At 35.9% G+C, this 144,179-nt stretch overlaps 5 protein-coding genes across 10 annotated transcripts; all 5 read right to left on the bottom strand.

Moving 5' to 3' along the window:
- Positions 1 to 24,576: 24,576 nt before the first annotated feature.
- On the bottom strand, positions 24,577 to 27,241 carry LOC123552615 (PR domain zinc finger protein 13-like). Its single transcript, XM_045342358.2, has 3 exons — positions 27,095 to 27,241; positions 25,882 to 26,122; positions 24,577 to 25,412 (listed from the first exon to the last, which is right to left on the bottom strand). Exons 1-3 carry the CDS (start codon positions 27,239 to 27,241, stop codon positions 24,631 to 24,633), a joined length of 1,170 nt encoding a protein of 389 aa, XP_045198293.2. The 3' UTR covers positions 24,577 to 24,630.
- A 1,604-nt stretch (positions 27,242 to 28,845) lies between these two features.
- Positions 28,846 to 31,789, bottom strand: LOC123553153 (uncharacterized). The gene is made up of 3 exons (XM_045342898.2): positions 31,178 to 31,789; positions 30,466 to 30,610; positions 28,846 to 30,012 (listed from the first exon to the last, which is right to left on the bottom strand). Exons 1-3 carry the CDS (start codon positions 31,460 to 31,462, stop codon positions 29,759 to 29,761), a joined length of 684 nt encoding a protein of 227 aa, XP_045198833.2. The 5' UTR covers positions 31,463 to 31,789; the 3' UTR covers positions 28,846 to 29,758.
- A 6,261-nt stretch (positions 31,790 to 38,050) lies between these two features.
- LOC123550850 (uncharacterized) lies at positions 38,051 to 55,693 on the bottom strand. 4 transcript variants are annotated; one of them, XM_053540182.1, is made up of 11 exons: positions 54,886 to 55,688; positions 53,018 to 53,117; positions 52,662 to 52,727; positions 47,479 to 47,616; positions 46,194 to 46,289; positions 44,520 to 44,540; positions 43,589 to 43,692; positions 42,323 to 42,353; positions 41,823 to 41,902; positions 41,035 to 41,131; positions 38,051 to 40,787 (listed from the first exon to the last, which is right to left on the bottom strand). In XM_053540182.1, exons 2-11 carry the CDS (start codon positions 53,091 to 53,093, stop codon positions 38,308 to 38,310), a joined length of 3,189 nt encoding a protein of 1,062 aa, XP_053396157.1. In that variant the 5' UTR covers positions 53,094 to 53,117; positions 54,886 to 55,688; the 3' UTR covers positions 38,051 to 38,307. The 4 variants fall into 4 exon arrangements, with proteins under 4 accessions (XP_053396157.1, XP_053396159.1, XP_053396158.1 ...); XM_053540184.1 differs by lacking the exon at positions 54,886 to 55,688 and adding an exon at positions 54,725 to 54,832; XM_053540183.1 differs by lacking the exon at positions 54,886 to 55,688 and adding an exon at positions 54,598 to 54,731.
- A 6,447-nt stretch (positions 55,694 to 62,140) lies between these two features.
- LOC123550849 (uncharacterized) lies at positions 62,141 to 79,889 on the bottom strand. Of its 3 annotated transcripts, none has more exons than XM_045339259.2 (11): positions 79,584 to 79,889; positions 74,098 to 74,185; positions 73,680 to 73,796; positions 70,529 to 70,666; positions 68,535 to 68,630; positions 67,793 to 67,813; positions 66,945 to 67,048; positions 66,048 to 66,078; positions 65,596 to 65,675; positions 65,255 to 65,351; positions 62,141 to 64,975 (listed from the first exon to the last, which is right to left on the bottom strand). In XM_045339259.2, exons 2-11 carry the CDS (start codon positions 74,171 to 74,173, stop codon positions 62,505 to 62,507), a joined length of 3,231 nt encoding a protein of 1,076 aa, XP_045195194.2. In that variant the 5' UTR covers positions 74,174 to 74,185; positions 79,584 to 79,889; the 3' UTR covers positions 62,141 to 62,504. The 3 variants fall into 3 exon arrangements, with proteins under 3 accessions (XP_045195194.2, XP_045195193.2, XP_045195191.2); XM_045339258.2 differs by having other exon boundaries at positions 74,098 to 74,197; positions 79,587 to 79,888; XM_045339256.2 differs by having other exon boundaries at positions 74,098 to 74,197; positions 79,584 to 79,887.
- Positions 79,890 to 85,562: 5,673 nt separating this feature from the next.
- Positions 85,563 to 138,731, bottom strand: LOC123552614 (E3 ubiquitin-protein ligase listerin-like). Its single transcript, XM_053540180.1, has 31 exons — positions 138,580 to 138,731; positions 123,607 to 123,801; positions 122,544 to 122,642; positions 120,998 to 121,228; positions 119,655 to 119,707; positions 119,045 to 119,225; positions 117,376 to 117,549; positions 116,312 to 116,502; positions 115,523 to 115,655; positions 114,519 to 115,229; positions 111,792 to 112,020; positions 110,071 to 110,225; positions 108,522 to 108,603; positions 107,747 to 107,906; positions 105,805 to 105,949; positions 104,729 to 105,010; positions 104,160 to 104,278; positions 102,184 to 102,291; positions 101,355 to 101,476; positions 100,546 to 100,693; positions 98,907 to 99,051; positions 96,682 to 96,898; positions 94,218 to 94,455; positions 93,322 to 93,414; positions 92,543 to 92,729; positions 92,074 to 92,203; positions 90,930 to 91,059; positions 89,890 to 89,977; positions 88,350 to 88,544; positions 87,561 to 87,728; positions 85,563 to 86,070 (listed from the first exon to the last, which is right to left on the bottom strand). Exons 1-31 carry the CDS (start codon positions 138,631 to 138,633, stop codon positions 86,011 to 86,013), a joined length of 5,223 nt encoding a protein of 1,740 aa, XP_053396155.1. The 5' UTR covers positions 138,634 to 138,731; the 3' UTR covers positions 85,563 to 86,010.
- Between the last annotated feature and the right edge of the window lie 5,448 nt (positions 138,732 to 144,179).

The following is a 144,179-nucleotide window of genomic DNA, read 5'->3' as shown; positions in this document are numbered from 1 at the left end:
AAAATGATACCTAAGAAAGCAGTTCAAGAAGCCCATTTGAAAAGATATTCGAAAATAACTAAACTTTTTGATGATTTATGTTGAATATGGCAATTGTGACATATGTAAATAGACACATAAATACGTATTATGATATTGTAAATCACAACGCCATTTTTAATAATAATTGAGCCGCGCCATGAGAAAACCAACATAGTGGCTTTGCGACCAGCATGGATTCAGACCAGCCTGCGCATCCGCGCAGTCTGGTCAGGATCCATACTGTTCGCCAACGGTTTCTCTAATTGCAATAAGCTTTGAAAGCGAACAGCATGGATCCTGACCAGACTGCGCAGGCTGGTCTGGATCCATGCTGGTCGCAAAGCCACTATGTTGGTTTTATCATGGCGCGGCTCATATGATGTTATTCAACATTGCAGTACAATGAATTATGTAATAACCATAACCTGGACGATTACAATTACGAAATAAAGAATTGTACATGTATATCCATTCTGATTTGCTGCATTAGGTTAACCGATGTTTCAATGTGTCTCCTCAACTGATACACATACACATATAGGCTTTTGTTCAACGCGCTCAATCCCGATTTTAGAGTTCGGTCAAAATCATTTGATAGCGTATTTTAAAGAAAGGTGTTTCGCTCATTTATTACCATAATATATGTTTCGAGTGTTTTATACCAAAATTATGACAAGCAAAGACAGAAGCGAGGTACAATATCGGCTTATCAAAAGATGTCCAGACGATATCTCCACAATCTACTTGATAGCTATCTTCACAGATTGACCCGATATGTCCAAACAATGGGTGTAAACGACCTTGTTACGGCCAGCATCATGTTTTTATGTGCGAAAAGTCGACAGAAATCTATATTGTTCGTATACTTATGTTATATTGAAACGAAATTTTGAAGTTTTGAAGTTGATATAAAGTTGGTAGTCTCAAGATCACAGAATGTTTCAGTTCTGAAGCATTGCAGTATGGTTGGAGCGAACTGAGTATCTAGCTCCCTGACTGAGCGGCCGATATATCTGACTGTTTCAGCCTAGAGCGGAGCGGACAGGAAAGGATTATGATGGATCGTTTGTGCCATAGCGTCAAAACGGCATCACCATAGAAGGAAGGGGACAACACCACAACATGAAAATATTCTTTCTGTCGTGTTGTCGCCTTGTATATCTTGTCATGATGTAGCCTTTTTTGTCGTGTTGTCGCCCTATTTATGACGTTCTGCCGTTCTGACACCCCCGGCAGCAAAACAACACGACATACCTAATGGGAGCCACTATATAAAGATTATATTCGTGTTTTGATATGTTATGATCATTTGTATTAGCAGTTAAAGTTAATGTTGAAGTATGTTCTGTTTTGCTTCTAGACTGCGTGTAATATCAGGAAAATTAAATGCGTAATTAGACTTTGCAGGAGCTAGGAGCACAGTTGTACTGTTTTAAAAAGTCTTGGAATGAGAATCAAGTGGAAAACAAAACCCACGTTCACAGTTTATCAGTCATCAAATAAAATATACGAGACAGTGTATGCACGTCCGTGACACGGATTTTCCAGGCATATTAGGGTATTTTATTCCGAATATTTTTGACATATTTTGTTTTAGTTTGCGTACCTTAATTCTTGCATCATGTGTGTAAATGTCTTAAATATAAAAACTTTAATTACGTTATATGCCATTACGATACGACATGTGCTTCTAATAAAATGGTTAATGTAAGATATTAATATACGCCCGAGTTACATCTTTCAAAATTAATGCTTGTGTAAATTTCATAGTTGTGTATATATTACGGCTTATTAGATAGAACTATCTGATACAAGGTTTTAATTAGGTATGAACGAGTTTATGGCGTTAAAATGATGACATTAAAAACATATTTGTACTCTAAAATTTACATTTTAATGTAGTCTATGTAAAAATCTTCTCGGATGCGACAATCTCTTTACTAGTTACAGGATTTATGAATTATCAAAACTAAAATTTCAACTTCTAATTCTGATACTTCATATATGATCACGTTATTTTTGCGAGACTGGGCATTTAAAGTAATGCAATGCCTGTACTTTTTGAGAGAAAGGCGGCTTCGTAGCTGAGAGGTTAATGTCAAAATGTTCGAGCAACTTCCCCTCTACGCTACGCAGGTTTGGGCGCAAACCATGAAGCCTGTTTGAATACGGTATATGGTTATACACTGATACCTGTTTGTACATGAAATAATAACAATTTCTCAGCAATATAGAGTTGAAAAAATATCTTTTAAAACTTCGGCACAATGGACAGAAAACGCTCACACTGTTTAGGATTCATTAATGAACTTAAAAATATGACGGCGAACTTGTTAGGGATAGTAAAAATAAGACAGAATTCTAAATCCACTTATATTCAGTGTATAACATGTTATACATTGTGGCGGTTTGTGCCATGGTGGTTTGCTGTGCAAATAAACTAAGTAACCATTTTTTGGCGATTGTGTTTTTTGGTATTTGCGTGAACTGGTTCACTAGTTCTTGTAAAGAGAGGTGTTAAGTGCGGAAATTAAAACATCATATTCTTAAAGAACAACCATCTTAAGGAGATTTTTACCAACCCTACACGGGGATTCTTTTGATCTATTTGTGTACATGACTGGGATTTTGCCAGTACAAACACCACTGTCTCGTGGCCTATTACTCTGACCTCGTTTCCATAAATGATCGGTATGAAATTATACAGTGTTAACCACCCCAGACAGACTTGTACTTAAGTAGCCCGTAGCAAAATGTTACATCGTATAACACAACCTGTCGTTTAGGCTTTTCATCAATTTAACACCCAAGTCGCTTAACAAATAGTTATCTCTTTGATAAATTTCCATTACGTATTCGGTGTAACTCTATCTCGTAAGACCCGCTCTGAGAGCGCGTTTAAAGCGCACGACCCAGTCAAAACATGCCCTATGACCCTTGGGCACGCTCTGATACTCTATGGATGGGCAACTTATTATATCGTTACGAAAAAAAAAAATCTATTTAATCTGACTAATGGATTTTTTATACAAAACTTTGCAGTATTACGCGGTTTTCGCACCAATGCGTCAAGTACTTTGACATTCGTAAAACCTTCAGATATTTTGAAGCTGTTTCAAACTTTGCGAAATAAATTTGTAAAGATAATGAGATTTTCAAGCAGTTTTTTCTCCGATCTGTAAATCTTACAGAACCGACATACTTATTCAACGATATATGATTTATTTGAGAAAAAAATGCCATAGTTTGTTTTTTCATGTGTGTTTTTAAATAAAATGTTAAATCATTATTAATATATTAATGTTCACTTCCTCAAAGTTTTCAGATGCAGAAATGAAACGTGTGTCCATATAATAGAGAATTCCAGTGTTGGCATGCCTTAGCATATGACATTTATTCTTAGTATTTGTGATGGCTTTTTGTGAGAGCAATGTATGTCGTAAACGACGATTTTTTCCTTTCGATTTGCAAAATTTCAAGTTTTTATTTTAATGACTGGTCTGGCCCATAATAATGGCATCAGATTTAGAAACACAAACAAGAAAAATAAGTTTCACTAGAAGGAAAATCAAAGAGCAGAGAAGAAAGCAATTTTTTGTCGGACATCACGTGGAAAATTCCTTTCGTGTTCAGTATGATGAATGCGCCAGAAAGAAATTGTTCGGATGGGCGTGTTTTTTCATAAACTTTAATACATGCATTTCTCAAGCACATATAGATGACTCGCCAATATCATATCCAAATGCTGCATTCAATAATTACCGATGGCAGTAGATGCGCAAATGTTAGGCACAAATATAACCAATCTGCGCGTTTTTGAATCGCTAAACGCAAATTAGCGCAACGATTGGCAAATCGGGCAATCTTAACGCGCAAGGTACATATACCGATTTTATGTTCCGACAAATTTCATTAGAGAATTGTTTCATGATAAAAAATAGCAAAAACCAGACATGCTTGAAGGTGAGAACTGCGAGCCATTCTGTTGTACGTGTACATTACGTTAAAAGATAAAAAAAGACTATCCACATATTTATGTAGTTATTTGAAAAATATATTCACGTCCTTGGTATTTTCCCAAGGACGTTATTTATGTCCTTAATTTTACTTTTGTAAGATATTTTAGTTCGATGTTAAATGATGCCAATTGGTTATCTAAATAGCTAAATTGGTTTTTCCTTTTAAACTGTAAGTTCCACGCCCCTAGGCGGAATAAAATGATGTTTGTTGTGTTTCATTCATTGTGCATCTTAGTCCTTCCTCATCATTTAACTTGAAAGTATCATATAGAGCCCACATTCCTGATTAGACATTTATCACAGTAATGGTCTTGATCACATCTGAGCTAAGTCTGAAACTCAGTCATGTTGGATGAAAAACTACGTAAGTTTGAATTTAAGAACAACCTTGTGTATACAATACATTTCATTTTAGATGTCAATTGCGCATATCGGTCATGATCAGTCAATAAGTAGGTCACTGAATACAACAATAAAAATCCTGCTCACACTACAAAGGCAATGTGTTTTCTCTCCAACATTCACGAAACCCTACCAGACTGTCTGTTTGTCTAGGGTCTGCCATCGTTAGATAACCTCCTATTTATCAGTACTACGTACACTGCTTTGTTTGGCACCGAGTTTCCTTTTTGATGCATCTTGCAGCAACTTTCGTACTTGTTTCTAAAATATCGGCGATTTTTGCCAATTTCTTGTTCACTGGTTCCGATCTAGTCATAGGTCATGACTGAAATATATCAACATCTCCTTCTACGAAGAAATTTCACAACTATTATCGTACTTTCAGTTGTAAATTCAATGACAGCGAGGTTGTCTAACGTTTTCTATAATGCTTCCAGATTTTCATTTTAGATATCTAAGATTTAAAAGACTAAAAGGGGTCAGTCTTCTAAACTGCCTGATTAGATTGATAAAACATGTACAAAAACAGTCGGGGATCATATAACAAACGTTATAAGCAATTAAGAACTTCATATTTGACTTTATTTTGATAGCAATCTGCCATATCAAAATATAACTTGTCATGATTATCCGCCAATGACAAAATGATAGATGCGGAACTTCTACCCTTTGTGATTCTTCACCACGACCTGTTTTTACTCTGTGTTTATTCAATTGAGCGTAAGGAATTTGATTGCAACCACAAAATTTGAAAATTTTAATTTTTCAGTGAAATGAGTCCGGACAATAGGGGAGAAATTATTATTTCAAAATTATTCGGCAATCACCGCTAAAAGGTTTATTTTTTCCTTTCAAGAGTAAAATGATTTATCTTTCGGCCGAGAAGTGTTCAAATTTGCAATAATTAAGTGATGGAGGAAATTTGAATTTCGACAAATAAATTTGACAGCCGCGTGCATACAAAATACATAATGGTTCCCGTCTCAAGTAGTGTATATTGAAAAAGCGAATAAATATTACAGATACAATCGGCGCGTGGTCGTCTTATTATGCGTCAGGCACGACTATTAATAAAATTATGCACACTTAACAATAAACATTAAGAGGCAATTATATTCAGACGAATTTATTATTAAACATTTTCTACCTATATAAAAATACAAACTCTTCCATAAAAAAGCCATAAAAAGACTAAAGATAAAAATGAACATTTCAGCAACCTAAAGGTAAATGTACCGGCGCTTAAAAAATGTTCATGTGTTTTACTAAATATTCAAATCTTCTAATATTACGATTTTGTACAAGTTAAAGAAACGCTCACGAAGTTTGTAAGGTAGTACGCTATGAAACTGGAGTATTTTTTTTCCATACAGATGTTACAGCATTAACAGTATCTTGGGATAGCAATCGTTGTGTAACAGCTCGCAACATTCGCCAAATATCAGTTAATGCATTACGACATATACAAATATCTCCAAATGCAGATAATATTTTGATAATTCAATGAACTTTTTACCTGATGGTATCCACTCTTAGCATTCATCACAAAATACAAAGTGTCCCAACGAGAGGCAAATGTAGATACATTGTAGTACGGAAAGGGTTAATAGTAATACAAATTACTGTCTATAAGATACAAAAGTAAAACATTTAAAGATGTAGGAGCGAATTTTTTCAAACGTTAAGAATTTTTTCATATCCTATGAGCTTGAAGAACATTAGTATCCAAGACAAACATGAGAAGAAAAAACACAGTCACTGAACTCGTTTTAATTTTATAGGGCATTTTCTTCACCAACTGTTTAAGCATTTCTGAAATTTTGAAAAATTGATAAAATGGTGGTACTTTATAAAACATACAATATCCCATTTGATATTATAAGGATTTCAGGTCTTACAGGTTAATATGAATACAAGGTGATGTCAGTATTATATAAGCATAAATGTCACTATTAAATCTCATTTTTACATGTTGACATAATTACCCCAATGGAGAAAACGTATTTAGATCTACAAAAAAATTCTGACGTAAAGATTTTCAAAATATTTTGCAGCTTTAATGACACACAAACATGCTTCAAAATGGAAAGAAAAAAATTGCGGTCACCTTGCATCTAAGAGATTTATCAAGAAAAAACTATTAAAAACTGGTGAATTTTGATATTTTTTTTATTTAAATTATATTTTCTAGATACCCTACTGTAAATCTTACGTCAATTTTATGCAAATGCCAGCCACAAATAAGGGTGAAATTTTTTTTTCGCAAAAAGTAGTATCTATTTGGTTAAATGTTACATTATAAGCCATATTTTAATTATTCAGCATTAATTTTTGGCAAAAATTTTGTTAGAAAGCAATATGCGAAGAAACATTTTTCAAAACGGCGGATATCCTGAAAAAAAAACAAAAAAAAAAACGCTCGTACACTCTTAATTGAGAATGTCTTTTAACAGATTTTTAAAAAAAATATCTTGTTGCACAAAATCCATAAAAATGAAAGCACTTGGCGGTTAAAATGTTAATTGGGAATGCCTTGCAAACGTTTGGACAGGTCTGACTGCGAAAAGAATAGATCGTAAGCCGGGAATTACACTAATAAAATAGAGCAGACTTGGAACGTTGGAAAGCGAAGTCTGGAATACATTGTAAAACATGTGGAAAGGTAAAAAGATAAAACCATTTATCGTTAATGTGATTGTTAAAACGGGACAACACATAAAGATGGGAAGGAAAAGGTGATCATCTGGCGGGAATGATATTTCAGTCAAAAGATTTACGTAGCTTGTGTCTGTACAGGTAATATTATTATGCTTACCGACATTAAATAGATAATGAATTGAACTGAATTAACATGTTCAAGACTGGACAAGGCATAACCGAAAACAGAGGAACGGAGGATCACTAAACGAAAATAAATGATACAGGATCAGACACCTTGGAAAGGGACGAAAGAAAGATTGTTAATTTCGAGTGTATGTTCTTCAGTGGGTCACGAAATCTTTAAAAGGGACGTGAACAAAAACCTTGGAAACAGGGATAAGGAATATCTTTATTAGGATAGGACTGGACACAAAACTCTTGGAAACGAATAGACGGGCGATGTTTTTAGGGCCTGAATGACACAGGATGGGACATGAAATCCTTAGCACCGAAAGGAGGATCTTTATTACGGATTAATCTGGACATGATGGGACATCGAAACCTTGGAAACGAACGAAAGGAAGATTTTTTATTAGGGATTGAATGGTCAAGGATGGGACACGACAACCTTAGAAAGGAACAAAAGAAAGATCTTTATTATGGACATGGGTCACGAACACATTTGAAGAAGGAAAGAAAGTTCAGTTGGAACGGCTGATTAGGATGGGAAAGTAAACCCGCAGAAATTTACGAAGGGAAAATCGTTAATTTTGAATTAATGGTACATGATCAGAAATTAAATCCTTAGAAAAGGACGAAGAGTAGTTCGTGATTGTGAATGAATGGCACAGAAATGGACAATAAAGTCTTAGAAAGGGACGAAAGGAAGATCGTTAAGTTTGAATTCAAGGTACAAAGTAAGACGGGTAAACCTTAGAAATGTACGGGAAGATCGTTATGTAGGCATTAACTGAACAAGATATTACGGGGTAAACCTGGAAATTAATCAAGAGAGGATCATTAATATGGAATATGGACGGTGCGGGGATAAATTGCGTTGGAAAGGGTAGAGAAAGATCTTCAGTCGATAATAAAATCGGATGAGAAGGACACACGTGGAGGTGGAGGTTGGGGAATAGAAAACTGATCATGAGTTATACATAACTGAATGTGACATATTTTGAATGGGGGAAGACAAGATTTTCAGTTGGAAAACATATATATAATCATCGTGAACCGAAATTTGGATAAGCTTTTTTCCTGAAATCTGGTCAGGGGGTTGGCGACGTATAATTTTGTCACTGTTGCTAGTTCCTTAGTACTACATTCTCCGTTTACCATATATCTTCCAGGGTTATCTATATCCCAGTTCACCATATAAGGCGGTTTCACGTTATTTTCAAAATCCCTTTCAATGTCAATCTAGCCCTGTTTTAGTGCAATTCATTCCCGACTGAAGGTCATGTACGCTAAGTCAACTCTTCTTTACTTTTTATGTGAGTCCTGTCCCATCCTGCACAATTCATTCCAACCTCAGAATTAACTTGTCGCCATTGTCCAAGTCGTTCATTTCCATTCTGTAAGGTTCATTACAGCCAATATACCTTTGTCATCACATGTCCATGTACGCCTGATCTTCCCTGTTCAGATTAAAGGTAAGGTAATCTTTCATTTACAAGTCCGTTCATCCCAATTTAACAATTTCTTTTCCTCACTATCCAGTATGCTGTCGTTTCCCATTTTGTACGATACATTCCAGAAAAAAATAACTTCGCTAAATACTAGTATGTCCTATCCATCGCAGCATAGTTCAGTTTAGATTACTGGTCATCTCTAATCCTTGTCCATGATCGTCACGTCACATACAGCACAATTCCTTGCCATATTACGATTTCTTGTCCTGACTTTGATAGTATGTCTCATCACTTCTGGTATTCTGTATATACTGTTATATACTGCATGTCCACCGCCAATCGTCAAACATAGCTGGGGCCAATGCAAGATTAGTTTACAAAGCAACGGTATATAGTAACAAGGGCTTCTAATCTTCTCTGCTCAATCCAGCTAGTACAAAGTATAACATTTTGAGGCTACCATAGAAAGGCAATGGTGCTAAACGAGGCAGCTTTCAAATCCGTTTCTTCTATAAAATTAAATCACGAAAATCTATAAATTTCATATATTTGGTATAATGTGGATTGTTGTAACGAAACATAGATATTCTCTGCACTTTTGTTTTTTATTTGTTTGTGTGTGTTATTTTTTGCCACATTTTACGTATAAACTACATAATTGATCAATAATTTTACTTCAAAAAGTATTTCTTTTGTGAGTCAAACATTCTTGCATGGAAATTAAAGGTTAATCACATAAAATATAGGAAAATTGGTAAAGTGCCTTATATTGGTAATAAATTACATAGCAAACGATTGCTGTGATTATGCGCCCGTGCCCCCGTTGCAAATAAAACTTAAAGGGTTTTGTTCATAGATGTTCTCTGCTAGTTAATAGCTTCGTTTGAGCGAGAAATAATTAAATTAAATATCCATCAATCAAGCGTAACTTTCAACGTTATTTGCGAAATTCAAAACATTTTCTGTTTATTTGTATCCCGAGTTTGAAGTTCCTTTTATTTTGACATAAGTTAAACGTCATTAAATTGAAAGATGTGCACACAAAACTTTGTTCTACGTGTTGGTGAAATACAAAGTAAAGATGAAAGTTCTCAGCTCCTTTAGAATTCCAAAGAGCCAGTAATAAGTACGATACAATATCTGAATAACCAAGTTATTGGTAACTTTCAGAATGGCGTTTTGTTACAAGCCAACACTTGAAGCGACCAAAGCTAAATGTGTTGCAACTGTTGTATATCATCAGAATAAAGCTGTATTGATCTTCCCCGGTGTTCTACTCTGGCTACCCACTAGATAATCTTTTTAAATTTTGTTAATCATTTGAGCCGTGCCATGAGAAAACCAACATAGTGGGTATGCGACCAGCATGGATCCAGCCCAGCCTGCGCAACCGCGCAGTCTGGTCAGGATCCATGCTGTTCGCTAATAGTTTCTCCAATTCCAATAGGCTTTAAAAGCGAACAGCATGGAGCCTGACCAGACTGCGCGGATGCGCAGGCTGGTCTGGATCCATGCTGGTCGCATACCCACTATGTTGGTTTTCCCATGGCATGGCTCATTTCTCTTATATATTCTGACCGATCTTTCTTGGTTCTGATTATCTAGTGTTTTGAGAAGAAAAGGGACATAATTATACAAAATTTGAATAGCCTCATGAACAAAACACTAGAAAGGACTTAGTTATTTATAATCATTACGCAATCGAAAACAATTTAAGTCAGAGCGGCACTTGTTCCATAAACCAATAGAAGACGATTCTTCGCGCATATTTGAGGAAGCCTGTTGATAAAATGAACTATTATGTGGAAATGTTCGATTCTTAATGGCCTTAACTAACTCATACACATATTAGTGATTTGGTCAATATCTCTAGTGGTAATAGGAAAAAGAATGAAATATGTTTACACGGACGGCCAATAGATGCCGGACTGTACTTACGGCTTGTCATGCACATTGCTTTTAAAGCTTCAACGTTGTATGCATGAGTAAAAGACCCGACAGAAGCAAGCATTACTAAATCCGAAACTAAATAGTCAAAAATTTAGACGTGATATTAAGGCATTAAAATAATATATGAAAGATCTGTATTATATCATTTTGTGAACAAGAAGAACTTTGACTCATACAATATCGCAAACAGTTGACCAAAAGACATCCATTAACATTTAAAACTTTCACAGTCTTACTTCTTGCATTTCTGCCAGGAAAAAAAGAAAACTGGAGCAAATTATATATCTTATGACTTTGGAAATACTTATTGAAAGGAATTTACAGTCATTTTCATGCATGTTTTAATTACGCCTTCTGTCAGTGGCTTTTGTATCTTCAAGCCTGATCAAACCAGGAATGCGTAACTCTGTGTGCTCTTTCCGATGACATAGTTTATAAAGACCAAGAAATGGGGTGTGGATATTTAGTGTTACACCTTTTTTCTTAAAATAACAGAATTGCGTTTCTGGTGCACAAGCATGCTTTACGTATGGCAAAATGTGGGGAAATAGTGATGCTGTCTCCATTCAATTTGACAAACGTTTGAGCGAGAAATAATTAAATTAAATATCCATCAATCAAGTGTAACTTTCAACGTTTTTTTTTTTCGTGATGTTCAAAACATTTTGTTACACGTCATCATATAATGCACATTAACTTATAGATACTCCTACTCACTTCAGAGAACGATCTTCTTCTTTCATAGACTTTTTATTTTTATTTATAAAACATCCCGAAAATGTTATTTCTAGTTTTGTTGCCGATCCTTTTGTTCCAGACCTCGTTCGTTTCCACTGCCCAGTCGTCTGTGTCCTCAAATTCAACAAACCGAAACAGTCTTGTTTTAAACGCCGAATTTGACAATACGACCGTTGTAATTCTAATGATTTTAAACAAGAACTGGAAACATGTGACTGGAATATTTTAAACAACAGTGACCTAGAATCAACAGCTGACATCATTTCAGATATCATTACTTCTGCAGCATCGAAAACAATTCCAAATAAAATAGTAACTGTGGATGAATGGCTCAATTAGAAAATTAATACGAAAACGAAACAGAATCCTATTACCTGGGCTAATTTTAGGAAAATAAGAAATGAGGTTACAAATCTAATAAGAAAATCGAAATCTGAATACCTTTCAAAACTCATCGATAAAATGAACTCTAATAATACAATAGCTAAAAAATGGTTCAAACTGGCCAAACAGGTAACCAAAAAGGATTCGCCAAAATCTATCCCGAACTTAGTAAGCGGCACTGCTCAAGCTTCAAGCGATGTAGACAAAACAAACTTATTAAATCAATATTTCTGTTCTCAGTCATCCATAGACGATTCAGGTCACGACTTACCAAATATCTCTGTCAGCAGATGCTCACCTCAGGACATATCTAATTCAGTCCAAGACGTTATTGACAGTATAAATTCAGTCGACCGTCGTCCAGATTTGGTCAGTGTCCGTCTTATTCGGGAGGGATCAAGCGTTCTTGCTAAACCCCTGTCCATCAAGCTCCTTCAGCAATCTTTCTTTCCTTCTTCTTGGAAACTCGCTAATGTCACGCCAATATTCAAGAAGTCCGACCCATCTAAACCGTCTAACTATTGTCCTGTCCCGCTCTTAAGCTGCATAAGAAAACTTATGGAACGCTGTATCCATGGTGCACAAGCATGTCTACAATTACATTGTCGCCAATACACTCGTAACTCCGCATCAATCTGGTTTCATAAAAGGTGATTCAACGGTTAATCAGCTGACTTTCTTTTACAATGAAATATGTCAAGCACTGCAAGGAAGTTCGAGCGGTGTTCTGTGATATATCAAAAGCCTTCGATAGAGTCTGGCATCGGGGTCTCCTTGACAAACTTTCTTCTTTTGGAATCCACGGAAAGCTCCTAGAGTGGTTCTCGTCATACCTTTCGGGCCGTCGGCAACAAGTTGTTATTTCAAATACTTCTTCGTCCTGGCGAGACATTTCCGCTGGCGTTCCTCAGGGTTCAATTCAAGGACCGCTTTTGTTTCTCATCTATATAAACGATATAATAAATGATCTCCAGGCCAACATCCGGCTGTTTGCCGATGATAATATATTTTACATAACTGTTGATTCCCCGGATGCATCCGCTGTTGTCCTAAGTTCTGATCTTCGTAAAATAACAAACTGGTCAATTTCTTGGCTGGTGGATTTTAACCCTAAAATAACTGAAACTGTTCTCTTCTCTAGGAAGAGAGATCGTGCAAACCACCACCCTCTAATCATGGACGACGTCCCTATTTCTCCTGTTAAAAACTCATAAACATCTTGGTATTTCATTTTCCGAGGACGCTAAGTGGAAGCAGCATATATCTCCGTCTGTAAATAAAGCCTGGCAGAGGTTAGGCATAATGCGATCACTGAAATTTATCTTGTCTCGTTCCATTCTGGAAAGAATGTACTTTTCATTCGTTAGGCCTCTTCTTGAGTACGGAGATGTTATATGGGACAATTGTTCTGTAGAATTAAACAAATGATATAGATGCTGTTCAAAACGAGGCTTCGAAGATCGTTACTGGTGCGACCAAACTGTGCAATATTCAAACGATGCTGTCTGAACTTCGGTGGGAGACCCTTCCAATAAGGCGTAAGAACAAAATGACAAACGGTCTTACTCATTATCTCAGCAGTTGGATTCCTGAAAAACAACCAAAATCGATATCCTTTAGGGATTCCGATAACATACCTACGATACCATCTAGAACGCAATTTTATAACTCTTCCTTTTTGCCAGCAACTATTCGAGACTGGAATTCTCTCCCATCTGACGTTCGAAATTCTAACACCCTTCACACCTTCAAAACCAAAATCACAAAACAACAAACAAAGTCTCCCGCCCTTTTTAACTTTGGAACACGTTAAAACCTGATATTACATACTCGTCTACGTCTCGGATGCAGCTCTTTAAATTTTGACCTTCACAGGAAAAACATTACCGACACTGCAATCTGCAGATGCGGAGCCCCTGAGACTGTTTCCCATTTCTTGCTTCAATGTCCCCTTTACACCATGCAGAGACAAGAAAACCTTGGCAATCTCCCATGTGCTAATACAGTTACCAATCTCCTTTATGGAGATGAGCTCCTCACGTTCGATCAAAACAGTCAGGTGTTTCTAAAAGTGCAAAGCTTTATATCTTCTTCTAAACGATTCGGTTAATGACGTAGCCGGATTTTGTGGTATTCGTATTTTGGACTGATGTCAAGAGCTTTGTGAGCCCCTCCTTTCTCTTCTTTTCGTTTCTATCGATTTTATTGTTCTAACTCATTTCTCACATGAAATTTTTATTTGATATTAGTAACGTGACATATGCACATGTTTAAAAGAGTCCGTATACTCAGGTTATTTCTCAAGACGCTCTACCCCAAACAAGTTTCCAACTCTTGAAACATTATTCAACGTATAAATTGAATTATCTCGTTACAATGTTTATTAATGTCATACTGATCGTAACCTTGTACATTTATTGTTGTAAATTTGTTTATTGGAAAGGAATTTACATAAGCTATCAGCTTGTTTTCCAATACATCTATTTGACCTGTAAAAATTTGTTGTACATGTTGTGTATGTTGCTTCAAAATAAATATTGTTTAAACTAAACTAAAACATTTTGTTTATTTATAACCCGAATTTAAAGTTCATTTTTTATTTTGACATAAGTAAAACGTCATTAAATTGAAAAAAGTTTGTTCTACGTGTTGGTGAAATACAAAGTGAAGATGTAAGTTCTCATCTCCTTTAGAATTCCAAAGAGCTAGAAGTACGTAAGATACAATATCTGAATAACCAAGTTATTGGTAACTTTCAGAGTGGAATATATAACAAGTACCTTCAACTTTGCCCTTGTATGTTGTTTTTGGTTGCATTCTATGCTTCCAAGCGATCTTTTTTACAGATCGTATTTATATGAACGACATATTTGCCCCAAATATGACTTATAAATAAGGCTTGTATGGAAACGATAATAATTTTGCAAAGTATTTCGTGTAATTTTTGTGTCTGCGAGAAACGAATACTGAATTTGTCCGTTAAAAGATAAATCTGTTATTTATTATAATCGTTATACGTACAGGGGACTCCTTAACGCAACTGTACAAACCTAAGAAGAGAGAAAGAGAGAGTTTTATGCAAGGAACCTTTGACAACATCAGATAAGAAGATATTGACTCTGGAAGACGGGTGATGGATATAAAAAGCCGGACGTCATCCTTCGTTTTGATAACAATGGTATAGATCTAAACGGATTTAAAGCTGACAAGGAGAAAAATAGGAAAACATTTATCTGTACAGCATTCCTACAGCAGTTATCTGTATAGAGCCAGACGCAGTTAAAGCGCGACAACTCGTTCACAGGTTGACCTCGAAAAACAAACATGGTAACCTCCTTTCTTACAGAGTAAGACTAAACTATTCCGAGTGTAAAAACTGGACATGTAACGTCCGCCGACGGCGTCTGAATCTCACATTGACGGTCAATGTGAATTTTGGCTGGAAAAAAAACACTTTCATATCCTGCAATTCAAACATTTTCAAGCCACAGATTCAAAACATTATTGATCATATCAGAATTTGATTGTCAATCAAAGGTTTGCAGTCGTAAATCAACGTTCAAAATAGACCGACATACAGAGCGGACAAAGTTCTGCAATCATAGACTTGAATTGTCAACAGTAAACTAATGAGTATTAAATTTGGAAACCTACGTCTGCATTCGAAGACAGTTCATGTCGTTTCTAATTGTATATATCCAGATCTGAAATTGGAGCTCAACGTTCTAAAAGCTCAAGCCCCATATTCACAAAACATTTGTCGGCCTCAGCTGAGTTTGAGATTGAAATAGTCACTTTAAAACACCCATAAATACCAATTACAAATAAAGTTTCATTATCAATCTCAGCTGAGATTGAAATTATTTTGTGAACATGGGGCCAGGTCATAGATAAACATTACACAATAATCAGGTCCAAAATAGTCATTCAAAAATTTTAAGCTTGTAGATCAACATTCAATTGAAACTCCGGTTTGCAAACCGAAGACCAACATTCAAACAAGTCCAGATCGCAGACAAACAGTAAAATATTCACGTCGTACATCAACATTCAAAATTCTGATGTCGTAAATTAACAATAAAAATTCTTAAGTCGTAGATTAACATTCAAAGCTCAAAATTCTTAAGTCGTATATCAACATTCAATAAATTCTATTGTCGTAGATCAACATGCTTTGTAGATGTAGGGGGCCTACATCAACATCAAAAGTTGTTGTAGATCAAAATTAAACATGTTCATATCAAAATTAAACATGTTCATAACGTAGATCAACATGAGGCATTTTCCACATATTGATAGGAAACTGTTTCCAGTCTCAAGATTTCACGTTTTATGAAATTTTAAAATATCTTGAAGTTGTCAAGTGTGACATTATGTCCTTAGGTAACAGGTATTGTGTATCTTTAACATTTCTTAGGAACATCGTATCCCTTGCCGCAAGAATACCGGTAAGGGGAGAGGTGTACTAGTGGTTAAAATGTCAGCAACCTAACCCGGGGCTCGTGGATTCAAGCACCATTAGATTGACGACCACGTCTTCTCATATGACAAAAGAAGTTTCTTTCCAAAGAAAGCGGAATAGGGAGCGATTCAAATGGGCTTGAAGCTGTCGTCACAAATGAGATAAAACAAATAAGTGTAAACAAAGACTATTGGTAAAGCTTGAAGTTGTCCGTAAGTTTGGACAAGTGACATGACGCTCTGAAAAAGTCACAACATAACAGGGTATGCTACACGCTGACACCATTTCGCTTTATTAAAAAGTACACTTATCTACAGAGTGATCTCAAAATAGTATGATATACGCCATCTGAAAATGCAAGAAGGGGCATAACTAACACAAATTACTTCAACTTCAGCTATATGCACATAATCTACTTGATTTTAAGCATGTATACCAAGTTTCATTTGACTTTATGCAGGGTGTGGTACACGAAATACAGATGTGTTTGAATAGGGGAATAACTTAAGCAAAATGCAGCCCGCCCACTTAGCTGAATAGGGAGAGTGGAGATCTACGGATCGCGGGGTCGTGAGTTCGATCATCGGAAGGAGTATATGTTCTTCGTGAGGATTTGATAAAATACATTGTGTCTGAAGTCAACATTCGTCCTCCACATCTGATTCACGTGTGGAAATTGGCAGATACATCCGGAAAACAGGTTTTGTACTGGATAATGCAGGTTAGGTTAACTGTCCACCGTTACATAACTGAAATACTAATGAAAAAAGGCGTTAAACATAAAATAAGATAAGAAAAATGGACATAGAAGGCCCAACAGTAAGCGTAATTATATCCATCTTTAAATATATGGAGGAAGGGGCGTAACTCGAGAAAAAGGAAACAGATGTAAAAGACACAATAACGTTCACTTGATGTTGATAGTAACTGCCAACTTCTCCAAATGAATCCGAGATGGAGGACGAATGCTTTTAGTTTTTTTATCAAACCGTTCAATAACCGCTTTATACGGAGATAAATAGGTCAAGTCCTGCTCAAGTCAACTTTTCCAACGATTTTTGGTAAAAAAAAAACAAAAAAAAAAAAAAAAAACAGTACAAGTTCGACCAAATTTATGATAGCCAAGCCTGTAGAATTATTAATTCTTACTTACGACTGCATAACACACGTGCAAGGACCTTTTATTGCCGATTTTTCCATGTTCAAGCCGATTTCAGTATCTTACGGGGAATTTTAAAACAATTTGGTCCCTATTCGGATAAACACAATTTTCTCACTTAAACCACTGAAAGACACCATTCACTTCCTACCGCCTGCAGAGATGACTATTCAGTCGACAATTTTAGCCGATGCTACATCTAAAAGTTAAGGGGATTTTGATTTTTTTTACCCCTTAAACCAGTATAAAGATGTACCAGTGACCCCAAAACTAAAGTACGTAATTGTAGATTATGAAGACGTGACCGCATATATTTTTCTGTCAATCGCATGCTTATAATCAGCTTACATATTTATCATTACAGCGGCAGTATTATTATTAGGGATGTCAACGAATACCAAAACTGGTATCCGAATATTCGGTCAACCATCCGAACGAATATCCGGATATTCGTTCCGCATATAACTTCTTTTTTCTGATGACCTAAACGTATTTATATAAAGGTTTATAACGTTTTTCTAGGACCCGTCGTACTTGCAATAAATTAGCGGTCGCCATTTTGAAATGGAAGAAAGATAACTCTGACAAGATTTTTCTACTTTCGGTTTAGTTTTATTATGCAAATTGGAAGGATTCGAATCCCTTCTGTCAGTAATATGTAATTAGTTATATTAGTCCGGGTCCAAAATATATTCTTTCAAAAATAGGCTTTATATAATGGCAAACTCGGTATGAAAAACGGATTTGTTTCTTTAAATGCACAAACATTATCAAGTGCAGCGCCGATATTTATCGGCAAATGTTTGTCACAGCCGTCGTCAATAAAAGAGCATATAATGCACGTGCACTAATTATCACTTTTGCACTCTCTTGCATCTTTTCTTTAAAGCTGCAATATTTGCCGACGATTTGTAAACACGTGTTTTAAATTATGCATAATTATTAATTGACAATAATTGCATTGTTTGATCAAACAGGACTATCTAAGATGACAAGTATGTTTCGCACACCTTTCGGGTAGGTGTCATCGCCATGGCGACTGTGTATTACGTTTTGACACGCTATCTACGTGACGAAAAATTATAATGCTATGAACATGAAAATAAATATTTCAGTAATCTGTATAGTACTACCGAATATTCGAATACTTAAATTAGATCCGAATATTCGGACCCGTGACCGAATAATCGGATATCCGGATATCCGTTGACATCCCTAATTATTATTCTTCTTTTTTAAAATACAAAAGGACAAATTGGACAAAATAATTCCGCAACCAAGCGTTCATGTGGACATTTCAATCATTACACCAAAATGTTCAACAGGCCAATGCTATAATCCACTGTGTCACTGTGAAACTTTAAAAGAACGAGAGACAACGCTCAAATCGAAAAAAAAAATGTTCTGGCTGAGCCTCCACCCTATTAATAATGTTGCCTATTTCTTAATCATTGATCTCAAATGAGCACGAACGAAAATTAATGTTAGAAATGAACACTCATCTTAAAATAATCAGTGCTCAGCTTGAACCTGTGATCCTCACACATCAGATATTTTATTTATTTTAAGTTTGTTTGAAACATTGGATGCGCTACCAACTGAGCTAGCCGGGCACTTGTAAGGAATAAAACGGACTAATGAATGGAAAACAATAATGTTTTACATTTTTGACTTTTGTTTTAAAGGTCACAATATAAACAACAATACTTGTGGCTCCGAGACTGGTTAAAACAAAAACGTGCACTTACAACAGCCTGCAAGGCCGGAAATTATGTGCAAGCTCAGGCTTATGGGTGATACTTGAACATGACATTTCTTTGTTTTTGTTGCATCGCTTTGTCTACAGTTCCAACTTGGAGTTACGCCAGTGACTTACTTTCTATATGACCATATATTCGACCATTCTCATATTATCCATTACGTAAACAAGTCCGTACCGTGACATACACCCCTACAAATTGGAAATTCGTCCTCGATTTCCGGACGTACATAATATTGCATGCGTCGTAAGACTGACCAAGCAAGCATGCCACGACCCACGTTGGGCGTCAAATGTCACAGGGTGAGAACGATGTGCAGCCGGACCAGGACTCAAACCCGGGGCCTCGGAATACCGGGAAATATATATATATATATATAAAGAAATAAAAAATATCTTTTTACTAACACATAAATAAGAATGTCAGATTATCTGGAAAAACAATATGGAGGTGTTCCGTTGCTCTCCCGGCTGAGCCCGGCCGCCTACACATTTTCTCCCCATTTTTATATTCAAGTCCTATACCGTGACATACTCTCCTGCTATATGAAATTCGTCCTCGAATTTCTAATAGGATAGAGAACAAGGTAAACATGAGTTCGGAGTATATTCAGTCACGGTCCCATGCTGGGCGCCAAATGTCACAGGGTGAGAAAAATGTACAGCCAGACCGGGACTCGAACCCGGGGCCTCGGAATACCGAGAAATATATATATATATATAAAAAATAAAAAAAGCTTTTTACTAACACACAAATAAGAATGTATGATTATCTGAAAAAAAAATATGGGGGTGTATGTCACGGTACGGACTTGGTCACGTAAGGGAGAATATGTGTCAGGCAGCAGGTTAGCTCAGTTGGTTGAGCACTCGCCCTGTAAGCGAGGGGTCCCGGGTTCGATCATCTCACCCTGTGACATTTGGCGCCCAACGTGGAACCGTGACGGCATTACACTGGTTAGTCTACGACGCCTGTAATTGCTCAAATATGCCCACTGAAATTCGAGGACGAACTTCAAAATGGTGGAGAATTATGTCACGGTATAGAACTTGAATATTAAAACGGGGAAAAAGTGTGTAGACGGCCGGGTAGCTCAGTCGGTAGAGCATCGGAACGATATTCCGAGGCATCGGGTTTCAGTCCCGGTCTGGTTACACATTTTTCTCACCCTGTGACATTTGGCGCCCAACGTGGGGCCGTGACAGCATTACAATGGTTAGTCTCAGACGCCTGTCTATTGCTTATATTTAAAGTACCCGCTGAAATTGGAGGACGAATTTCAAAATGCGGGGTGTGGAGTGGGGGAGGGGGGGGGGGATATGTCACGGTATAGGACTTGAATATTAAAACGGGGAGAAAGTGTGTAAGCGGCCGGGTAGCTCAGTCGGTAGAGCATCGGAACGGTATTCCGAGGTCCAGTGTTCGAGTCCCGGTCTGGCTGCACAATTTTCTCACCCTGTGACAATTCGAACAATACAATCACATTATTTAATTAATTTAAAGATTAACCATTTAATTGTGTCTGGGAGCTGCCATTAGTGGAGAAGCACTTTGGCCTTAACCATCCCAAAGGCTACGACAGCTGCCGGATCCACATCCTCATTCTGAAGTGGCAGAGGATGCCGGTTATATTCCTTGAGGTTATGGATAACTTCTCACGACAGAATTAATTTGCATTTTACTTGCATGCAGTTAAATAATTACGATAAACTTCTACATAGGATGAAGTACCACGTGGTCAGAGCCTATATATGCAAAATAAATTCGGTGAAAGTCTATTTTGTTCCATTGCTGACCAGGACTGAAATGGCAAAGCAAATGTGTCAAATACGAAATTCACGCGTTTTTCTTTACAAAACGCTTCCAAAATGCAAAGGGGAACAACTAGCGCGGGACTAATACTAAGATACTGTTCTCGTTGTGACCTCCTAACTGGAACAGGGGCACAAATTGCAACACAAAACCCAGTATCTGCGGACAAATGTCACCACATATATTCTAAATCCTCTTCAGTGCTATAATTGTTTTAAAGTCGGACACAATGAGATCAGGTGCAAAATAGTATATTTGTCCAAAATGTAATTAAAATGACCAATCTTATGATCGTTACACTTACAGTTGCCCATTGCGTTATGCAAACTGCAAAGATCGAAGAGGGGGTGGGGGGAGGTGGGGTGTGTTGGGGGGGGGGGGGGGGGTCTTCATGTCAAATTCAAGTAAACTTCATTGGATTTCAACAAACCAGATAAATCGTCAATGACAAATTTTCTTTTCCATCTCTCACATCAATTTATTAGCCGATTTCAAAATCTAACACAAGCGTAACAAAAAAGTATGTCTACTCAAATAATTGATTCTGAGACTGTCTCAAAAGTACAAAAAGTCGAAAGTTGCAGCTAAACCTACGCTGTCACCTGTAGTTCAGAAGGTAGCAGCTAATTAAACGTTGCCACCCATAGTTTGAAATGAACCCGAGTCTGTAAGTATGCCGTCTGGTTCAAACACTACGTCAAATTCTAGTTTACTTGTGGTCAGTCAAACACCTACAAAATAAAATATAAAAGTGGGAAATTCTGATTTCAAGACTGATGAGTTTGGAAACTGATTAGAGGATCCTATACAAACCAATAATTGGTTCCGTTTTGACCAGAGCCGGCTGACGATCTGCTGTGTTATCTCCTTTGCCCAGTTCAGGGGATTCAAGAAAGATGTATGTCAAAAGAGTCCAACTATCCGAGCCAATGCAGCACTAGTCTAATATATTAATATCCAGTCGTCCAATTTTCGTTTACCACTTTAGACAAATATTATCAAATGTCAAGTAATAATTTGGTGAAATTAGCGCGAACTTCAGGCTAATTATGACACACTTATTTACCAAGCATATGGTCTTTCACTTTCGTGCTTTAAGGAAATGTTTTTTAAGAAGCTGACAAAAATATATTTCAAGGATTACTCCATGTATAACTTTATTTATCAAAATATCGAGATAGTTTCAAGTCGGAACTGCAACTATCTTAATAATGTATATACACATGGACAAATTAATTTGGATATTAGCATTCTGTCGTAGCACTGATAACATTGCATCGACCAATTACGTTCAGCCCGTTAGACTTTTTAAATTTGCATTTTAAATTTAAAGGTGGTTGGTTGTTCTGGTGGGTGACAAACTAGAAACGTGTCTTCAACATGCAACAGGAAACTATACTTCACTCTATTTATCGGTTTGTCACCCGAACATTTTTCTTTATTTTTTTTTTTTTTTTGGTAGAGGGTGATGGCTGTCCTATGTGGTGAATTACTGTCTCGGTTTAGTTATGGACACGAGCATTTTCTAGACGGTATAAAATACCAGTCATATTGTTGACGTAGCAAGACACATGATAAAACTATCTTGTTATACCTTTGTAAAATGCTTCAAATCACTAAATCTTTTAATGGTTATTTCAGATACCTATTGGAAAGCCGACAGCACCGTTTTGCTGAGACTCTATAGAAGTTTGGTTAGATCCAAGCTAGATCACGGTCGTATTGTTCATGACTCGGTTAGGAAATCTTACTTTCAAAGGTAAGACGCTATTTGTAGTCAAGGCTTTCGTTTTTAGAACATCGCCAGTGGAATGTTTGTATGTGAAAGCAAATAAACTATCACTTTACACATGCCGAGAAAATTCTAAATGCGCTGTTTTGAAAGTAATGGCAACATTTCTAATCCTGTTCATAGTATCATTTTTTAAACAAAACAAAAAAGACCCACTTAGTTTCCGCATTAAATCGTCTTAGACTATGAATGAAACAAACTTTGATTTTGAAAATATAAAAGAAAACTCGATTATGGATACACCGTTTTGGACACTTCAACTTACTTTCCCTATAGAAACATACAATAAAATCGGAAACGAATCCTTGTGTCTAAATATAAATGTAATGAAATCAAATCGACATACAGAAACGGTTCAAAAGACGATGAGCTACCATTAGCTGCCATCATAGATCAAAATTAGGTATTCCAAATAATTCAACAAAATTACTTGATTTGATGCAAAGGTGTTCACCAAGCATAAAATTTGATGTAAAAAGCAGGGAAGACAAATTTATTATCTTTTCGGGCACACTTTGTATTTAGTAGACGATTCGTAACCGAAATATGAAAAATATACTTCCCAGGGCTCAGTTCATGAGTTGTCTTTTAAAAAAACCTATCATATTTTGCTTAATTCCAAATCATGTTGGTTTTGTACGCTTATATTACAGAAATCCATAACTCGAAATTACCATATACTGATTTTAACCACTTTTTATTAAAAAAATGCTTCGTTCAATAAATTTCGTGATATGAAACTTACTTTAGGTGAATGGCACCAAGCGGACATATCTCTCGCAGGGAGAAAGTTGTTCTTTCTCACCGTTAGATAAGTCATACCCGTTTGACATACTTTCTGACAGAAGTCAAACCTAAATGAATACCATGCCAAGCACAGCCTACTATCAAACATATTTCAATTGATTGCGTGGACTTATTTTGAAGTTGTTTATATTTTTTTAAAGAATTGTTTTAAAAGATTTCTGTTGACACTGTTTTATCCTTTTAATAACAAAATAGGCATCTATTATAAAATCTGAAAATGAACAATTTTTATTAAAATTTATTTTTTCTTGGTGATATATGACCCTTTCTCGCCATAAAATGGAACTCATTTAACTTGTATACTTGTAATACTTCAAGCTACAGTTACAGTGATTACACTTTCCTCGTGCGTCATGAAGAAGAATAGCATATTCTAATATTCATATTGTAATCTTTAAAAGTAAGACAATGTTGTTAACAGCACAAATATCAAATCATTTCCTTAAAATAATGCACCATAGATCTGTAGGATTTGATTTACAACCGTTTCGCTCCAAGATTTGACTTTTTTGTGCGAAAGGGTTCCCTCAAGTTACAATCGTTTCGCATCAAGATAGTTTTTAACACTTTAATGTGAAAGGGTTGTATATTCAAATTTTAATCGTTCCGCACCAAAGAAATCTGACTGTCTGAGATACAACCCAGAACCCTAGAAAGAAATACCTTTTTAGCGGGAAAAATTTAGTATTCAGAGACAGAACATCTGCAAGTTGTGTATGTACACACTTTAGAATAAAAAAAGAAACACAAAAAGTCAAATAAATACGATTTACGTACTTTCGAACCAAGCATTAGATAGTTAGTATGCAAAACGACAGGCAATCAACCCGGTTTGGCACAATGGACACAATGTGCTCTGTGAAAAGTAGTATATTAACCTCGTACAAGTATGAGAATTTATCTGCATATAATAGAAACAATAAACTTTTAAAACATTTATTCTAAAATGCACTTTTTTTCAATTTATTCAGCAGGTATGTGTAATGAATGTTAAAATATCATATACCTTGATAGCACAAAATCATATGATATCCGTTAGCAAAGTCGCTTCTACTGTGATACTTCGTTTGGATGGCGAGATTTTAAATGTCTCACGAGATCTCGTCTCCGTACGAGAACTTTACCACAAATAGAGCACTGGTATGGTGTACTCCCCTGCGCGTGCAGTCTAATATGTTTATTCAGGTTGCTAGGGTCACCAAATGCCCGCAGACATATTTTACATTTTAAGGGCTTATATCCCGTGTGAGTTCTAAGGTGAATTTTCAGGCCGTATTTCCGAGAATAAAGTTTGCCACAGAAAACACACAGGTGACCCTTATTGGATGACATAATTGAGCAGGACTTTTTCAAAATTTCTATTGGTTCCTCTTCATCTGTATCTAATTGGTGTGAATTTTGGTTTTGCCTACTGGTGACATAAAGGTCTGTTTTCAAATTGTTTCCAACGTCAATTTGGTACGGCCTACGTTCGCGTAATACAGCATACGTTGGCACATTTGGAACTAATTCAAAGCTAGCTTTGAGTGTATAACGACTTATACACGAGTCCTGGAGGTGTGTAGACACCTGGCTATGCGGCAAGCACACGTCCTGCCTTTTGTTCTCTGTCTTAATAATCATGTCTTGATTACACTTCCGATCATGAGGAAATGTATTTACTGTTGATATGTAAGTAAGGGAAGATGGAAAACTCTCTGTGGTGTGATCCTGATGTAGCAGCGAGTCTTTAGACTTTTCGAATCCAGAACACGTGCGCATGATATGGAGTTTTAAGTGGTTAGGGTAGATGAATTCCTTTTGACACATTGTACAACAGTATCTGCCGATTCCTGCAAAAGAACAAAAACTGAAATTCAATATGATTCTCCTGTGTACATTTGATTTTCTTTTGACCAACCGTGCTGTCAACTTATGTTAACAATTATCCTGACTACGCTCGAGATCTGCTTCATGGAATTCTGATCAGTACTTGCACCTAAGTAAGGGGTCGTTAGGACCGTATTCAAATCCGCTTTCGCAGGGATTCGAACCCTTGGATTCGGGGGCTTAGTCGCTTCACTACTGATACATAGCCTGTGATGATTTAGGCTTTACCACTATGTCTGAACTTATTCGTGCTCTCCTTTTGAATTCGTAGAAGTGTCGGGATACTTTTGGAAAGAATTGCCACAAACTGGACAAACTATATTTGCATATCTGAAATACTTATCTGCACATAAGTTAAAAGTAATATTAAAGTATATGAAAGAAGTATGTTGAAAATTATAATAATTATTATTGATAAAATAATAACAATACCTATGATGTTTGCAGGTGTCAGATACGGCACATTTATCTCCCATGCTAAAGCCTCGTCGTACCAACAAGTGATTACCTCCCCTTTATCTATATCCCTCGTAGCTCGGAGATATAAATGCCCGTCACGTGATCGGAATAGGTTCAGATTTTGCTCATGAATATCCCGTGCAGGCAGTAGGTACTGGTACCATGGATTCTGACTAGGATTTTTAGCTTGAAGCATTCCCATGTCAGTGATAATCTGAAAACAATACAATATTATCCGTGAAAGAAAAACAGCCAAACCGGAAGTGACTTAACAGATTTAGCTGATTTACTACGAATAGCCTGACTATTTACTATTACCTTACGTGTCGGGACTTACAAAGTATGTGGGATAGAAAACAGTTTATCGCCGCTGAATTTTTTCTTTAGGCATCCCACCAATACTTATATGAAATACATTATTAAAATAATGCTACAAGACATTATAACAAACTTTGTAGACATAAAAAGAACGTCCTAAAATTGTCATCGATCTCACTAGAATGAAACATCACAAGCATGGCGGTGAATAAATCAATCAGTAAATACAAAATGTATCAAATCATTATTTAATTCAACGCCGTACAGATTAAACGATGAAATATAATAACAAAAACAAACATTGGATGATTATTTTATAAATTGTTAACGGAACCATAAAAAACACAAGAGACTGCTTTTGAAAAAAATGCATTCTTCCATACTGCTTCATTTGAATGAAAGTTGTAACTGATAAATAATAATGGGGTAAAATATTTTCAAAGGGGTGCTTACCAAAAATATCCTAACTGAATGGCGAACAGTGCAGATCATGATCAGACTGCACGGATGGACAGGCTGATCATGATCTACACTAGTCGCAAAGGCAGACTCAATCGTGTTTAGCATGATAAGGGTTAAAAGACAATATTTAACAGATATATACCGTTTTCTATTTGATTAAAATTACGTTCTTGTGTAAAGCTAATTCAATTCTCCAAATAACAGAAAATGCGTTTCTGCCATTTCGGCTCATTTGTTGTTTAATAACATACTCCCCATTGAATTATCATATTACAAGTACATTAATTCACGAAATATGAAACCATCTCTCAACATTTTTTTAATCATTAAAAATGTCATCATTTTCAATCGTAAATGCCAGTTTAGTTATTTTATAAAGAATAAAAAAAAAAACGATTTTGCTTACCTTAATTGCAGTACCAGTTTCACCAAGCAGTCGTTCTGGTTCTTTGTGAAAATCTATTTTCTGGACAGGACCGTACCAGCTTCCATACGGTATAACCGATCCTGCTATGACGTGGACTTTTCTCGAAATTCCACGTGTTTCATCCATACCAGTTTATAGCAATTATGAATTTATCATTTAATAAATATTCGCAAAAATGAATTTTCGTAGCAATTTTCGGATTTAGACCTTCGGCTGTGAAATAACCATGGTAAAGAACCAGCTCCGGATTTTCAACAGAATTTATGGGCATAGATGTGAGAAAATTTCGACTGCGTCACATCTGGACTTTGAAAGCACGTGGATGTATTTGTTTTTTCCATGCATTTACAGACGTGCGCTCTTCAGAAGTCAAGGCGGAAGCAATCAATGGCGTGCGCATGCGTCATTCATAGAATCAGTAAATTGTAATATTGCGTTAATTGTGAGTTGATTACATTTTCATTATCCATTTATCGATAAAAATCACATATTAGCGATTTGTTTGATCAGAATTAACCACTACAGGCATTATCTGTATTATCAGTATCAACTGACACGGTGCCTTGATTTTAAAGGCTTAAGGCGGCATTAATATTCCTCAGTTTTAAGTATAAATTGTCATTAGAAGCTATAAAATGGTGAATTTAATGTCCGCTGCGGTGGAATATTATTAATAAATGGTATCCGTGATATAATTTAATGGTACCTAAATGATCTTTTTTCCCCACTAGTCGCACTTTACCGATTTAAATTAAGTTTGAAATACATTTTAAATGTTTATTTAGTTTGTACAAATATGACACGATCTAATTAATATAGGACTAAAATACAAAAGTGATTAGTATGCAATTAACTGCGCGCTGGTACTATCATTTACAACAAAAATTTTCTGTTTGTATTTTTTGCTCTTATTGCCCCATTTGAAACATTTAACCAGTAGATTGTACTTAAAAGCAGTGTAGGATACATATAATAGAAAACACCAGAAAATGGACAAAATGGCGTGAGAATTTCGCAAGTGTTTGGCGGCTGTGATTTGCTAAAGACAAAAGTGGTGAAAGCCAAAGTGAAATGAAAATTAGATCTTAATTTTAGAAGGGAATGGTGTTTTTCATTTAAGATTACATATAATCATATACCATGTTAACCCCAGAGCATAATTCGCAAAATAAATGTTCTTAACACACGTTCGCTCTACAGCAGCGTTCATTACAGCCGAGTAGTAGCCAAGAAAATAATCGGCAAACACGCTGCTGTATCTGGAGAAGACACGTGCCGGGCGCGTGCTCTTAGCTTCGCGCACTTCTGTGACAAATGTGTTTTCATGCGTATGGTTATGACGAGGTTTATTCACACGGAAAACAAGGACAGGAATTAGTGGTATTACTAAAAGACATTGGACAGGCGAAGAATGATTAAACTAAGTTATAATCTTTCTTCGAAATTAGCGATAATTTAGTGATTTTTTTCTATACATACTATGTAATGTAATGTTCTCTTTAAAGGCTCTTCAGTCCAAAGTAATTATGCCCTAACGTTTTGACTATGAATTTTTGATATTCAAAGGTCCTAAATACAATATCCTATATGGGTAAATGAAAATAGTTTAACGTCTTTGTAGTGTAGGAGATTAAAAACATGCTACGTTTCATTAAAGTATTATTTTGTCTTTTTTTTATTTTATTATATATATAATTATAACAAAACTAGAAGAAATAGAAGTTTTGGATTTCTTTATTGACAACACTGTTGTGAAAATAATGTAAAAACTACAATGGCTACAAATATAACATGATACATGTGTATGCTTTTGGTTATTGAATACTGAAACATAATAATGGTAAATAAAATATTAGAAACAAATACAAATATCAGCTGACTTGAAACTTTAGAGGACTCTTCGATTTTATTGATTTTTTTAAAGAAAATCTCTGATGCACACGCTAATGGCTATATTGTATTTTCTAATTAGGTACAGTTAACTGCAATTGTGAAAAAAAAAACCTGGTAAAGTTATTTTTGAAAGTAACACGTTCCAAATCAATTCTTCTTAATATATCATTCTTTTTCATAGTAAAACTTGCCGGTGTAAAACTTACTGAGATAATTATGATTAATGCAAAGTATTTTTTATAACAAACAAATTAGAAAAGTGTTAAAATCACGATTAACGATTAAAATCAACATGTAAACACGAATTATTCAAATCTATTAATATAAAATCATTAATTGCGTGGGCATGTCGTAACTTTGGCAAAAAATTACTGTTTCTTCGAGGAACGAATTCGTCGATTTAAATTTTGAAGATATTTGTATTTTCGTTTGGATTAAAATTTCGCGGATTGAAGTAACCACGAAATCAACGCAGATTTCCCCCAACGAATATTAATGATTTCACAGTATATAAAAAACCTGGACTAAATAAATATGATATAACTAAATGAATAGAGCAAATATAAATTAAGGTGGTGTTCGGCAATTTCCGTGCGGTTACGTTTTCTCCGTACGCTGTTTCGGCATCCTTCGGCCTTTGTCGAAATCGTATTGGGAGCATACGTAAAGAAACGGAAATTGCCGATCGTCGTTATGGGTTAACTACCTTAAACACGAGATATTAACCAGGTCTACAGTTTTTGTGAACGTTTATTCGCAGTTCCTCTGGAAATATGTATAACCATTGTATGCGATGTACTTTGTCGGTCTAGTAATCGCAGTTTCTGTCGAAAGGAAACATTGGTTGTCATCTGAAAGTTCTGCCGTGCGGCACGTGAAAGTTGTAGTATTTATGCAAGCTGCCGTGCACGATGTTTTGTTCATATTCTCGAGAATTACGTCATTATTACCAGTAAGAAGGAATCCTACAAACGCCGTGAACGTTGTGCCATACAGGTCGCAGACTGTAAACAAAATTACAATGTACGTTTATTTAATCAACCTAGTTACGGTTTTACACAATCTAGCTTGAATGTTTAAGAAGCTAAAATTCATAAAAGTAAGTTGACTAAAACTGCATGGAAAGAGTATAACACTGCAAATTAAATATTCCAAAAACTTGTCATATTTATTAAAATTCAATAATTATCTTGACATTCGATATTGAAAAATAAAAAATGACTGTTAAAGAGCGAGTCACGATCTTAAAGAACAACATCTGCCATGATCTGGCTAAATAAATCATTTTTTTTTACATATATTGTGTTAAAATAAAGACTTAACAGATTTGGAAAGAAGAAAATAACGCGAACGATTGCAAATAGCGTATCAGCAGACGTTTTTTTTTTGACGTCATCATTCATGTGATAGATTCTATTAAAAAGTTATACAGATGTGTACGTTGAAAACAAACTTACACTGCAAGCAAGTACTGCTTGATTGGTTCAAGCTGTATCCCGCTTTACACGAACACAGACCTTCTAGGCACGTGCTACCAACATCAGTACAGTCGTCCTCTGTATCACAGACATTTCCAAGATTGCTCAATACTTTACAGCTGCTCTGGAAAAAAAGCAGAAAGCAAAATTTGGTCATTTTGTCAGGAATTTTAAAATTCTTTACATGTAGATCTATTTATATCATATAAACTACAGCACTGGCAAAAGTGTGTTTTTTTACATTTATGGAGCAGCTAGAATCTACCGTTCTGATCAAAAAGCTAACCCGACTGATTGTGTGATCTCATTGAATAAATATTACTCCCATTCACCCATAGTTTTTGAAAAAAATATCTCTTTTAGATAAATTGATCTTGATTAATTAGGGTCAGAAATAAGAGACTGTTAATTAGATAAAGCGCGGAGGCCTCCGTGGCGACTTCAAATCACTTGCCCCTCACCGATGTGGGTTCGAGCCTCACTCGGGGCGTTGAATTCTTCATGTCAAGAAGTCATCCAGTTGGCTTGCGGAAGGTCGTTGGTTCTACAAAGGTGCTCGCTCGTGATGAAATGCACGGAGGGGCACACGAGTTCTTCCTCCCCCATTAAAGGTGGAAGTCGCCGTTTGACCTATAAGTGTGTCAGTGCGACGTTAAACCCAACAAAAACAAAACAAAAAGATAAAGCGTACCTGAACAAAATAAGCATATTTAAGACCACAATTTGCCGTCAGATTTTTTGCAAATCCTGAATTTGTAAAACAGATCTTCTTAAAGCCGTCGAATAATACAGACGCACAACTGTCATCTTCAAAACACAGCGACGCGCACATTGCAAGGGAAGTGACGTTAGTGATAACGTCACGAGGCGTCCCATAGTTCCTAAAACATGCCTCTTTCACATGATATTTTGTGTTGCAAGAAGAGCCGAAACCACTGTGAAACAGTAGAAACCATGACAACAATCTCAATGACATCTCATGAATTTTGAGAGCTAACGTAAGTTAGAATCTATGTTATGATATGGTTTTGACAGGTTCATGAAAAAACAATATTATCCAGGTGAAATATGAATCAAATATCCGCCATTTTTATTTGCTTTTAAAAAACGACTTTGTCACTTTCTTCAAATCATTATAATTCAAACAAAGATATATATTTCTGTTTTCTTTATTCTTCACTGTGATCTGTACGTTTCAGAAAAATGTTGGCCTGTAACAAAATTCCCAACGCACGTACAAGCGATAATAAGAACCAGAGCAAGACTATCAATTTACCGGATTATATTTACATAAAAACAGTAAACGAGACATTGTCTCTGTAGCTTATAAATATAAAAATGAAGCGATATCAAATGTTATTTGTTGACAGACAGATTTCCATAGACGGTACATAAAATAATTGACCAGATAGAAGATAATTGAGAATTGAAAATATTTAATTGTTTTACGCTAACAAAACTTATTTCTCCATGTGCAGGATGCCTGACAATTCAAGAGTAAGAAAGCGTAATCAAATTAAGTTATAAATGGCTATTTAAGTGGAAAAAAAGAAAAGGTAAACATACAATTCGTACGTATTGTCATAAATTGTTTTGTCAGTATTATATCAAATGTATAAAGCACTGTTTTCAAGGGAGTTTACATAATAACAGTAGCAATCAGGGTGCAAACTTATCCTCTACCAGTACAAACATAGAGCGATCTGACGACAGGAACTGAGAAAAAAGTCCCCAGAACAGACAGAGAATTTTAGATTCAGACCTGCCCGACTTACATATCCTGGCACTTTTTAAAAAGAACACTGATACACGACTTTCTATCCCATACTGTATAAGTAGGAACTACAGTAATTCCAGTGCTAAGGCCGGAAATTAAACTCGAGTCGTCTGGGTTGACAGGTGTGTTTCCATCAGACCACCGTCCACGTGTTTTTATTGTGGAGTTGTTTTCGGCAAGCAAGTGGATTCGCACATTTGGCAGTAACACAACATAAATACAACGAAGAAAAAACATTTAACCTTCCATTTAAACAAAAGTAATCGTTGTTGACAGTTTTCTAACAATAAACTCTCTCTTTCTATCTCTCCCTCTTTTCTCTCTCTCTCTCTCTCTCTCTCTCTCTCTGTGTGTGTGTGTTCGGTTTTAACGTCGTTTTCAACATTTTTTCAGTCAATAAAATCTGTAAAAAGATCCATTGGAAGCAAAGAATGCAACCAAGCAGAATAATAGCAGACTCGGTTTGATTGAGTCTGTTCATGAGAGGTAATCTTACATCAGATATTTCAAACATTTTTATGAGTACCTCAATTTCGTGTCGAGTATATACATTGTATATCTGTTTTGCTTGTCGTATCAAAGTGTTTTTTTTTTTCAAGGTTCGAGTTAAAATGAAATATGGCCGCTATGATAGTTTGATCTCCAGTTGATAGTAGATAAATGTACTAGTTTAACCCGTTGTAATTGTCAGGATATATGACCCAGGGAAGTGACTACGCCATTCGTATCTTGAACAATAAAATGGGTCCTACCGCTAAGGTGACTATGTCTTAGACTAGCTGACAAACGGTGTAGAATGTCCTTTGTTAAAACGTATAGCTGGTGAGACCAAATATCTCGTATATAAAATTTTCCTCTGGCTACCTTGCCTAAATGATTATTTAAATGATTCAATTATGAGCTAGAAAATTTCAGGGATCAGGCAAAAATCATTCAATGTTGCAACTATCAACCTTCAACACAAAATCAGCAGCTTAAACTCCTATAGGCTGGAGATACTATACTTGACTGGTCTTTGTGTCGAAGTTCCCTTCAGACAATGTCTTTAAACAACAACGTACGAGTGCTATCGCATAGATGCTCAGCCTATGTTCTCTTAATGAAAGCTGCAACTCAATAAGATTGCTCTGACTCCTAGATGCTCAGCGCCTATATGTGATCACATGTAGCATTCAACTACCATATAGGTATAACCCTGATGCCTTTGCTGTACTTCGCCAATAACGCTGAACCTCGTCTATAAGCTGGAACTCTCCTATTTTCTCAGTAGATCACCAAAACCTATGTCTCTGCCTCAGCTTTTCGATGCTCAGCCTATATTTGCTATCGTCTATAGCTTTCACCTATCCTTAAGGTATAACTCCTGTGCGCTGACCCTATAGCTCAAAACCTTGTTGAAATTCTGCAACACTTCTTTAGTCTATGAACTTCAAACGTCTTCTTTTTAATAATTTATCTATCCTGACAGTGTAGTTGCAATAACTTCTTCATCAAGGTACTGGGATAAATTATTAGTTGAATCCTCGATGTGTCTTCCTCCATCGCTGGATACAGAATGATCTCTCTGTCCTCCATCTACCTATTTATACCTTAGAAGACGTGAGCTTTGATTGGTGCTATTTATAGAACTTGTTTCTAATTGGTTCAAAATAATACATAGTATTTTACAACGAGTATTTGCTCTATCAAATATCTGGTTCCCTTTAACTATTTTATATGACATAATGTGTGATGCTGGGATCCAGCTATCCACATAATGACCCAAATCCTATTATTAACAGCAATAGGAATGATAGCATGAAAATGGAGTCAAGCACTATCTGTGCTTATATGTAACATTATCAATATATCAACACATACAAATTATTCTGACAGTAATCAAGCAATGCACTTGCCCAACATTTACAACTTTGGTTCAGATATTTTCAATAAAATTAATACAACTGGAACAAGAGTTAAAAAATAATAAGCATCAGATAAAATATAGTATTTGATTAAAACAAACATTCTAATTATAACCCAATTCAGGCGGCACATAGCAACAAAATGTACCGGAATAGGAATGGTTTGCTGGGGGGTGGGGGTGGATGGGGTGCATCAAGAGGAATTCAGACTTGGAAAGAGATCAGCCAGAAAGAAGTGTATGATAAGTAAGGATGTCCACGAAAGTGTGTGTCAAGATCTCACTTGAATTATACCGTAGTATGATATTCTAACCATGGTGTAGTGTCTTGCTGACCTAAGTCTTATCCTAGAATGGCCCTAGATAACCTTCTACCCAATTTGACGTAGATATTCAAACATTTTGATCATGTTTTATCTAAATCAGACAAAACTTAAATTTAACCGAGTGTTTCTAAGATTTGACTTTTATCCTAGACGAAAGTATTCAGTCTAACCAAGATTTTACATCTTAAAGCCGTACGCTAGAATTCGGGGCGAAATTTTTCCCAGCAATAAATCTCCTTCAAACTTTGGATATTGAAGGACAATCATCTTTTCTCCAAAAAAGCCGTTTTCAAGGGCAGATAACTCTTTTTCAATACAGGTGACCTGTGATTTTTATTGCATATTTTTATTTCTTAGATAATTGTGCTTCAATATCCAAAGTTTGAAGAAATTTTATTATTGGGAAAAAATTCGCCCATCTCATATACAGTGTACGCTTTTAAGAGATCAAATGTAAAATGTAAAAAAGATTCCTCAATAAATGTACATTTTGATTTAGTTTCTGACCACATTTGATATAGTCTTGAACTTAACCTAAATTTCATTATGACTTACATTCTACGTCGTGTTCGACCGGTAATGTCAATTTTCGGTAACGCTTAAAGCGCTATATAGCGGTACTCTTAATGGCGAAATAGGCGGATATGAAATCCTTCCAATATCGGAGCTACTTTAGGCCGATAGAATTGAAAAAGGCACCTTTATGCACGATAACGCTACAGCACAGTAACGGTCGTTTTACTAAGAAAGGGATAATTCTTTAATCATACGTGAGAATAAACGTTGACGAATGTTCTCATTGCGTTTTCTTCTGTATAAAGATTTTTAGTAAGGTTTGACAGACGGGTACCACACTGTCACACCAGTTAACCTCGTTTCGAACTTGACATAGACTTTATAGGAACAAATATTCAGACAAAGTTTACAAAGAACAAGTAAAACTGCAATTTATGTTTCTCTTTTATCTTATCGATGACTTAAGTTTTGACTTCAGGTAATCCGGTTTTTAATTTAGATTATATAGCGACAAATTTCAAGTGTTAAAGTTTCTATGATTTGAACTTGTGACATTGTTTTTTTACCCTAGATATCTCAGTTCTGAACTTGACCTAGATTTTGTAAAAGATATATATTCCGACAAAGCTTAGGTACAAAATATGGCCTTTTGAGTGTTAAAACACGATTCTCTATTTTTCTTGGTCACAAGGTTAGAAAAATATGTAGTTAATGCCCGTCCTCTCTTTAAGGTCAATGTCACTCTTAAGAGGTCAAAGGTCAGAAAAGGGTCAAATTTTCGTGTTCGTGCCATAACTTCTTTATGCATTAAGGGATTCTAAAATTACTTGGCACAAATGTTCACCACCATGAGACGATGTGTCGCGCTCAAGACACAGTTCCCTAGCTCCAAGGTCAAGGTCACACTTAGAGGTCAAATATCAAAAATAGGGTCGGTTCATTTTTCGTGTCCGGGCCATAACGTCTTTATGCATGAAGGGATTTTGAAATAACTTGTTACAAATATTCACCATCATGAGTCGATGTGTAGCGCATAAGACACAGGGGCCCATCTGATCAAACATAGTACGACTAAAATCGATCGTAGGTCTGTGATATTTGTTTTCTTGGAATATAGACACATTATACAGAAAACATGCTACGTGCCCATAGGCCTACACATAAAATCTTGAACACATGGAATTGGTAACGTGTTTTGTTACTGGTTTCAACAAAAGTGTTCAGACAAAATTTTGGTCGTACGATACGATAAGATGTTTGATAAGACTGGCCCCAGCTGGTCCCTTGCTCCAAGGTCAAGACCACAAAATAAAAATTAAGGGTTGATTTTTCGTGTCCGTACCGAAACTTATGTTACTTGTTCACGCATCCTAACATACAATTGTATATAGCAATCAGTCTCCACTGGCACTTTTTATTCTTAAAAAATGATTGCCATTGTGAATTGGTCCAGGATGGCGGAAGCGGGGGTATAATTTAGCGACTGTTAGACGGCAGCTCTAGCTTCTAGTAAGATAGAAATACGGTTTATAGGCGTGCTTTTTCTACGTTTATTACAAATAAAATGGAAAATGCGCGTTATTGTAGAGGCTATACACCAGTAAAACATTTCCCATATGGTTCTAGTGGAAATTCGCCACAGTTTAGACCCATATATCATCGCAAACTACAATTAATAAGATGTCAAAATATGAAAGTAGAAGATTTGGCGGATGAACAGACAGACAGACACACGGACAGGGGTAAACCTATAGTCCCCTCCTGTCTCACGTCATCGACTTTTTGAAGTCGTCAGGAAACTTCTTCGCGTGACTTCCATAGGGAATCGACAGAAGATAATTTCTTGCGTTACGTACTAGGGACGCTGTGTATACTTTAGGTAGTCACAGACGATCCCCAATGGATTAGTACATGCATAGCACGAGGAGTTCGACATTATAAGACATTATATACATGAAGACTGATCGATAGAGACACTTCGGTATGTATTTTTATTTCATTTACGCCCTTTCAGGACATAAATCGCATACTTAAGTCGCAAAATGGAATACAGTGTCAGTCACATATAAGAGTTCAGATCAAATATCAAAATTGGCAAGTCGGCATACAGTGAATGTTTTGTTTTTACCGTCTAGATAAAAAGTAATTTCTTTCAAAAACCCAAGAGCTATGCAACGTCTTATTTACATATATTTATGGAGTATGCATGCTTATTTCAGAAAACAACATGGATTATTGGATTGCAAATCAATTTGACATGATGTTATTCACCAGTTTCGTGACTTGGTCGAGTGAATTGCTGTGCAATGAGTGTGATCAGTCAGCATTTTGTAAACATTACTTGTCTGTTTCATCAGTTATGTCATCACATGCACATATTTATGTTCAACTTATTGTAAAACGTAAATACACACACCATGTAATGCAAAATAATTAATTTGAAGACGATTTCTTACCTTCGGCCTGCTAGTTGTTTGTTTTGATCGGTAAACAGGAAGAGGGCGAGTACAGTCGTTTATAGGGGGTGGAACTATTATACCTACATTGTATCATGGTTTACCTGCAGTGTCATTATAACTGTTAACTTCTATCTGTAATATTCTTCAACTGAGGAAGAGGCGTGGCTATAAGCCGTAACTAAACTTGAGAACATGTCTTTGGTCCCGCCTACATATAGAATACTAACTTTCTGAAACCGTTCTCTATTTCAGTTAGAGTACCGCTCAGTACGCTTAGGTTAACTTGCCAATCAAATTCAGCAACAGAGTTAGAACCAGACGTCACGTGATAGTACCAACGCTTAAAATGGAATGTTAATTTGTCAATCAAAATTAGTAGCCGAATGCGTTGTTCATATTGGCGGACCATGATACAAAACAGAAAGTGTAGGGGCCACTCGAATAATGAGGTTTTCTCGTGAACCCCTACTCTTTCTATTACTTAACCTTTCTAATACATAATGCATTTACATGTACAAGATGCTTTCTTCGTTTCAGCACATTCTGGTTGCGGTTCAGTGTTCCCATAGTAAAACAAGACAGACACTTTTCAATTTCATTTTATCGCATATAAAATGCAAATTCTACATATAAAAATACATACAAAAATCAACTTCAAATAATCTCATGAACACGTAAAAACTGGCAGTGACTAACACAAATAAGACGTCAAAGTTTCTCAGAAATGTTTTAAAATTACACTCTTATACAAAGTAAACATATAACAAATTAAACAGATGCCTTTAATCAGATCACATTGAGACCAACTATTTTACTAACTGCTCGAGTTTATCTGTGTATTTAGTCATTGTTATCACAGATGTTTCTTATTTCATCCCAATTAACTGTCAAAGATTCAATGTTTTTTAACGCCTGTACAAGCATACTCATGGTTGAGTGGCCTCTATTCTGACTTTTCCATGTCTTCAACATGTCATATATCTTTCTTACCATGGTATCATTGTTTGCAGAAACTTGGTCAACTTGCACCTGTGTTAAACCAAGTTCAATGCCTAATAATTGCCAATTTCTTCCCACTGCTTGGGCAACTTTGCTCAACTCTTTTTCAGACAATTCTTTATTTTGATGAGAAGCAGTTACTTGATCCTTCATGAACCATTCACAGACTGCTTTTTCCGAACATATTTCGTGTTTTATTAAATCTGGACACGGTATAACTTCAGTTCCTTCTAACACAGAAATATTTTCAACAGCCTCACTACCATTTATGCCATGCGTTTCGTGGTTACATCTAAATGCTTGTCTAAATGGCTTCTTCACATTTTCCGACTTGTTCCGTAGAAGTCCAAATTCATGCACAACAATTGCTTCACAATAACGGCGAAATTGGTCCGCTATGACACAATCTATATCTTTAGACGGACAAAGACTAAGTACTAGCAATTCTATGCTGTTGCCCCTAACTTCAACTATTCCTACATGATCTACATTTAATCTAAACATACCAAGATTTTCAAATAGGAGATGTTTCTGTTGGTCCGCTGGAAGGTGTACAACCGACCATTTTCCTAAGAGAGCGGCTAATAAACGACTACACACAATATGCAAAAGAGATGACTCCTCAAACAACATTACCAACCGAATTTCTGTTTGCTTTCTCTCAGACATAAAATCAGATACGTCAGTCGTCATGCTATGATCTTTTAACAAACTCGGCACAACATACCAACCAAGGCCTTTGCTTTCTCCTGTATCTTCATCAAACTGCATAGCTTCAGATATAATATGATGCTTTTTCAGAAACTCTAGCAGAATATCTTTATACTCCATAAAATTGTGCTGAGTATCCATACTCCATACCTTATCTATTAAGATATCCTCTAGCTTGCCTTCGCGGATTAGCTTGTTCCAAGAACTGCGAACAGAAGATTTCCTTTTGCAAAACCTTTCCGATGTAATTATACACTTGAATGCATCAATTAGATATTGAGGATCCAGGACAACGTAGTTGGAAATTGGCACTTCATCAAAGTAAAATAAAGTCCCTTTGGTGTGGTGGTATCGCAAAAATAACTTTACCTGATTTTCATCCGACAACGGGAATTCACTTTCAGCATTGATCTGCATTACCTTTTCAAAGGTTATAATTTTCTTCATACTTCTTTTCTCTTTCAACGCCATTTCTAAAGGTAACCATTTGGCAGGTATTTCAACCATTTTTGAATGTTCGTCACCTATACGTAGGATTTCTTCAAGTAATTTAGTAACAGCGTCATCAGAAGGACCTGTGCTACCAACTGCAAAGTCATTTTCTTGAATATGTCCAATTACATTCGTATTTTCAAACAATTGTCGCACTTTGTCAAAAAATGTGTCACAATATTCAGCTTTTGCAGCTGGGTCATCTATTTTTAACATATCCTTGTGCGTGCCTACTAATATTACAGGAGGCAAAGAACCATCTTCATTTCCAACAAACGAATGGATTGAGTTCATCCAAAATCTTGCAAAGTATTCCATATTTTTATCACGAGTTTCTCCAGGGAACTCCTCGTCTTTAATTACGTCGTTGAGACTAACAGTCAAATCAAAGACAAGCAGATATATAGCCTGCTTGCTATGAAACATGGTATGAGTTGCATAGAACACATACTGTCCGCCGAAGTCCCAAATATCCAAAATGACTTTTGATTCACTTCTTTCATCGTCTGAAATTCTAAGCTCTTTCGAAAACGCCATCAGCTCTTTCTGAGAGAGAACCCGTTTAGGACTGGCATCTCTTTGTTCGATCAACTGTCCTGAAGTACGATTGTTTTCTTCAGTAAGTGTTATGTCTTGTTTATTGTCAGATTCATGTGTAACAGTTGTGTCATCAGCGTCATCTTCAGCTGGTACAAATCTTGCATCAACCTCATCAAACCATACGCTTGTACCATGCTCATCGTGCTGCTGATGCTGCTGCTGTTGTTGCTGCTGCTGATGTTGCTGCTGTTGATGTTCTAAGCTACTTTCCAGCTCTGTTTTGCGTGCAACTTGTACAATACGATTTACAATTTCATGACTTTCATCTTCCTTTTCAAACGTACAAGTGATTTGCCCACTGCTCGTCCATGTGAATTTATACCGATTAACATCAATACTATTTGTGCTCTCTATGTCGTCAACCCTCTGACCAACCAGTCGTCTTTTCAACGTTGTTTTACCTTGGCCAAAGTTCCCTACTATATTCACACGAATAACTCTATCTCTCTCTTTTCCCTCTTTGATAGCCTTTTCATAAAGAGATAATGCGTATGGATCTTGACTTATTTCAAATGGCACTGAAAACATATGAAAAGTATGACATGGCTTCCATGTTGAGTATAGGTATTATTTAGTTTACTATATACAAGATTTTATTTAAACATGAAAACCGAAATGCAGTGTGAAATTCATGTATCAAATATATTTATGAAGACGTTAATAAAATATTTACTGAGACAATATCAACGTTAGAGCATCAAAACGGAAGGTGGAAACAGATATTTGCACTTTAATTGATGTATATGAAAGTAAAACAGCGTTTACCAGTTTCAGGCTGATCAACAGGAAAGTAATGCAAAAGAGTTTGCTCGTAGACTATTCTGTTGAAGTCGGTTATTACAGAGAATATTATTCTGTCAATCTGAAATTGATATTAATGCATACAATAGATTTAATATCTTTCGTTTTAGAACCTAAATCCCACAACAGAATATAGATTCCAGTCTCGTTTTACTTTTATATGTATTTATAATTAGAATTAGAAACAAAACACTGCGATTCGTACTCTTCAAATGCTTATCAAACCCAGTAACAGTCTAGTTTGTATGGAAGATAATAGGCAAGGGTAGATTTCTCGGAAGCACAGAGCACCACAAACACTGCCACAGAGCTACGTTATAGCAAAGTAGGCCCGCAACAAAAAGAAGCCGTAACGGCAAAAAATATTATGGACGGTTTGCTTCGAAAATCCAACAAGCCCATTTTATGCAAAATATAGAAAAAGGCGAGGAAGGGGTAGGGGGTAACATTGGGAGGGGGGTTGAAGGGGAAAGTGGAACAAGGATGAATATTCAAAAGAGAATGCTACGTTCCTTAATCACAGTTACCCTACAAACGTAAACGACAGTAGCGCACACACATACAAAAGACAAATACACACACATAACTAACTCACACAGATAAACAAACAGACAAGTAAGGTATAACAATACTGTAGGGCACCGTCCAAATACACAGACGCACAAGCACACACATAAGCAGAAAAAGAATCTTGCTATGTTTCGTTGTTGAGCCCTGCAATACTAACAATGACAAAATGATGTATCACTCACCCGTTTCATATTATCTCTTTCCAAAAGCCACTCTCTTACTGCTGATACAGCTATCAAACTTGCTCTCCTCACACTATAACCTATAAACAAACATCGCATTTTAAATACTTTTCAAATTACGTTCTTTACAAAAAGGTATATAAGTTTCAAAAAGAAAACAAAGCCAAACATTTTATGCCATTCACATTCGTTTGTTGTGAAGTATCAACTGAATATCGGCTGATATGGCAACACTCTGACATGTCAGTTGGTGGCCGGAAGACCAACATTTAAAATGAAACATAATTTTTAAAATTGTTTAGTTGCTCAAAATTATTTAAGAAAAGATAAGTTAACCTAGGGGATCAAAGTGTGAGACGCAGTGTGTTGTTGTACGTATCACTTTTTGCCGGAATAGATTAATTTCAATATAAGTTGAAAAATCGGATTTGGATAGAAAAAAACAACATTTTGTTGCGTAATACTTAATTCAAAACATTAACATTTTGTATTAAACTTACCACAAAATAATGTTGCTATACACGGAAATGCCTGAAAAGAAAGGAAAAGTAATCCAGGTAAAATGAAACTTTGTGTTTTGTTTGATAATGAAAGGTAATTAGTAAACAAGAGCTCGTAGAACACGAAATGCCCCCTTGATGCATTCAGTAATTGCGCAAGGAACAGAAATTATTTGGTCATTGTATACAAAAGTTCTACTGTTCTGGGTAAATGTGACCTTGACCTTTGACCCATTAACCTTAAAATAATTAGAGGTCATCTGCTGATCATGATCAACCTCCCGATCAAGTTTCATTACCCTAGGCCCAAGCGTTCTTGAGTTATCGTCTGGAAACCATATAACTGTTCCGGGTTACTGTGACCTTGATCTTTGATCTACTGACCTCAAAATCAATTGGGGTCATCTGCTGGTTACGATCAACCTCCCCATCAATTTTCATGATCTTAGGCCAAAGCGTTCTTGAGTTATCATTCAGAAACTGTTTAACTGTTCAGGATCACTCTGACCTTGACCTCTGACCTACTGACCTTAAAATCAATAGGAGTCATCTGCTGGACATGATCAATCTCCATGTCATTTTTCACAACCCTAAGCTAAAGCATTCTTGAGTTATAATCCGGAAACTGTTTAAATGTTCCGTGTCACTGTGACCTTGACCTTTACCCTATTGATCTAAAAATCAATAGGGGTCATCTGCTGGTCATGAACAACCTTCCTGTCAATCTTCATGATCCTAGGCTTAAGCATTCTTGAGTTTTCATCCGGAAACCAATTAACTTATCTAAGTCACTTTGACCTTGACTTCTGACCTACTGATCTCAAAATCAATAGGGACCATCTGCTGATTATGACCAATCTCCCTATCAATTTTCATAATCCTAGGCTCAAGCATTCTTCAGTTATCATCCGGAAACGGATTGATCTACATACCGACTGACCGACCGACCGACCGACCGACCGACCGACATCTGCAAAACAATAGAGCCCTCCTTCTTCGAAGTGGGGCATAAATATCTCGATATATAATAACATTTTTTAAAGCACTACTTAAAGTTTGTGATGTCATCTTTACTAAATTATTCGACACTTTCATGCATTGGATGATTATGATTTGTACATATGAGTCGCGCCATGAAAAAAGCAACGCAGTGCATTTGCGCAGTCTGGTCTGGATCCATGCTGGTGGCAAAGGCACTGTGTTGGTTTTCTCATTGTGCGGCTGTATAAGTACTATTTTATATAAGGAAAGTACGGAATATCTTACTATACTCCTAATCTTGTTGTGTTTTGCTATTTCCAGGCTATTAATGTAGCAGCTTTTGAGTTTTTCATCACGTGTTCCACGTGGCGCAACTGCATGGATTACATCTGTCAGGAACAAGTAGACAGGTTAGGTTATAGAAAATTGTCTCATTTAAAGACATTAGTAATAAATTTTCAAAGTTGCCAATTATTTTTCTCAAGTTTAAACCTTATCGATTAACCAACAGACCGGTCATAAAGAAAAAAGCTATGGACCAACGATTATATAATAAAACAATCATGTAATAACATATCGGTACAGTTACTAAACTTGTATAAATTAGCGAGATGGGTGGGGAGAGGGTGTTAGAAGTTTTGTTATGAGTATTGTAGAAACAACAAAAATAAATAACAACTCTAAAATATCTACAAAAATATTCACTTTTGCAAATTGGTTTTAAGACGTACTCCCATTTACCCGAATTCCAGAGAATCAAATGATAAGTATCGATGATTCTTTTTTACCTTTTGCCTGCAAAATTTCTTAAATTCTAAAGTGGACTGCTCCATCATTCAATTTGGGTAGTACCGATTTTTATTTGAAGGGTTAACTGACCGAATAGCGAACAGTGCAGACCATGAATGTGGAGGTTGTTCTTAGTCCGCCTTGGTCGCAAAGGCAGAATTACTTGCCGCCAGCAGGCTAAGGTTAAAAAGAATACTCGTGAATTCAGCGTATCAAAACCTCTGGATATCGTGACAAATATTAGACCTAAAGGTATGAAGTTTAAAAAATAAAACATCTGAAAGGTATTGGTAAAGCTTAACATAGGGCATCAGTTTTTAATAAAAAGAAACTCGTATTGTTTTAAAAAGGTTACTGCGTAGGTCAAGGAAAGAATAAGAGTTTGTCTGAAGCTAATTGATTTAAATTGCACAAACAATACACTTACATCTCGCTGGTAGCTTGTAGCCTGAAATAATATAAACTATTTTTCACAGCATGGTCGATTTGTGTATTTTCTTTGCTAGTGTTTCTATGCTTTATGGTAAGTGTTTAACTAGGACTAGTTAATTATAAGAAATGTAAAGTCGATTCTGGATGCTGATATGCCCTATGAGTTTTCTGTAGCTCAGTTGTTTGTATTTTGGTTTCTAAGGTGTCGTCGTGGGTTCAACCCCATCGAAGACTGGCTACTTCATATAAATATTCAAACAGTCTAAGATCCAGATCCCGTGCACGTAATTCACGTCCTGTACGTTACAAAATATGTATAAACATCATTCGGAAGCATAGAACGCAACCTAGCAACATAATAGCACACTTGATTAGAACCTGGAATCGGATAATCGTTTTAATTTGCACTAGCCCCTAAAAACCTCAAATATCTAGCCTTGTATTGGAGGAGTTGCACATACAGGCAACCAATGACAATAAATACAAATTTAGATACGAACAAGAGCTCCACCAAGCGGGGCAATATACGCCCGAAGGATTACATCATAGGATGGGAGCAAAACTTAAAGAACTTGACTGGTGTAGCCCAAAGGACTGGAATAACAAAAGGAAAACTTCAAAAAACAAATCTAAGTCCACAAAAAATATTCGAAGTCCACAAAAAATCTTTATCAGGCACAGGTATGTAAAAATACACATAAAAACGGGAGGTACCATCCATGTTGTACCACAGAAAAGTTGTCTCGGTTTTTCCCTACGACCAATAATAAAAAAAAGTTTCAAAATAAGCTATTTATAATAACATAAAAGGGTAGTAATTCAAAAAAAAATTATTGTAAGTGAACAAAAAAGAGATCTGCCAAATAAAAACAAGAACACTGCAATGCAGAGCAATATACACAAGGCAAAGTCATATATGACCTTTGACCCTTAAGTGTGACCTTGACCTTTTAGCAAGTCTTCCGAAACATGCGTTCTGCACATTGTCTTAGTGTAGTGAACATTTCTGCCAAGTTTCTTTGAAATCCTTCCAGCAGTTTTAGAGTTACAGAGCGGACACGAAACAAACTGCTATGACTTTTGACCCCTAAGTGTGACCTTGACCTTGAAGCGAGTCATCCGGAACATGCGCTCTGCACGTCGTCATGGTGTGGTGGACATTTGTGTCAGGTTTCTTTGAAATCCTTCAAGGGGTTCAAGACTTACAGAGCGGACACGAAACAAATTGATATGACCTTTGACTCCTAAGTGTGACCTTGACCTTGAAGCGAGACATCCAAAACATGCGCTCTGCACGTCGTCTCGGTGTGGTGAACATGTGTGTCAAGTTTCCTTGAAATCCTTCAAGGGGCTCAAGAGTTACAGAGCGGACACAAAATTGCTAACGGACAGACGGACGGATGCACAGACGGACACCAGCGTCATAACATAATACGTCCCTTCGGGCGTATAAAAAGCAAACTTCATTCTGTTGTACCTTTTTTGTAATATACAAGAGAACCATTTGCCGAGAAACAAATATTGGGAGGCCTAAGTAAAGCTGTTTAGCAGATTCTCCAGCATCTTTACGTGATATCACTATATTGATGCATCGATAAAAGCTGCATTTTCTTTGTACATTACAGTTATGTTATCATTCAAAGACTATATATAAGAATAATTTACCTACCTTTTGTAAGCTTTGCATCTCCAACAGGACAATGTCCAATAGCAGCACATTTTGCAGACAATTCCTGACCACCTGCAATATGCACAGCGACACCAACTGAAAACAATGAACAAAAGAATGAAGAAAACACGTGTGTCACTACATCAAAAGGTATTATCTAGAAAACACAGACGTTCCGAAGTGAAACGGTCTTTCAAGCTTGCCAAAGTATTTTTCATACGTTCTGGGAGTCTAAGGCCACGGCTTCATATATCCCAGTTGCTCCGTGCGGACACATTAATGAAAGCTCCATACAACGACATGGTAGAACAACCATAAAGGGATTCATGATAAACAGTTTAAAGTAAAGAAAAAAAAAACAAAAAAAAAAAAAAAAAAAAAAAAAAAAAAAAAAAAACCCATCCAAACTGGATAGACGCCGTAAGATAATCCATCACTAACAGCTGATCCCAAAACCTCGATTTTCTAAACAAGAGCTGTTTGAGGACAGCTACGTTCGACTATTTGATAGTATTGCCACTGAAAAAATAAAAATAATTGAAACATAGGCATTAACAAGTACAAAGGAGGCAACGATTTTGAGTCACAGAACTTCCCTATCTTATATTGTATAATGAGATACTGCATGCCATATCATCACTGGGAACAAGTGTGTGAACTTTCAATTCATCCTCACAACTGATTACTGAGATTAAATCTTACATACGAAAAGATAACCAAATATTACTCAGTCGCAAACATTGTAAACATACCAAGTTGTTATGGGGCATGTTCAGTGATTGCCAGATGATCACAGTGAAAAAGTGAGTGAAGTATTAATCACTTACCATAAGTGGATACTAAGTACAAAATTTAAGCTAAGATAGCTAATGAAGAAGCGGCATAATTTTATACAAATGCATAAGTTGTAATGAGATACAAGCTATCAAACAAAACTAAACCAAAAAATGCATAGTAGGAAAATGAGAATAACTTTTAAAAAGCAAGAGTTATGACACCTGTGCAGGGCATGCCAGATCATCAAAGTGAACAAGATGAATTAAGTGTGTAAATTTTCAATCCATTCTCAAAAGTGGTAACTCAAATACCAGGATACACACAAAACTTGACCAAATCGTGACGCCGACGCTCGTGACGAGGAATTGGCGATTGCAATATCTCCCCCTATCTTAAAAAGAATACGTTCTAATAAAGATGCCATCTTAAAAAGAATACGGTTTAATAAAGTTGCCATCAGTAAAATATTGGAAGTTTTGTTCAAAACGTCTGCCATTTTAAAAACTACCTTCTCCTAAACCTAGAAGGTTTTGGCTCGTAGAGTTAACAATTGCGTCAATTTGTAGCCTGGTTATATCTCCTTCCCAAAGCGATACCTTTCCATTCAATGTTTTATTAGTTTCAAACTCTGGCTTTGACACTGCACCTACAAAATATAAAATATTCAATATATATACAAAGTCCCGTGTGAAAGCGGCGTAAACAATCTGGAAAAATATCTGGTATGTTGGAAAGTACAAAATTTAAATGAACTGGTAAAATACGATGAAGTACTGCACTGAAGGGAATGATTAGGGTAGTGTCGCAGCAAAAAACTAGCTGATAGGTATGAATTTATCATTCTGAGAGGTAAATGAAAATAATAGCAGATTAAATTTAAACCGGTCATTCTGAGAAGGAATGGAAAATAATAGCAGGTTAAATTTGAATTGTTCATTCTGAAAGGTAAAAGAAAAATAATAGCAGATTAAATCTGAACTGGTTATTCTGAAAAGTAGAGGAAAATAATAGCAGATTAAAACTGAATTGGGCATTCTGTCAGGTAAAGGAAAATAAATAGCAGACTTAAAGGAAAGTAATTGCAGATTAAAATATCAATTGGTCATTCTGAGAGGTAAAGGAAAATAATAGCAGATCAAATTTGAAATGGTCTGAGAGGTAATGGTAAATAATAGTAGATCAAACTTGAACTGGTTATTCTGTGAGGTAAAAGAAAATAATAACAGATTAAATTTAAAGGAAAATAATGGCAGATTAAATTTGAATTGGTCATTCTGACAGGGAATGAAAAAAATGCAGATTTGAAATGAATTGGTCATTCTGAAAGGTAATGGGAAATAATAGCTGATTAAAACTGAACTGGGCATTCTTTGAGGTAAAGGAAAATAATGGCAGACTTAAAGGAAAGTAATTGCAGATTAAATTTGAAATTGGTCATTCTGAAAGGTAATGGGAAATAATAGCAGATTAAATCTAAATTGATCATTCCGAGATAGAATGGAAAATTATAGCAAATTAAATTTGAATTGGTCATTCTGAGAGGGAATGGAAAATAATAGCAGATTAAATTTAAATTGGTCATTCTAAAAGTGAATGGAAAATAACAGAAGATTAAATTTGAGTTGGTCATTCTGAGAGGGAATGGAAAATAATAACAGATTAAATTCCAATTGGTCATTCTGAGAGGAAAAAGAAAACAAGAGCTCGTCGAACACGAAATGCCCCCCTTGATGCATTCAGTAATTGCACAAGGAACAGAAATTATATGCTCACTGTAAACAAAACGAACGTTTTACTGCTCTGGTTCAATGTGACCTTGACCTTTGACATATTGACCTCAAAATCATCTGCTGGTCATGATCAACCTCCCTATTAAGTTTTGTGATCCCAGGCCCAAGCATTCTCAAGTTATTGTCCGGAAAGGGTTTAACTGTTCCGGGTCAATGTGACCTTGACCTTTGGCCTACTGACTTCGAAATCTATAGGGGTTATCTACTGGTCATGACCAACCTCACTATTAAGCTTCATGATCATAGACCAAAGCGTTCTCAAGTAATTGTCTGGAAACAGTTTATATGTTCCAGGTCAATGTAACCTTGACCTTTGACCTACTAAACTAAAAATCAATAAAGGTCATCTGCTGGTCATACTGAACCTCTCTAGCATCTTTCATGACTCTTGGCTCAAGCATTCTCAAGTTATCGTCCAGAAACCGTTTAACTGTTCCTGGCAAATGTGACCTTGAATTCTGACCTAATGAGCTCAGCATCAATAGAGGTCATCTGCTGGTCATGACCAATCTCCCTATCAATTTTCCTGACCCTAGGCCCAAGCGTTCTTGAGTTTTTGCCCGGAAACCATTTTACTGTTCCTGGTTAGTGTGACCTTGACCTTTGACCTAATGATTTCAAAATCAATAGGGGTCATCTGCTTGTCATGACCAACCTTCCTATGAACTTTCATGATCCTAGGCCTTAGCGTTCTTGAGTAATCATCCGGAAACCGTTAAACTGTTCTGGGTCACTGTGACCTTGATCTTTGAAATACTGACCTCAAAATCAATACGGGTCATCCGCAGGTCATATGCAACCTCCCACTCAACTTTCATGGTCCTATGCCAAAGTGTTCTCGAGTTTTCATCCGGAAACCGTTTAACTAATCAGGGTCACTGTGACCTTGACCTTTGACATACTGACCTCAAAATCAATAGGGGTCATCTGCTGGTCATGATCAACCTCTCTATAAACTTTCATGATCTTAGGCCCAAGCGTTCTTGAGTTATCATCCGGAAACCATTTTACTGTTCAGGGTCACTCTGACCTTGACCTTTGACATACTGACCTCAAATCTGCTGGTAAAGACCAACCATCCTATCAACTTTCATGGTCCTAGGCCCAAGCGTTATTTAGTTATCATCCGGAAACCGTTTTACTAATCAGGGTCACTGTGACCTTGACCTTTGACATACAGATCTCAAAATCAATACGGGTTATCTGCTGGTGATGACCAACGTCCGTATTAACTTTCATGTTCCTAGGCCTAAGCGTTCTTGAGTTATCATCCGGAAACGGATTGATCTACATACCGACCGACCAACCGACAGACTGTCCGACCGACCGACAGACCGACCGACAGACAGACCGACCGACATCTGCAAAACAATATACCCCTCCTTCTTCGAAGTGGGGTACAATAAAAGCAGATAAAGTTTGAATCGCAGATTAAATTTGAACTGGTCATTCTGAGAGGTAAAGAAAAAAAATAGCAGATTTCATATGAATTGATCATTCTGAGAGGTACAGGAAAATAATAGCAGATTAAGTCTGAACTGGTCATTGTTCGTGGTAATGGAAGATAATAGTTGAACAACCGTTAACTAGCCATTAACGAAGATAATAGCAGATTAAGTTTGAATTGGTTATTCCGAGAGGTAGCGGAAAATAATAGCAGACTAACTTCTAACCAGTCATTCTGAGAGGTAAACGAACATACTACAAGACTATTATTTAAGACTTAGAGAAACCTTTGCTAACGAAGGTAGATCCTTCGGAACAATACGATCAAGCAAAAACAAGAGATCACAGAGTGATCTTGGCGCCCACCATTGAGCCATTTTTGAATGTTCCAAATTTCAAGACTAGCTCAAGGTCAAAATCAAGGTCAAAATTCATTTCAGACACAAAACTGTGCATGTGGTCCATGCATGTGGTCCAAATTTGAAAGCTGAAGCTTGAGAAATGTGAAAGTAGGTCACTAGATCAATTTCAAGGTCAAAATTCATTTTGGTACACAAGACTATGCATGTGCTTCAAATTTGAAGGCTGTGGCTTGAGAAATGTGAAAGTAGGTACTAGGTAAAAATCAAGGTCAAATTTCAATTCAGAATATAAAACTATCCAAGTGGCCCAAATTTGAAGCATGTAGCTTTAGAAATGTGAAAGTAGGTCACTATGTCAAAGTTCATTTCGTACACAAAACTATGCATGTGGTCCAAATTTGATGGCTGTAGCTACAGAAATGTGAAAGTAGGTCACTAGGTCAAGATCAAGGTCAAGTCATGTCAAGGTTCATCTTGCCACTCAAAACTATACATGTGGTCCAAATTTGAATGCTGTATGGACAAGAAGATTTTAAAAGTTTTTCCCTATATAAGTCTATATGAACCATGTGACCCCAATATTTGACCCTAGGGGTATAATTTGAACTCACTTGGTAGAGAAACACTAGATGATGCTACATTACAAATATCAAAGCTCTAGGCTTTGTGGTTTGGACAAGAAAATTTTCAAAGTTTTTCCCTATATAAGTCTATGTAAACCATGTGACCAAAAGGGCGGGGTCATATTTAAGCCTAGGGGAATAATTTGAACAATCTTAATAGAGGACCACTAGATGATGCCACATACAAAATATCAAAGGCCTAGGCCCTGTGGTTTTGGACAAGAAGTGTTTCAAAGTTTTTCCCTATATAAGTCTATGTAAATTAAAAAAATAAACAAAGGGTCATAACTCACTCAAAAATTGTTGAACCAGTCTGATTTTCAAGAGGACACAACTAGGGTACCAATACATCATCCTGACAAAGTTTGGTTAAAATCCCCCTAGTAGTTTCTGAGGAGATGCGATAACGAGAAATTGTTAACGGACGGACGGAAGGACGGACGGACGACGGACCACGGACGCAGAGTGATTTGAATAGCCCACCATCTGATGATGGTGGGCTAAAAATAATAGCAAACTAGATTTAAATGAGTCTTTTTGAGATGTAAAGAACATGTATACGAAACTCTACCAATGACGATCAGGTAACTTTCTATGGCGATGGTGACTAGTTCATACTTTATGTCATACATCATGGTGGCCTACAGGCAATACGGCTTATACCAAATCGGTTTAACATTCTCTATGATACTTGGTGTGCATCTAATATCAGACCATCGTGCAGATCTTCGAATATATATGAGTATAGATGTTGTGGGGAGCAGACTTTGGATGTATATGCAAACCATATGAGAACTAGAATTTGGGAAGCCATGGACCTAAGAAGTATTAACTTTTACAATATTTCGAATGAATCAACGAATTTGCTGACGTTATGCGATCGGACAATTGATATACCTGCGATCATGTATCTGGCCGATGTGACAGAATCGAGAAAAATGCACCACGAGTATTTTGTTAGTAAGTGATATTTCCTTGTTGTGATGAGAGAACATTGACGTTTGGTTGTCGGAGAACGCCGGGACCGAGCATAGACGAGGAGACTCACTAAAAGGAACCCGGCATTAAATCGGAGTTGCGGCCGATTTTCTCAGTACCTTAAGCATTTATAAAAGCGTACGACCATGTATCACACACTTAAGGATTATTAGTTGGCATTTTCACGACATATTAGTACAAGCTTTATTTAAGTCTAAAATGAGGTCGATTTGTTTCAGTTTGTAGAGACGTACAGACTTATACTAGTATAACAATAATACTGTAAGAAAGAAAAAACAACATAAAATAAGATACCGAGGCATGATTATGATAAAATTAAAACCGTGACTGGACAAGGGACGCCGAGCGCTAGATTTTCGGCACTTATTGACGTATAAGGGCAAGTATATATTCTGTCTAGGAATTGAAAAAAAAAACACAGCGGGAAGTATTACAATCCGTGGATTATACACAACAAAACAGTCAACCTACCTGACGGTTCCAAATATGCTGCATACTCGTTCCAGTTCTTCACATGTTGTAATCTCACATAGTAGTCTTTAATTAAAAATTAAAAATGTTTCCACTTTCGGCAAGTTCTGTTACAAATTACATGTTAACCACAAATAAGAGGGAATTTTAACGTACAATTTGACATTTTATAGACGTAATTAGACCAAATTTATTTGCAGTTGGTGACAGAAGTAATGAATAAATGTGTCTCTGTTAAAATTAAAATCATATACATGCATGGTACTTACTGTATATAAATAAATCAACGAAAAGTGCTTAAAGCGATAAAAATAACACAATTTCAGATACTACAAATATTAAAAATTGTCATTTACCATCGCTTTTCCTTCCAATTCTTTTTAATTTGTCAAACAGGTTCGGCTTCTTTTCCTTCTTTGGTGCTGCCATCATGCGGCGAAAACTCTAGCAGTCTTTCTAAAGATAAAAAAAGAGTGGTATGATAAATCTTCCGTAATGTTCCTGTGCGCGCGCACCTGCGTGCGTGCGAGTGCATGTGTGCGTGATGAGGGGGTTATATATTACTAATAAATTGTTCAATGTGTATATTGGTATAAAAGCGTGTTTTAAGGGCCTAATTTCATTTGGAACTTTGGCATAACTTCAATGAGAACTTGGAATTAATTGGATATAGCTGACTGCATATTTCTTCAGAACTCTGACAGTATAGAACCAGAGGTAATCTTAATCAAGTACTCGGTTCGTGAAAAAAGGAAATGATATAAACTTGACTAGTAGAAACAGTATGACATATATGTTGTGTGTGTTCGTGTTTAACGTCTTTTTCAACACTTTTTCAGACATATAAACGACGGCGTCTACTTGTTACTAAACTTTATAGTGCTCAGTGCCACACTGGAATATCATGCCGTAGTCACGTGACATGATACCCCACCCAGTCACATTAAACTGACACCGAGCTGACCAGTCCTAGCACTGCCCGCCAAGCGAGGTCGTTACAAGTACCATTTTTTTTTTAAGTCTTTGGGATAACGCGGCTGGGGATTGAACCCACGACCTCTCGCATTCGAAGTGGGCGCTCTACCACTAGGCTACCGAGGCGGTCCCGATGTGTTTAGAGTGTGGAAGCGGAAATATTATGGTAAGAATGAGTTCGTGAGTTTTCTGGAGATCATTGTATCTGAGTGTACCAACAATGCAAAAAGCGTCTGACACAAAAATCCGGATATGCCAAAAATGTAACAAAAAAAAAAAAAAAAACGCTTGACACAAAAAGTAATTTTTACCAATCTTTAACATAGGGAAGTTAAGGTGGTGAATCACAGAAGCTACGGAAATGCATATCATTGTTCCTATCCGTGTAGAATACTTCCCCATTTAAGATAGTTACAAATATTTTCTACATACAATGTAGAATTCGACTAAACACCGGCGACTGTCAAATCTATTCAACCGATAAAATATTTGGTAGTCTGCTTTATTATTTGACACACAAATTTGAAAAGATTTTATTTTGAACGACACTTTCTCGTACAAGGTAGAATCGAATTAATCTCTCAGTAGTAAATTTACGTGTTTTTCCTCACATTTTTAAGTCCAAGTAGTTTGTTTTCCCCGATTTCAAGTTGTTTTCTAAGATTATTTCTAATGTCAATATATTATAGCAAAGGTGCACATGAGTTGCTATTTTCTGCATGGTCACATAAGGACATTATATTGCTTAGACTTCCGGTTTCGTAAAACATAATATCTTTCATAAATTGCATTATCTGAAAAAGAATATCCCACCTTACGCATGCATTATTCTAGTGTACAGTAACAATAAAAGAAAAAAAACGTGTGTGAAAGTTTTAAATGTGGAAATTTTAAAGAGAAAATGTAATTTACGCAGAGAACAATGTCATGTACAACGACTTAATAAAAGAACAATACATACATGTATTAGCTGCATCTGACATGTTCAAAACATCATTCTCGTAACAATTTAACTACAAAATTAACTTCTTCATTTTTATAAATATGTATTAAATGAAATATGTATTATCTGAAAAGTTGTGACCTACTTTCACGGTTGATGAAAATCATATTCAGGTAGTGTGAAAAACAAATGTATTCTCTACCACCTTAGTTAAACAGTTTTATGATCCGAGTACAGTTTAAAAAATAATCTGCAAATAGTGTTAAGATATCAATTTATACTATATTATGAATAAACACTACTTACAGCCTAACATACTCCCATTTTGTGTTTTTCTATCTTAATGTACAAAATAAACTCGTTGTTGACTTCCGTATCGGAAAGCTCTTGATAAATGCGATAATATTATGTCCTGTATATGCATGTAGAGAGGATCTTGCATTTTTCTGTCTTCAAGGTAAAAACATTGAAAACACATTATTGAAGAAGATTAGTGCATTTGACATAATATGGTATATGTCAGAGCGACAGAAAATATTTAACTGCACGTATTTGGAATGCAACGTTTTGTGGCAATCCAATCGAATGTTTATCGTAAAGTATATTGTCCCTTTTGTTTGTGAGATAGCTGTTTTCCAAAAGAACTATCTCTGTTCTACGACTGGTAGTCCCTTTTCCAGAGGGATAACATTCTTTGTAATAGAGAAATAACTCTCTTTAAATTGAACAAACAGCTCTTAAACTTAACAAAAGTGAACTCCCTCTCTCTAAAAGAGAGAACTACTAAACTAATGTTACGCCTTTACCCTGCTAAACTGTTAAAATGGACTGGTCTATCATTCAGTATCATTTATTATTTGAAGGATTGTCCATTGAAAATTTACAGACTGATAGCGAACAGTGCAGACACGGGCAGGCTGATATTGGTCTGCACTGGTCGCAAAGGCAATATCACTTGTCGTCAGCAGGCTATATGAGCTGTCTGCTGAACACTGTCTTAATAGACTGAGATATCACTTTGTCTTAAAATGCTGTCTATCAACGCCAATCTGGAATAACCACAATAGTTACTGCTCCCTGTGACAAAAACGGACGCGGAAGTGTCTTCAAATTCCGATCAAAGCCTGAAACTATAATACACACTGAGCGCAAAAATATATGCGTTATTCGTATAAATGTACATGTTCATGATGTTGAACTTGTATTTTACACATTGACCGTTTAAAATACACGCTAAGGACATAAATCAACATTTTGTGGCAATCCAATCCAATCGAATGTTTATCGTAAAGTATATTGTCTTTAGTTTGTGAGATAGCTGTATCTCTGTTCTACGACTGGTAGTCCCTTTTCCAGATGGATAACATTCTTTGTAATAGAGAGCCTAACTCTCTTTAAATTGAACAAACAGCTCTTAAACTTAACAAAAGTGAACTCCCTCTCTCTAAAAGAGAGAACTACTAAACTGATGTTACGCTTTTACCCTGCTAAACTTTTAAAATGGACTGGTCTATCATTCAGTATCATTTATTATTTGAAGGAAAACTTTCGCCCATCTCATATACAGTGTACGCTTTTAAGAGATCAAATGTAAAATGTGGCATCTAGAATGTAAAAAATGATTCCTCGTGTCACACCAGTTAACCTCGTTTCGAACTTGACATATATTTTATAGGAACAAATATTCAGAAAAAGTTTACAAAGAACAAGTAAAACTGCAATTTATGTTTCTGTTTTATCTTACCTGATGACTTAAGTTTTGACTTCAGGTAATCCGGTTTTTAATTTAGATTATGTAGCGACAAATTTCAAGTGTTTAAAGTTTCTATCTATGATTTGAACTTGTGACATTGTTTTTTACCCAAGATATCCCAGTTCTGAACTTGACCTAGATTTTGTAAAAGATATATATTCCGACAAAGCTTAGGTACAAAATATGGCCTTTTGAGTGTTAAAACACGATTCTCTATTTTTCTTGGTCACAAGGTTAGAAAAATATGTAGTTAATGCCCGTCCTCTCTTTAAAGTCAATGTCACACTTAAGAGGTCAAAGGTAAAAAAGGGTCAAATTTTCGTGTCCGTGTCATAACTTCTTTATGCATTAAGGGATTCTAAAATAACTTGGCACAAATGTTCACCACCATGAGACGATGTGTCGCGCACAAGACACAGTTCCCCAGCTCCAAGGTCAATGTCACACTTAGAGGTCAAATTTAAACAAGAGGACCATGATGGTCCTGATTCGCTCACCTGTCCCCACATGACCCAGTTTTGAACTGAGTATGACGTTGTTTTTTTCTATTATTTGACATAGTGACCTAGTTTTTCAGATCATGTGACCCAGTTTTGAACCTGACCTAGATATCATCAAGATAAAAATTCTGACTAATTTTCATGAAGATCCATTGAAAAATATGGCCTCTAGAGAGGTCACAAGGTTTTTTATTATTTGACCTACTGACCTGGTTATTGATGGCACGTGACCCAGTTTCGAATTTGACCTAGATATCATCAAGGTGAACATCATGAAGATCCATTCAAAAGTATGGCCTCTAGAGAGGTCACAAGGTTTTCCTATTTTTAGACCTACTGGCCTAGTTTTTGACCGAGTTGACCCAGTTTCGAACTTGACCTAGATATCATCAAGATGAACATTCAGACCGACTTTCATACAGATTCAATGAAAAATATGGCCTCCAGAGAGGTCGCAAGGTTTTTATTATTATCTGACCTACTGACCTAGTTATTGAGGCATGTGACCCAGTTTCGAACCTGACATAGATATCATCAAGGTGAACATTCTGACCAATTTTCATGAAGATCCATTCAAAATTATCGCCTCTAGAGAGGTCACAATGTTTTTCTACTTTTAGACCTACTGACCTAGTTTTTGACCGAGTTGACCCAGTTTCAAACTTGACCTAGATATCATCAATGTGAACATTCAGACCAACTTTCATACAGATCCCATGAAAAATATGGTCTTTAGCGAGGTCACAAGGTTTTTTTATCATTTGACCTACTGACCTAGTTATTGAAGGCACATGACCCACTTTCAAACTTATCCTAGATATCACCAAGGTGAACATTCTGACCAATTTTTATGAAGATCCATTCACAAGTATGGCCTCTAGAGAGGTCACAAGGTTTTTCTATTTTTAGAACTTCTGACCTAGTTTTTGACCGCACGTGACCCTGTTTCGAACTTGACATAGATATCATCAAGATGAACATTCAGACCAACTTTCATAGAACCCATGAAAAAATATGGCCTGTAGAGAGGTCACAAGGTTTTTCTATTATTTAACCTACTGACCTAGTTTTTGACCGCACGTGACCCAGTTTCAAGCTTGACCTAGATATCATTAAGGTAAACATTCTGATCAATTTTCATGAAGATCTTGTGAAAAAAATGACCTCTAGAGAGGTCACAAGGTTTTTCTATTTATAGACCTGCTGACCTAGTTTTTGACCGCACGTGACCCAGTTTCAAACTTGACCTAGATATCATCAAGTTGAACATTCTGACCAATTTTCATAAAGACCCCGTGAAAAATGTGACCTCCAGAGTGGTCACAAGCAAAAGTTTACGCACGGACGGACGCACGGACGGACGGACGGACGACGGGCGCTGTGCGATCGCAAAAGCTCACCTTGTCACTTTGTGACAGGTGAGCTAAAAATATGGTCGGTTCATTTTTCGTGTCTGGGCCATAACGTCTTTATGCATGAAGGGATTCTGAAATAACTTGTTACAAATATTCACCATCATGAGTCGACGTGTAGCGCATAAGACACAGGGGCCCGTCTGGTCAAACATAGTACGACTAAAATCGATCGTAAGTCTGTGATATTTGTTTTCTTGGAATATAGACACATAATTATACAGAAAACATGCTACTTGCCCTTAGGCCTACACATAAAATATTGAACACATGAAATTGGTAACGTGTTTTGTTGCTGGTATCAACAAAAGTGTTCAGACAAAATTTTGGTCGTATATCGGTAAGATGTTTGATATGACTGGTCCCAGCTGGTCCCTTGCTCCAAGGTCAAGACCACAAAATAAAAATAAAGGGTTGATTTTTCGTGTCCGTACCGTAACTTATGTTACTTGTTCACGCATCCTAACATATAACTGTAAATAGCAATCATTGTCTCCGCTGGTACTTTTTATTTAACAAAAAATGGTTGGCATTATGAATTGGTCCAGGATGGCGGAAGCGGGGGTATAATGTAGCGACTGTTAGGCGGCAGCTCTAGCTTCTAGTAAGATAGAAATACGGTTTATAGGCGTGCTTTTTCTACGTTTATTACAAAATAAAATGGAAAATGCGCGTTATTGTAGAGGCTATACACCAGTAAAACATTCCCCATATGGGTTTAGTGTAAATTCGCCACAGTTTAGATCAATTTCCTATACTTTCTAAAATTTTAACCCATTAAAACCCATATATCATCGCAAACTACAATTAACAAGATGTAAAAATATGAAAGTAGAAGATTTGGCGGATGAACCGACAGACAGACACACGGACAGGGGTAAACCTATAGTCCCCTCCTGTCTCACGTCATCGACTTTTTGAAGTCGTCAGGAAACATTTCTTCGCGTGACTTCCATAGGGAATCGACAGAAGATAATTTCTTGCGTGACATACTAGGGACGCTGTGTATACTTTCTGTTTCTAATTCTGTTTTTTATGAGAATATATGTCTGTAAAACCAACACGGAATACTTACATGTAAACGATTCTGAAGCATTCAGTTGCATTTTATAACTAGAAATTGCTTTTGTAAAAAAGCGCATGTCTCCCCCAATGCAAAGTCCTATAGGCAAGAAGTCAATAGGGGTCAGGAGCGAAAGTCAAAGAGGGCTGCAATAGGGATCATCTACTTGGCATGTCCAGTCATCCCTCTAAGTTTCAACACTCTTGGCCTAACGGTTCTCAAGTCACTGTTCAGGCTCCTGTGACCTTGACTCTTGAAATCAAGTGGAACCCAGATCCAAATGATTAATAGGGCGTCAGATCTACTCTGCATGTCCAAGTCAATTTCTTCAATTATTTCGAAAGTTTCAAAACCCATTCCTAAAAAGTGAAAGTGCATTCTCGCAGTATTTATTTTCCGGAAATGTTCATTTATCACATGACGTCAGGCCCTTTTGACCTTTAAAGGACCTTTACTTAGAAGATCTTTGGAAATCGTCGAAGAATTAATAGGGGTCATTACTTACTCTGCCATGGGTTCGTGTTCAATCATCCTATGAAGTTTCAATATTCTGGGTCAAGTGGTTCTCAAGTTATTATCGGAAATTGTTTTCATATTAAAGCTCCTGTGACCTTGACCTTTAAGAGTGACCCCAAAATCGACAGGGGTCATCTACTCTGCATGTTCAATCATCCTATGAAGTTTCAACATTCTGGATCAAGAGGTTCTCAAGTTATTGATCAGAAATGGTTATCAATGTTCAGGCCCTTGTGACCTTGACCTTTAACAGAGTGACCCTAAAAACAATAGGGGTCATTTACTCTACAGGAACAGTCATCCTATGAAGTTTCAACATTCTGGGTCGAGAGGTTCTCAAGTTATTGATCGGAAACGGTTTTCGATGTTCAGGCCCCTGTGACCTTGATCTTTAACAGAGTGACCCTGAAATCGATAGGGGTCATCTACTCTGCATGACCAATCATCCTATTAAGTTTCAACATTCTTGGGTCAAGTGGTTCTCAAGTTACTGACCAGAAATGGCTTTCAATGTTCAGACCCCTGTGACCTTAACCTTTAACAGAGTGACCTCAAAATCAATAGGGGTCATCTGCTCTGCATGACCAATCATTCTATGAAGTTTCAACATTCTGGGTCAAGTGGTACTCAAGTTATTGATCGGAAATGGTTTTCAATGTTCAGGCCCCTGTGACCTTGACCTTTGACGGAGTGACCCCAAAAACAATAGGGGTCATCTGCACTACATGACCAATCATCCTATTAAGTTTCAACATTCTTGATCAAGTGGTTCTTTAGTTATTGATCGGAAACGGTTTTCAATGTTCAGGCCCCTGTGACCTTGACCTTTGACGGAATGACCCCAAAAACAATAGAGGCCGTCTACTCCAGCAGCCCTACAACCCTATAAAGTTTGAAGGTTCTGGGTCAAGTGGTTCTCTAGTTATTGATCGGAAATGGTTTTCAATGTTCAGGCCCCTGTGACCTTGACCTTTGACGGAGTGAACCCAAAAACAATAAGGGTCGTCTACTCCAACAGCCCTACAACCCTATGAAGTTTGAAGGTTCTAGATCAAATGGTTCTCCAGTTATTGATCGGAAATGAAGTGTGATGTACGGACGGACAGGGCAAAAACAATATGTCCCCCCGGGGGGGGGGGGGGGGGGGCATAATTAGGAAGTCACAGACCACCCCCAATGGATTAGTACATGCATAGCACGAGGAGTTCGACATTAAATGACATTATATACATGAAGACTGATCGATAGAGACACTTCGGTATGTACTTTTATTTCATTTACGCCCTTTCAGGACATAAATCGCATACTTAAGTCGCAAAATGGAATACAGTGTCAGTCGCATATAAGAGTTCAGATCAAATATCAAAACTGGCAATTCGGCATGCAGTGAATGTTTTGTTTTTACCGTCTAGATAAAAAGTAATTTCTTTCAAAAACGCAAGAGCTATGCAACGTCTTATTTACATATATTTATGGAGTATGCATGCTTATTTAAGAAAACAACATGGATTATTGAATTGCAAATCAATTTGACATGATGTTATTCACCAGTTTCGTGACTTGGTCGAGTGAATTTCTGTGCAATGAGTGTGATCAGTCAGCATTTTGTAAACATTACTTGTCTGTTTCATCAGTTATGTCACCACATGCTCATATTTATGTTCAACTTATTGTAAAACTTAAATACACACACCATGTAATGCAAAATAATTCATTTGAAGACGATTTCTTATCTTCGACCTGCTAGCTCTTTGTTTTGATCGGTAAACAGGAAGAAGGGGAATACAGTCGTGTATAGGGGGTGGAACTATTATACCTACATTGTATCATGGTTTACCTGCAGTGTCATTATAACTTAACTTCTATCTGTAATATTCTTCAGCTGAGGAAGAGGCGTGGCTATAAGCCGTAACTAAACTTGAGAACATGTCTTTGGTCCCGCTTACATATAGAATACAAACTTTCTGAAACCGTTCTCTATTTCAGTAAGAGTACCGCTTAGTACGCTTAGGTTAACTTGCCAATCAAACTCAGCAACAGAGTTAGAACAAGACGTCACGTGATAGTACCAACGCTTAAAATGGAATGTTAATTTGTCAATCAAAATTAGTAGCCGAATGTGTTGTTCATATTGGCGGATCACGATACAAAACTGAAAGTGTAGGGACCACTCGAATAATGAGGTTTTCTCGTGAACCCCTACTCCTTCTATTACTTAACCTTTCTAATACATAATGCATTTACATGTACAAGATGCTTTCTTCATTTAAGCACATTCTGGTTGCGGTTCAGTGTTCCCATAGTAAAACAAGACAGACACTTTTCAATTTCATTTTATCGCATATAAAATGCAAATTCTACATATAAAAATACAAACAAAAATCAACTTCAAATAATCTCATGAACACGTAAAAACTGGCAGTGACTAACACAAATAAGATGTCAAAGTTTCTCAGAAATGTTTTAAAATTACACTCTTATACAAAGTAAACATAATTATAACAAATTAAACTGATGCCTTTAATCAGATCACATTGACCAACTATTTTACTAACTGCTCGAGTTTATCTGTGTTTTCAGTCATTGAGACCAACTATTTTACTAACTGCTCGAGTTTATCTGTGTTTTCAGTCATTGAGACCAACTATTTTACTAACAGCTCGAGTTTATGTGTTTTTTTTTTAGTCATTGTTATCACAGATGTTTCTTATTTCATCCCAATTAACTGTCAAAGATTCAATGTTTTTTAACGCCTGTACAAGCATACTCATGGTTGAGTGGCCTCTATTCTGACTTTTCCATGTCTTCAACATGTCATATATCTTTCTTACCATGGTATCATTGTTTGCAGAAACTTGGTCAACTTGCACCTGTGTTAAACCAAGTTCAATGCCTAATAATTGCCAATTTTTTCCCACTGCTTGGGCAACCTTACTCAACTCTTTTTCAGATAACTCTTTATTTTGATGAGAAGCAGTTACTTGATCCTTCAAGAACCATTCAAAGACTGCTTTTTCCGAACATATTTCGTGTTTCATTAAATCTGGACACGGTATAACTTCAGTTCCTTTTAACACAGAAATATTTTCAACAACCTCACTACCATTCATGCCATGCGTTTCGTGGTTACATCTAAATGCTTGTCTAAATGGCTTCTTTACATTTTCCGAGTTGTTCCGCAGAAGTCCAAATTCATGCACAACAACTGCTTCACAATAACGGCGAAATTGGTCCGCTATGACACAATCTATATCTTTAGACGGACAAAGACTAAGTACTAGCAATTCTATGTTGTTGCCCCTAACTTCAACTATTCCTACATGATCTACATTTAATCTAAACATACCAAGATTTTCAAATAGGAGGTGTTTCTGTTGGTCCGCTGGCAGGTGTATAACCGACCATTTTCCTAAGAGAGCGGCTATTAAACGACTATACACAATATGCAAAAGAGATGACTCCTCAAACAACATCACCAACCGAATTTCTGTTTGCTTTCTCTCAGACATAAAATCAGATACGTCAGTCGTCGTGCTATGATCTTTTAACAAACTCGGCACAACATACCAACCAAGGCCTTTGCTTTCTCCTGTATCTTCATCAAACTGCATAGCTTCAGATATAATATGATGCTTTTTCAGAAACTCTAGCAGAATATCTTTATATTCCATAAAATTGTACTGAGTATCCGTACTCCATACCTTATCTATTAAGATTTCCTCTAGCTTGCCTTCGCGGATTAGCTTGTTCCAAGAACTGCGAATAGAAGATTTCCTTTTGCAAAACCTTTCCGATGTAATTATACACTTGAATGCATCAATTAGATATTGAGGATCCAGGACAACGTAGTTGGAAATTGGCACTTCATCAAAGTAAAATAAAGTCCCCTTGGTGTGGTGGTATCGCAAAAATAACTTTACCTGATTTTCATCCGACAACGGGAATTCATTTTCAGCATTGATCTGCATTACCTTTTCAAAGGTTATAATTTTCTTCATACTTCTTTTCTCTTTCAACGCCATTTCTAAAGGTAACCACTTGGCAGGTATTTCAACCAATTTTGAACGTTCATCACCTATACGTAGGATTTCCTCAAGTAATTTAGCAACAGCGTCATCAGTAGGACCTGTGCTACCAACTGCAAAGTCACTTTCTTGAATATGTCGAATTACATTCGTATCTTCAAACAGTTGTCGCACTTTGTCAAAAAATGTGTCACAATATTCAACTTTTGCAGCTGGATCATCTATTTTCAACATATCCTTGTGCGTGCCTACTAATATTACAGGAGGCAAAGAACCATCTTCATTTCCAACAAACGAATGGATTGAGTTCATCCAAAATCTTGCAAAGTATTCCATATCTTTATCACGAGTTTCTCCAGGGAACTCCTCGTCTTTAATTACGTCGTTAAGATTAACAGTCAAATCAAAGACAAGCAGATATATAGCCTGCCTGCTATGAAACATGGTATGAGTTGCATAGAACACATACTGTCCGCCGAAGTCCCAAATATCCAAAATGACCTTTGATTTACTTCTTTCATCGTCTGATATTCTAAGCTCTTTCGAAAACGAAATCAGCTCTTTCTGAGAGAGAACCCTTTTAGGACTGGCATCTCTTTGTTCGATCGACTGTCTTGAAGTACGACTGTACAGTACAGTATGTAGTGTGCCTTGATTGTTGTCTGATTCATGTTTAACAGATGTGTCATCAGCGAAATCTTTGACTGGTATAAATCTTGCATCAACCTCATCAAACCTTACGCTTGTATCATGCTCATCGTGCTGCTGATGCTGCTGCTGCTGTTGTTGCTGCTGCTGCTGCTGTTCTAAGCTACTTTCCAGCTCTGTTTTGCGTGCAACTTCTACAATACGATTTACAATTTCATGACTGTCATCTTCCTTTTCAAACGTACAAGTGATCTGCCCGTTGCTCGTCCGTGTGAATTTATACCGATTAACATCAATGCTATTTGTGCTCTCTATGTCGTCAACGCTCTGACCAACCAGTCGTCTTTTCAACGTTGTTTTACCTTGGCCGAAGTTTCCTACTATATTCACACGAATTACGCTATCTCTCTCTTTTCCCTCTTTGATAGCCTTTTCATAAAGAGATAATGCGTATGGATCTTGACTTATTTCAAATGGCACTGAAAAACATATGAAAAGTATGACATGGCTTCCATTGTTGAGTACTAGTATATGTATTATTTGGTTTACTTTATACTAGAGTTTATTAAACGTGAAAACCGAAATACAGTGTAAAATTCATGGAAATAATCATGTTATCAAATATATTAGAGAAGACGTTAATAACATATTTACTGAAACAATATCAATGTTATATCATCGAAACGAAATGCGGAAACAGACACATTTTGTATTTGCACTTAGCTGATTTCTATGAAACAAAGTAAAATAGTGTTTACCAGTTTCCGGCTGATCAACAGGGAAGTAATGCAAAAGAGTTTGCTCGTAGACCATTCTGTTCGTGTTGGTTATTACAGAGAATATTATTCTGTCAATCTGAAATTTATATTAATACATACAATAGATTTAATATCCTTCATTTTAGAACCTAAATCACACAAAAGAATATAGATTCCAGCCTCGTTGTCCTTTTATTCTCTATTATGTAGTTATAATTAGAAACAAATACTGCGGTTCGTACTCTTCAACTGCTTATCAAACCCAATAATGTATGTAAACTTGCTACATTTCGTTGTTGGGCCATGCAATATTAACAATGACAAAATGGTGCATCACTCACCCATTTCATATTATCTCTTTCCAAGAGCCACTCTCTTACAGTTGATACAGCTATTGAAGTTGCTCTCCTCACATCATAACCTAAAAACGAACATAGCATTTTAAATATTTTTCGAATTATGTCCGTTACATATCGTTACATAAGTATCAAGCAGAAAACATAGCCAAACAGTTTATGCCACTTACATACCTTTGTTTTGGCGGAAGAGCATAATCTATTGAAACCTAAGTCGAGATTAGTCGCTCAAACTATATAAGAAAAGGTTTGTGAACCTAGATGATCAAATTGTTAGAGGTTTCCCTCAGTGTCAGTGTGTTGTTGTAAGCTACGTATCACTTTTTGTCCGAATAGATTAATTTCAATCTAAATTGAAAATCAGATCTGGATAAAAAAAATGAAGCTTTTGCATAATATTTAATCAAAAGAACATTAACAGTTTGTATTAAACTTACCACAAAATAATGTTGCTATGCACGGAAAGGCCTGAAAAGAAAAGTAACCCAGCTAAATTAAAACGTTTTTTACTTCATGATAAAAAATCAATAAAGATACCTAGATTCATATCATTTCAACATATTTAAAGAACTACTTAAAGTTTGTGATGTCATCTTTACTAAATGATACAACAGAGGCTCTTGAGTGTCTCCCACCTAAGATGCCTATACTGGTTCTTTCCAGGAAAGACGGCTTCGCGTGTATCGGTGCTATACAATGACACCTTAAAGAACCAGACTGTCTATTCGCAAAGAGCTAGGCTAAGTTAGCCGGACAGGCCTGTATCTAAAATGATTTCTCTCTATCTGTTCCGGGGGCTTTATCTCACTCTGTCCCTCTGGTCAGATCGCTGTTTGTATGTACTAGTAGAGGATGAATTTCACGCCATGTGTGGCTGCGTTTGCTATATGTAAAGCGCCTTTGAACGTGTTTATCATGAAAAGGGCGCTACATGTATATATATTTTTTTTTTATTGGTTTGATTTATAGTCGCACCGACACATGACAGGTCATATGGCGACTTTCCAGCTTTAATGGTGGAGGAAGACCCCAGGTGCCCCTCCGTGCATTATTTCATCACGAGCGGGCACCCGGGTAGAACCACCGACCTTCCGTAAGCCAGATGGATGGCTTCCTCACATGAAGAATTCAACGCCCCGAGTGAGGCTCGAATCCACATCGATGAGGGGCAAGTGATTTGAAGTCAGCGACCTCCTTAACCACTCGGCCACGGAGACCCCGTATATAAATCTGGTATAATAAATGACAATAATTTTCATACTTTGGATGATTATGATTTGTACATATAACTACATAAGTACTGTTTTATATAAAGAAAGGACGGAATATCTTACTATACTCCTAATCTTGTTGTGTTTTGCTATTTTCAGGCTATTAATGTAGCAGCTTTTGAGTTTTTCATCATGTGTTCCACGTGGCGCAACTGCATGGATTACATCTGTCAGGAACAAGCAGACAAGTTAGTTTATAGTAAATTGTTTAATTTCATGACATAAAGAAAAGAAAATGCCATAGGCCAACGGTTTATATAAAAAAGCATGTATTACCATCTTGGTACAGTTACTAAACTTGTATAAATTAGCGGGATGGGTGGGGAGAGGGTGTTAGAAGTTTTGTTAAGTGTATAGTAGAAACAACAAAAAGAAACAACAACTCTACAGTATCTACGAAAATATGCACTTTTGCCAGGTGGCTTTCAGACGTGTTCAGATTTACCCGAATTCCAGAGAATCAAATGATGAGTATCGGTAATTATTTTTAACATTTGGCCTGCTAAATTTCTAAAATGGCCTGCTCAATCATTTGAAGGGATGTTCATTGAAAATTTACTGACTAAATAGCAAAAAGTGCAGACCATGATCAGCTGTGTAGGCTGATCTTGGTCTGCACTGGTTGCAAAGGCAGACTCACTTGCCACCAGCAGGCCAAAGGTTAAATAGAATACTCGTGACTTCAGCGTTTCAAAACCTCGGGAAACCATAACAAATTTTAGAACTAAAGGTATGAAGTTAAAAAAAACGTCTGAAAGGTGTGGGGAAAGCTTAACATAGGGACACCAGTTTTTTTATGAAAAGAAACTCGTATTGTTTTGAAAAGGTCAAATATAACTGCGTACGTCAAGGAAAGAATAACAGTTTGTTTGAAGCTAGTTAATTCAAATTGCACAAATAAATGCACTTACACCTCGCTGGTAGCTTGTAGCCTGAAATAATATAAAAATATTTTTCACAGCATGGCCAATTTGTGTATTTTCTTCACTGGTGTTTTTGTGCCTTATAATACGTGCTTTACTAGGGCTAGTAAATTATACGAAATGTAATGTCGATTCTGGATGCTGATATGCTCTATGAGTTTTCTACAGCTCAGTTGTTCGTATTCTGGTTTCTAACGGACCGTCGTGGGTTCAAACCCCATCGAAGACTAGCCACTCCCCAAAAAATACCAACAGTTTAAGACCGAGGTCCCGTGTAGGTAAATTACGTCTTGTACGTTACAAAATCTGTGAAAAGAATCCTTCGGAAGCATAGAACGCAACCAAGCAACATAATAGCAGACTTGGTAGGAATTTGTTTTATTTTGCACTAGCCCCTAAAGACCTCAAATAACTAGTATTGTTCGGGAGGAGTCGCACATACAGGCAACCAATGTCAAATGTAATAAATGTAGATACAAAAAAAATAAACTTCATTCTGTTGCACCCTTTTTTTAACAGTACATACTATTGATGATCTACTAGTAGAAGAGAACACTTTTCCGAATGACGAACATTGGGAAACCTAAGTAAAGCTGTTAAGCAGGTTCTTCAGGATCTTTACGAGATATCACTGTATTGATGCATCGATCAAATAAGACTGTTTCAAACTGCAATGTATCTGTACATTACAGTCATATTATTATTCAAGTTATAAGAATAATTTACCTACCTTTTGTAAGCTTTGCCTCTCCAACAGGACAAAGTCCTATAGCAGCACATTTTTCAGACAATTCTGAACCAGCTGCAGTATGCACAGCGACACCAACTGAAAACAATGAACAAAAGAATGAAGAAAACACGTCTGTCGCTAAATCAAAAGGTAACATCTAGAACACAGAGACATTCCGTAGTAAAACGGTGTTTCAAGCTTGCCAAAGTCGTATTTTTCATACGTTCTGGGAGTCTACAGTCACATATACAGCTTCATATATCCCAGTTGCTCCATGAGAACATATTTAAGAAAGCTCCATACAACAACATGGTAGAGCAAGCATCAAGTGGTTCATGATGAACTGGTTAATGTAAAAAAAAATATCCAGACTGTAGAGATAGACCCTAAAATTTTCAATGATAGAAACACATTAAATTAAGTCTAGATATTGATTTCCAAGTCCTTGACATAACGAAAAATGGTTTCACAAATGTGAAATTTATGATAGTTTTGTTAATATCAATTACAGAAGTTTAAATATTTAATTTAAAGTTGTGATCCACAAAAAATGACATCTCTTGCCTTGGGCTAGTACTTATAAGCAGAGATATCTATTAGTTTACTTCCCTTGCAATTAAACAAATGAGTGGAAAATGAAAACGGTTTAAGACACAATATGATACTTTTTTGCACAACAAAAACATTTAGGATTTATACATATGTATTTGATTTACCCCTCAAAACCTGGTTCCTATGATTTTGTCAACTTAATTATGGTGAAAAAATAACTTTTAACAAGCCGATAATAAAATGAAATACTTGTAAGTATTTTAAAGTGCAGATAATACAGTTTTGCTTGTATCAAAATGTCATATGAGAATCACTTTTGTAATACAGAACACCTGGTAGGATTAGTAAGGTGCAATTATATTGATCTCTATTTCCTATGCCTACAGACTGGATAGACTCCGTAACATAATCCATCACTAATAACTGATCCCGAAACATCAATGAACTAAACAAGAGCTGTTTGAGGCCAGCTACGTTCGACTATTTTGATAGTATTGTCACTGAAAAAAAGTAAAAATAATTGAAACATAGACATTAACAAGTCAAAGGAGGCAACGATTTTGAGTCACAGAACTTCCCTATCTTATATTGTATAATGAGAAAACAGATTACACCAAAATATTGCTAAGTACGGAATAGGAGCATACTTTTCTAAAAATGCAAAACAGAGTAAGAGAATCTATGCACTGCATGTCATATCATCACTGAGAACAAGTATGTATAGGTTAGAGGATCTGTGCACTGCATGCTATATCATCACTGGGAACAATTAGTATGTATAGGTTCAACCCATCCTCACAACTGGTAACTGAGATTAAATCTAACATACGAAAGATTACCAAATATTATTCAGTCGCAAACATTGTAAACATACCAAATTGTAATGCGGCATGTACAGTGAAAGTGAGCAAGTGAGTGAAGTATAAATCCATTACCAGAAGTGGATACTAAGTACAAAATTTAAACAAAAAAATTATTAAGTTGAAGAAGGGGCATTACTTTATACAAATGTAAAACAGACTTACGGAACATGCGTACTGTGTTTTAAATCACCAGAGTGGATATCTGTGTGAAGTTTAAAATCCAATTACATCAGTGGTACTGAGATACCAGCTTACAAACAAAACTAAACCAAAAATTGCTAAGTAGAACAATGAGCATAACTTTTTAAAAAGCAAGAGTTATGGCACCTGTGCAGTGCATGTCAGATCATCACAGTGAACAAGTGAATTTAGTGTGTGAATTTTCAATCCATTCTCAAAAGTGGTAACTCAGATACCAGGCTACACACAAAATTGACCGAATCGTGACGCCTACGCTCGCGACGACGAATTGGTGATTGCAATAGCTCTACCTATCTTAAAAAGAATACGATTTAATAAAGTTGCCATCAATAAAATATTGGAAGTTTTGTTCAAAACATGATACATTTTAAGAACTACCTTCTCCAAAGTGTATAAGGTCTGGGCTCGCAGAATTAACAATTGCGTCAATCTGTAGCCTGGTTATATCTCCATACCAAAGCGATACCTTTCCATTCAAAGTTTCATTAGTTTCAAACTCTGGCTTTGACGTTGCACCTACAAAATATAAAATATTCAATATATACGCAAAGTACCGTGTTTAAGCGGCGTAAACAATCTGGAAAAATATCTGGTATGTTGAATTGTACAACATTTAAATAAAAGGATAAAATACGATGAAGTACTGCACTTAAAGGAAATGATTATGGTAGTGTCACAGCAAAAACTAGCTGATCATTCTGAGAGGTAAAGGTAAATAATAATAGATTAAATTTAAATTGGTCATTCTGAGAGGAAATGGAAAATAATACCGGTAGCAGATTAAATTTGAACTGGTCATTCTGAGAGGTAATGGAAAACAATAGCATATTAAATTTAAATTGGTCTTTCTGAAAGGTTAAGGAAAACAACTGCATATTAAATTTAAATTGGTCATTCTGTGAGGTAAAAGAAAATAATAGCATATCAAATTTGAATTGGACTGAGAGGTAATAACAGATTAGATATTTGAATTGGTCATTCTGAGAGGTAATAACAGATTAGATATTTGAATTGGTCATTCTGAGAGGTAACAGCAGATTAGATTTGAACTGGTCATTCTAAGAGGTAAAAGAAAATAATAGCAGATCAAATTTGAACTGGTCAGTCTGAGCGGTAATGGAAAATAAAAGCAGATGAAATTTGAATTGGTCATTCTGAGAGGTAAAGAAAAAAAAATAGCAGATCAAATTTGAATTGGTCATTCTGAGAGGTAAAGAAAAATAAAAGCAGAATAAATTTGAACTGGTCATTCTGAAAAATAAAGGAAAAAAATAGCAGATCAAATATGAATTGGTCTGAGAGGTATTGGAAAATAATAGTAGACCAAACATGAACTGGTCATTCTGTGAGGTAAAGGAAAATAATAGCAGATTAAGTTTGAATTGGTTATACAGAGAGGTAAAGGAAAATAATGGCATATTAAATTTAAAGGAAAATAATAGCAGATTAAATTTGAATTGGTCATTCTAAAAGGTAATGGAAAATAATAGCAGATTAAATTTGAATTGTTCATTCTGAAAGAGAATGGAAACTAATAGCAGATTAAATTTGAATTGGTCATTCTGACTGGGAATGAAAAAATAGCAGATTTAATTTAAATTGGTCATTCTGAAAGGTAATGGAAAATAATAGCAGATTAAAATTGAATTGGGCATTTTGTGAGGTAAAGGAAAATAATGGTAGGTTTAAAGGAAAGTAAAAGCAGATTAAATTTGAAATCGGTCATTCTGAAAGGTAATAGAAAATAACAGCATATTAAATCTAAATTGGTCATTCTGAGAGGGAATGGAAAATAATAGCAAAATAATAAAATTGAATTTGAATTGGTCATTCTAAGAGGTAATGGAAAATTAAATTGATCATTCTGAGAGGGATTGGAAAATAATAGTAGATTAAATTTGAAATTGGTCATTCTAAAAGGTAATGGAAAATAATAGCAGATTAAATTTGAATTGGTCATTCTGAGAGGGAATGGAAAATAATAGCATATTAAATTTCAATTGGTCATTCTGAGAGGTAAAGGAAAATAATAGCAGATTAAATTTCAATTGGTCATTCTGAGAGGTAATGGAAAATAATAGCAGATTAAATTTGAACTGGTCATTCTGAGAGGTAATGGAAAATAATAGCAGATCAAGTTTGAATTGGTCATTGTGAGTGGTAATGAATGATAATAGCAGATTAAATTTGAACTGGTCATTCTGAAAGGGAATGGAAAATAAAAGCATATTAAATTTCAATTGGCCATTGTGAGTGGTAGCGGAAAATAATAGCAGATTAAGTTTGAATTGGTCATTGTGAGTGGTAATGGAAGATAATAGCTGACTAACTTTAACTAGTCATTCTCAGGGGTAGAAGACAATAGCAGATTAAGTTTGAATTGGTTATTCCGAGAGGTAGCGGAAAATAGTAGCAGACTATCTTCTAACCAGTCACTCTAAGAGGTAAACGAACATACTAGCAGACTATTATTTAAGACTTAATGAAACCTTTGCTAACGAAGAAAGATTCTTTGGAACAATACAATCAAGCAAAAATAATAGCAAACGAGATTTGAATGAGTCTTTTTGAGATGTAAAGAAATCTACATGCAACACCCTTCAGTCCCCTTGCGTCGGCGTAACTGGAAAACAGTCCATTGAGACTATAGAATTAGCCTATAGCTTATGGTGATGGTGACTAGTTCATACGTTATGTTATACATCATGGTAGCCTACAGTCAGTACGACGTTTAACATTCTCTATGATACTTGGTGTGCATCTAATATCAGACTTCGCGCACATCTTTGGATCTATATGAGTATGGATGTTGATGGAAATAGACTTCGGGTCTATATTTCAATCGTAAACGAACTAGAATTCTGATAGCCATGGACCTTAGAAGTACTGTATTTACTTTTACAACTCTTCGGATGAATCAACGCATTTGCCGACCTGTTAATGTGCTCGTTCAATTGGTCAGTTAACTGATATACCTGCGATCATGTATCTGGCCGATGTTACAGATTTGAGTATTGCATCCTGAAAGAGTATTTTATTAGTAAATGATATTTTTCTTGTTGTGATGCAAGCACCTTGACGTTTGGTTGCTCACTGATATAGACCAAGAAAACGGGACCGAGCACAGACCCCTAGGAGTTGCAGCCTATTTTCTCAGAACCTTCTGAATTATATAAACGTATGACCACGTATCACATACTTATGGATTTTCAGTCACATTACAGCAAAAGCTTTATCAAAGTCTAAAATGAGGTTGATTTGTTTCTTTTTGTAAATGTAAGAGAACAAAGTGACTAAGACTTATACTAGTATAAAGAATAATACCGTTAGAAAAAAACCCATAAAATAAGAAACTGAAGCATGGTTACGATTCAATTAAAAACGTAACCGGATAACAAACGCAGAGTCCAATGTGGGCAATTTTCGTGACATGATTTATGGACATATAAGGGCAAGTATATGAATTATAAAAAAAACAGAGGGAGGTAACATAATCCGTGGAATACATACTACAAAACAGTCGACCTACCTGAAGGTGCCAAATTTGTCGCATAATCATTCCAATTTTTCACATGTTGTAATCTCATATATTCCCAGGCGGCATGTGTCTTGTAGTCTTTAATGCGGGTACCCACTTCCGTATGCTCTAAATTAAAAACGTTTCCACTTTTTTTAACAAATTACATGTTAACTATAAAATAAGAGTGGGAGTTTTAACGTACAATCTAGCATTTCATAGATACAATTAGACCAAATTTGCAGTTGGTGATCGAGTTTCACACCCAAAGTAATGAATAAATGTATCTTTGTAAAAAGTAAAAGCACATAAATGCACGGTAGATTCTAACTGTGGTATATATATATATATATATAAACAAAAGGAGCTTTAAATGATAAAAATAACACAATTTCAGATACTACATATTATATTAGAAATTGTCATTTACCATCGCTTTTCCTTCCTCTTCTTTTCAATTTGTCAAACAGCTTCAACTTCTTTTCCTTCTTTGGTGCTGCCATCATGTGGCGAAAACCCTAATAGTCTTTCTACAGAAAAATAAACAGTGGTATGATAAGACTTCTGTACTGTCACTTGCGTGCGTGCGTGCGTGCGTGCGTGCGTGCGTGCGTGTCTATCTGTGCGAGACGAGGGGGTTATATATTGCTAATAAAATGTTCAATGTGTATATTGGTATAAGAAATGTATTTTTAATGTTTTAATGTCTTAATTTAATTTGGAACTCTGGCATAACTTCAATGAGAGATTGGAATTACTTGAATATTGCTGACTGCATATTTCTTCAGAACTCTGACAGTATAGAACCAGAGGTCATCTAAATTAAGTACTCGACTTGTGAAAAAATTATGAAGTGATATAGACTTGACTATCCGATGTGTTGTGTGTGTTCGGGTTTAACGTCTTTTTTAAACAATTTTTCAGTCATATAAACGACGATGTCTACTTGTTACTCAACTTTATAGTGCTGCCACACTGGAATGTCATGCCGTAGTCACGTGACATGATACCCCACCCAGTCACATTATAGGTTATAACACACTAAATAGTTGTTGTTCTTTATTCTATATAAAATTGACCTATTTCCAATGACCGCAGCACACATCAGGACCCATTTTAAATTTCTGTAACTTACATTTTCTTGAAGAATATTGTCAGTGCTAACTAAAAATCAAAAGAAAAATGGGAGTCATGTTTGATGCAAGAAAAATAATTTCAGTCAAACACACAAACTGCAAAATCAGCCAAAAAATGAGACCCCAAATTATACTGGTGGTGTATGATCTAAGTTTCCATGAAAAATTTTGTCATGTTGTTATTTCATTATGAAAATGCTACCTACATGTCAAGCATAGATCTGTCATGTGATTTTAGCAAAACAATTGCAAAGAAAAGAAGGAAAATAGCTCTACAGAGCAAAAAAACTGCGGACTATTTGTGTCCGCCATTATGCGACTACCATTTTTTTTCGCACCATTTTTCTATTTAGTGTCTGTATGCCTATAAGAAAAACTTTTTTCTCTGACAGTGTGCCAGTTTCATTTGAAATGTACAAGAAACCCAAATGCATGAAGAAATACAAGGTTTTAGCTTGATATCAACAGTTTCCAAGTTCTTACGGCATTTTCAGTACCACAAGACAAAGCGTCAGATTTTGTCAAAAATAGCTGTCGCGACATAATTTTGAAGCAGTCATCCTAAATTCAGCCTTCTTTTGCCCTGTTTTGACATTTTCTACTCTGATCTGCATGCAAATTACACATTTAAACTGTTATATATGTTCACTTTTACCTCTGATGGCCAGAAAATAGCAATCAGTAGCCTATAAATATGCAGTTTTTGAAAAAAATACGCTCAAAACAGTGAAAATGTGATATTTTTGGGTTTTATCCTCATTTTCAACAAAATTGCAATTAATTTGTCATTTTCTATCAAATTCTAATCAAATTAGCCCATTCCCACCATCATCTGGCCAGATTTCATTTTTTACCAGTGTCGTCTTATAAGAAAAACTTTTTTCTCTGACAGTGTGCCAGTTTCATTTGAAATGTACAAGAAACCCAAATGCATGAAGAAATACAAGGTTTTAGCTTGATATCAACAGTTTCCAAGTTTTTACGGCATTTTCAGTACCACAAGACAAAGCGTCAGATTTTGTCAAAAATAGCTGTCGCGACATAATTTTGAAGCAGTCACCCTAAATTCAGCCTTCTTTTGCCCTGTTTTGACATTTTCTACTCTGATCTGCATGCAAATTACACATTTAAACTGTTATATATGTTCACTTTTACCTCTGATGGCCAGAAAATAGCAATCAGTAGCCTATAAATATGCAGTTTTTGAAAAAAATACGCTCAAAACAGTGAAAATGTGATATTTTTGGGTTTTATCCTCATTTTCAACAAAATTGCAATTAATTTGTCATTTTCTATCAAATTCTAATCAAATTAGCCCATTCCCACCATCATCTGGCCAGATTTCATTTTTTACCAATGTCATCTTATAGGTTATAACACACTAAATAGTTGTTGTTCTTTATTCTATATAAAATTGACCTATTTCCAATGACCGCAGCACACATCAGGACCCATTTTAAATTTCTGTAACTTACATTTTCTTGAAGAATATTGTCAGTGCTAACTAAAAATCAAAAGAAAAATGGGAGTCATGTTTGATGCAAGAAAAATAATTTCAGTCAAACACACAAACTGCAAAATCTGCTAAAAAATGAGACCCCAAATTATACTGGTGGTGTATGATCTAAGTTTCCATGAAAAATTTGTCATGTTGTTATTTCATTATGTAAATGTTACCTACATGTCAAGCATAGATCTGTCATATGATTTAAACAAAACAATTGCAAAGAAAAGAAGGAAAATAGCTCTACTGAGCAAAAAAACTGAGGACTATTTGTGTCCGCCATTATGCGACTACCATTTTTTTTCGCACCATTTTTCTATTTAGTGTCTGTATGCCTATACTGACACCGGGCTGACCAGTCCTAGCACTGCCCGCCAAGCGAGGTCGTTACAAGTACCATTTTTTTTAAATATTTGGGATGACGCGGCCGGGGATTGAACCCACGACCTCTCGCATTCGAAGCGGGCGCTCTACCACTAGGCTACCGAGGCGGTCCCGATGTGTTTAGAGTGTGGAAGCGGAAATATTATGGTCAAAGGGAAATAACTAACAGGGCCTTTGATTGGTTGAAAAAGTATATGGTATTCCGAGACAAATATTTAAGATGTAAAGTGGTCTCTCATTGGTGAAATATCTGTTTGAAAACTGTTTTATTTCTTAATAAATCAATAACTGCTGATTTATCGAAATATAGTCACGTAATTGCGTTAGCACATCGCTAATTATGTGAGAAATACGGAATGAACGATATTTCACCATAAAGGGAAACAATTTATCAATCGCAATTGACAATAGATGATAATACGAATCTGAATTACCTCTCTTTAAGGTAAATACTTATTTTTTGCCTATTTTTATGATGTCCCGTTTATTTTGAGTGACTTAAATGACATTTTTCGTTAGATTGTGTTAACACATTGACAAAAATGCATGGTGCTTCCCCTGTAATGCATTTTTTCTTTTACAGAAAATGAAAAAGGCATCAAAAATAGTGTTCATTTGAGAATTTTCCTACTTTCATCCTTAATCTTCGGGACTACATGAAGATTTATGTCATTTTTTTTGCCAGTCTGGTAAAACGTAAATATCTAACAGTGACATTACACTTTTAACAAGTTCTGCACGTCATATTTTCTAATACAGGCTGTAGAATGTAGCATCAGCAGTCAAATTCCTACAATTTCTGGACATCAGATGCTTATTTTGACTGCTCCCCGGGGTCCGTTTAACGTATATATAGATTTCAATCTATTAATTTCTTGACTGTACCACTTATTGCTATATATTCGTTCAGTTTTAATTACACTCTTGCATCCTTAAGTTGTCTGATAGGCGCATAAGGTGCAAAATCTATGAAAACACGCGATTTTGGTGGTGGGTGGGGTAAGAAATAGACCCAACGTCGACATAAATATCAGCGTATTCATGAAATATACACGCAAGCAATTAGACGGGACATTTATTAGTACGCATTCCTCATTTGAACCATATGGGTAAAATAATAGGAGTACGGTGACTGGAATATCATGGATTTCTTGATTCAAGCGAAATATTATCTCTATCTCAGAATGCAGGCATGTCCCGCCACCAAAATTTCGTCAGCGATTTTCAGCATATGGGTATCCGAGTAAAAAGGTATTCATATCTCTGTTCGTTAATGTTTATTTTATCATTCTGGGCAATATTTTGTTCAAATAAAAAGAAAAAAGTATCTCTTTAGGTCAAAGGGAAATAACTAACAGGGCCTTTGATTGGTTGAAAAAGTATATGGTATTCCGAGACAAATATTTAAGATGTAAAGTGGTCTCTCATTGGTGAAATATCTGTTGAATATGTTTGAAAACTGCTTTATTTCTTAAATTGAAGTTCTAAGCCATGATTAATGGAGGAAAAAATATTTGAAGTGTATTTTGTTTGAAAATTTTGCTTGTTTTAGTGATTTGGTATTTTCATGAAATGTAAACAAAAATTCACTGCCGGACTGGGGGTTACTGACTTGCGGGTGAAAAAAAGTGCACAAAAATGATGGTCAACATGTATATTTCTGGCTGTTTTCTTTTAGGTCTTGAATAGTTCTTTCACCCTGGGTAGGCGGCATCAAAAGTTTAAATGTTAGGAAAGGGCTATAACCCAAAACAATACAATGTAAGTCTATGGGAAAACTGTTACTTCCCTTTGACCTTTATGGTAAGAATTAAATCGTGAGTTTTCTGTAGATCAATGTATCTGAGTGTACCAACAGTGCAAAAAGCGTCTGACAGAAAAATCCGGATATGCCAAAAATGTAAAAAAAAAAAAAAAAAAAAACAAACAAAAAAAAAAACGCCTGACACTAAAAGTAAGTTTTACCAGTCTTTAACATATGGGAGTTCTGGCGGTGAATCACAGAAGATACGGAAATGCATATCATTGTTCCTATCCGTGTAGAATACTTCCCCATTGAAGATAGTTACAAATATTTTCTATAATGTAGAATTCGACTAAACACCGGCGACTGTCAAATCTATTCAACCGATAAAATATTTGGTAGTCTGCTTTATCATCTGACACACAAATTTGAAAAGTTTTTATTTTGAACGACACTTTCTCGTACAACGTAGTAGTAAATTTACGTGTTTTTCCTCACATTTTTAAGTCCATGTAGTTTGTTTTCCCCAATTTCAAGTTGTTTTTCTAAGATTATTTCTAATGTCAATATATTATAGCAAAAGTGCACACGAGTTGCTATTTTCTGCATGGTCACATAAGGACATTATATTGCTAAGACTTCCGGTTTCGTAAAACATAATATCTTTCATAAATTGCATTATCTGAAAAAGTATATCCCACCTAATTACGCATGTATTATTCTAGTGTACAGTAAAAATAAAAGGGAAAAAAAACGTGTGTGAAAGTTTTAAATGTGGAAATTTTACAGAGAAAATGTATATATAATTTACGCAGAGAACAATGTCATGTACAACGACTTAATAAAAGAACAATACATACATGTATTAGCTGCATCTGACATGTTCAAAACATCATTCTCGTAACAATTTAACTACACAATTAACTTCTTCATTTTTATATGTATTAAATGAAATGTGTATTACTATTATCTGAAAAGTTGTGGTCCCTACTTTCACGGTTGATGAAAATCATATTCAAGTAGTGTGAAAAACAAATGTATTCTCTACTTTAGTAAACAGTTTTATGATTTGAGTACAGTTTAAAAAATAATCTGCAAATAGTGTTAAGATATCAATTTATACTATATTATGAATAAAAACTACTTACAACCTAATATACTCCATTTTGTGTTAGTCTATCCCATGCTATCTTAATGTACAGTATAAACTCGTTGTTGACTTCCGTATCGGAAAGCTCTTGATAAATATTATCGCATCATGTCGTGTATATGCATGTAGAGAGGATCTTGCATTTTTCTGTCTTCAAGGTAAAAACATTGAAAACACATTATTCAAGATTTTTAATGATCATTTAGTGTATTTGACATAATATGGTATATGTCAGAGCGACAGAAAATATTTAACTGCACGTATTCGGAATGCAACATTTTGTGGCAATCGAATGTTTATCGTAAAAGTATATTGTCCCTTTAGTTTGTGAGATAGCTGTTTTCCAAAAGAACTATCTCTGTTCTACGACTGGTAGTCCCTTTTCCAGAGGGATAATATTCTTTGTAATAGAGAGCCTAACTCTCTTTAAATTCAACAAACAGCTCTTAAACTTAACAAAAGTGAACTCCCTCTCTCTAAAAGAGAGAACTACTAAACTTTTAAAATGGACTGGTCTATCATTCAGTATCATTTATTATTTAAAGGATTGTCCATTGAAAATTTACAGACAGATAGCGAACAGTGCAGACACGGGCAGGCTGATATTTGTCTGCACTGGTCGCAAAGGCAATATCACTTGTCGTCAGCAGGCTATAGGAGCTGTCTGCTGAACACTGTCTTAATAGATTGAGATATCACTTTGTCTTAAAATGCTGTCTATCAACGCCAGTCGGGAATAACCACAATAGTTACTGCTCCCTGTGACAAAAACGGACGCGGAAGTGTCTTGCAAGTTCCGATCAAAGCCTGAAACTATAATACACACTGAGCGCAAAAATATATGCGTTATTCGTATAAATGTACATGTTCATGATGTTGAACTTGTATTTTACACATTGACCGTTTAAAATACACGCTAAGGACATAATTCAACAAGCCAACACTTTACATGTTTTACTGTACACTTAACACTTGATCATGCGACATCGTGTCCGGTTGTTGATCTAAAATCAAAGTTTAACAGAAGGGCTTTTTATGAACACTCAAGAAACATATAAAATTAATCTATTTAAAAGGTTATTTGCTAAATAAAAAAATTCAGCAGTGTGTAAATGGCGTCATAAACACAGAAAATGGCTGCCTCCATGATCAGTAATTTTCAAACTGTCATGTCTTTTTCAATAGTGGTCCGATTTTAAAAATTGTTTCAGCGTTATGAAAGGCTTGAATATGGCTTTCATACGAAATAACTTATTAGCAGGCTTTCCTTACCCTTAAAGGTAGCTCTGCACGTTTAATAAACCGGAATGGCGTAACGCCCGGACTCGGTACGCGGAGATCAAAATTGTATTACGAATTAATGACAACCGTCGACCGTGAATAAATTCATTAAGACGGCAACTTTACTATCTTTCTAAAAACAAAATATGACATTAAAACGATTGCCATGAAAAATATTTCAAAATAATGTATTGTGCGGATCCCTTTAATCATGGGCAAAAACTCAAGCACATGGACTGATACAGTTTATTAAAATCTGCATTGTAGAAAAATTTCTGAAAGCGAAAATGTTTTTAAAATAGTGATTTCCCATTATGAAAACTAGTGTGAGGTCCATTTTTTTTTTTAAATCAAGCATACGACCCTATCTTTTTTCGATATATTTTAAAGTTTTGAAAAAATCAGGGTTTAATCAAATTCTACATTCATTGGTAGAAAAAATGATCCGAACGTGCAGAACTACCTTAAGAAAACTTCTTTTATTATTTCAAAGGAAGCTATACAGCATAAGATATGCTCCCATCATGTTAGAGTACTCGCTACATTTTCCAAAAAGAAAAAGCACTTTTTTCAATAACATCAGAAAACTATGCAAAAATAGCAGATAAACTAGGTCGCAAGCTGAAGATAAACGTTCCAAATATTTGATTAAGTTTTAATCCATTCCCAATAGTGGTTATGAGATACCAACTAAACCAAATCCGCATGCGGACGTCGATGCGGACGCCGACGCACAGGCGAATAGTGGCGCTAATAAGCTGTTTGATCAGAGTAGGAAGACAGTCTAATGTGCTAAACTACGGCAATGCATTTAACTATTTATTCAGTGTCCACGTGAAAAGTTTATTTTATAGCGATATCTCTTTAATTTGAGAGATAGGTGCATTCTCAACGAGTTATATCTGTTCTTTGACTCATAGCTCTATTTTATAAGAGATATATTTCATTGTATTAGAGATATCAGTATACGATAATAAGATGTCAGTCAGACTTTGACTGGTAACTCAATTTACTAAAGAGACGTTTCTTTTAATTACACATACAGCTCTAAAATTATCTTTCTTAGCTAAGGTGCTCTCTCCTCTCTCTCTAACCTAAAGAGATATCTAATATCATTTAGGTGAAATCTTGTTACTTGTAAGTACTAGCTATTAAAGCAAAAGGCTGTCTGCTTAGCAACCGGTTTCATAGAATGAGATATCACTTAATCTTAAAATGCCACCATATAGCTCCTTTTTAGGCAGGACAAATAACAACCTCTTCCTATGCAGATGGCCTATGGGGTGACAGACAGTCCATATATGTCCATTGTACACAGATGACGCATGCAATGATAGAAACAACCTGTAAAAGCAGACTGTTCATTTAGTCCACTGGGCAGATAAGCTGCATTACACATGAAGGACCTGTACAAATAACTAATTGTCCATTACACACAGATGAGACTGTCCAGTTATGACCACTGCACACAGATGAGATATGGAGACTGTCCAGTTATGTCCATTGCACACAGATGAGATAAGGTAGAGACTGTCCAATTATGTCAATTGCACAAAGATGAGATATGGAAGGAGAGAATGTCAAGTTATGTCCATTACACACAGATGAGATATGGAAGGACAGACTGTCCAGTTATGTCCATTACACACAGATGAGTTATGGAATGAGAGAATGTTCAGTTATGTCCACTGCACACAGATGAGATATGGAAGGAGAGACTGGCCAGTTATGTCCATTGCACACAGGTGAGATATGGGAGACTGGCCAGTTATGTCCATTGCACAGATGAGATATGGAAGGAAAGACTGTCAGTTATATCCACTACACAAAGATGAGACTATGGAATGAGAGAATGTTCAGTTATGTCCACTGCACACAGATGAGATATGGAAGAAGAGACTGGCCAGTTATGTCCATTGCACACAGGTGAGATATGGGAGACTGGTCAGTTATGTCCATTGCACAAATGAGATATGGAAGGAAAGACTGTCAGTTATATCCACTACACACAGATGAGACTGTCCAGTTATGTTCCGTTGCACAAAGACGAGATATGAAAGGAAATACTGTCCAGTTATGTCCACTGCACACATACTGTCCAGTTATGTCCACTGCACATAGAAGAGATATGAACGGAAAGACTGTCCAGTTATGTCTATTACACACAGATGAGACTGTCCAGTTATGTCCACTGCACACAGATGAGATATGGAAGGAGAGACTGTCCAGTTATGTCCATTGCACACAGATGCGATATGGGAGATACTGTCAAGTTATGTCAATTGCACACAGATGAGATATGGGAGAGACTGTCCAGTTATGTCCATTGCATACAGACGGGATTAAAATGATAAGACTGCCAGACGAGACAGCACGCTCACACAGATGAGATGTGAAGGAAAGACTGTCCATTGTACAAAGATGAGATATGGAAGGAGAGACTGTCCAGTTATGTCAATTGCACACAGACGAGATATGGAAGGAAAGACTGTCCAGTTATGTCCATTACACACAGATGAGACTGTCCAGTTATGTCCATTGCACACAGATGAGATATGGGAGAGACTGGCCAGTTATGTCAACTGCACACAGATGAGATAGGGAAGGAGAGCCTGTCTAGATATGTCCATTGCACACAGATAAGATATGGGAGAGACTGTTAAGTTATGTCCATTGCACACAGATAAGATATGGGAGAGACTGTTAAGTTATGTCCATTGCACACAGATGAGATATTGAAGAGACTGTCCAGTTATGTCCATTGCATACAGAAGGGATTAAAATGATAGACTGTCAGACGAGACAGCATGCCCAATTTATTTTGATGCTGGATAGTGAAATGTGCCAAATCTGAGGAAACTAGAGCTAACATTGAGAAGTTTCTTATCTGAGCAGATAATTCAAATAAATGAAGAAAATGAGTGCCCCGAAATTTCATCCATCCCATTAAAAAAACAAGAGGGTCATGATGACCCTGGATCGCTCACCTGAGTAATATGCGCTACATGTTTCAAATGTCAAACTGATGCTAAAATATTAAGAAAGTATGTCAGTAGGTCATATTCATGGTCACTGAAAGTCAGTTTTAAGATTGGTGTGCAAAAATTTCAAGGCTGTATCTTAAAAAACAAAAAAGTAGGTCAGTAGGTCAACTGACCCCTAATTACTTGGGGTCATCAGGAAATTATAATAAAATAGTCTAGGAAATATGATCAGAAAATTTTTAAAGTATTTTTTCCTATATAACTCATATAACATGTGACCCCGGGGCAGGGCCTCTTTTCACCCCAGGGGCATAATTTGAACGTTCTTGTTAGAGAACCACTAGGCAATGCTACATACCAAGTATCAAAGGCCTAGGCCTTGAACTTTCAGACAAGACAATTTAAAAAAAAAAATCCTATATATTAAGTCTTCTAAAACTTGGGACCCCTGGGGTGGAGCCTCTTTTTCACCCCAAGGTAATAATTTTAACAATCTTGGTAGAGGACCTAAGGGCATACTACATACCAAATATCAAAGGCCTAGGTCTTGTGGTTTCAGACAAGAAGATTCTTTAAAGTTTTTTTCCTATATAAGTCTATGTAAAATTGGGACACCCGGGGCGAGGCCTCTTTTCACCCCAGGGTAATAATTTGAACAATCTTGGCAAAGGACCACCAGGCAATGCTACATACCAAATATCAAAGGCCTCTGTCTTGTGGTTTAAGACAAGAAGATTTTTTAAGTTTTTTCCTATACAAATCTATGTAAAACTTGGGACCCCGGGGCAGGGCCTCTTTTCAACCCAGGGGCATTATTTGAACAATCTTTGTAGAGGACCACTAGATGATGTCACATACCAAATATCAATGCCCTAGGCCCTGTGGTTTTGGACAAGAAGATTTTCAGTTATGTAAGTCTACATAAACTATGTGACCCCCGGGGCAGGGCCATATTTGATCCTAGGGGGATAGTTTGAAAAAAAAACTTGGTAGAGAACCATTAGATGATGCTACATACCAAATACAAAGCCCTAGGCCCTGTGGTTTTGGGCAAGAAGATTTTCAAAGTTTTTCCCTACATAAGTCTATATAAACCATGTGGTGCCATATTTGACCCTAAGGGGATAATTTGTAAATTCTTGGTAGAGGACCACTATATGATGCTACATACCAAATATCAAAGCCCTAGGCCCTGTGGTTTTGGACAAGAAGATTTTTAAAGTTTTTCCTTTCAGTTGCCATGGCAACCAGAGTTCTATTTGGAATTCAATTCTTTGAGCAATTTTGAAAGGGGGCCACCCAAGGATCATTCCTGTGAAGTTTGGTGTAATTCCGCCCAGTGGTTTTGAAGAAGAAGATTTGTTTAGAAAATGTTGATGGACACACAACGGACAACACACGATGGACGACTGATGACGGACATTGAGCAGTCACAAAAGCTCACCATGAGGTGCCTGTCAAGTCAGGGCATTGTCAAGATATTGAGCAGTAAAGTTTTTTAACAAACAGTCAGTGTTTCCTTGACCTTGTTTCACGACTTAATGGCCTCAAAATCAAGAGGGGTTATCCACTGCTAATCAGCAATTTGCATAAAAGGTTTGACAATTGTATGTCAAAGCATTCTTTAGTCATGGAGCGGAAACTATCCTGATAACAAGACAGACAACCAGTGCCACCACGAAATGAGTCCCTCTGGGTGTACAAAAAATCAATTTTTCTTTCAAAATTTTTATTCCATGAACAGCTTTGCATAAAACAATGCTATGACAAAGTTCACAGCTACATACTGATGTATTCATTCATCTTGGTTTTGCCAAATTTATATATTACTAACTTCATACTGGTAAATCTGTAAATAATAAGTCAAACAGTACTTCTGTCTGCAAAATGCTTCATATCATAATGAATATTTAATTACATTATAACCAACACTAATTGATATGAGCTTCCATGTGAAGAAAACCAGAACAACAATAAGTCATGTTAAAATCTAAATGAAAAACATTACCATTAAAAATTATGTTTCAAAAATTTCATATATATAGTAAACTGTAGCAGATATAGGATCCTAATAATCCTTTTCAATCGTCTTATGCAAATAAAATATCTGTGTATCACAGTAGATTTTTTAACTGTCGACAGGTCTTGGGTAGTATGCTGTCAAAACACATTTCTGCAGAGTGGGCAGGTACAGTTGTGACTTGTGTTGAACCATTTATACTGAAAACAGAAATAAACAGTTTTAATTTATACTGAAATTTGAATTTATTCTGAAAACAGAAATAAACAGTTTGAATTTGAACTGAAAACATAAAAATACCTCCTGAATTTATACTGAAAATGCAAATAAACTATTAGTAATAGCCAACAGTGCCAAAACTATCATTAACTGTATAAGTTTTTTTGTTTTTGTGGGTTTAACTTCACACTGACACAATTATAGGTGATTTAGCGACTTTCCAGCTTTGATGGTGTAGGAAGATTCCAGGTGCCACTTGTGTCTCTTTTGCAGTTCAATAAGTACTGTACTGTTGCAATTTTATGAATGGTTTTATCATTTTCTGCTCGAATATTATTCCATGCAGAAAATCTCTGCCATTTTCTGCAGAATGGTGGGATTTCAACAGATATCCCCATTATTCTCTAGGGTCTAGGCTACCAAGTTAACAAAGCTAATGGTTAGATTGATGGGATAGCATACCATATTTGGGGGTTAGAATTTCAATATAAAAAGGGTTGATTTGTAATACTCTGAAGGATATTTAGGAAAATGTAGCTTTTATGTTAAATTCTTGACGGTTTATATGGCACAAGAAGCTGCAAGGGAGCATGAAGGAATACTTCATGTAGATATATATGAAAATATGTCTTCAGAGTAGATTGAAATATAAAAATTAAATGCAGTTTAAGCTTTGTGTAGCATGTGTATTACAAACTTATATATGGTGTGACCAAATCATCACTTCTGAGAATGGTAAAAATATGCATCTTTCGAACTGCCTTTTTCATTAGAAAACAGTAGAATTCTGTCAGCAATATGTATGCTTTTTCGCTGGGTCAACATTTAGCGAATTTGAAATTTTCAGTATGTTTGCGATGGTTTATATTCACAAGATTGTAAAAAAGTCATCCTGCTTACTGGCTTTTTAAGAAGTTGGATGTTTGTAAAAGTTACACATCGTAAAGGTTACATATAGACAGGTATGTTTTAAATTTCTAACGCAAAGATCGATCGCTATCAATTCTATGGATGTTTAAACACCTTTAATTATCTGTAAACATTGTCTACTCTATATCTGTAACAAACATAGCTTTACATGTAATCTATATCAATAGGCATAGATGTCAATGTTTGTTTAATAACATGCACAGCAAATAGAAGTTTTTATATCGGTTTTTTAATTAAATATTTATGTACTTTGTTCTATTCTATCCTATATTCATTACGGAAACACAGAACTTATCCAAATTTTGTAAATATGGCCGTTTCCACTTGATATATTGAGGAAGTTTTGTGTAATGATAAGATTTTCTTGATTTACATTAAACTAAACGGTTAATATTACACAAGGATTAATGTTCACAAGTTGACAGAACTTCCAAATACAGCAAAACTAAATCCTTGTGAAAATTTCTGCTTTTACAGTAAGCAACCGTAACCACTTGGAGGCCTATACACAAAGTCACATCAATAATGTACTGTAACTTACAAGACAACTAGAGTGGAACTTTTTCTTGCAGGTCCTGCATGCAATCCTTGGCAGCTGAAAGTTTGTTCCATGAAGCACGTAGAAACAAATCATACATTCGTCTACACCCTCGAACCTCTTGTCAATGTTGTTCTTCCATAATCTTAGACCATCCATTATGTTTCCATTCTGTTAAAGATAACAAGGCTATTACAACTGGAAATGTCAATTCCAAATGATCATTGAACCATGTTTACTCTTAACTCAAACGTCATTTAAAGTGACAATAATTTTGATCAAATATATTCTTTAATATGTCTGTAGTATCTTGTTTGTGTGACTGGGTGTATCCCCATTTTTTCAACAGATTTCAATTATGTAAATCATAGCCAATTAACCTAACAAATATTACTGGATTCTGTACTAGCACCGATTTGTTATCTGCAAATAACTCTCGCAACTTCTTCATGTAACTCGACATCGAGGATGAAAGATTTCAGACCTGCCAAACCATCACAGAGAACACAATATTATGCTGCACTCTAGGATCAAATCTTGGCCAATCAACCAGACAGGCTGAGCAGTACCTACACTATTTTACTACATATAATCATGTATGGTATTGCCTACTGAGTAGTCCCCTGCATTGGAAAAACCATCTACTGTGTTCAACAGCCAGGCATTCATATTACTCCTGTCATGTTAAACCCTCAACCTTAGATTAGTTAATGTATCCAATACCCCAAAACTTGTCTTGTTAACCTCATTGTATATATACACAGAAGTATATACAGCGTGAATAATACACACCTGGTGTTGTAAGAAAATGTTCAGCTGCAGCAGCCATTTTTCCCACTGTGGACCCGACACACCGACACGTTTCTCACTGATAACAGAGATGTTACCTAGAGGATAGTTCTGAGGAAGGGAGATAACCATCTCTATACTAACTTCCTCCAAACTGTACACTGCTATTACCTCCCTTGTTATGGGCCTTGCCTTTATCTAATGTGGAAACAAAACATAAAAACATGCGTTATTTACCTCACTTTTCATCTGTAGAGTAATATATAACTTTGTGCCATAACCAATATTTGACACTTAGACATTTTAACATTGCCTAATAAAAATCTATACACCATAATACTGTTTGTACAAGTCAAATAATCCTAAGTAGCATTTGAGTATATGACCTTATTTACAACAATGAATTACTCAAAGCTGTTGCTACTATATTAAATGTTTCTAAAGAGACAATAACATGACAAATGAATAATGCCTAACCTATCTTAACTAACAACTGTAAAATATACCAACAAATAATGAGAAGAAATTTTGTAGTTTAAAAATATTCCATTTTTTAAATAACAAAAAGACAATTTTACAAGACCTGTATAAAGACAGCACACTCAACTATTTGAAGCCCTTCCATCTAATACTAGCTTATATATAAAAGCCTAAGCAAAATTTTCTAACTTGGAAGGGGCATAATTTTGCCAAAATGTAAGCCAGAATTACGAACTTGACATGTCAGATTATCCCATGATGCCAAAGACATGCTGAGAATCTGAAAACATTTGGTCAAGGATTTCCTGAAAAATATATTTAAATGCATAATTGTCCCAAAATTTCTGTTTAAAAAAAGGACATAATTTTGACAAAATAAAAGCTAGAATTATGTATCTTGCCTCATGAGGTCATCTCATAATACTAAATGTCTGTGTGAGTGTGTGTGTGTTCGGACTTAACGTCTTTTTCAACAATTTTTGTGTGAAGCTTTAAAACATTAGACCTAGAAGGTTTAGGCGTAAAAAAAAATTGTTTGTTTCCGGTATCCCGACCTACCCTAAATTTTTGGCCCTACCCTAAACGTTTTTATGGCCTTGGAGAATAATTTTTTCAACTTTTTGACAAAAAGTTGCAAAACTGCACTTTTTATGCTTTACACATGGTCAGTGACATTAGAAATCCACTTCCTGATGCTCTAAAGGCATAACTCCCTTATTTGTATTCATTTTTTGGCTCAAAAATAATTTCCGAAAAGTCTCCCTTAATAAAAAAAAATTCAAAAAAAAAAAAAAAATTTTCGACCTACCTACCCTAATTTTTTTGAGCATGTTACCAGAAACAAAGAATTTTTTTTAGGCCTTATAGAAACCAGCTAACATGCAAAACTTCTGTGATGTGGGTATCAACACAAACAGAAGTGTGACAGCAAAAGCTCTGCCATTTGTAAATTTTCAAGTAGTTGAGCCAAAAAGGTGGAAGGTCATGTATTTACAAGATGTTGTTTAAAAAAATAAACAGGTATTTGTAGAGAACATCCACATAAATCATTAGGTAACTTTACCGTCATATCCTGCAGCTGAACATCAGTCTTCTGGACAGATCTGATCTCAGATGTACACAGTACACTGCTGACATATTTGGTGGTAAACCTGTAAACATACAACATGCATGGTTAAATTGTACAAACAGATCTGATCTCAGATGTACACAGTACACTGCTGACATATTTGGTGGTAAACCTGCAAACATACAACATGCATGGTTATATTGTACAAACAGATCTGATCTCAGATGTACAGTCAAGGATATATTGTAAACACAGACTTGATCTCAAACCTTAACTAAATGAAACATGGGTGAAGAATGAATGACTTCAAACTTATATCACACAGTGAATAATCAAATCATCATACACAACAGGTTTTCAAAGGGACCATGATAAACATCCCAAACTGGTAGTAACAAGTCATATCTGCAGACAATACCATAGGCAAATTGACCACACAGACATGTGATCTCAGATGACAAAATCCATTGTTGCTAACTCAGAGGTAAACCTGAAGGCTTGTACATAGAGGATATTTGTTTGTTTCAGTGAAATCTCAATTTTATTTCACAAGTGAGCATCAAAAACTGATATTTTCACGAGTGGCGTAGCCACAAATGAATATGACTTTTTTTGATGCTCACGAGTGAAATAAAATTGCTATTTCACTGACACAAACAAATTTTCTTTTTATTTCATGTGTAAAACTCTACTTCTGTTGCGTAAGTTATAAAATGTCGAAAATCGCGGGAAAGATCAACAGAAAGCGTAACACAAATGACGTCATTTTAACGACGTCATCCTCATTATGGTCCCCGGTATTCATAACGCTCGGTATACAATTTGACTTCAATCGCGACGGAGGACCGGAACTAGTTTGGCAAAAACAGTGAAAATAAAAATGATAACCTACTGTTTCAAAACTGTGAATTTTCACTTTTATTTCACTGAGAAAACTCTATAATCCACTGGAAAACATAAAATAAAGTTGTATCTTCATTTATGAGAAACTTCCACTTTATTAGAAGAAAATCAATATGTTTTGCAAAACTTACGTGTCAACATAAGCAGATGTTTTTCTGTCCTGACTTTTCCACCAGTTTCTCGCCATAGCCGGCATTGTTTTCAGTATTTGCATGTACAGAGCACACCCTATGTGCTGTATCTCCGTGCTACTTCCACATTCTAAAATAGTACATTATACACCTTACATGATCATTAATGAATTTCTTAGAAACTGTCTTCTTCTTCTTCCATGTACAGGACAGGAATCCAAGAACTGGATTGTACTTTGTCCACGGTTGGGTTGGGTGTGTCCATTCTGCATATAAATCAGAAAGTGCACACCTGATTTAATATTTTCACTAGTGGTGTAACCACATGTGAAATTGTTCACTCTTATGTTTACAAGACTTTAGTGAAAATATTCTTACTTACATGCAAAACAAATCAGTTTTCATTCTATTTCATATCTTTTCAGTGGTTTTTACAAAACTGTATATGTTTTGCCAGTGCAGCATCATGGGCATTTGCATCACCAGCAACATTTAAGACTTGAATACTTCAATGAAAATTAGATTTCTATTGCATTTTTTTATATGAAGGGTGTACATTTTTATCTTCCTTTAAGAAATTCTGTACTTCTTCATCTTTACGGGGTGAAGAATATTTTCAAAATGATCAGAGTTCTGATTATTCATAATCATACTATTTCATTGTGTATTTCAATACCAGTGAAAACATATTTGATAATTTTGATATACCAATGAAAATAAATTTGAATTTCCTAAATTAATTGATATTTTCACTGTGGAATTATCAGATTTAATTCACTGGTAACTGAAAGACATAAAACTGGAGATGCTTTTGAGAAAAGCACATGTCTCCCACAACTGCCTAATCATCTTGCGCATGCACTTTCGTGCACCCAAAATGTACCCTATACTACTAATTTCGCATGCGCTTTCGTGCAGGCAAAACGCACCCTATACTAGTAGTATAGGGTACATTTTGCCTGTATGAAAGCGCATGCGAAATGAGGACTTTTCGGTAATTCAAGGGCCATAATTCCAAAGTGCCTGAGCCGATTTGGCTAGTTATCGAACTTGGCCGAGGTCTTATGGTCAAACACATTTTGTTCAAGTTTGGTGAAGATCGTGTGTGGTGGGAGACATAATAAAATACAATGAACATGTATACCTGCAACATCCATATCTGGTTTATGCTGGAACATTTTACTAGGGATATTTGGCATAATTCTGAAGATGTTAAACATCAGGTGATCTATGTATCTGTGGTCCTGTAGGTAACCTGCGTACTCTTGTCTCAACTGTAACAGGTTACACAACATTATATAACTTCAGTGAATTACCATTTATCCAAGTAAAAGTCAGATAAAACATGCATTATTTTCATTTCAATGAAGTTTATATTTTTTAATCCAGAAATAAATGAATTTAGTTTCCTGGGTGGATTTACAGACCTTCTGTAAGCATGATGACAAGACTTCCACCCATGAAAAACAACTGCAGTGCCAAGTAGCATAACACATCATATGCCTGTGTGGCATATACCTTCATGATAAAAGCTAAATATCTACAGACTGAAACCAAAATGTATTACTCAATCTGTAGATCCTCATTTCTCATTAAGTTATATGGATAAATACCTCTGGTGGAGCACTTTTGAAGAAATATAACAACAGTTTCCATGACAACAGATAAGACAGTGTGTAGTGATACTCCTCACTAAGCTCACTGATTGGTTGACTAGTCTCAATGGGCAAATCACTCAGAACTACTTCCAGAATGGTACTACTTTCATCCACAATCTTCATAATTCTTGCTGGTGGGCTCCTGCAACAAGAAACTTCTTGTCAAACTACAGAATCTAAATTTAAGGCGAGTAGTTCATACATTCTAGGCAGAATATTTTCTCTCTCGAAAATCCACAAAGTGTGGGTAAAGTGAAAGAGGCACAACTTTCCTGACATATGAATTTTGTCAGATTTCAATATTAAGTACCAAAAATATCATGCAGAAGGGAGAAAACCAGTGCAATGCTTCAGAAATAATGAAGAAAATCAAGTCTTCTTGCCCTTTTACCAATACCTAAAACTTATTTTCACTTAGTCATTTTTCAGTGTCATATATTCATTTTATACCAAACATTTAATCTAACTGTGATTCTGGGTCTTAAACAAGTACAGTTCTTCTCCATGATTAACTGAAAACTTTCCAAGTTAAAAAGTTTTATGGGCCTGAGAACTTTTAAGTGCTCACATTTTTGTCAAATTATCAAGAAATCTTTGCCTCAGCCTGAGATTCAACTTACATTCTCCACCAGCTTGAGGCACCTAAACCCCAATAAATGTATCTATAATTCTAGTATCATAATCAAAAGACAATAAAACATTTTATCAAAACAAAATCCAAAATGATTTCAAACCTTGTCACATTTTCTTCTTTATCGTCCCCACCGGCAGCTCCAGCATCAAAACTCTTATCCTCCTTGTCATACTGTGGTAGGGAATCAACAATGCTGGAAACACACACAATGGAAAAATAGAACACTGAATACTTTTGAAATGATTTTTTTTATAGTTTTTATTATCAATTTCATATTTGAAACTCAAAATCATGTCTTTATGAAGGTAACAGGTGTTTAAACTCTGACACATCGAGGTTCTAATACATGGGAATTTGACCATACTCCAAATTTACTTTGACACAGCAAGTGTCACCGTCCAAAGTAGACTGCTGTGATCATGACCTTTGACCTTCAAGTGTGACATTGACATTTGACAGTTATCTGGGTTAAACACTCTGGTTGTACACTCTGGAAGTCGTCTTGGCGAGGTTAAAAAATCATGTTAGTTTTATGAAAATCCTTCCAGTAGTTAAGAAGATATGAAGTGGACACAAATTTAAGCTATTTGAACTTTGACCTCTAAGTGTGTACTTGACCTTGAACCTTATGACCTGGATTGTGCACTCTACACATCATCTTGGTGAGGTAAACAACTGGCATTTGTTTTGTGAATATCTTCTAAGCGGTTTAGACAATATGAAGCAGATATGAAATTAAGCTATTTAACTTTTGACCTCCCAAGAGTCACCTTTCCCTTGGACCTAGTGACCTAGGATATGTGCTCTGCATGTCAGCTTATAACAGGTTAACTCATGTTTCAGTGCAAATGTTTATTTCATGTGAAAAATATGGAAAGCTGACATTTGAACACATCTTTAGTCACTTAGCAAATGGGGACATATATGGTTAATTCAACACTGAAGAGTATCTGACAAGGGAGCTAACTAAAGTTCCAGTGCTCAATGCAGTCTTACCTGTGAAGGACATGGAAAGCTGCCATCTGTACACATCTCTGGTTGCTTAGCAACAGAGGACACATATGATTCATTAAACACTGAAGATTGTCTGGCAAGGGAGACAAATCACCGGCCACCAGTAAGGGAGGTAACTTGTGTTCCAGTAACTGAGGTTTTGTTGTTTGTGCTGCAGCATTACACACCGAGGTCAACAGAAGCTGGTCACTTCCTGCAACTGGTTTACCTTTGTACATGTCTGAAATTTTACGACAGAACTATTGAAGGAACTTGTTTCCATGAAAAAAACATTTTCAGGTATTTTCAGCCACTTTAGACAACAACTGACAATGGTGTAAAAATATAAACATAACCAGACCTATCTTAATGAATACAAAACTTAAACTGTTGTCATAGAAGAACGCATTACTAGCCACATGTAGAAGAGTGGATTTATAAACCTCTCCAACACTATTTTATGCTCACAAACTGAGAAGCACTGATCTGCTGCCAGCCAGACAGACAGCTTCCAAATATGAAAAGTGAGTCAGCCAAGTTACCAGAAAACAGAAATTTATCTTATGAAAACTAAAAACTGAAATGTTTTTAAAAAACAAGAGCTGTCTCCATAGGATGACACATGCCCCCGATGGCACTTTGAATGAATAGTTATGGCCAATGTTAGAGTTTAGGACCTTTGACCTACGGACCTGGGTCTTGCGCGTGACACGTCGTCTTACTGTGGTACACATCCATGCCCAATATTTTTAAAATCCAAGCATGAATGACAAAGATATGGACCGGACACGCCCATCAATGCACTATGTTGAAATATGACCTTTAACGTCTAAGTGTGACCTTGACCTTCGAGCTACGGACCTGGGTCTTGCGCACGACACGTCGTCTTACTGTGGTACACATTTATGCCAAGTTATTTGAAAATCCATCCATGGATGACAAAGATATGGACCGGACACGAATGCACTATCATGAAAAATGACCTTTAACGTCTAAGTGTGACCTTGACCTTTGAGCTACGGACCTGGGTCTTGCACGCGACACGTCGTCTTACTGTGGTACACATTCATGCCAAGTTATTTGAAAATCCATCCATGGATGACAAAGATATGGACCAGACACGCCCAACTATCATGAAAAATGACCTTTAACGTCTAAGTGTGACCTTGACCTTTGAGCTACGGACCTGGGTCTTTCGCGCGACACGTCGTCTTACTGTGGTACACATTCATGCCAAGTTATTTGAAAATCCATCCATCGATGACAAAGATATGGACCGGACACGAAAATTGCGGACAGACTGACAGACCGACAGACTGACAGACGGTTCAAAAACTATATGCCTCCCTTCGGGGGCATAAAAATGACCCTGTTTCGAACTTGATCTCGATATCATCAAGATAAACATTCAGACCAATTTTTATACAGATCTCATGAAAAATATGGCCTTTAGAGAGGTCACAAGGTTTTTCTATTATTTGACCTACTGACCTAGTTTTTGGCGGCACGTGACCCACTTTCGAACTTGACCTAGAGATCATTAAGATGAACATTCAGACCAACTTTCATACAGATCCCATGAAAATTATGGCCTCTAGAGAGGTCACAAGGTTTTTCTATTATTTGACCTACTGACCTAGTTTTTGAAGGCACGTGACCCACTTTCGAACTTGACCTAGATATCATCAAGGTGAACATTCTGATCAATTTTCATGAAGATCTCATGAAATATATGGCCTCTAGAGAGGTCACAAGGTTTTTCTATTTTTAGAACTACTGACCTAGTTTTTGACCGCACGTGACCCAGTTTCGAACTTGACCTAGATATCATCAAGATGAACATTCTGACCAACTTTCATACAGATTCCATGAAAAATATGGTTTTTAGAGAGGTCATAAGGTTTTTCTATTATTTGACCTACTGACCTAGTTTTAGATGGCACGTGACCCAGTTTCAAACTTGACCTAGATATCATCAAGGTGAAAGTTCTGACCAATTTTCATGAAGATCTTGTGAAATATATGGCCTCTAGAGAGGTCACAAGGTTTTTCTATTTTTAGACCTACTGACCTAGTTTTTGAGGGCACGTGACCCAGTTTCAAACTTGACCTAGATATCATCAAGATGAACATTCTGACCAATTTTCATGAAGATCTTGTGACATATATGGCTTCTAGAGAGGTCACAAGGTTTTTCTATTTTTAGACCTACTGACCTAGTTTTTGAAGACACGTGACCCAGTTTCGAACTTGACCTAGATATCATCAAGATGAACATTCTGACCAACTTTCATAAAGATCCCATGAAAAATGTGACCTCTAGAGTGGTCACAAGCAAAAGTTTACGGACGGACGGACGGACGCACGCACGGACGGACGGACGACGGACGACGGACACCGCGCGATCACAAAAGCTCACCTTGTCACTTTGTGACAGGTGAGCTAAAAACAACAAACAAAAACCTACTGTGTATCTTCAAAAATAATGGCAGAGTAACTGTGAATATTGATTCACTGAAGAATTCAGTCCATTCAGTTACAAGGTTTTCTGGGTAATTTCCTGGCACTTTTCCAACTTTCTCTCTCAAGCAGACGGCAACATTAACAAGAAGGTCAAGGACACTGACTGTATAACACTGAATTGAGGGATCACACAGTTTCGCTAATTGGGTTTCTTCTATACTCTGTTTAAAAAGAAAAAATCAACATGGTAAAACCAGAAAAGACAATCACAAAAAAATTAATGCACTACAGTTACAATGTGTATGATCATTCCAAAATAACATGTATGTTTACTTTTAACAGAAAAAACACCTAATTTAGGATGTTGTTCTTAGAAATGACTTTCAGTAAGCAACATTCACCGTTCATTGTTAAAGAATTATGAATATAAGCCATTCCTGTACATTTCTATTCTCTAGCAGAATTTCTTATAGGTTTTTCTGGCAACCACGCGGATGTTTTCTTTCACAATTTAAGTGATTCTGAAGCTACATTCAAACTTCGTTAACTCAATAAGTCAAAAAAAAATTACAAGTTTTCCAAAAGCAAAACTTTATGATGTGATTTGTTGAAGTGACTTGTTAGAAAAAAGTTGAAAAGACTTGAACAAGACTTGTGTAAGACTTAAACAAGGTTTTTATCTGATACACATTGTATAATACATTTTGTACTGTATATAATCTTGCCATACTGAGCTAGCAATTCCTGCATGTACTGTTTCTTGTTTAACATGCTAACAGCTTACAGAGATCAGTACTTACTACAGGCGCACATTAACCTTTACTCTGCTGTATTTCAAAAATGGACTTGTCCATCATTCAGTTTGGGCATTACCATTTATTATTTGGTGGGGGGTTCACTGAAACTTTACTGACTGAATAGCGAACAGTGCAGACCATGAGGGACAAGTTCATTATAGAAACTAGAGCTGCTTTTGAGAAAAGCACATGTCTCCCACAACTGCCTAAACATCTAGACTGACATTTCTTCTCCATTATGTACCTGAGTCAACCATGCATCAAGATCTGTATCACTGGCGTCAGTATCTTCAGTAATTCACAGGCCATTATTCCGAAGTGCCTGGGCCGATTTGGCTAGTATTCGAACTTGGCTGAGGACTTATTGGCAAACACATTGTTCATGTTTGGTGAAGATCGGATGAGTAATGTTCGACTTAAAGAGTGCAGACAAGATTTGTGACAGACAGACACACCAAATTACAGCAGTAAATCAATATGTCTCCCGCCACAGTGGTGTGGGAGACATAATTTAGCAGGGTTAGGGTTAAAAAAGAAAAGCTGCAACTGAATCTACTCCTATGTAAAAGTGACATTGTTTTACCACTGAATAGAATTGCAACCATAAAGTCACACCATTCTCAAGTTCCATGAAAAAGAAATTAATTGATTTTATGGTTTCTGTAGTATTTTTTTCCTTTTAATTTTGTGCCATGCCCTCACTCAACATCAGTAGTTTTTAAGGTAGTTCTGCACATTTGATAAGCCGGAGTGATAGCGTAACGTCATTTATCCGGAAAATGTAGAATAAAGTCTGGATTCGGCGTACGGAAATGTAAATCAGTTCATGAATTAATGGCAACTTGTGAGTAAATTTATTACAATGGCACTGTTACTATCTTTCTAAAGTTAAAATATGATATTAAAACATCCGACATGTTAGATAATTCAAAATAATGTCTAAAATAAGCTTGAAATATGCGGGTCACCTTAATCATGGTCAAATATCTCAAAAATAAGCACACGGACCTATACATTTTATTTCATCAAAATATAGGCCAAAGGCTTATTTACGACTGTGAGGAGTTTCATTAAAATCTACATTGTAGAAAGTTCTGTTCACGAAACGGTTATGAAATCTGTGATTAGAATCTAGTTAGACTCTCATTATGACAAATTGCATGAGATCCAAATTTTTCAAATCAGTCTAGCAAAAAATCAAGCACACGATCCTTTCTTTTTTATCTGCTGAATTTTCTAAGTATATTCCGAAGTTTTGAAAAATTAGAGTTTTATCAAATTCTACATTGTAGAAAAAATTTTGATCCAAACATGCAGAACTACCTTAAGGCTTGTCCATTTAATTCTGTAGAGGTCTATCTAATTTGAATATGTTCATATGGTGTAGGTAACATACTGTTATATATATGCGAAGCAGAACAAAATGTGTTACCTGAATCCATGACACCAAACTACACATGATAAAGTCCCAGTGTTTGTCTGTCAGACTACCAGATAATCTATCAACCACAGCATACAGCAACCTGCCCACCTGTGAGTTCAGTAGCACTATGTCTGTTGTTGCTTCTACTATATCTCTGTAAAAGTAGGAAATGCTCTCTTCTTTGTTTAATTGTTACTTTTGCTTAACCCTAATGCTTGCCAAAAAGATACTGACTGAATAGCCACCAGTGCAGATCATATCAGACTGCATGGATGTGCAGGCTGATCATGATCTGTACTGGTCCCAAAGGCAGAATCAATTGTGTCCAGCATGATAAGAGTAAATTGTTACTTTTGCTTAAACTCTGATAGTATGGTTAGAGTTGAAAGGGAAAATATATATATATACTGACTTACACAATTTTTGCCAGTATAAAACTCAAGGTTTCTGACAAAATGACCATTTCATGAGGACAAAGTCTAACCTGAAAATTTCATCAAGTTTTACAAACCAATCTGTAAATGATTTTTAGATCCGTTTTGACAAAGAAGTCTTTAATAATGTGTGTTTCATCCCTCAAATTGACAAAGAACTGCTCTGTTTTCTGTATAAATCCTTTATTTAAACAAGGCCAGAAATGAAACTTAATGTTAATTTCAAAACCAATGCTAATTACTTTAATCAGCACTTCCTATTCATTCTGTGATAGTTACGTTTTTATCCTTATTCATTTCATAATGTCTATATCTTTCAGTTATGCTCTGATAAAATCTTTGGTGTCTTATTATTTCTGTAAGTATTAATATAATACTGTAAAATCTGGTAAATAGGCGTATACGCTTATAATGATTTTAGTGACACTTCTATGCGCCTATTTTTGATATGCGCTTATAGTTAAGCCAAAACTATGCACTTATTTTTGATATGCACTTATAGACAAGCCATATGCGCCTATTTTTTGATATATTAGGAATATTGAAAGTGCTTACCTTGGTTGAGAAAACGAAAATAAAACATGGTCATGGACGTGCACAGTGAACTACTTCCTCTTATTGCATAGGCCTTCAGTATTTATACATAATGAAAGCACAATGAACTTCATAATTTGCAAAATATGGTCAATCTCTCGGACCATTCAATAATTGTTTAACACTAAGATTGTAGCATTTATCCATACTCTTTTCAAAAAGTTACAAAAGAATGACAAACTGTTATGACAATGCAAACAACTTTTCTGGTATTCAAACTTTTACTTTAATTTACTGAAAACATTTTCTATTCGAAAAGCATGATTATCGTAAACAATTATCGTTTATCAGACAACAGACATCATAATCTTTTAACACCTATCGGCTATTCAACTGGTAAGAAAACTTGTCACCTGTATTTATGATAAACAAATATCACGGTATAATACCTTTAATTACGTCTTTTTTTCTGCATCTGTTGTTTGTTTACCAGTAAACGGATATGCGCCTACTTTCGAGACAAAATTATGGTAAGGGCATGACATGCGCTTATTATCCCATACGGAATAACGGTAAGGCCGTATGCACTTACTTTTGATATGCGCTTATATTCGAATATGAGCTTATTTACCAGATTCTACAGTACTCTGCAGCATATCACAGCAGAAAATTTCCCATACCTGCTGTACAGAAATAGCTCATCATTTTCTTCCTTCCATGAAATAACTTGGTCTACAGCACCAAGCAGTACTTCTGACATTTCATCTTCCTTAGTCACTGTTACCATGGCAACCAAATTTGAAAGAACACACAGAAGACCAACTCCCCCTGAAAACAAATGGTATGCTCTTGCTCAGAATGCCTTACGTAACATATGCTGCCTGTATAAACTAGATATGAATGTCTCTCAATAAATTAAAGTGAACAATGTCTCTGGTAACAGAGAAACTTCAAAACCAACTGATCCACTATTAAATTAATCAATTGATCGCTAGGTTCAATAACTATTATTCAAGAAATAATTTATAGAAAAAGAGTGCTTTAACACTCTTTAGCCACAATGGGTGGCAATACACTGGGCGTAATAATTTAACGAGGGTGCAGCCCAAGTGAAATTATTTGTATGACGTATTACCGCAAGAGTGTATAAACAGTATTAAAATTGTGTTTTGCTAGAAATTATTTCAATTCTAATATTCCTTTATTATCTAAAACAGTAGATAAAATATAGTAATGCTCTTTCTTGGTCCCAACAAAAACTTTGACGTCATCGCATGTTATTGTGACGTCATTCTAGCATCATTCTGGTGTAACTGTGTTTTAACAGAGACAAATATATTTAATATCCTATAACAGATCTAACTCAGTACAGTCATTTAAAACTTTAGAATTCTTAAAGAAATGCCACACAAAAAGTATGAATATAAATATTGCATTTCCAAATTTAATTTAACTTTAATTAATAGGAAACTGCCTAATCATAAATTACCATCTAGATGTTTTGCAGAATCTACATCAAGACTGAGTAGCCTAGCAACAATTATCTCAGTCAAGGTCACCTGGTTGCTGGGAGACAGGTATTCTGCAGTGCATAGCAACACAGGTAGAGCACTGAAAAAGAAACAATGATCTCATGTAAAAACACTTTAGGTTACTTGAGTTTAGTGCAAATCCCGAGTTTCAGGAAGCCTTAACATGGTATATACATGTCTAATACGTAACCTTTACCCTGCTCAATTTCTACGGCAGACTGGTCTTTCATTTAAATAGGGGAGTACCATTTATTATTTGAAGGGGTGTTCACTAAAAATTTACACACTGAATAGCGAACAGTGCAGACCATGATCAGCCTGCATGGACATGAAGGCTGATCTTGATCTGCACTGGTCGCAAAGTCAAAATCACTTGCCACCTACAGGCTAATGGTTAAGCCTTAAATATGCAATGAAATCCAATCCCCATACTAGCAATCAAAACTCATCCAAGGTCCAAACTTTCTTGACCAGTCTAAACACTCCAGCAACTGATTGGCTACTGCAGAGGTAAGTTTGAAATTGACCAATGGCATTGTTGTATTCTGGACTGGTCTCCAAACTCAGTTTTATAATGTCAGAATCAGGTCTCACTCATAACATCAAAACTGAAACACTTGTTAAAACTTTGGAAATTGCAGAGGCTATATTTCATTGCAACTGGCCCCTTACAACTGTTTAAGGGCATGCAGCAGAGAGACTCATGAGGTGTACTTTACAAAGCTTTCATTCTTCACTGTGGCTTAATGGCCAGATAGACAGTTATTAAATGTACCCACTACATACCAGTCAAGTAAGGGAGACAACTCTAGGTAGAAATCTTCATTCCGAACAGTGTTCAAAACAGGCAACAATACTTTCCCACATAACACATATTCTTCCGCCTCAATCATCCTGGAAAACAAATAAACAAAAGCTCCATGTCAAGGAATGGCATCATAGGAAAATAATGTTACATTCACAACATATTAACAATGAAGTTTAAACAAGAAGCTGCGTTCAATAAATGCTTGATGCCCCCGGTGGCATCCTTGTCGATACAAAGCAACCTAAGTTCAAAACCAGGTCAAGTTCAAGGTCAAGGTCAAACTGAGATTAGGTGATGTCTGAAGATGAGGAATGGTCAACAACATATTAACAATGAAGTTTAAACAAGAAGCTGCGTTCAATAAATGCTTGATGCCCTCGGTGGCATCCTTGTCGATACAAAGCAAACTAAGTCCAAATTGAGGTCAAGTTCAAGGTCAAGGTCAAACTGAGGTCAGGTGATGTCTGAAGATGAGGAATGGTCATAGGTTACATCTGCATTAGTATCAAGTCATTCTAGTTAGGGGTTTTGATGCTAGATGAAATGGTCCCATTTGGTTAACCTTGTACGGACGGATGAACGAACGAACGGACAGGACAATCACTATATGCCTCCCACATCAGTAGATGCCGGGGACATAAATATATATTTCAATGGGTTCTAAACTATCGGTAAGACTGCTAGCTTAGTACCCTCATATTTTTGAATTGTCTAGTAAAGTCTACAATGACAAAAGTAACTTTTTTTTACTACTAACATGTCAGTATTCAAATGAACAAAATTAATTCTTTTTTTATCTAGAGATGCTTCTGAGAAAAGCGCATGTCTCCCACAACTGCCCCTATGAAAAATGTCTAGTTTCTCTAGATGGTTTAGACGAGTGGATCCAATTAGATGGTCTGGACGAGTGGATCCAGTCAGTAATTCAAGGGCCATAATTCAAAAGTGGCTTGGCAGATTTGGCTAGTTATCGAACTTGGTCGAGGTCTTATGGTCAAACACATTTTGTTCAAGTTTGATGAAGATTGGATGAGAAATGTTCCACTTAGAGAGCGGACAAGAGTAAAAAGGCTGATTTTTCGGTAATTCAAGGGCTGTAACTCCAAAATGATTTGACCGATTTGGCTAGTTATTAAACTTGGCCGAGGTCCAAACACATTTTGTTTAAGTATGATGAAGATCGGATGAGAAATGTTCGACTTAGAGAGGTCAAGAGCAAAAAGGCTGATTTTTCGGTAATTCAATGGACGTAACTCCAAAATGCTCAGACGAATTTAGCTAGTTATCGAACTTGGCCAAGGTCTCATGATCAAACACATTTTGTTCAAGTTTGGTGAAGATCGGATGAGAAATGTTTGACTTAGAGTGCGGACAAGAGTAAAAAGGCCGATTTTTCGGTAATTCAAGGGCCGTAACTCCAAAATGCCTGGACCGATTTGGCTAGTTATCAAACTTGGCCAAGGTCTCATGATCAAACACATTTTGTTCAAGTTTGGTGAAGATCGAATGAGAAATGTTCGACTTAAGAGTGCGGACAAGCTTTGTGACAGACACAAACATAGACTGACAGACGGACACACAGACTGGAGTAAATCAATATGTCGTCACCTCAGTGCAAGAAGTGGATTACTGCATTGACTTAAAGGACTTATTCACTTTTTGCGCTAAGGTGACGATGTCTCCCACACCACTGTGTGGTGGGAGACATAACTAGCAGAAACAGTCTACTCCACTCTGTATGTTTGAGTTAAATATTCCACTTCAAGTATACATAGGTGAGACATCTGACCTCTAATAACTTTTCCTTTTACCAATATGTTCAGTTATGCCGTCTCTATTCAAATCAGGAACATACGGGATCCTTCGTAACATAAGAGATCACCAGAAATTGTGTCAAAATTAATATTGGAGTACAGGAACTGGTTCAATACATGGAAATGGTCAGTAACAATACCTGGTAAAGGTGTACTGCCAAAGTTTGTCCTGATGATTCATGTCAAGATCCTGAATGATGTTGGATACTACTGCTGACAATTGAGCACTAGCCTCTCCTATTTCTGGGGTACTCTGTAACTGAAATACATGTTTTTGGCATGGTTTAAAATTACAATGACAACTTGAATAGTGTAGGAATATTCATTTGTTAGAATGCAAAAACTGTCTCACTTCTTGGTTAAGTATATTCCATAATTCTGAAAAACAATAAAATATTCTACATGTATACTACATCCAAATGGAAACAACTAAATCTTTAATCATTTTTTTAAAGAAACCAACAACAAGTCTGTCATCAAATATGTTTAATAAGGATAGTTATGTGTCTGTATACACACACTCCTATTAACGTACCTGTATTGTGGCAGTGTGTTTTTCTTCTGTTAGATTTGAGTATTCATTTAAGAAGCATAAAAAACCTTTTGACTGACTAGCAGTAGTTGTAGCTGCAATAGAATTCTCAAAAATATTACTTATTTTTAATCTTTACAATTCTGATATTAAAAAGAAAAAGAAGTTTGTGCATACCATCTTACTATACTGGGTTTCAAACTGCCAGATGGCCATTGATTGTATACTCTCCATCAAACAACATAAACTCTCATCTGTCCAACACTTTGAACTCAGACTGGTTTCCATGGCAACATTTTCTGTCTGTTTGTCACTACCTAAACAAACTTCTATGTGCAGCTGTTGTAAAAGTTTGCAGTTGTAAAGGGAGGTAAACAAGGTATGAAGGAATCTAGAATCGGTGCCCTCAGTCTGTGGAATGTATGGGTAATCTCCATTTACACATAAATATTCCCATGTCTGAAACAAAAGAAAAAGGAACTGTTCTTAATGAAAGTCACTTCCAGCAAAAGCTACCTGTATTTTTTTCTTCTCAATTATGAAGGCAGTTTCCCCCAAGAATATTTTTTAAAGTTTCTACCACATGTATGTAAATATTGGCAAAAGTCAGCATGCCCTCTGGTGGTCATATTTTTAGAAAATTCAGAATAATTTGAACCCTTTTGGCAAAAGTCACTAAAGGATCATATTTGTGAAAATGTTTTTAAATTGGGCCTGCCGTTTCTGACAAGATGATTTTTAAACTTTCCACTAAATACATATAAGGAAAATGATCACACCCACTCGCAGCCGAGTTTTTTTTGACAAATTGCAATAATCTGAACAATCTTGATAGCAGGTCAGCCAATGAACATTTCTGTGAAATTACTTCAAAATCGAGTTAACAGTTTCTGTCTCAACAAGAGATTTAATGTTCCCATTTATTATAATATGTAAATATAGAAAAGTGACCAAGCCCCTTGGCAGGGATGTTTTTGGATGAATCTGAATAATTTGAACAAACTTGATAGAGGCCCACTCAAGGAACTTTTCTATCAAATCATTTCAAAATCAGACAAAACCTTTAGAAGGAGATATCATTTGAAAATTCTATATTATCTCAATTTCTTATTGTATTACTGGTTAAGTATAACTTTATGCCTGGGAACAACCTATCATATTCTGATGTTCTGCCCACAAATTCATTTACACAGCCCAAAACTTTCAAATCTAAGTCTATTAAATGTTTGTTAGATAAACTGGTATCACCTAACCTTAGCAGGAACATGTTGCTCTAGTTTTTCAACTAGCTGACTACAGAAGCTGGTATACAATGTGCTGGCTTCTTCACTGTCCTCCTGCAGGTGTGTGTGTAGTATATCAAGCAATGTCTGTACACACTGTAATGCTGTAGAAACTCTGGTAAAATACACAGATAATATTAAAATTTGTGAAGAGAAAACTTCATAAAATATTTATCACTTTCTAGATTTTTTTTTTTCATGCGGAATGTACAACAAGTTCAGTAACTTATATTAATCACTTTCAGCACACTACTCATGGAAGTATCTATTACAACAATGGTATGAGAAAATAGAAGCCATGTTTCATTATTTAAAAGCTGAGCACAAGGAAAGTGAGCAACTTTAACTATTTTTCACATGACTGGTTTGACATCGCCATTAAGTGACCAAGCAATCTCTTTATCACTACAATACAGATGCCTAAAAAATTTATTCAAAATTACAGAAAGAAACAAGAGCTGTCTCCGTAGGATGACACATGCCCCCAATGGCACTTTGAATGAATAGTTATGGCCGATGTTAGAGTTTAGGACCTTTGACCTATGGAGCTGGGTCTTGCGCGCGACACATTGTCTTACTGTGTCACACATTCATGCATAGTTATTTTAAAATCCATGCATGAATGACAAAAAATGGACCAGACATGCCCATCAATGCACTATCATGAAAAATGATCTTTAACGTCTAAGTGTGACCTTGACCTTTGGGCTACGGACCTGGGTCTTGCGCACTGCACGTCGTCTTACTGTGGTACACATTCATGCCAAGTTATTTGAAAAATCATCCATCGATGACAAAGATATGGACCGGACACGCCTATCAATGCACTATCCTTTAACGTCTAAGTGTGACCTTGACCTTTGAGCTACGGACCTGGGTCTTGCGCACTGCACGTCGTCTTACTGTGGTACACATTCATGCCAAGTTATTTGAAAATCCATCCATCGATGACAAAGATATGGACCGGACACGCCCATCAATGCACTATCCTTTAACGTCTAAGTGTGACCTTGACCTTTGAGCTAGAGACCTGGGTCTTGCGCACTGCACGTCGTCTTACTGTGGTTCACATTCATGCCAAGTTATTTGAAAATCCATCCATCGATGACAAAGATATGGACCGGACACGAAAATTGCGGACAGACCGACAGACGGTTCAAAAACTATATGCCTCCCTTTGGGGGGCATAAAAATTCAGGAAGAAAAGAATACATAAAATCTCATCCTGTTACTTCCATTAACATATTCAAGATAAGGAGAATGTACTTTGACAGGGTGTGGAAAAGGAAAATCTCAACCAAGGTTAAAATTTTTTCCACAAATGAGATTCTAATGAATTTTGTGAAAATTTTCAAACCCAGGATGGAATTTCCTCATTACAAAAAAAAATACTGTTGGGGTAGATTTATTTTCTCACCTTTTATTCTACTAATTACCTATTAATTCTTTGAAACATACCAGACCAAGATGATAATGTCATATAACAGTGACACTAAGTGTAATCAAGCGTAAACATTTGATTTCTCGAATACTACAACTTTCTGATACTGTATATGATAGATTTGGTGCAGCATAAACACAATGTTATTTATTTTGTTGGGTTTATATTTGCACCAACACAATTATAGGTCATATGGCAATTTTCCAGCTTTGATGGTGGAGGAAGATCCCAGGTGCTCCTCCATGAATTATTTCATCACGAGCAGGCACCTGGGTAGAACCACCAACTTTCCATAAGCCAGCTGGATGGCTTCATTACACGATGAATTCAACGCCCCGAGTGAGGCTTGGATCCACATCAATGAGGGGCAAGTGATTTGAAGTCAGCGACCTTAACCACTCAGCCACTGAGGCCACAGCACAAACACAAGGTATGTCGTAAAATGTACTGAGGATGATAATGTATACATACTGTTGCAATGAAGTAAACTTCTCTGAAGTCACAGTTTCCTGCAAAATACTGGATATCTTAGCCAGAACTCCTGAATCAGTGGGAAGATTATCCCCAAACGTGTGTAGAACACCTTGTATACCTGAACACCACGCCTCACGTGTCTCAACCATTGTTTCTTCTGTGAATATAAACATACAAAGGTATCTAACAGCATCCTAAATTGCAACATTTCCTGTCATGTTTATAATACCTAGCTACACAATTAATGCCAATAATAAATAACATCTTCATACAATTTAATCACAATATAAGCTATTTTGTATCTCCAAGAAACTCAGAACTAGTCTTTTTTGCAAGATAAGATCTGCCTATAGCTGTGACTGGCAAGCGATGAAGTCAGTGATCCTAGCTACTTGAACATGGAGGTCCCTCCAGGTATATCAGACACTGATGGTCAAGCAATGGTGTTTCCGTGTATGACTATATGTTTTGTTAGTTTTGTTAGGTTAAACGTCGCACCGACACAATTATGGGTCATATGGACTTTTCCAGCTTTGACCCCAGGTGCCGATACATGCATTATTTTATCACGGTCATGAACCTGGATAGAACCTACGACTTCCATAAGCCAACTGGATGGATTCCTCACATAAAGAATATAATGCCCCGAGTGAGGCTCGAACCAACATCAGTAAGAGCAAGCGATTTGAAGTCAGCGACCTTAACCACTCGCCCATAGAGGCCCCCTGGTATAACATTATATGAACCTAAAATAGAATTGTTTAAAACTCACCACCAACATGACACTGGTCAGACACGGACATCATAAACAGTGTAACAATCAGGTCTGTAGCTGAATCTGTCATTATACACTCCTGAAATATACACATAACCTTCATCATCAATTTAGACTTGTTGTATGTAAAAAATCAAATGTCTGTTGCGTACCAGTTAAATACCTGAAATAAACAAGAACTGTCGGCGAGAACAGGTAGCTTAACTATTTCAAAGCCTGATAACGACATAATTCACAGTATATATCAGCACCTTGTATCATGATTAGACATGTGAGACAAATATTTTAAGTTCCAATCAAGCAATTTAATAATAATATAGCGATAGTGTGATAGTGCATCATGTTTTTTGCCTGAAATTCTAAATAACTAGATGCCCAAGGGCAACATGTCGAGCCCGCCAGCTGTCAAAAGGATCGGGAGGTGCCAAATAAAACAACTGTGCCAGGTTATCTTTTAATCCCACATTCAATGACGAAGTTATTGTCCGGACAAGGTCAATTATAGCCATATTAAATTTTGACATTTAAACTCCAAGTGTGACCTTGGGCTCGACAAAAATGGGACATAATTCATGAAATATCTGAGCCAGAGTTACGGAACTTGTGTCATGTAATGTGAGCAATGACACATTATAACTAAATTTAAATTTGAATCTAATTCATTTTAATAGTAACATTCTCACCAGAGCATTCTTGAAACATCTGCCTCAGAAGGCCATTTCAACGCTTATACACAACAACTAGTTTTACATAATTTGTGTTGTAATACTGCTAAAAGTTCCTACTGGCATGTGTATCATTTCTCATTTTTATAATAAATGATGCTTAATTCATATAGAGGTTATTACATGAGTGTCTATTTTATTCAAAGAGTTTAATAAATTTGATATGGAAAGTCACATAATTATGTAATATTCTTTTTAACACATGTAAGCTTTTCCTTATGAATTATAACTGTGATGAGACTATCAATTTTTGTTGTGACTACAAGTTACTTTCAACTTTAACTCATTCAATTTGGGCAGTACCATTTTAATTTTATTATTCAAAGGGGTGTTTAATTAAAATTTACTGAATGAAAAGAAAACAGTGCAGACCATGATCCATGACCATATCCATGCAGGCTGATCTTGATCTGCATTGACTGCAAAGGCAGAATCACTTGCTGCTAGCAGGCTAAAGGTTAACTGCATAAAAACATGCTGATACATGTTTCACCTGCTAAGTTCACACAGCACATATAATTAGGTACCTTATGTAAAATATAAGCAAGGATGTAGTTGTGTGTGTGTGTTGTTACAGACATGTTTACACTCAAGTTTCAATGTTATTCGCTTGTTTATTAATGAACCAGTCCGTCTTCACTTTCATCATATAATCATTATATAAGCTATCATCCGTAACAATATGACATAGATTTTTAGCCTACATCAACGTCCTAGGTATGCCATATTACCAGCAAAAAGTCTATATTATGGAAAGCTGGCAAAAAATGATCAAACGGTATATACTGAGACTTCCTCTGCTCTAACAATACATTACTTACTTTGTACTGTGAGAAGAAACACTTTGCAGCCCGAGATACAAAACCAAGGGCAAGCTCTGCTCTGTTAGACACACTTTTTGCTACAGCCAGTTTCTGTAAAGGAAGTTGCAGGATCGAAAGAAGGCCATCAACATACTTCCTGGGTACCAGCAACTCTGAAATAACAATCCATAATTACAATATAACTGATATTGTGAAATCCTTTAATTAAGACTGACTATAACCAATCTTGAGTTAAACAACAGCAATATTATATTGCTAATCTATATTTTGATCATTTGTGACAAGTTTAGTATTACATTTCAGGAGTGCATAAAAAACACTTTAGAGTCTATGAAAAGTTTATTCCTTTAATTACTCTTATCTATTTTTTGGTAAGGCTGAGAAAAACAAGAGCTGTCGGATGACAGCGCGCTCGACTATTCAAAGAATTGATTGAAGAATTGGGTCAAAATATTACCACAGACTTCAGACAAAAAAGAAAATAGGTAAGACAAAAAATGTTCCTGTATTTGGGGATTTCGATAAGTCTTGCACTAAATAGCAATGTGTGACCATGATGGTAATAAGGTTTAAAGTCCCATATCAAACAGTTTAAAAAAGGGCTCCTTGATGGAGTTATGTACTCTTGCCTATAACTGGACATGGTGATAGTAAACAAGTGTTGAAAGTTTCAGAGTTTTATCTCCAAAGACTTTGTCAAAATATGAACTGGTACGAAAAACTTAACCAAGATTTCTAAGTAAAAAGGGGCCATAACTCAGCCAAAATCCTTGATGGAGTTATGTACTCTTGCCTATAAGTGGACATGGTGATGGTAAACAAGTGTTGAAAGTTTCAAAGCTTTATCTCAAAAGACTTTGTCAAAATGTGGACTGGTACGAAAAACTTAACCAAGGTGTGACGCCAACATGGTGATAGTAAACAAGTGTTGAAAGTTTTAGAGTTTTATCTCCAAAGACTTTGTCAAAATATGAACTGGTACGAAAAACTTAACCAAGATTTCTAAGTAAAAAGGGGCCATAACTAAGCCAAAATCCTTGATGGAGTTATGTACTCTTGCCTATAAGTGGACATGGTGATGGTAAACAAGTGTTGAAAGTTTCAAAGCTTTATCTCAAAAGACTTTGTCAAAATGTGGACTGGTACGAAAAACTTAACCAAGGTGTGACGCCAACGGCGTGGTGAGTAAGATAGCTCTACTTACTCTTCGAATAGTCGCGCAATAAAGGAACAGCTAAGGTTGTATGGTAATTTTCCTGCTTTAATATGGCTGGAAAGACTGAGGGTGACCCTCTAGACATTTACTCCTGGCACAGAAAGAGACTTGGATAGAACACCAACCTTCTGTAAGCCCAGTTGAAAGTTTTATAACATGAAAGCAATCATTTCTAGCAAGGCTCCAGGCAAAGGTAGTGAGGGGAGAGTCATTTTGTTATCAGCTAATGCCATATCCCTTTTCAAAACAATTAAGTACTTAATATAAACTTAACCCTTATCATGCTAGACACGATTGATTCTGCCTTTGCAACCAGTGTAGCTCATGATCAGCCTGCACATACATGCAGTCTGATCATGATCTGCACTGTTCGCCATTCAGTCAGTTCTTTCTGGTAAGCACCCCTTTTAACAGTTAATGTTACTGACCAAATCGAAAGATGGACAAGTTTGTTTTAGAAATTTAGCAAGATAAGGGTTAAAAATTATGTATATTAACTTACTATTATTGCCAACTCTTGTGGCCAGCACAAGAGACAGTATGTTGAGTATACTTGTTGTTTCCTCCTTCCACGAGTCGTCAATCTCTCGATCACACACTGCACGGGAATGTGACAATAACTGCTCCCCAAATTGTTCACCTTGAAGCCAGGTAAGCACGGAGGGATTGGACCCCGCCAAACCAAACAACTTCTCTAGCAGTATGTACTGTGACTTCAAGTCTTTACAAGTCTGAAAAGATTGTTAAAGTCCGCTGATAAATAAATGCATTTAACAAATTATCATCTGATAATAAACATTAAAATATCTTTCAATGTGAACACCAGTTGCAAACTGGACAAGTAAAAAGACCTTGTAACTTCCACTCTTCCCAGGATTCACGTCAAAACTATATCTGAACTCGTAAATTTTTGTGAGCGCAAATTTTACTTTTACTTACAGATTTCCACCAAGTGTTTTTCTTCATAGAAATTTATATACAGTAAAACCTGCTTTAGCAGTCATCTCTATTAAGCAGCCAACCTGACCTAAGCAGTCAGTGTCTCATTCCCCAAAATGGTCATTCATTCTATAAATTATCTGCATTAAGCAGCCACTTTTTCCCACTCCCTTGGCTGGCTGCTTAAGACAGGTTTTATGGTATACAAAAACCTATAGGAAAACATGAACTAAAGACTGCTGTACATTTCCAGCAATACTAGGGGACTGCTTCTATTAATGGGAAAGTCTGCTCTGACTTATGGTCAGTTTGGAACCACTTGTTTAGGTAAACCAAATATACTGTATCCGACAAATATACTGTATCTAGCAATCTTTTTTTATCATAAAGGGAAAAAGTGTCACTTAGTCTTTAACCTTTTTGTGATGATATTTACTGTTTACTACTACAAGTTTTCTTCTACATACATACCGTGCCTATTAATGATTCCTCCTCATTTGGATAAGTAATAATAATGGAAGTTTTGAGCCTACGTTATTGCCAAACATTGAAGAATATTCTAGGTGCCAACAAGCTATCATACTTTCCATTTGTTTTTGTTTTTCATAATACTTAACTGTTTACTGCTGTCACTTATCTAAAGAAAAATACAATGTTCCATAACAATTTTTGCACTCGAAAAAATCTGGGAGCATCTGGAGAAAGTACTCACCTTATTTATTTTCCCACAGCATTTTGTGAGTTTGAATGCCAAATTCAAGCCGTCTACTAATTATGACCATGACATTTCAGGCAGGAATCTTGATTCTGGGTCTGACAGGTCTTTCTATTATGGGGAACATTTGTACCAGGTAAAATGAAATCCCTTAATGGATGGTAGAGTTACAGACCTGACATGAAATTAATCCTGTTTACCTTTGACCTACAAATGTAATACTGACCTTTGAAAAATGGGGTTTGCAAATTGTGCATGACACACCAATATCTGTGCCACGTAAAAACTCAAATCCCATCAAAGAAGACAGAGTTATGAGGTGGACATAAAAACAAGAGCACCGCCTTGCGGGTGCTGACGCTCATCTGATTTTCTTTTGTGTAATAGAAATATTGTCCTACCCATGATTTTCTAAGTCTAAAAAGGGCCATCATTCTTGCAAAAAGCAGGATCGAGTTATGTTTCTTGATGTACAGTGTCCACTTATGATGGTGAAAAACTGTTGCAAGTTTTAAAGCAATAGCTTTGATAGTTTATGAGAAAAGTTGACTTAAACATAATACTCAACCAAGAAAATGATTTTCTAAGTCCAAAAGGGGCAATAATTATTGCAAAAAGCAGGATGGAGTTATGTTGCTTGCTGTACAGGGTCAGCTTATGATGGTGAACAAGTGTTGCAAGTTTCAAAGCAATAGCTTTGATAGTTTAAGAGAAAAAGTTGACCTAAACATAAAACTTAACCAAGAAATCTGATATTTTCTAAGTCCAAAAGGGGCCATAAATCTTGCAAAAAGCAGGACGGAGTTATGTTTCTTGCTATACAGGGTCAACTTATGATGGTGAACAAGTGTTGCAAGTTTTAAAGCAATAGCTTTGATAGTTTAGGATAAAAGCTGACCTAAACATAAAACTTAACCAAGAAAACTGATTTTCTAAGTCCAAAAGGGGCAATAAATCTTTCAAAAAGCAAGATGGAGTTATGTTTCTTGCTATACAGGGTCAGCTTATGATGGTGAACAAGTATTCCAAGTTTCAAAGCAATATCTTTGATAGTGTAGGAGAAAAGCTGAGTTATGTTTCTTGATGTACAGGGTCTGCTTATGATGGTGAACAAATATTCCAAGCTTTGATAGTTAAGGAGAAAAGTTGACCTAAACATAAAACTTAACCAAGAAATCTGATATTTCCTAAGTACAAAAGGGGCCATAAATCTTGCAAAAAGCAAGATGGAGTTATGTTTCTTGCTATACAGGGTCAGCTTATGATGGTGAACAAGTATTCCAAGTTTCAAAGCAATATCTTTGATAGTGTAGGAGAAAAGCTGACCTAAACATAAAACTTAACCAGGCAATGCCGACGCAGACGCCGACGCCGACAACCGCTCAAGTGATGACAATAACTCATCATTTTTTTTCAAAAAATCAGATGAGCTAATAAGAATGACAGAAAAGCATCATCCTAGTCCCCAAACCAATTTTAGTACATTCACAGAACTAATAATCAAACATGATAATCCTGACCTTAAGTTTTTTTTTAAAGAATTTATTGTCTTAAAGAGAATAACTTTTTTCTGACCTTGGACATATTATCCAATAGCAGTTTCACTGACTCCTCGTCCAACACAGACAGAAAGATACACACAACATGTACCAGATGCGTAAACTCAGGTCCAATTTCACCTGTCTCCTGCAGTTTCTGTATCCATGGTATACAAATCTCAAACACAAAATAATGTGAGGTTGTCTCTGTTTCTACATCACCATGGCAACACGCTATCACCTTAGCAACCACTTTATCTGAGGAGTCAAATTCTAACAACTGAGCAAATATCCTTAAATGACTTGCACTGAAATGTTTGTGAGCGAGCTCAAAAGCCGTTAATATCAGGTCCTGAACGAAGTTTGACGCATGTTCTGCTAATTCCACTTTTGTTCCAGCTGAAACCTCGACTTTGGGGATTTTTGACCGAGTATCTGTTTCTGAAATGACCTGAAACTTGACTTTCCCAACTTTCTGTTTTACTTCAGTCTGAGGATAAAACAGGCACTTCACAAGGAAGACAATTCTTTCATCAAAGTTATCCCCCTTTTCAAGCTCTTCAGTGGAAGTTAGTTTTACTTCCAAGCTGTTTTTCAGATGAGTCCAGAATTTTAAACTTGCTTGTTTCATTGCACTGTTATCAGCATTTTCTACAGCATTGAGAAGTTGGCCCAACATGGTGTACAGAGGAGATTTATATAGGGTAGAGTCTTTCTCCAACAAGGACGCTTCAACCACTGGCATAACCTGAAATGTTTGTCTTAATGTTAAAGTCTTGACATAATTATGAAATCCAAAAATCATTAGAGAGTCAGTTATTGAGGAAACATAATGACTTTTGACAATAATTAAATTGCAACAAAAATAATGTTACCACAGATAAAACCATAGGTTTTAGACAAGGTCATAATCCATATTGCCATGCTAAGGACATGCTACTTGTTTTTGAAAATATACCTGTTTGCATCTAACGCTAGTAGTATGTTTAATTTACTTATCCAAAGGGCAAGTAAACTGTTAGTTGTATCGCATAGACTGACCTGATCTAGTAGTATACACGAAGAAAGTGTTTTTCCTGTGTTCTGTATGATGATGTAATGTGCACACTCCATATATGACCTCACCATGGCACTACACTCGCTGGTACTTTTCTGTACACTTCTCAAGCTTAAACTGTAACAAATAATTTCACTGCTGAAACAGCTACCATATGACTTCATAATACATGTATATGAAACAAACATAAATATTCATAAAGGAAATCAAATGTCTTCAATGTGATTACAGTTACAAACAAGTTTTATTGATACATAACTTTCTGTAATTATAACAACCTGTTGGACGAATACTTCAAAAGCTGAGTAACTTCAGTTTTTCAGAAACAATGTAACACACCTCACGAAATAGTAATTTCTTGTAATCAGAGATTTTTATTGCTAAGAAGGTACTGTGCCTATGTCTGTTGCATGTATTTTGGGAAGAATAGTTAGATATCTTGGCAAAGAGGAATAAAAATCCTGATGTTGTCAATTTTAGGGGAAATTTGCATCATCTGAGTATAAGAGGCCTATAACAGCCCTTCTTATAGAAGAAAAAAAGCCCCGGTCTTGATCACATGTGTAGTTCATGATGTTAACTCACTAAGATAATTACCTTTTTATTACTTAAGTGTTTATTATACTGAAGGACTAATAAACAATGCCACAAAACTGAGATCAAACTGAACATGTCAAGATGGAAAAAAAAATCATGTCTCCAAACTAGTTGTAAGTAAACAGAAATTGAAAATGCATGTACAAAGAATACACTTTTACAGTATATCAACTTACCCCAACTTGAAGCATGTGAAGAATTCATCATAGAATTTATCATTGTCTGGAAACAGATCAGCTGGTATTTTACTGATCAATGGTAGAAGATTGGTAGCTATGACAACAGCATTTCCATGGCAACCAGTCTCTAATACTTTCCGTAATTTTGGCCAGAATGCTTTCTGGACATTAACATGTTTCCAACACTCCTGTAAAAGCATATGAGCCGTGCCACGGGAAAACCAACATAGTGGGTGTGCGACCAGCATGGATCCAGACCAGCCTGCGCATCCACGCAGTCTGGTCAGGCTCCATGCTGTTCCCTTTTAAAGCCTATTGGAATTGGAGAAACTGTTAGCGAACAGCATGGATCCTGACCAGACTGCGCGGATGCGCAGGCTGGTCTGGATCCATGCTGGTCGCACACCCACTATGTTGGTTTTCCCATGGCACGGCTCAATTATTAAGTGCAATTTTGGATGAAACAAAACTATAATCATTAATATAATGTTACCTTACTAATAAATCTTGTTTTTACCTGAAATATATAAGCTTTGTTATACAACCTGTTTGGACATTACTGAAAGTTCAGCAAGATTATACTGTTTCATTTGTTTGCATAAATGATTGTAAAACAAATTATCAGGCATTAGTAAAAACTTGAAATCTGGTGTCTATGAATGAGACAGACTGAACTAAAATGTAAACAATCTTAAACTTTTGATCCAATTTTACCAGTTTTACAGCGACATCTTACACAATGTCTTTGCATTTCAATGCTTATGTAAAAAATCAAAAAAAGTTTTAAGTTTTTAACATTTTCTTAAGAAGGAGCATATATATAGTTCATGTAAGAAATTATGTATATCATTGCTTTCAATGACATTAATTCCAGATAAATGATAAAACAGTCAATGATAGACTGCCAATGTTCTTACACAATAAAGCTCAAAGATTATAAGGATATAAAATAACATTAAAATTCAGTAAACCATAGTTAAAAGCATGAAGTAGATGCATACACACAGATAAATAGACTGTTCTTTTTCACCAAGCAAGGGTAGGTAACAAATTAGACTTACCTGAATACAGTTGATGACAGACAGAGTTGCCTCCCATAGATAAGGAACTATAGCTGCATCATTGTCATCCAGATTGTGTAGAACTAATGGTGAAATCTTGCTGGCATAACTGTTTGCTAGCTCTGGTAACATCTGACATAGTCCAGCTAACATGTAGTACATTGCACCTTTCACCTAAAATATGTAACAATTTCATCACAGGTGTAAAGTTTTTATACTGTTTCGTATCATTTTGCAATTTTGGGTCAAATCTTTCTTTTGGGGAATAGTTATAAGATATAAATAACACAATAGCTGTCTTATGACAGGTCAATGGACAATCTGAAACTTTTCCACATAATACTAGCTTAAGTACAAAAGCATTACCAAAGTTTTCAAAGTTGAAAATAAGGGTCATAGTTTTGTAAACTGTAAGTTAGAGTTATGGAACCTGGCTCACAGTGGTCAATTCATGATGATGAAGACTTAAGAAGTTTGAAAGCATTCAATACTTCAGTTCCTGGGAAATCTTCTAACATTGAAAACTTTAAATATAAAAAAGTGGCATGATTTTGACAGAGCTAGAATTAGGTAGCCAGATTTGCAAGATCATTTCATGAAGCTGAAGACTTATGTGCAGTTAAAAAGCAGCCAGTTAAGTAGTTTGTGAGAATTCTACTTACAATACATGTAAAATTTTAACAAACAAGCGGTGTCGGAGGACAGCAACGCTCGACTATTCAACAGCCTCGTCAATTGAATGAATACAAAAGTCAAAAAGGGGCATCATTTTGTAAAAAAAAAAAAATGGAAAATGTGTGAAGTTTCAATCCTTTCCTATAAGTGGGTATTGAAATACCAGCTTACATACAAAAACTTAACCAAAAACTGCTATTTCGAAAAAGGGGCATAATTTTGAAAAAAAATGCAAAGTAGAGTTATGGGACCTATACAGTGCATGTCAGATAATGACAGTGAACAAGAGTGTGAAGTTTCAATCCATTCCCATTAGTGGATACTGAGATACCAGCTTACATACAAAAACTTAACAAAAAACTGCTAAGTCAGAAAAAGAGGCATAATTTTGAAAAAATGCAAAGTAGAGTTATGGGACCTACACAGTGCATGTCAGATCATGACAAAGAACAAGTGTGTGAAGTTTCAATCCATTCCAATCAGTGGGTACTGAGATACAAGCTTACATACAAAAACTTAACCAAATCGGGACGCCGAGGCATGGGTGAGTCCAATAGCTCTACTATTTTTTGAATAGTCAAGCTAAAACGTCCAAGTTGAAAAGGGGCAAAATTTTGACAAAATGTAAGCTAGAGTTAAATTACATGTCCTTTAGGTCACCTCATGATGCCATAAACATGTAAAAACTCGAAAACATTAAGTGTTGTACATGTATTTATCAAACTGCTTTCATGGAAAAGTTGTGACACAGATGTCAGTGCAGATGATGGCAAAATAATTAAGTTTTTGAAAATTTCAAACAATAAGGAAACAATTCACAACATGCCAGTAAATCTACTCAGTCATTTACAACCAGAATGCATTAAAAATAAGGTGATTATTGAACCATCCTAGAACTGCTTCCTGGGGAAAACCATTTACTTACCCAAGCGTGAAAACATGGATGTGCCCTGGGTACTGACAGACTAATTATTGCTAAGAAATAGCTAATTACCATATTTATTTTACTTTTCCCATGTTTCCAAAATTTGGCACTATCAAGGAGTGTTGTGATCGGTTGTTTGAGAGACTCAATCTCATTGGCTGGAAGTGATGACAGCAGCTTTCTAACAGCCAATAAGGAAGAAGTTAACACCCTGTTATATTTATTTTCCATGTCCTCTGGCTCTGTACTTCTGTAAAATATACCAGCTTCAATGATACACTATGCAAATCGATTATTATGTGGTTTAGTAAATTACTACATCACAATTCAGGGTCAAAAATTGATTTATATTTTCCTAAGAGACTACATAAAATTGACCTTTTTATCATCAATATGTCAAAAGAATTTACGTCTTACATTCTTCACTATATAAATTAAATAGTGAAGAATGTGAGACGTAAATTCTTTTTATATAGTGAAGTAAGACGTAAATTCCTTTATAATAAATTTTCAAAAGATTAATTCAAGTAGCAATTACACATGTATGACATGTACATAAAAGTGAACTGCAGCAGGCACATGCAGTAATTTACATATCAAATCACCTATTTATTTACCATTTACTTATTCCTTATTAATAGGTGATCACTTAAACAGAGAAGTCAAAACTAAAACTTACTTTGGATCACTCAGTGTCTGCTGTGTGTGAGTTATTAGATTTTCTGTTAAATACTGAAAAGCAAAATGTCACATGTCATTTCAAAAGCAGTTCACACAGCAGTAAAAGCTATTAAAAGGAAAATACTTATCAAAGACACATAAACAAGAGGGTCATGATGACCCTGGATAGCTCACCTGAGTAATATGAGTCCCGTGTTTCAAATGGCAAACTGATGCTTAAATATCAAGAATGTAGATCAATAGGTCACATTCATGGTAACTGAAAGTCAGTTTTAAAGTCGGTGTGTAAAACTGTACATGTCATCCAAATTTCAAGGCTGTATCTTAAAAAAAAAAAAAAAGTAGGTCAGTAGGTCAAGGTCACAGTCAAGTGATCCCTAATCACTTGGGGTCATCAGGTAATTATAATTAAACAGTCTAGGAAATATGATCTGATAATTTTTTAAGTATTTTTTCCTACATAACTCATAATTATAACAAGTGACCCCCAGGACGGGGCCTCTTTTCACCCCAGGGGCATAATTTGAACAAATTTGTTAGAGATCCACCAGACAATGCTACATACCAAATATCAAAGGCCCAGGCCTTGAACTTTCAGACAAGAAGATCTTAATATTCTTTCCTATATAAGTCTATGCAAAACTTGGTACCCCTAGGGCAGGGCCTCTTTTCACCCTAGGGACATAATTTGAACAAATTTGGTAGAGAAACACTAGGAAAGGCAATATACTTAATACCAAAAGCCTCGGCCTAGCATTTTCAGGCAAGAAGATTATTAAAGTTTTTTCCCTATATAAGTCTATGTAAAACTTGTGACCCCCGAGCCGGGGTCTCTTTTCACCCCTGGGGCACAATTTGAATAATCTAGATAGAGGACCATAAGATGATGTCACATGCCAAATATCAAGGCTCTAAGCCTTGCGGTTTTGGACAAGAAGATCTTTAAAGTTTTTCCTTTCGGTTGCCATGGCAATCAGAGTTCTGCATGGAATTAAATTTTTTGAACAATTTTGAAAGGGGACCACCCAAGGATCATTCCTGTGAAGTTTGGTGTCATTCTGCCCAGTAGTTTTTAAGAAGATTTTTTAGAAAATGTTAACGGACGGACAACGCACGACACACAACGGACATCGAGCGGTCACAAAAGCTCACCATGAGCCTTTGGCTCAGGTGAGCTAAAAATCACATGAAATATACAAACTTAAAAAGTGCCAAATCATTTCTAGGTTTACAGAACTTCAACATTATCTGATATATAACCTCTTTAGTAAAACTTAATCTTCCATGTACCACTTATCAAATAAATGCATTAAAACCTAGACATGACAATTCTGTACTTACCTCTAAAACACTTTCTTTACAGAACACCAATGCTTCAGTCTGTTTAACTGGAGGAAAAGCATCCTGGAAGGCACCCTGTGCTGAACTTGCCACTGTTGGGTATGTGTCACACTGGCTCAGAACCCAAGCCCCCATCAGATTACGAAGGTATGGAGCAAGATTACGTCTCACACGTGACACTAGTGTGGACATGGCTTGCTGTGCAGCTTCTCTCACCCTGTAATCAATATCCTGAAAAAACAAAATATATATCAGAGCTATAGAGTATAGATACATATAAGCTTTCAGAGAGAACTGGGTATGACCCCATTATTTTGGTTTTAAGTAAGTATTGGCTAAACTGCATAGGGTATTCCAAAACCCTTTACCCCTTGATTTTTACATTAATTGAGTAACTGTGCTCTTTGGTTGGAGCTTTTTAATTTTTCATACTTTCAATACAGACGAAACTGAGAAACAAAGAAACAAATAAAATAAAGGATATTTGATCACTTTGTGTATTCAGTTGAACTATCAGTTTTTCAGTGACCACAGATACTTGCCCATCCTCTTAAAAGTCCTTTATTGACACGATTGCCAAACACACAAATTTCGTCAAAATTTTTACTGCCAATAATGCATTGTACAACTCGATATAAGGAAGTTCAAAATACTTTTCACATCCTGTTCCCCAACCGAGGTCAACTACTCCTATGGAAGTAGTTAGTAATACAGATGTTTGCTTTGTGCATTTTCTTTCTCCCCTGTTCCGATGCCATAGTGTATATAGACATTTTATCACTGATACTTAAAACCAATAAATTTGAATATATTTTCAGTCTGTTTGAAACTACGTAAGAAAACCATTCAATTCTGCAGGACATTTCTGATGATACACATGCATCAGGATAAGAACTGACTATTTTGGTTCTACACAAATTTTTTTATAAGCATAATGACCGATTAAGTGTGACTTTTTAAGGTTTTGATGGTGAAGATGAACCAAGGTTCCCCTTTGGGCCTTATTTCAGGCAAAAGTAGACACCTCCACAAACTCCCCTTTTATCCATAAGCCAGCTAAATGGCTTCCTCACATGAAAGAAGTCTACTCATCTTGCAAGCAGCAATTGACAAATGGGTAAAAAAAAACCAGCAACCTTAACCACTCAGCCATGGTGGGACCCTTTAAATGCTTTATCATTGTATGTCATATAAAATCATAAAAACTGGTTGTATAAAAAAACTTGAATCAGTAATTCTTAAGCATATACATTGTAATAATATTTTTAAGACCTGGACCGACTGCCAAAAAAGTGTTCACTTAGATTATCCGCTTAAAAGTAAAACAACTACCTTCAAACATAATCATGTAAAGGAAAACATCTTACGCAGTCAATAGTTGATATAAAGAGATAGAAATTAGCACAAGAAAAAAATCTGTAAAAAATAATAGGGGTTGTTGAAGTTCTAAAATATTTATGTAAGCTTATAGCTTCGGACTTTCAAGAAATTTTTGGTTTGGGCTAGTGTCTGAAAATCCCAATACTGTAATATTTGATCTACTGACCAAAGCCATCTTGTTGTAAGTTCTAGGCCAGAATGGAAGTACACCTTTCAAGTCTTCTTCACTTTTCTCCTTACATAACTCTCCAAACTCTTGTAAACCCTGAAGAAGGAAAAAGCAAGTATATAGCATCATTATGTTAAAAAACATATGAGCCGTGCCATGAGAAAACCAACATAGTGGGTATGCGACCAGCATGGATCCAGACCAGCCTGCGCATCCGCGCAGTCTGGTCAGGATCCATGCTGTTCGCTAATAGTTTCTCCAATTCCAATAGGCTTTAAAAGCGAACAGCATGGAGCCTGACCAGACTGCGTGGATGCGCAGGCTGGTCTGGATGCTGGTCGCATACCCACTATGTTGGTTTTCCCATGGCACGGCTCAATTATATAAGCATTCTAGAGACAGTCCAAGTGCAATGACACTCAAAAAAGTTACCTTTCTTTATCTTCAGATTCAATTTAACTCCCCTTTCTGATATAATACACAGACACGTTAACCCAAGTAAAATTGGGATGAAATCTTTTAACTATTTTATGGAGAAAGCTAAAAATTGGACCAACATAAGGGAAGGAATGGATATGGAGTCTCTTCAGAAGAAACAAAATTTGCTCACTGAGAAATAGGATAAATTTTGTGTCTTGAAATTGGGTGCAAAATGCTGATTTGAGGAGTGTAGGGTGGGGTTGGGGGGTTAAATCCGGCTTAGAATAATTTCTGGACAGCTACTCTTTAATAACTGTAACATATCTTTCTGGTTATTGTTCTCCATGATTATTTATTATTAAACCAAATCTATACGTGCGGCACCATCTTGACGACTGACTTCAGATAAAGTGCAATAAGGTCAGTCACCCTTCACCCCTGGTTCATGTGGAGAAGCTGTCTGTTGCTTGAGGGGAACAGGTTAATACTGGTAAGGAAGTCGGAACACTTGCTAGCTGACTATCAACTTACACCAGATAAAGTTAAAAAAAACTTTTGAAAAGAAGCAAATCCGACAAAAAAAGAAACACATAAATACCACCTGCATAAGCAGAAAGATTAATATACATTAATTTTATACCTTGATTTTAGTTGTTGCATCCCTTTTGGTAAGTTTTCTTAAAACCAGTCTGAAGTCTGAGTCAAGACTGGTATCCATATCATCGAGGGCACTGCTGGCTGGAACATATTTAGGAGCAGAACCAAACCCAATAAATCCTGTAGAGGCTGTCCCTGCTGACGTAAGTAGCTCAGCAGCATGGCTGCTACTTGATGGCTATGCAAATTATAAAAATATGTCATATTAGAAAAAAAAGAAATGTATCATTTATTTGTAAACTCTCAATCTCTGAAAATATGGCAATTCTTAATGGGAGTGGCTCTAGGTCCAGTAATCAGACATCTGGACGACCCGTACAGAGCTGTGTAGAGGTCCAGTAATCAGTAGAAATACTGAGAACAGTATTTACAAAGAGGACACTATATTTGATCTGTAAAAACGGCCGGAAAGATGGTTTGGAAAGTTTGCACTCGTACGTATTTTTCTAGCTGTTTTACAATACATTGTAAGTGACAGGAAATAGAAGTATTTATACTTCTTTAATCCCAGGAAAATATAATCGCAAATACTATAAAACTTTTTTTGTTGGATTTTAACGTCGCACCGACACATAATAAGTCATATGGCGACTTTCCAGCTTTAATGGTGGAGGAAGAGCTCCAGGTGACCCTCCGTGCATTATTTCTTCATGAGCAGGCACCTGGGTAGAACCACCGACCTTCCGAAAGCCAGCTGGATGGCTTCCTCACATGAAGAATTCAATGCCCCGAGTGAGGCTCGAACCCACATCGATGAGGGGCAAGTGATTTGAAGTCAGTGACCTTAACCACTCGGCCACGGAGGCCCCAATATTATAAATAATAAATAGCTATTTGTACGCCTTAATCGGAAGCTTTTTATCAAATTCTCAGGACTGATGAATTGAAATGACAAACTTAATGGTATTTTTAGTATTTAAGACATGGATTGTGCTCCTGAAATGTTGAATTTGTTTTACTGCTTGAGTAAACAAGAGCTGCCACAGGAGACAGCGCGCTCGACTATTCTGATGCTGGATAGTGAAATTGGGCTCATATAAGGAAGCTGGAGCTGTCCTGGAGTGTTTAATGACTCCAATGGTGGATGAAGATATTGCCATGGACAATAGCATGAGTTTGTGTCAAAAATATGAAGTAATAAGAGAGATAAAGATTGAGTGTATCAAAACACTAAATACATGTGAGTATAATTCTAAGCAGAAAGAGGGCATAATTCATAAAATATTGGTGCAAGAGTTATGCACCTTGTGTCATATGATGTTGGTGACAATGTTGGGCGGTAAAAACCACCCCTGGTTTTAACCAGCGGTTTTAACTGGTTAAAACCGCCCCAGTCAATACTCCCTGAAGTGGTCAATACCAGTCAATACTGGTCGATTGGTCAATACAGGTCAATTAGTCAATACTGACTAGCAAAAAGCCGGTCAATATGAGTACTGACTGGGCCAGCGGTCAATACTGGTTAAAACCGGTCAATACCGGTCAATACTGGTCGATTCAATACTATGGCCACTCTTGGGAGGTCAATACTGGTTTATTCAACACTTTTACATAATGTACATTCACAGATTAGCACAGGCTGTAATAGTAAAATAAATATAATATAAGGCGCAGACGTGGATCAGCTAGTAAATGCATATTCAAAAGGATTATCCTTACTGATAGATAAACACGCTCCTTTACGCACAAAAACTATCGTTCTTCGACCTAGCTGTCCGTGGTTTACAGACGAACTTCATGAGGCTAAACACTTAAAACGCAAGCTTGAGCGGAAGTGGCGTAAATCCAAACTAACAATCGACCATCAACTTTATAGGGACCAATGTGCTACCATGAATAAACTCCTAATTCAGGCCCGAACCGACTACTTCTCTGATAAGGTGAAGTCGTGTGGCACTGACCACAAAAGTTTGGCCAAGATAACCAAAAATCTACTAGGAGACAGCCAAGATGCTTCCCGTCCCTCTAACACATCACCAAAGGAACTTGCGCAGAAGTTTAGTGACTTTTTCATCGAGAAAATTGAGAACATTAGGAATGATATTATTTCGCATAGCCAAACGGATCGTGATTCAGTAGACTTGCATTGTCCAGAACACCAAGAAGTAGCAAACTGTCTTATTGATTTGGCTCCTACAACGATAGAAGAGGTAGAACAAATTATACAAAAATCTCCAAACAAATCCTGCGAACTTGACCCTTTACCAACATGGCTTCTGAAGAAATGTCTAGATGAGCTCTTGCCGCTGATAACAAACATCATAAATACATCAATGGAATTAGGTTATGTACCAAAAGAGTTTAAAAGTGCTAGGATAAGACCCCTGCTTAAGAAACCAGGTCTTGAACCAAACATTCTCAAAAACTACAGGCCTGTATCTAACCTCCCTTTCATTTCAAAAATCTTAGAAAAGGTAGTAGATGCGCGTCTTGAGCGGCACTTGAGTGAAAATGAGCTACATGAGGGACTGCAGTCTGCTTACAGAAAGTTTCATTCAACTGAGTCGGCTTTGATAAAGGTACAGAATGACATCCTCACATCTCTCGATCAAAATTCTGTAACAGTCCTCGTGCTACTCGATCTTTCTGCGGCTTTCGACACGATTGATCACCAAACACTGTTACACCGGCTCGAACATCATTTTGGAGTCACACACAAAGCACTTGCATGGATGTCATCATATCTTAGTGACCGCTATCAAACTGTATGCGTTGATGGTGAGTTGTCGACGCCTACGTTGATGAAATACAGTGTGCCCCAGGGATCAGTGCTTGGTCCAAAGAACTATATCATGTACACTAAACCCGTGGGTGCCATATGCAGACGTCATGGACTTCTTCATCATTTCTACGCTGATGACTCTCAATTATACCTATCTTTTAAGCCGATAGAGGCTGTGGCCAGAAGTGAAGCTTTGCGCCGCATTGAGAGCTGTCTGACTGAAATTGTCTCGTGGATGAATTCCAACATGCTGAAGCTCAATGCTGACAAAACTGAGGTAATGCTATTGACATCAAAGCGTAACTCCAAGTACATTGATGACGTTTCTGTGAAGGTCGGTGATTCTGTGATAAAATCCACGAAATGTGTTAGGAATCTTGGAGCAGTATTTGACAGCGGTATGGATATGGAACAACAAGTCAACTCGGTGTGCCGGGCTGGATATGCACAACTTCGCAGAATAGGTCACATCAGACGGTATCTTACCAGTGATGCCACAAAAACCCTTATAAACAGCCTGGTTACTTCACGGTTAGACTACTGTAATGCCTTGTTAAGTGGTATACCAAACAGCACACTTAACAAGTTGCAACATGTCCAGAACACTGCAGCTCGCGTAATCACTAAGACGCCCGTCGCAATCATATAACACCGGTTCTGAAGGAGCTTCACTGGTTGCCAGTGAAATACAGGGTGCAGTACAAGGTTCTGACCCACACCTTTAAGGCGTTACACAATCAGTCCCCTGCCTATATTAGGGATATGCTAGAAGTGTATAAACCGGTCAGGACCCTAAGATCGCAAGACACGCTGTCACTGGTTATGCCAAAATCTAATACCATGATGTATGGCAATCGCAGCTTTTCGTGCACTGCTCCAAAGCTTTGGAACTCTCTTCCTGTCAAAATCAGGGAAGCTGACACGCTAGCTGCTTTCAAAAGCCTGCTCAAAACCCACTTTTTTGTACAATATTTTGTTAACTGACCGATACATTTATTTTTTTTATCTTGTTTTTTTTAAATTAATACTTGTTTTCATTCATGATTTTTTTTTAATGTGGAATGCATTATCTTTGTATACGTATTTGTTTGTATTTTTGCAATTTATTCTGTTAAAGCACTTTTGAACGTGTACAAGTGCATGAAAAGAGTGCTATATAAATGTGGTATAATAATAATAATAATAATAATAAAGCAATTTGAATAATATAAAATTCTGTTCATTAAAATGTAGAGTGGTCAATAAGTCGATTCAATTTTGGTCATCAATTGGCAATGTGTCCTGGTCAGGCTCCATTTTGGGAAAATATACTTAGACTAAAAATACTAGTTTATTCTATGCTTTTATCTTCTTACAGTACTTAGCCTTTTTTTAAATTAATTAAAGATTTTATTACTTAAATTACACTTATGGACAGTACTGGTCAATTAAAATTTTGGTCCTACACAATATTCCTGATCAGTACATGTAGTGGTCAATACTGGTCAATTGAATACTTTGATTGCATTACTTATTTTTAGAATTAAGTGACAGCTAATAAGTGCCAGAAACATATATATATATATTGAAATTCAATTTTATAATAATATTGTATATTGTAAGACATGGTGTCAATTAGGCAATGTGACAATTGCTATCAAAACACAAACCACTTCAAGGAAGGGTCCAGGTGTTCACAGTAATTTTTCATTAAATTATTCATACCAGTAAAAATAATTAGATTTATCACTTGTGAATCAAACACTTACTGCTACAGTTTATAAAATACTTTTTACAAATTAAACTCAGTTAAATTAGCAGTTTTTTTCACTTATTGTCACATTTTTTGTAGAAAAACAATATATCTTTGTAATCTAATGTAACAGAAAATGTTCAATGACCAGTATCAACCAGTATTACCAATCGACCACTTCTGACCAATTGGGAGTACTTGATTAATTTAGCGTTAACTAAATGAAAAATGCATGGCAACATCTTCATCAGCCTCAAATCTCACACACCTGATGTGGATCACTACTTCAACTTTATCACGTCTAAATCAAATCCATTAACGAAATAACTGAGATATACCTAGTGTAAAGTCCGGATAGGCTATCTAAAAAGGGAGCATAAATTTTAAAAAAAAAACTGATGCCCAGAGTTAATGCACCAAAAATAGCAGAATCATTGTAAAAAGGTGTACCGTGAGAATGAGTGCAACTCATGGGAAATCAAACAAAATTTTTTTTATCATAAGCTTTTTTGGGGTCCCACTACCACATAGAATGTATGCCTACGCTGGTCTAGTCACAAGTATCCAAATATAAATAGTACTATCCTTTTTTCCCTTTCAAGTGCCATTTTCTTGACAGCAACGTGCGTACTTTACCCTACTGCATTTCGAAGTATCACTTTGCATTAAATTGCAATCGGCATGTTCTATGCACATGCTAGGTAAAAATACGGCATACAGAATTTAATGTCTCGAAAAGAGAAAATTAAATACGCGAAAAGTATAAATTTCACGGGTTGTATTTAACTAACTGTAGTTTTCTTATATAAAAGTTAACAAACTTCCAGATTTCTTTTTTGTTTTTCTAATTAGCGATCAGTTCTTTATGGGAATATAAGTCTCTGAAAATCTGAAATGCAAGAAAGAAGGTCAAAAAACCGTTATTACGTAAGTGGATTTTATATGAAATAAAGAACACTTGATTTAGTAGGTGTTCAGCCTTAAAAGGTGGAACAGCTATTTTAAGTTTGAATCGAAGTCCATTTAGTAATAACTGAGATAGAGTGAAAGTGCATCAAAACTTTAACCTGAAATTCTAAGTAAGAAGGGGGGATAATTCATGAGATATTGATGTAAATGTTACGGCCCTTGTGTCATATGATGTGCGTGATGATGCTGAACAACTATTTTAAGTTTGAATCAGATCAATTTAGTAATAACTGAGATGTAGTGAAAGTGTATCAAAACTTTAATCTGAAATTATAAGTAAAAGGGCGATAATTCATTAAATATTTGTACCAGAGTTATGGACCTTGTGTCTAATGATGTGGAACAAGTACTTTCAGTATGAATCAAACCCATTTAGTAATAAAGTAAAAAGAGGGTGGAGGGGGGGGGGATACTACTGGTGTGAAGTTATGGCCCTATATGCCATATGAATGTGGGAGTGACTGAGAGAATAGCCTATTATAAGCTATGAACAAATCCCTCAAGAAATTTACACAGAAAAAGAGAAAAGTGCATACAAGCTTTAAACCCAAGATGTGGATGCAAAGGACGCCAACACTGGGTCGAGTTGGACAGCTCTCCATACTTTGTATAGTTGAGCTAATAAATAACTGTGACTACTGGAAATCCCTGTCAAACTTTGCTATTCACTATGCCTCAAACCCAAGTGAGAGCTTATTGTAATAATAAGGAAGTAGCTCTCCTGTACAAATACTGAAATAGCCTGCAGGTGGCTATTGTACGGCAGTTTTGTAATACACTGTACTGAAGACATGTAACTGATATATTTTCAACTGATTTCTCTGTCACCCCAGAAGAAATTATCTTGAAATAGTTTATTGATTTTGTGAAATGAAAGTAATGATGGAAGAGTGAAGTGATCAAATCATTATAATATATAATGCTTACAGTCAACAACTTTAATTACCCATCTGCCAATCTTCAATAGTGACATGTAATCACATTTGGTCATCTTATTACAAATAAAATGTCAGGCCTGGAAATGCAAACATGCAAAACTGATGTGTGAGAAATGTCAAGTATGAAACTAAATTAAAGGAATAGGTATTCTTTTCAATAAATATATCAGGTTCCTATGAAAACTTAGATACTACAGGTCCGAAACTCAGTATCCTCTAATTCAAGGACATGCTTTTTATTTCGAGATAACCGAAATTCGAGTTATGAGGAGGGACATATATGGACGAAATAAGTACACATTACGAAAAGATTTAATAAAACAAGAGGACCATGATGGTCCTGAATCGCTCACCTCTTCCCACATGACCCAGTTTTTGAGTATGACGTTGTTTTTTCTATTATTTGACGTATAAGAGACCTAGTTTTTGAGCTCATGTGACCCAGTTTTGAACCTGAACTAGATATTATCAAGATAAATCTTCTGACCAATTTTCATGAAGATCCACTGAAACATATGTCTCAATAGACGTCACAAGGTTTTTCCTATTAGTTGACCTATTGACCTAGTTTCGAAGGTATGGACCCTGTTTTTGAACTTTAACTATATATCATCAAGTGAAAAAAAACCCCCCCAATTACTCACTAATTTTCAAGAAGATCTCCATGAAAAAAATGGCCTCTATGGAGGTCCACACAGGTTTTTCTTTTTTTATAAACTACTGGCCTAGTTTTTGACTCGCACGTGACCCATTTTGGAAACCGACCTAGATATCATCAAGGGGAACCATTCAGATCAAATTTCATGAAGATCCATTGAAAAATATGGCCTCTAGAGAGGTCAAAAGATTTTAATAATTTTAGACCTACTGACCTAGTTTTGACAGCATTGACCCAGTTTAAAACTTGACCTAGATATCATCAGATGAACATTCAGACCAACTTTCATACAGATCCCATGAAAAGTATGGCCTCTAGAGAGGTCACAATGTTTTTTTATTATTTGACCTACTGACCTAGTTTTTAAGGCACGTGACCCAGTTTCAAACTTGACCTAGATATCATCAAGGTTAACATTCTGACCAATTTTCATGAAGATCCATTCAAGGGTATGGCCTCTAGAGAGGTAACAAGGTTTTTCTATTTCAAGACCTACTGACCTAGTTTTTGATCGCAGTTGACCCAGTTCAAACTTGACCTATATATCATCAAGAAAACATTCAGACCAACTTTCATACAGATCCCATGAAAAATATGGGCCCCTAGAGAGGTCACAATGTTTTTTTTATTATTGACCTACTGACCTACTTTTTGATGGCACGTGACCCACTTGCAATCTGACCTAGATATCATCAAGGTGAACATTCTGACCAATTTTCATGAAGATCTCATGAAATATATGGCCTCTAAAGAGGTCACAAAGTTTTTCTATTTTTAGACCTACTGACCTAGTTTTTGACTGCACGTGACCCAGTTTCGAACTTGACCTAGATATCATCAAGATGAACATTCAGACAAACTTTCATACAGATCCCATGAAAAATATGGCCTTTAGAGCGGTCACAAGGTTTTTCTATTATTTGACCTATTGACCTAGTCTTTGATGGCATGTGACCCACTTTCGAACTTGACCTAGATATCATCAAAATGAACATTCAGACCAACTTTCATACAGATCCCATGAAAAATATGGCCTCTAGAGAGGTCACAAAGTTTTTCTATTATTTGACCTACTGACCTTGATTTTGATGGCACGTGACCCACTTGCGAACTTGACCTAGATATCATCAAGGTGAACATTCTGACCAATTTTCATGAAGATTTCATGAAATATATGGCCTCTAAAGAGGTCACAAAGTTTTTCTATTTTTAGACCTACTGACCTAGTTTTTGACCGCACATGACCCTGTTTCGAACTTGACCTAGATATCATCAAGATGAACATTCAGACCGACTTTCATACAGATCCCATGAAAAATATGGCCTCTAGAGAGGTCACAAGGTTTTTCTATTATTTGACCTACTGACCTAGTTTTTGAAGGCACGTGACCCAGATACGAACTTGACCTAGATATCATCAAGGTGAACATTCTGACCAATTTTCATGAAGATCTTGTGAAATATATGGCCTCTAGAGAGGTCACAAGGTTTTTCTATTTTTAGACCTACTGACCTAGTTTTTGACGGCATGTGACCCAGTTTCGAACTTGACCTAGATATTATCAAGGTGAACATTCTGACCAATTTTCATGAAGCTCTTGTGAAATATATGGCCTCTAGAGAGGTCACAAGGTTTTTCTATTTTTAGACCTTCTGACCTAGTTTTTGAAGGCACATGACCCAGTTTCGAACTTGACCTAGATATCATCAAGATGAACATTCTGACCAACTTTTATAAAGATCCCACAAAAAATGTGACCTCTAGAGTGGTCACAAGCAAAAGTTTACGGACGGACGGACGAACGCACGCACGGACAACGGACGACGGACGCTGCGTGATCACAAAAGCTCACCTTGTCACTATGTGACAGGTGAGCTAAAAACTGTTTCTTTGATGCCGTGTATATGCTGTCGGCACTTTACGCATACACGATTCAGTACAGTTTGTGTTTATCACAGTTTTCAGTTTTTCAAAGAATAAAGATGATACTAACCTCAAATGTTTTTGAGGCAAGCTTCCTTTTTGTACCACGTTTCTCTCAGAGTACACTGTACTGACATTCGATCTCTCATCTTGAACAAATGATGCTCCCCACCCCCCCACAAGAGGTTAATTAATCCTTATTAAAAAAAGATCCCAACTGTTCAAACTAATTAACTCATTTGTTAAATTAAAAGCAATTTTCATAACATCTCAAAAACAAATGACTGCTGATTAAAGAAATTTAATGTTTACATCAAATAATTATCATTATGGCAAGTGCAAACAAGTATGACATCATCTCACTTTGATAATCGCTGCACCTTTGATATGTCGGCATCGCGGCTTTATGGTTAGGCAATAAACACGGACATTTGTTAAAAACCAACCACATTCACAATGACATGTGTGAAATTCTAGATATCGCATATTTTTCTCACTTCGACTAACCGAGTTCACAATGCACTTGAATTTTATTGACGGGTCTGAAAATCTCTTTCGACATATATCCGAAGTCTCGGTAAGTAAAATTTTGACGTAACCGAAGTTGAATTACATATATAAAGAAGGAAATTTGACGGGACTTGAAAATTTCTTCGACTTATGCGGAATTTCGAGGTAAGCAAGTTTGAGATACTGAGTTTCGATTGTATCTATGATGACATTTTAAAATGTCAGATGAGAAATATACTTGGACCCCTTTATAACGCTGCCGTTGTGGTACAAGGTTCCAGACCAGTGGACCTAGCGGGGTTAAATTGATAACGCGGGTTGGCCGTATATGCAATACCCCACCCACCTGTAATGCATCAGATGTATTTTGAACGCTGCTTCATGTTGTATGAGAAACTCTATGCGTATAAAAAGGGACATTTATTTACAGTATATGCTACTGGAGAATATGAAAAAATATTATAACACTGTGTCAATTTAAACTTCCCATTTTGTCGTGATTCTAAATGAAATTCTGAAACCCGGAAATAAACATGTAAACTGTGTGAAAAGTGGCAGTCGTGAAAACTACAAGAGCGTGGGATTTAAAACACATGGATTATAAATAAAAATGTAAGAAAGAGAAAAAAACGCGGAGAGTTTTAAAAATTGTTAAAACGAAAATCATCAAAAATGAATTCCAGACGTTTCACCCCCAAGACTTTTCCTCCCCTAGACATTTCACCCCAAGACATTTCCTCCCAAGACTTTTCACCCCCAATTTTACAAACCCTAGACTTTTCACCCTCAATTTTCAATATAAACTGAAAATATCATGAAATATTTTGTCATTTGATATTTAAAATCATTTTATTATATTTTGTTGGGGTTGTTAGGGCATTTATGAAGATAATTTATTACTTTACTGGCATGCGAGTAGTCCCCGGACACCCGCCCGCAACGCTCTATTTTCACGATTCGTCTACTTATTTTTGTGCCTAATCATACAGATGCTTGTTTTGGAGAAGTTTATCAAGTTCATTTTTTCACAGGTAATCATTTGAGTATAATTATCATGGAAATCCTACCCGAAGGTTCACTGGCGGGGCTTCCGTTTTAATGCGCATGCGCAAGAGAGGTCCCTCTGGAGGGTTTAAAATTAAGGCTACATGTCTTTACTTCACGACTAGCAGACTATACATACACTTTCAACAAGAAAAGTTATTTTCTTTGTGACAACAATACTAATTTGCCAAAATATTAAGAGGTGTTATAGCGCTACATTTTCTTGCATACCAGACGGGGATTTCCGGTATTTTTTATCAACACGTTTTGATTGACAGAAATAGTCAATATTTTAAACTCTTCATAGTTGTTGTGATTTAATCAACACCTTTTGATTGACAGGAATAAGTGTTAAAATATAAATGGATTAACTGGCTAACCTGTAGTATATTAAACTTTAATTAATCCAATCTGACTAAAGTACTTGATCTTCTAAACAAAGATCTGAGAACGACCCATTCACATTCGTCTTCTGTATATTTTGGATTTCCATTATTGCTATTTTTATGTTATCCAATCAGGCGACTTGTTCGATTGTCAAAGAGTAAGAAAAATATGCAGTTATTCCAGGACTCGAACCTGGGACCCCTCGCTTACAATGCAAGTGGCCTACCGACTGAGCTAACCGGCTATCTGATACATTATGACATAAGAATTGTAAATATCAAAAGTCAATGCTAGAGGTAGATTTGCAAGATGTTGTAAGCTAGGCTCTGATTGGCTGGTGAAAGGGCCGTCAGAACGAGGCAATGAATAGGTCGTTTTCAGATCCTCTGCGCAGCGTAATAGGAGATGTACTTTAGTCAGATTGTAATTAATCTTAACCTTGACTGATCTTATGGAAATCAAAAAACAAACAAAATCATACTCATCACTCAAAAATGATGTTGCTTCAAAAATGAAACTTTCAGTATCTAGTCTTTAAAGAAGTTTATTTGCAAAATAAATGAATTTTGACATATTCAGTAATTCCTTCCTATTTTCCGTGGACATCAGATTATCAGATTTACAGAGTGGGCCATCTACAGTAACATTGGTTTTAAACATTTTCTTCGTAATTTTTTATACAACGGACATACAAGAAGAAAGTGATATTCATTTTCTAAAGAACTAAGATTACAAAATCTACATTTTATATCATTTTGATCCATGTTGTTATATCTGTTGTGTAACTGGATTACATACATACCAAGGGACACAACAACGCTGTATCAGCAACACTATTAGGACATTGAGTTATTGTTACTGTGTTATATAATAGGCATGTTTCATTGTCAAGTATTCAGTATTGTAGTTGCACTTGTATCATGTAGATTAAAATGTATTAACCTTATGAGTGTTATTCATATTGGGTCTCAAACCCTAGCTTGGTTTATCCTGACAAGTAAATGACATAACAATATCTACCTCTTACTATTTCAAAATTATGTTTAAAAATGATAATCTAAATCTGCTAAGCGCAATTCGAATTTTTTTATGCCCCAACTTTTGTGTGGGGGGGGGGGGGGCATATAGATTTGCTCTTGTCCGTCCGTCCTTCCGAAAAAGTTGTGTCGCGCCTAGCTCCAAAAGTATTTGACGTAGAGTCACAAAACTTTACAGGAATGTTGGTCAGCATGTGTTGTTGTGCACCTGCGGTTTCGCGTCCGGATTCATTCAGTCATGTAGGAGTTATGGCCCCTGACTTTGTAAAAATTGGTCATTTTAGTGTTGTGTCACACGTAGCTCCAAAAGTATTTGATACAGAGTCACAAAACTTTACAGGAATGTTGATCAGCATGTGTAGTTGTGCACCTGGGGTTTCACGTCCGGATTCATTAAGTCTTGTAGGAGTTATGGCTCCTGACTTAGTAAAAAATTGGTCATTTTAATGTTGTGTCGCGCCTAGCTCCAAAAGTATTTGATGTAGAGTCACCAAAGTTTACAGGAATGTTGGTCAGCATGTGCAGTTGTGTACCTGGGGTTTCGCGTCCAGATTCATTCAGTCTTGTATGAGTTATGTTCCCTGACCTAGGAAAAAAATTATGTCCTTTGTCATGTAGTGGGGGCATCTGTGTCCCATGGACACATTTCTAGTTTCTTCAATTATATCTAAGTAATTTTTAAGATTAAGGAATGTTTAAATCTACTATAAGAGTAATCGTTGAGAATTGTTAAAGTTAGCATATCAAGTTTGATAATAATTGTCCAATATTCTCTGTAGATAAAGAATTACTGTTACTGTCTTGACTTATCCATATATCCGACAATCCCAGGTTTTATAACAGCATTTTTATTTGAAACGCCCAGTTTGAATTATTATATGTACAATAATGTTATTGTTTGCATCGTTACGCAGCATATGATAAATTCTTTTTTGTAGTGAGTTTTCATTTGAATTCAGTAAACGGAACCAGCAGCTTACCATATTTATTTTTTTTTCTTATTCTATTATACTTAGTATGCATGCTTGTAAAATTAATTCCATTTCCCTCATTTTTGTCTTTCACAAAATATATTTCTTGCTTTCTTGAAATTATTTTTTGCTATATGTAACAAGATTCATCAAACCATTTTGACTTATTAGATAATCGAAAATCTGTTATTATTTCAATTTATTGATATAACTTGAACATGTACAGTTTATCATTTTAAGGACAAATATACTAAAACATGCAAGAGAATGCTGCCAATTAATTAACGGTTGATAGACTTAATCTATCTTGCGTCACTTGCCAATAAAGGATAACAAAAACTAACAATTAAGTTGTCAACAACAAACGATGTGCGCTATAAACAATTTTAATACAACATTTTTTTCCACAATAGATTTATTGCTTATTTCCTACGCAAAATCAGCATAATATTTGGACAAAATTAATTAAATTCCGAAAATCCCCAAAGTTTGTTTTAATCATCCAAATCATTAATCTTCTAACACTTGATTGACTTATAAAATTTATTTTTCTCACAATATAACAAACAAGAAAAATTGGTCATTTTTTTATTCAATCTTATTTTTTACCATTGATAATTTATTGTACAAAATTTGCATATACTTAGATATTTCTATACTATGATGTAAATTATTTGATAGCGGCTTTTAGCAATGTATTTTTTTTTTGTCACAACACTGTTAATTGATAGCAAACTTTCAAACGTTGAACAACAAGGTTAATTTTAACATCAATAAAATATAAAAGTACCTTTAATCTGTTAATCATCAAAGTCACATTTTCAATCATTGAACAAACAAATGGATTAAAAGATAACCGTGTAAATAACTTATGTTTAAAGTTTATGGTCATCTCTACTAACAAACATCATAAAATATTTTTTTAATGTTTTAACCTAATTATAATACATATGGAATTATTAATAACTATACAACCCCCTCCCCCCAAAAAACATTATAATAATATTTAATAATAAAAGCAAATAGGGGGTGAAATAGCCAAAAATATTCAGCTCAGAGATGTTCATATGCTGTTATGGATCTCTGCGCTGAAACGAATCCCGTACTAAAACCTAACCAGGAATCGTGCCAGAAGTCTGTCACGCTATAATTTCATCAAATGAAATGCAATGAACTCACCTTTTGTTTTAAAATGTTTATAATTAGTTTTTCTTTTGATTTGGTATAAAATAATCCATGCAACATAATTTGAACACAAGTTATACACACAAGTTTCAAATTGGTACCCCTGTCTGCAATATTGTGTCCGCCATTGCAGTTGTCACCTGATCTTGGTACTCTTCATTTGAAAACCAATATTCGGTATAGAATTGTTATTTATTGACATTTTCTGAGAACTTAAACTTTCTAGGATATGTTTTAATGAATTTTTATCGAAATTGGTTATGTTTATGATTAAAATAAATGCATTAATAAGTGAAATTTTGAACTTGATTTTCAAAAATAACCACGTGCTCTGAACTGTTGCATGACGTCATCTGTTTCTCACGAGAGAAGTGTGAGAGATATTGCGGTTTGATACTGGTTAGTTAACCAAATGGGGTTTTGCCATAACTTAATGGACGCGACCATCAGAGAATAAAAATAGCGTCAGTTAAGTTATGGTAGCCAGAACTAGGGGTGAAAAGTCTTCATATGCTATAAAACACCAGACTTTTCACCCCCAATTTGGGAGTGAAAAGTCTTGGGAGGAAAAGTCTTGGGAGGAACAGTCTTGGGGGTGAAATGTCTGACACCCATGAAAAATTATGGATAAATAAACAATCTCAATATGGCAATTCTGTGCATCAAATCTTCGTAAGTTCCAATGTATGAATTATGGGATGATCATAAATAGCCATCTGCGGGGTATTTCATTATTTGTAGCAAGACTACCACTTCCTTGTAATAAATTATGGCAACTTTAGGAAGTTGATTATCGTCCGAAAATTATACTCATCCGAAATACCTGTGTAACCTTCTTGTCTCAAATTTAATAACGAAACAAACAAAGTGCAAACTTACCCTCAGATTCCCTTTCGTTCTTTGTGACTGCTTTTTACTGCTATGTCCAGGCATGATGATTGATAGAATGTGCTAAAATGACTAAATTTCTGTTTCACGTTACGTTACGTTTCGCAACTTTCCTCCATTTTTGGAAATTGAAGAGCTAACTCGAACCCAACTATTGAAAATAAGCGCAAGTAGATTTCTGACCCACCTACCCACCTATCTATCTATACTACCAAGCATGGACTCTGCAACCAGTCCATTTACAATTTTGTAAAACAATAATAGCCTGGCATCTGATCTTCTATCTTCAAGTGAAAGATACCTCAGTTTATTTACCATTTGGGAGACACTGCTAGCTGTATGTGGAGTAATTGTTTGGAATCCATTGCGCGACTCTGTGCTGAACCATTTCAGTTTTATGGATGTTTTGTTTGGTATATGGACTCCAAACAGAGCTGGAGTATTCAAGTTGGGGTCTGACTAGAGTTTTATAAGCAAACTCTTTTACTTTTGGGTTTAGTGGGGATGTTCCTTTTCAGGAAGTTAAGAATTTGACTGGATTTGGAGGTGACCTGATGGTTATAACACACTAAATAGTTGTTGTTCTTTATCCTATATAAAACTTACCTATTTCTAATAGCTGCAGCACCCATCATGACCCATTTTAAATGTCGGTTACCTATATTTTCTTGAAAAATATTGGAAGTGCTCAATAAAAATCAAAAGAAAAGTGGGGGTCATGTTTGATGCAAGAAAAATAATTTCAGTCAAACGCACAAACTGCAAAATCAGCTAAAAACGAGACCCCAAATTATCCTGGCGGTGTATAATCTAAGTTTCCATGAAAAATTTTGTCATGTTGTAATTCCATTATGAAAATGCTACCTACATGTCATGTGATTTTAGCAACAACAAAAAATGCAAAGAAAATAAGAAAATAGCTCTACACAGCAAAAAAAAAACTGAGGACTATTGTATTCGCTATTATGCGACTACCATTTTTTTCGCGCCATTTTTCTATTTAGTGTCTGTATGCCTGATTAACATGTTTGTTCCAGTTAAGGTCTGAGGAGGTAGTGACTCCAAGATATTTTGCATCACTAAATAACTGTTTAAAGGATTTGGCCATGGTGTGAGTATTTTGACCTATATGCATTTCTAGTTTTTAGGATTAACTTCCATTTGTTGTTACAAAAATAACTTATATTATAATTCTTTATAATTGGCCAACAACATTCCATATGAAACTGCAAGTGCTAGTGTAAAGAAATTTGCTATGACTGGCATATATTGTGACATTCTGGCACACTTGTCTATATTTACGGATGTTATGAATTAAATTATACTTGAAATGACTACTGATTAGCATATTTTTCATACAATTATTCCGATTCATTGCAAAACAAGATAGATAATACATACTTATTTAATGAAAGTAACTTTAGGAAACATATATATAGGCAATTGCAGTTTGCATAAGAGCTATCTTATATTTTATCGTATAAGTACTTTAAAACAGAAACGCTTTGTGTAGAAAATACTTCACATTCAAAAGCAAAATATACATTAATATGCGAAAAAAGCAGGTGTTAAATAGATAATAACATTCGCCTATAATCTATACCAGCAGAAATAATACATAGGAACACGAGGAGGATTTACAATTAAAGCCACTACATGACTGAACAGGATTTTTAAATTGGATGAAGTATACAGGTACAGGACCTATGATCACCTGGGAGAGAGTTCCGTAACACAGACAGGAACGGCATATCGGTAGGATTGCATACCATATAAGCTGTAGTGTTAACTTTTGGTACCTGTAAAATATTTGAATACTCAAACTTTGTAGAAGAATTCACTTTTGTAACATAATTTGAAAATACTACTTGGGCAACCATTAAGATTTTGAAAAATTCAATAGCCAGTTAACGCATTATTTTTATATTTAAAGGCGACAAGTTACCTCTACCATGATAGGAGGATAAATAATCGCCATAAACAATTCTAAGGGCCCTAGTCAACCCCCACGCAAACATAGATATTGACACACGTCAACTTACAGAGAGAATAGAATAAAAAATATAAAAGAAGGAGTATAAACAGATTGTATTAAAATATGTTAAAATAGAGCAGGTTTCAAGAGGGACACATGTTCAACCTGGCTGACTGCCGGGCTGAACTGATTTTATCAAGAGAGACTATATTCTCAGGGAGTGAGTTCAAGCGGACAATAGTGCGAGGGGAAATTAATACGTATAAAAATCAGAGCTTGATTGGATTTGTCTGCAGACCATAGAGTGGGATAGACAACTTGTCCTTTTATTTGGAATATTTAAGGTTCTGGTGGAATAGCAACTAAGTTATTGGTGATGTTATAGATCATAACCAATCGTTTGTCAATACGACGTTCGTCAAGTCGTCTCCAGTTAGCTATTATCCATTGATCTTATGAAAGACAAGCGGCAAAAATTTTAATATAGAGTTTCTCTCATGTTTAACTTCACTTTGTCTCTGCAATTTATTTTGATTTGATGATTTGGGGATTTAAGACTGTCATGGTTCATAAGAACATGTGACATAAAATACAAAATAGTATAAAATGCGAACATATAACAACCGGAACACAAAAAATACAATGTAACAGGTCTGGAGAATGAGTAACAATTACACTGTATTCATAATATTTCCTCCCACGTTCGAGGAGTCCGGACCAAGGCAATTAGCAAAGGTCCAAAATCCCTGGGAGAATGCCTAGCCTCTAAACAGCCACAACTTGTCCAATGAAAAAACAAATTGATGCATCATTAACAGATTTCTAAAGAAGAAAACTAATGATAGAACATTAACAAAACTATTTGCAGGTTGTAATTATTTCTTTACAAAACAATGCAACATTTATTTTAAGTGTTTTGTTTCTACTGTTGATAAGTTCTTCAAATTTCAATGCATTAGGATACCTATAATAATATGGTTTAATAAGTTTATGTCTACTGTTTACAAAATGTGTACAATAAAAGAAATAATGAAATTCATTACCCAATTGGTTTGCATCACATACAGTACATACTCCTAAGGTTCTATCTATATAAAAGAATCGACATTTCTCAATTGGCATCTTATGATCCATACATCTAAACTTTAACAAAGCTAAAGAAAGTTGCCAAGGCAGTATTTAAAATATTCTTCAAATATAAATTCTGACTAAAATATACGATAGTTAAACATTTGCTTTAAGTTTGAACATCACCATTCCAACTTTGAATGAACTGATCTCGAAGTCCAGTGTTAACAAGTTTCTTGAAATTCAGACTGATTTATCCAATAATTTGATAAACCGAGTTCATCGAAAGTATCCTTAAAAAGATGGCCATGGTAATTTAGTTTTATGTTTAACATAAACTGAGTATATAGTCTTATATTGTCTTATATACAATATTTCAAATCTTATCGCCTTTACTGTTCAACAGTTTACACCAGTAGTTAATAATTCTACTTGTTATTTGCAAAGATATTGGAGTAATCCCACGTTCAATATATAACATACAATTAGGAGTACTTTGCTTGAGACAGTATAATTTCATAATATTTTAGCTGAAACTGATCAATAAAATCTTTAGATTTTCTATACCCCAAGTTTCTGAGCCATAACAAAGAAATGGAACAATCATTGTATTAAAGAAGTGGATTTATAAATCAACAGAAAGTAACAGTTTTCTAGCTTTTTGACCGAAGAGAACATAACTTTCCTGGCTTGGTCGACAAGACGTTTTTTAGTTTTAGCACCAGTATCCGCAAATTGAATGCCCAGATAAGAAAAATTATACACTAATTCTAAGTTTCCATTATTAAAATAACATTGTGGTGTATTTTCCAGACGACTCCTGTCCCTAGCAAATATTAAAACGTTTGTTTAAGCAGAGTGTACTTTTAAATTCCAATTATTGCAGTAGTTCAGCATTGCATTTAATGCAGTCTGAAGCTCGTCAGCACTGTCCGCCAAAATGACAGTATCGTCGGCATAAAGGAACAGAAAGAGTCTAAAATACACATCCAAATCTTCATTACTTAATAGGCTTTTCACATTATCAGCAAGTGTATATAAACCACCATAGTTGTCGGACATAAATCATAAACTGTGTAAGATCATTCAGAAATAACGAGAAGAATACAGGTAAAAGATTTTCACACTGAGGTACCCCAGTAGTACTTACAAAAAATTCTGAAAGCTTATTTCCATATTTTACACACGATTTTACTTTAACGTACATATTATGCACAATATTCAAACATTTTCCATTAATATTATACTTAAGCAGTTTCTGCCATAAGGCAAGTCTATCAACGGAATCAAAAGCTTTACGGTAATCAGGAGTAATGTATTACATTATGTCCCTAGCTGCGGTTATCAATAAAACAACAAGAGATACGTATACAAGATACAAGATTCTTTATTTTACGTCGGATAAAGTATAATAAAAGACATTAGCTCATGAGCTATTTCCTGACAAACAAAGAAAACAGAAATTAACAAAAAACAAAAACAGCTAAAAAAAAATAGATAAGCGAAAGTTAGGCATATTAAACATAAATTAAATGGCAGCGGTTAAGAATGGCATGGTTATATGATTAAAAAGAAACTTACGTACATAGCACATATAAGCACAGACCTGTAAAAAATAAGTACATAAGTAAAAGGGAAATGACGTACATATAATACACTACATAGTGAGCTTATTGCATAGAAGGTCCTAATTTTGGCAGTAGCTATATTTAAAAGACAAATAAAAGGCAAAAAAAAAGAACATTTTAAAGGCATTTTAAGATTTAGTGAATGCTAGTAGCATATTTACTAAGGTTGGTGTAGCCCTTAGCACCTTCCTCTATATCATATGTCAAATTATACTCCAGGATAAACAATACCCTTAACTCTGATTTGAATTTTGTCAGAGTTAGGTCCCTCTTTAGCTTAGGATTGTTTGGTTAGAGTTTTATGAGTTATTTACTGGTAAAGCTCTAATTCAGAGTCAAGTACTGAGAAAGGTCGAGCACGCTGTCTTACGGACAGCTCTCGTTAAAAGTGCATTTATTATTTTAATGTATCTATATCTATGTGTTATGTGTAAATTGATTTTGTAAATTTTCTGTGATAGTCTCTTATAGTTCAAATTTGAACGGTCATGTACTAATTTTATTTATGTATTGAAATGAAATTTTATACTGTGATATTGTACATGAATGAGACGTAAAAATATAAGTAAATAAATAAATAAATAAATATAAAAGAAAGCACATAAAAGACTAAGTTTAAAGCACATAGAAGACTAAGTTTAAAACATGAACAAACTAAGTTTAAAACATCAAATTTTAGGAAGTACTGTAAACTTTTCACTTAAAGAAATAGAAATTACTGCATTATATTAAATCAAAATAAGCATAGTTTATCATCTTTAAATACAGAATTAGCCATTCCTGTCACAGAAGTCTTCAAGTTGGCATGTACATAAAAGCAACGATAAATAAAACAGTATAAAATGAAATTAATATTCTTACCCCTTGACAAATAAAAATCAACTAACATCTTCAAAGAGAATATATGACTTATGGTACCA

Source organism: Mercenaria mercenaria, chromosome 4, assembly GCF_021730395.1.
Source record: "Mercenaria mercenaria strain notata chromosome 4, MADL_Memer_1, whole genome shotgun sequence".
NCBI lineage: Eukaryota > Metazoa > Mollusca > Bivalvia > Venerida > Veneridae > Mercenaria > Mercenaria mercenaria.
The sequence above is the reverse complement of the archived record's forward strand: the minus strand, read 5'-3'. Positions and strand labels throughout refer to the sequence as shown.

Coding starts and splice junctions, on each gene's coding strand:
- LOC123553153 (XM_045342898.2), bottom strand. CDS start 31,462: ATGTCATTGAGATTGTTGTCATGGTTTCTACTGTTTCACAGTGGTTTC. Junction 30,611..31,177: donor AATATGCTTATTTTGTTCAG/GTACGCTTTATC, acceptor CTTTTTTTCCAG/AGCAGCTGTAAAGTATTGAG. Junction 30,013..30,465: donor AAGCAGTACTTGCTTGCAGT/GTAAGTTTGTTT, acceptor TTTTGTTTACAG/TCTGCGACCTGTATGGCACA.
- LOC123552614 (XM_053540180.1), bottom strand. CDS start 138,633: ATGCCTGGACATAGCAGTAAAAAGCAGTCACAAAGAACGAAAGGGAAT. Junction 112,021..114,518: donor TATTGGATAATATGTCCAAG/GTCAGAAAAAAG, acceptor CAATCTTTTCAG/ACTTGTAAAGACTTGAAGTC. Junction 100,694..101,354: donor TTCTGCAAAACATCTAGATG/GTAATTTATGAT, acceptor ATTTGTTTTCAG/GGGGAGTTGGTCTTCTGTGT.
- LOC123550849 (XM_045339259.2), bottom strand. CDS start 74,173: ATGATGGCAGCACCAAAGAAGGAAAAGAAGTTGAAGCTGTTTGACAAA. Junction 70,667..73,679: donor GACAAATTTGGCACCTTCAG/GTAGGTCGACTG, acceptor TATATTTTGTAG/GTGCAACGTCAAAGCCAGAG. Junction 65,352..65,595: donor AAAGAGATAATATGAAATGG/GTGAGTGATGCA, acceptor TATAAATTTCAG/ATTGACAGAATAATATTCTC.
- LOC123552615 (XM_045342358.2), bottom strand. CDS start 27,241: ATGGATGAAACACGTGGAATTTCGAGAAAAGTCCACGTCATAGCAGGA. Junction 26,123..27,094: donor AAACTGGTACTGCAATTAAG/GTAAGCAAAATC, acceptor TATTGTTTTCAG/ATTATCACTGACATGGGAAT. Junction 25,413..25,881: donor GACACCTGCAAACATCATAG/GTATTGTTATTA, acceptor GTTCTTTTGCAG/GAATCGGCAGATACTGTTGT.
- LOC123550850 (XM_053540182.1), bottom strand. CDS start 53,093: ATGATGGCAGCACCAAAGAAGGAAAAGAAGCCGAACCTGTTTGACAAA. Junction 46,290..47,478: donor CCTTCTAGGTTTAGGAGAAG/GTAGTTTTTAAA, acceptor CATTGTTTTCAG/TTGGTGTCGCTGTGCATATT. Junction 41,903..42,322: donor TATAGCAACATTATTTTGTG/GTAAGTTTAATA, acceptor GTTTGTTTATAG/GTTATAGTGTGAGGAGAGCA.